General features: G+C 33.5%; 4 protein-coding genes across 10 annotated transcripts; 2 read left to right on the forward strand and 2 right to left on the reverse strand.

Annotated features, from left to right (window-relative positions):
* Positions 1–396: 396 nt before the first annotated feature.
* Positions 397–30,375, reverse strand: LOC139497251 (uncharacterized). Of its 2 annotated transcripts, none has more exons than XM_071285400.1 (6): positions 30,281–30,375; positions 24,504–24,559; positions 23,902–23,980; positions 20,455–20,565; positions 9,326–11,470; positions 397–2,819 (listed from the first exon to the last, which is right to left on the reverse strand). In XM_071285400.1, exons 2-6 carry the CDS (start codon positions 24,540–24,542, stop codon positions 1,408–1,410), a joined length of 3,786 nt encoding a protein of 1,261 aa, XP_071141501.1. In that variant the 5' UTR covers positions 24,543–24,559; positions 30,281–30,375; the 3' UTR covers positions 397–1,407. The 2 variants fall into 2 exon arrangements, with proteins under 2 accessions (XP_071141501.1, XP_071141500.1); XM_071285399.1 differs by having other exon boundaries at positions 30,148–30,328.
* A 15,258-nt stretch (positions 30,376–45,633) lies between these two features.
* LOC139497257 (protein archease-like) lies at positions 45,634–62,359 on the reverse strand. Of its 2 annotated transcripts, none has more exons than XM_071285422.1 (8): positions 62,186–62,359; positions 59,081–59,105; positions 57,054–57,064; positions 56,384–56,497; positions 53,120–53,202; positions 52,303–52,355; positions 51,541–51,577; positions 45,634–45,761 (listed from the first exon to the last, which is right to left on the reverse strand). In XM_071285422.1, exons 1-8 carry the CDS (start codon positions 62,229–62,231, stop codon positions 45,675–45,677), a joined length of 456 nt encoding a protein of 151 aa, XP_071141523.1. In that variant the 5' UTR covers positions 62,232–62,359; the 3' UTR covers positions 45,634–45,674. The 2 variants fall into 2 exon arrangements, with proteins under 2 accessions (XP_071141523.1, XP_071141522.1); XM_071285421.1 differs by lacking the exon at positions 62,186–62,359 and adding an exon at positions 60,897–61,044.
* Positions 62,360–62,383: 24 nt separating this feature from the next.
* On the forward strand, positions 62,384–71,358 carry LOC139497256 (uncharacterized). Its single transcript, XM_071285420.1, has 4 exons — positions 62,384–62,504; positions 66,210–67,206; positions 70,488–70,600; positions 71,105–71,358. The coding sequence occupies exons 1-4, from the start codon at positions 62,433–62,435 to the stop codon at positions 71,141–71,143; spliced, it is 1,221 nt and encodes a 406-aa protein (XP_071141521.1). The 5' UTR covers positions 62,384–62,432; the 3' UTR covers positions 71,144–71,358.
* Positions 71,359–77,032: 5,674 nt separating this feature from the next.
* LOC139497255 (F-box only protein 9-like) lies at positions 77,033–119,123 on the forward strand. Of its 5 annotated transcripts, XM_071285415.1 has the most exons (14): positions 77,033–77,209; positions 88,453–88,632; positions 103,435–103,492; positions 104,030–104,110; positions 105,124–105,154; positions 106,028–106,127; positions 108,009–108,110; positions 110,237–110,298; positions 110,833–110,918; positions 112,999–113,112; positions 113,565–113,683; positions 114,610–114,726; positions 115,233–115,312; positions 115,689–119,123. In XM_071285415.1, the coding sequence occupies exons 1-14, from the start codon at positions 77,207–77,209 to the stop codon at positions 115,801–115,803; spliced, it is 1,248 nt and encodes a 415-aa protein (XP_071141516.1). In that variant the 5' UTR covers positions 77,033–77,206; the 3' UTR covers positions 115,804–119,123. The 5 variants fall into 5 exon arrangements, with proteins under 5 accessions (XP_071141516.1, XP_071141518.1, XP_071141520.1 ...); XM_071285417.1 differs by lacking the exons at positions 77,033–77,209; positions 88,453–88,632 and adding an exon at positions 98,985–99,059; XM_071285419.1 differs by lacking the exons at positions 77,033–77,209; positions 88,453–88,632 and adding an exon at positions 100,719–100,793.
* The last annotated feature ends 1,644 nt before the right edge of the window (positions 119,124–120,767 follow it).

Genomic DNA, 120,767 nt, shown 5'->3' on the forward strand with positions numbered 1-120,767 from the left:
TCTTATGGTCATAAACCTTGTATTCAAGTTTGATAGATTTCTATTGACTTAAACTAAAGTTAGAGGGCGAAAACTTAAAGTAGTCGGACCCCACAGACGACGACGACGTCAACGTGGTACCAATATACAACCAAAATTTTTTAATTTTTTGCGGTCGTATGAAAAAAAACAACGTGTGCCATGTTTCAAGTATTGCTACTGTAATCTACCTGGATGAGAAAATCCTTAGAATTTAGAATAATTCATTATTTTACAAATAGTATATTTATACGAACGACCCTATAATTGATATACATGTAAAAAAAATAGGGTGAGTTCAGCACTTAGGTATCTTTTAAGGGGACATCACACCTGTGTCTATGGTATTAGGCATTTTATCACAACTTGTAACAAATAAACAGTCTATGGTTTAATAAATAATGTTGAAGACAGTCGAGTTAAGTTGAGAATATGGTCGGGTAATTTAAAGAAATTCAAAACATTGCCAAGTAATTTTTTAAGACATTCAAATATGGTCTTGTAATTTGAAGACCATTGATATGGTCACATTTATAAATTTAATGTTTACAATAGTCATCAAGAATATGATGTAATACGCCAGATGCGAGTTTCGTCTACATAAGACTCATCAGTGACGCTCGAATCAGAATCGTTACAAAGCCAAACAAGTACAAACTTAGGAATTTGGGTCCTCTATGCTCTTCAACTCAGAACTTTATTTGGCCTTTTTAACTTGTTTGGATTTGAACGTCAAAAACGAGTCTTTGCAAACAAAACATGCGTCTGGCGTAAATACTAAATTATATTTATATCTGGAATTTATGATGAATTTTTTTTTACTGGAAGATATGTACTCAAGGACTGAAATGCATAATGTTACTGCTTCTGAATTTGCAGATGATTTGCTATTTCCTAGAGGAGTTTGGAGTTTAAACACAAAAACATTATTCTAGGTGAGCTTTCACTGTTCAGGTAGACATAGTAAAATGAATAACTATTACAATGTACATCGTTATCCTAGTAATATACTTATAGTATCTTAAATTGTGACAATAATCAATTAAAGGCCTTAAGATCAGATAAAACTAATAGTAGGTAGTCTGTATAGTCCCTTCATGAGATCAGATGAAACTAAAAGTAGGTATTCTGTATAGTCTCTTCACGAGATCAGATGAAACTAATAGTAGGTAGTCTATATAGTCTCTTCATGAGATCAGATGAAACTAATAGTAGGTATTCTGTATAGTCTCTTCACGAGATCAGATGAAACTAATAGTAGGTATTCTGTATAGTCTCTTCGTGAGATCAGATGAAACTAATAGTAGGTATTCTGTATAGTCTCTTCACGAGATCAGATGAAACTAATAGTAGGTAGTCTATATAGTCTCTTCATGAGATCAGATAAAACTAATAGTAGGTATTCTGTATAGTCTCTTCATGCACAAAATACAAACGAGATATATCAACGGTAGATTGACCACCTGCACCAAAATCATTTATGTCTACCTGTCTACCAAGATTGTGGTCAATCATACTTGCTGCTTGTCGGCACTCATTGCGATCAGTCAAATTAACGTCTTGTCTGCCAACATTTTGACCAGTCATACTGACTGTCTGTCTACCATCACTATTTCCTGATTTACTGACCGCATGCTTGCCTATATTATGACTTTTTAACATATGTCTAAGTAAGCTATGTCGGTGTTTAAAAGTATTCGAACAAATGTCACAGTGATGAGCATTATAATCTAAATGTGTTGTCCTGTGTTGTTGAAGACTTGCAGGCTGAGTAAATCCTTTACCACATACAGCACATAGATATGGCTTAAGCCCCGAGTGGATGAGCTTGTGGGTCTTCAGAGGTCCACTCTGGCTAAACCCTTTACCACATATGTCACATTTAAAAGGTTTTTCACCGGTATGTGATCGCATGTGAACATTTAATAACGAGGTAGTGGAAAAACCTTTGCCACAAAGTTCGCATAAGTGTGGTTTCTCTCCTGTGTGAGTTTTCGTGTGTATCAGCCAAGCACTTTTCCTATCAAACTCTCTATTACACACCTGACATTTGTGAGCTTTTCCCCCAGTATGCCCTCTCAAGTGTTTCTGTAGACGTTCCGGTCTGACTATTATACCACATATTTCACATGTTGTATTACCCGTGTGTACTCTATCCATGTGTCTTTTAATAGAACCTTTCTGTGAGAATTCTTGACCACACACTTCACACACAAACATTTTACCAACAACATGTGTAGTCATGTGATTTTTTAGAGTTACCTTTTGACGGAACACTTTGTTACACACTTCACATGTAAACTGTTTCTGAATCGAATGTTTTACATTGTGATGTCGAACCATGTATCTTTTCAATTTAAACGTCATACCACACAGGTCGCACACAAAGTTGTTTTCAGACGTGTGTGTTTTGACATGAGCTTGTAAATTTGACGATTCTCTAAACACCTTCCCACATATATCACATGTATGCGTTTCTATGACTCCATCCCCATGTGATTTTAGATGTCTTGTGAGGTTCTGCTTTTGACGAAATTCTTTACCACACACCTGACATTTGTACGGTTTATCATCACTGTGTAATTTCCTGTGGTTTTTCAGGTATCGTTTGTGGGGAAACCCTTTACCACACACATCACATGCATAGGTTTTAGTTGAATGTGTTTTTCTCTTGTGAACCCCTAAGTACTTATACGTAGAAAACACCTTTCTGCAGTCGCCTATATCACACATAAACCCATCTGTCGTGTCCTTCATTGTGTTTTCTGTAACACTATTCCCATCATTTTGTCCACCAGAGCCTGATAAGATAGGATAACACAAGTTACTAGTATTATTGATACAAAATGTAGAATTATACAACCGTATATGTGTCACCCGGTACTTTCATGAACAAAGTTGAAAAAAAACCATTTTTGTAATAATTTAGAAAAATGTGGTAGTGATTTATCGGATATCCATAAAAAGACATTGAATACGATATAAATAACAGCAAATAATTACAAAAATAAAATGGTAGCCGCACTAATGCAATAATTGGTTCAATTTAAAATGTAAGAGGAACTTTTTCACAAATAACCATTAATATCATCGAAGATATGCACGTGATTAGTCCACTAGACTGTCGGACATTAAATAGTCAACAAACAGTTGAGCGTCACTGATGAGTCTTATGTAGACGAAACGCGCGTCTGGCGTATGAAATTATAATCCTGGTACTTTTGATAACTATATCATTCGTCGCAACTCGGCCGATTCCGTACCCTCATCTAATCAGAGGATAGAAGAAGAGTAGCAGATTCTACCGAGGGTTGCCGAATGTAAACATATAGGCTTCACAAGTTTCACATTTGACAGCAAGGTATAAACTATTCTTGCCCTGCATACACAATATAATTAAGACAAGCAAAGGTTGTAGACATATTCTATAAAAAAAAAAACCTTAACAAATTCAATCCATCTATGACCAAGAGATTGCTAAACTCAGAGAATCAGATGCTAATGTTTGGGTTGCTCAGACCCAGGAAATAAAGCTGCCGCAATTCGAACATTTCACTCTGCCATGTCAATTCGAACATTTCACTCTGCCATGTCAATTCTCCCAATTAACAATGAGCAATAAAAGGTTGATTGCCCAAACAGAAAAATAAATGAACAAATTGCTTTTAAATCGTATTCAAATCTCTTTCAAATCGTGATTTTGCGATTTGTTAGTACCATTTGCTTGCGATTCTGTAAACAAATCATAAACAAATCAGAATTTTCCAAATTCCCTAAAACTGATTTCTTTGCGATTTCTTTCTATTGTATGATTTGTAAGCAATTTGTTTCAGTTTAGTGTGATTTCTTTATGATTTGTTTACTTAGAATATCGTATGACATGATTTGAAAGAGATTTGTTAACTTTGTAAGCTAGAATGGTGTGATTTCGTTATGATTTGTTAACTTAGAATATCATATGAAATGATTTGAAAATGACTTGTTAACTTAGAATATCATATGAATAATTTGAAAATGATTTGTTAACTTTGTTAACTATCATGGTGTGATTCATTGTTGATTTGCTACAATGAATAAAATGTTAATGCATTCCAATTTTCTTTGTTTATCTATCTCTTTAACTTCCGGTTGAGGTCAAATTCAAATTTCAAATACTGTTCTATGTTAACTGAACAAAGAAGGTTGCAAGATGAGGAGTTTTATTCAGTCTATGAAAGATGACGGTGGTAAGGAATCTCTATATTTATAATTTCACATATTCAACTAATACTATTCAAACGTTAACCATTAAAATTTAGAAACTGTGCATTTCAGTATCTCATTATAATCATAACAATTTTGTACTGTAAGGATTAATTTTCAAAATAAAAATGTGTAAAAGATGTGTAACCAGATTGAAACATTCAATTAAAGACTGGCTTCCAGAGCCAGCAGACATAATACACTGGCAAGTTCAATGTTTTAATTGTGCATGATATTTACTGACCAGGTCCCGGGCAAAATGGGCAAAGCTATATTACAATGTAGCAGATTTGGACCAAGACTAAGAGCAAATCACCTATTCGACATCATTCTACAAAGTACACGTGGTTGCCCATGTTTTTTCAAATTTCGTTATAGACTAATTCGGAAGAGAAGTAAGAGAAACTTACACAGAGTGAACTATTCGTCCCCACCGCAACCAAAGATAGTATTCCTTTTTACAATTAGAGGAGTAGTTATTTAAGGTAAAATGAAGACAATTGCGCTTCAAAGTTTAGTGGTTTCAGGGGCAGAACATATGTTTGATCTGGATGTGAATGATTTAATCTGTGAATTGTTGATTGATGTCAATTTATTTACGATTTGCTTATGATTTGCTTAAGGTAGGAATATATGATTTACTTCTGATTTGTTAAAGATTTGATAACAATTTGTTTATGATTTGCTTGAGGTAGGAATATGATTTACTTCTGATTTGTTAAAGATTTGATAACAATTTCTTTACAATTTCTTTACGATTTGAAAACAATTTGTTTGTGATTTGCTTGAAGTAGGAAAGCAATTACCTCTGATTTGTTAATGATTTCAAAACAATTTCTTGACAATTTGTTTATGATTTGCTTATGATTTGTAAGCAATTTGTTCGTGATTTGTTATTGTGATTTGTTAGCTCATTTGCATGTGAAATTTTATCACCTTCAAATCACAAAGAAATCATACGATTTGTTTATCATTTGTTACCATGATTTGTTCCTCAATTTTTTTTGTTTGGGTGAGGCAGACTTCTAGAGGAGAAACAACATTACACCACATTGGTCTTCATAGAGTCTAGATTGGGATATTGTAATTTCACACATCATCGCAATAATCCATGACTTTGTTGAGACCGCCAATTTTTCACAAGCGTTTGAAGTGCTACCCAAGAAATACACCAAGACCTATATTAAACAGTTCACACTAGTCGGAAATATCACATCCCCTCAATTCATTAACTTATCACGAACTCAGGCTTTTCTAAACTGGTTATATAGGCAGAATTTTGCTTTTCTTTCCTATAGAGCCACCCCCCCAAAAAAAAAACCCAAAAACAAACAAAACCCAATACTTCTCTACAAATGAAGAACAAGATTTCTTTTAATATTTACATCAAAAAATATAAAATAAAAACATGGGGTCACCAGCCTTTTTTTCTGTAAAAACAAAACGGAAAAAGTAAGCAAGTTTGAGATTAAAAGTTTTATGGAATAAATTCAAATGTCTTATATTAAGGCAGCAACCATTTGATTTTCTGGGGGGGCTATGGTTTTTTTTTCTGGACAAATTTTTTTTTTCGCCTGCAGCGAAAAACAATCTATTTTTTTCGCGACCAGTGGAAAACAATTTTTTTCTTTCAATTTTAGCATTACATATAGTGGCAGCTGAGGGTGAAACAAACAATTTTTTTTTCTCAGAATCAAAAACAAATTATTTTTTTCTCCAAAAACTGGAAACAAACTTTTTTTTCCAAAAAAAACCATAGCCCCCCCAGAAAATCAAATGGTTGCTGCCTAAAGAGTTACAACATGCCCAGAGAGAATGCTCAGAAATAATCCCCGATCCACCCTAAGTACAACGCTCACTTTTATAATATCCCCTTCAAGTTAAATACTTTACCGCAAACATCACATGTAGTTTTAAATTCCACTATGGTTTCTTTTTTCAAATATGATTTGAGACGGAACAGGTTAGAAATGTTGTCAAATTTGGGCATTGAAAAGATTTCTCGCCTGTGTTTCTTCTCATATGCGCATTCAAATAAGGAAGCTGAGAGAAAGCATGTTTAAGCATGCATCACATTTGTGAGGTTAATCTCTGAATGTTCATGGACTCCAACATAGGCGGATTCATCCATACTTTAATAAAAGTTAGAATGAAATTATTTTTTGCCTTTTAGACTTGTTGAAGACTTTCAGGGAAATATTAGTTATTACCCATTTTTTCATGTCATGTGATTCGATCTTATTGTGATGGTATTATGTTTGTTGTGTTGGAAACCTTGCATAGTTCTTTAGATTATAAAAGACAAACAAATATTTTGAAATAGAGTTACATAACCTTTAGCAAAAATAGTTTTATCAATAATTTTAGGTTATTTTGTTCTTTATCTACATAAAGCTCTTTTGATTTATAGAAATAATTTTTAAATCTAGACTTTAATTTCACATGACTACATGCATATCCTTAAGGGAATACGATACAGTTACATGGGATATAATGACGTTGCTAATGTAAATTGTTATTTTCGCGACGTCAAACTAAGACTATTCAGGAAATGATTCAGTTTTCGACTGATTTTATCATTCCAACTATTCTAACTTGAAAACCAGTTACTGAATATACTCGTAAAGATTATGTGTGCCAATTTTCATGAACACGTAAATAGTGCATTCAGGCGCGTAGCTGCCTTTACGCAAAAAATCATTTGCTTGCACATGTTTTTCACAAAAAAAAGAAAGAAAAAAAAAGCCTGAAATTGAATTTCAGATAGTCTTTAGTCTTTCCGGATTATCGTGTCTGGCGGTGTCTGTACTTGCAACTACAATCACGACACAAAGTTTAACCTCGGTAGAAATCAAAACAAGAGTGCACACACTGAAATGTCTCGCCTTCTTTACTAATCATTGATATTATGTTGATAGTCCTAAGTATAAAGCTTTATTACAACTGTCACATAAACTTAACAGAAACCAAGATAGCTAAACAAAGACCAATGAACCATGAAAATGAGGTTAAGGTCAAATGAACCATGCCAGGGAGACATGTACAGCTAACAATGCTTCCATACATTAAATATAGTTGACCTATTACTTATAGTTTAAGAAAAATAGACCAAACACAAAAACTTAACTATAACCACTGAACCATGAAAATGAGGTCAAGGTCAAATGACATCTGCCCGCTAGACATGTACACCTTACAATCATTCCATATAACAAATATAGTAGACCTATTGCATAAAGTATAAGAAAAACAGACCAAAACACAAAAACTTAACTATAACCACTGAACCATGAAAATGAGGTCAAGGTCAGATGACACCTGCCAGTTGGACATGTACACCTTACTGTCCTTCCATACACCAAATATACTAGCCCTATTGCTTATAGTATCTGAGATATGGACTTGACCACCAAAACTTGACCTTGTTCAATGATCCATGAAATGAGGTCGAGGTCAAGTGAAAACTGTCTGATGGGCATGAAGACCTTGCAAGGTACGCACATACCAAATATAGTTATCCTATTACTTATTTTAAGAGAGAATTCAACATTACAAAAAACTGAACTTTTTTTTCAAGTAGTCACTGAACCATGAAAATGAGGTCAAGGACATTGGACATGTGACTGACGGAAACTTCATAACATGAGGCATCTATATACAAAGTATGAAGCATCCAGGTCTTCCAGCTTCTAAAATATAAAACTTTTAAGAAGTGAGCTAACGCCGCCGCCGCCACTGCCGCCCGATCACTACCCCTATGTCGAGCTTTCTGCAACAAAAGTTGCAGGCTCGACAATAAAAATGAAGAAGCTAGATTTTTATTTTAGCAAGAAGGCAGCGGATAACGAAAGCCAAAACGTTTTATCTAATTCGCCCAGCAAAGATGTAAATAAGCCATGTACATCGTTTTCACAAGACGTTACTGCAAAGAAAATAACATTGTTTGACCCCCTTATCCTGATATGTCTAACCTAACAAATGATGGGTTTTCAAAACATGAAACAAAAGTCAACCTACTGCAGCAAGAATGGGAGCCAAAAAAAGATATATGGACTTTGGGTATTAACTAGTCTATACTTTAGTTTAAGTCTTACATGCAGTATTAACATTTAATTATTCAGGCTCAATAAAATCACCTTGAAAACATCTTAGATTTTTTTCCCTTACTTATAAGACAAGACTTTAAAGTAGCCGTTCGATTTCGTATTCCAATTGTCATTTCGTCCAAAAGACTATTGATTCACCTAGGGTATCTGTGTTACAAATGACCTTCTACTGTTGTCGTAGAAACCTCTCATTTGATTTTAAAATGACCCTCGTGAGAAACACCACCGGGTGTCTTGCAAGAAGCAGGACCTGCTTACCTTCGGAGCACCGGAGGTCGCCACATTTTTTTGGGATCCGTGTTTTTCATCTGTAGTTAGTTTTCAATGTTGAAAGTTTTTGCTTGTCATTTTGTGTCTTATCTGTTCCCGGGTTTCCAAATTACGAAACCCACTAGGATGTTACTAACGTTTCTTAAAATATGGTATAGTAAGAAACAGATAGGGTATTTATCATTTCATCATAAAATAGTCCAAAAAAAATTTCGCCATTGCTTTGCACGCCAATATATGCTTCCACTTTATTTAAACTCAGCTACGCCTCTGGCATTTTTTTTAAATTGGTAAATATACAGCAAAAAATTATGTTTTTTTTCTACAATCATGAACATCTGATAAATATGAGATATTTCTGAATAAAAATATGTATAAATTTTAAGAATACTTATAATATATAGAAATTACAATTTATTGAACAAAAACAATTTGTGTTTATTTTTTAAAACAAAAAAATTATGTCTTTCTTTCGAAAGGAAAAATACAGGCGCAAATTTGAATTTTTAGCAAATATACCCAATGTTGACCTCATTTTACTCAAAAAGAAGCACATGAAGGTATATTTTTTATTACATATTTGATTTAATCGGGTAAAAAATAGTCTTTTTGGAAATTTTATTCAAAATAAAAATACGGGTTCAAAACTCTTTCGTATGCCCTTAAACTACAAAAACAAGACTACTTACCCGATGCCTTTAAATCTGTACTTCTAGAAGTAAGGTGCTCCCTATCATCATCACCAATATCAACAATGGCCTTTACTGCTTCACTAGCTTCCTTGGACTCCATGTCCTTGTCTTGATCTGACAAGGATTGGTCGTCCATATCATGGTACGTCTCATCTGCCTCACAGGTTCCCATACGCTCCCCAGTCTGATCGACATCAATAAGGATATTGACTGCTTCGTGTGTTTCCATTGACTCCATATCTTCGTCTGACAATTCAGCAATATTTTCAACTGGCATAATTGACTCTTCTTTTCTATAAATTGAAGTTGGTGTTGACATATCATTAATAGTAAAGCTATCATTGGTATTACCATCTGTAGCAGGAATAGAGCTTTTTACACCTGATTGGCCTGACCTAGTTGCCATGGCAGTTGGAGCGTTGATGATATTGTCGGTACCAGGAATGGATTTTGTCCTACATGTTGAACTTGATCTGGTTGCCATAACAGTGTTATTCTGAGTAATCCCCTCCATATTGCTGCTGTTTGTAGCTTGGATGACGGTCTTTTTGATGCCTGGCTGACTTGACTGGGTGACAATCGGGGTATAAGTAAGAGTATACCCCTCCATAATGACGTTGTCTTCTTGAAGTACAGCGGTATGTGCTTCAGATCGTCTTGACCTTGTTCCAATGGCAGTTGGGGCTTTATCATGAGTATACTCCTCCATAATGCTGTAGTCGGTAAAGGGAAGGACAGAGATTTTCACTCGTCCTGATCGTGTCACCATTGCAGTTGGTCTTTTGTTGTCAATATATTTCTCCTTCCCTTTATTGTCAGTATTTACACTAAATGGAGTATATGTTGTAGAGTTTATAGTTTGTTTATATTTCTCCTTGATGTCACGCCTTATATTCATAGTCAACTCATTTACATTCAACTGTGTAGGTATGCTCAATGGATTTGTATTTGGGTTATAATTGTAATCATCAACAATCATGTTAGTGTCTTCAGACATATTTTCTCTCAATGAGGCTGATGCTTGCTTGTTTTCTAGGAGATTATCTATTTTCTTTATTTCACTGACTGTAGTTGGCAAAGCTTTATAATTAACATCTAACTGATTTGATAGAGAAGATGCAATAGAAGTTCCGCATGGTTGAATATCCCGGTATTTTCTTTTGACTTTATATATATGATTACCACCTTTAGTTTGAATAGTCCAAATATTTTCATTTAACAGGATTTGTGCAGTACTCGTGTTGTTAGTTTGACTATTCATTGTTTTGTCTTTTTTGCCAATGGGTTGTTTGTCTGTCTCATTCCTATCCGAGGTTGTTGATGCCGCTTTAACATTTTTAGGTGGATTATTTCTTGTTTTGTCTTTATTGCCAATGAGTTGTATATCAGACATGTTCCCCTTGAAGGGTGTTGATGCACCAGTTGATTTGAAACAACTTGTGTTCAGTATTTTCTTTGCATCAGTGTCTGTAGTTTTTGTAATTGGATTATTTACATCAACTGACATGACTGGTATTAAAACAAACTTCATAATATTAGTAGATTGAATATTTTCTGATGGTGGACACTTTTCTAAAACTACAGTGTCACCATGTGTTGTTTTACCATTCTGTTCACCTTGTAACACCACAGTTCCACTGTGTGCAGTTTCTACATTATGTTCACCTTCTAACACCACAATTTGACTGTGTGCAGTTTCTACATTATGTTCACCTTGTAACACCACAGTTCCACTGTGTGCAGTTTCCACATTATGTTCACCTTGTAATATCACAGTTCCACTGTGTGCAGTTTCCACATTCTGTTCAGTTTCTAACATCGCAGTTCCACTGTGTGCAGTTTCTACATTATGTTCAGTTTCTAACACATTAGTTTCACTGTTTGTAGTTTCTACATGTTTTGGAATTGATAACTCCTTAGTCTTTGGTGTTGGTGTGGTAGTGTCTATTTTAGTCAGGTCTTCTTCACTTAATACAGGCAAAGCTTTTCTAGACTTGGTCTGATTGGGCTTGGTCAAATTTGCAGGATAATCGGTAATGGCCATTTGAATGGTACCTGGAAGATTTGTTTTCTTCTGAAGTGCATCATCATGACCATGCTGGCTAATATGATTTGATTCAGAAACATAGCCACTGTTGATATCTGAATTAGAGAAAATATGATTTTTTTACATCTTTATACAAAATATAGATGCATGATATATATTCAGTTACTCTTGATCAAACTGTGTTAATCTTTTAAAACAAAGTGCTTGCAGTAATTGATAAATCCAAACCAAACAAAATTTCATGCATTATTTAGATTGGTTATCTGCATGAGATTTGTTTGAATAAGATCAACATGACCTTGGGCTGAGTTGACCTTAATTAATGTAATAACCAGATGCTCCATAGGGCACAGCTTTATACCACCACAGAGGTTGAACCAGTTTGGGCAAGTATGGACACAACATTCAAGTTTGATACAGCTCTAAATTTGGATTGTGATTGAATAACTGACATAGAATAGGTTTCTGTCACAGGATGAATGTGGTATAATGAACTTAAACAAATTATTTGCTTTTAACAAATACACTATGCTGTTGAATATTAATTCCCTCAAAAACAAATATTTGAGGAAAATTTTTATATTATTTTTTTTAAATCTGAAATGAGAAAAATTGTAACCCCCCAAACCACATTTTTTTTCACCTCCTCCTTTTATTATTCCAATACTAATCTTAATTCAATTTTTTTTCTGGAGTTTTTAACAATAACTACTTATTTAAATACATCATACAATATTAAAATATAGTATGACATACAGTCATGGTTAAAATAAATATTAATGAATAGTCACTTCTGAAAAAAATACAGCTAATCATCATCTCAAGACAAACATCATTTCTTAATACATTATTTTTTAAAAAGTGTAAGGGAGGTCATCAAACAAATAGATACATGTAACAGTATACTTAAAATTTGAATTGGATTCCCTCCCTTACACTGCTTTTAAATTGTCTAAATTGTCTTTTAACCAAAAAAAACCTATTTTTTCCACTTTTTGACCCTAATTGCTAAATGACTTAAGTCATAACCCCTCTTTGTAGTGTGAAAGCTTGTTGTATAATTTCAGAGAGATTAATACTCTTCAACACAAGTTATTAACTAAGCAAAAACATTTGTAAAACAAGTTATTATCTGGAAACTAAGAAAATTGCTAATTGTTGGTCCTTTAATGGTCCTCATTCCAGCATGAATGGGACAATAACTCCCATAATCAATCCCAGCCTTCCTTTTGTGATATAGAAATTTGTGGTACAATGTCAGAGAGATCTATACACTTACAACCAAGTTGTTGTCCAGAAACTACAAAAACGCTTGTTTTAGACCCTCTTTGGCCCTTAGTTCTCAAATGTTGACACCATAGACCCAAAAATGAACCCAAACATTTAAGTTTTGGTATTAAACAGTGAGGTACAATTTCAGAGCAATTAAAGTACTCATTCACAAGTTACAAACAATGTACTATCCTGAAAGTAGAAAAATGCTTGTTTTGGGCCCCTTGATCCCTTATTCCTAAACCGGTGGGACTATCATCCCAACCTTCCTTTTGTGGTATTGAACATTCTTGTTAAATTTCAAAGAGATCCATTCACGTAAACTTAAGTTATTGTCCGGAAACCAAATGTGTCTTCAGACGACTAAGACGATGATGACATCATACCATAATACGATCCTAAAAAATTTGTTTGCAGTTGTATAAAAACTACTGAACCAATGTCTTTTGTATCTAATTTCTGTAACATCGCCTTTAGTGGATGCAGAATCCACGGTCATCAAATTAAATTAATCATGACTGTACTGGATTGACAACAGCACTTAATGAAACTGCTTTAATTTATTGGAGGAAGGTACAGAACATTGACGTCATCAGGACAAGGTACATACAAATGAGAGCCCCTGAAGTACAGAGGGAAGGTACAGAACATTGACGTCATCAGGACAAGGTACATAGAAATGAAAGCCCCTGAAGTACAGAGGGAAGGTACAGAACATTGACGTCATCAGGACAAGGTACATAGAAATGAGAGCCCCTGAAGTACAGAGGGAAGGTACAGAACATTGACGTCATCAGGACAAGGTACATAGAAATGAGAGCCCTTGAAATACAGAGGGAAGGTACAAAACATTGATGTGATCAGGACAAGGTACATAGAAATGAGAGCCCCTGAAGTACAGAGGGAAGGTACAGAACATTGATGTGATCAGGACAAGGTACATAGAAATGAGAGCCCCTGAAGTACAGAGGGAAGGTACAGAACATTGACGTCATCAGGACAAGGTACATAGAAATGAGAGCCCCTGAAGAACAGAGGGAAGGTACAGAACATTGATGTGATCAGGACAAGGTACATAGAAATGAGAGCCCCTGAAGTACAGATGGAAGGTACAGAACATTGACGTCATCAGGACAAGGTACATAGAAATGAGAGCCCCTGAAGTACAGAGGGAAGGTACAGAACATTGACGTCATCAGGACAAGGTACATTGAAATGAGAGCCCCTGAAGTACAGAGGGAAGGTACAGAACATTGATGTGATCAGGACAAGGTACATAGAAATGAGAGCCCCTGAAGTACAGAGGGAAGGTACAGAACATTGATGTGATCAGGACAAGGTACATAGAAATTTGATCCCCTGAAGTACAGAGGGAAGGTACAGAACATTGACGTCATCAGGACAAAGTACATAGAAATGAGAGCCCCTGAAGTACAGAGGGAAGGTACAGAACATTGACGTCATCAGGACAAGGTACATAGAAATGAGAGCCCCTGAAGTACAGAGGGAAGGTACAGAACATTGACGTCATCAGGACAAGGTACATAGAAATGAGAGCCCTTGAAGTACAGAGGGAAGGTACAAAATATTGATGTGATCAGGACAAGGTACATAGAAATGAGAGCCCCTGAAGTACAGAGGGAAGGTACAGAACATTGATGTGATCAGGACAAGGTACATAGAAATGAGAGCCCCTGAAGTACAGAGGGAAGGTACAGAACATTGACGTCATCAGGACAAGGTACATAGAAATGAGAGCCCCTGAAGTACAGAGGGAAGGTACAGAATATTGACGTCATCAGGACAAGGTACATAGAAATGAGAGCCCTTGAAGTACAGAGGGAAGGTACAGAACATTGACATCATCCGGACAAGGTTCATAGAAATGAGAGCCCCTGAAGTACAGAGGGAAGGTACAGAACATTGACGTCATCAGGACAAGGTACATAGAAATGAGAGCCCCTGAAGTACAGATGGAAGGTACAGAACATTGATGTGATCAGGACAAGGTACATAGAAATGAGAGCCCCTGAAGTACAGAGGGAAGGTACAGAACATTGACGTCATCAGGACAAGGTACATAGAAATGAGAGCCCTTGAAGAACAGAGGGAAGGTACATAGAAATGAGAGCCCCTGAAGTACAGAGGGAAGGTACAGAACATTGACGTCATCAGGACACGGTACATAGAAATGAGAGCCCCTGAAGTACAGAGTGAAGGTACAGAACATTGACGTCATCAGGACAAGGTACATTGAAATGAGAGCCCCTGAAGTACAGAGGGAAGGTACAGAACATTGATGTGATCAGGACAAGGTACATAGAAATGAGAGCCCCTGAAGTACAGAGGGAAGGTACAGAACATTGATGTGATCAGGACAAGGTACATAGAAATTAGATCCCCTGAAGTACAGAGGGAAGGTACAGAACATTGACGTCATCAGGACAAGGTACATAGAAATGAGAGCCCCTGAAGTACAGAGGGAAGGTACAGAACATTGATGTGATCAGGACAAGGTACATAGAAATGAGAGCCCCTGAAGTACAGAGGGAAGGTACAGAACATTGATGTGATCAGGACAAGGTACATAGAAATTAGATCCCCTGAAGTACAGAGGGAAGGTACAGAACATTGACGTCATCAGGACAAGGTACATAGAAATGAGAGCCCCTGAAGTACAGAGGGAAGGTACAGAACATTGATGTGATCAGGACAAGGTACATAGAAATGAGAGCCCCTGAAGTACAGAGGGAAGGTACAGAACATTGACGTCATCAGGACAGGGTACATAGAAATGAGAGCCCCTGAAGTACAGAGGGAAGGTACAAAACATTGATGTGATCAGGACAAGGTACATAGAAATGAGACCCCTGAAGTACAGAGGGAAGGTACAAAAAATTGATGTGATCAGGACAAGGTACATAGAAATGAGAGCCCCTGAGGTACAGAGGGAAGGTACAGAACAGTGATGTGATCAGGACAAGGCACATAGAAATGAGAGCCCCTGAAGTACAGAGGGAAGGTACAGAACATTGATGTGATCAGGACAAGGTACATAGAAATGAGAGCCCCTGAAGTACAGAGGGAAGGTACAGAACATTGATGTGATCAGGACAAGGTACATAGAAATGAGAGCCCCTGAAGAACAGAGGGAAGGTACAGAACATTGATGTGATCAGGACAAGGTACATAGAAATGAGAGCCCCTGAAGTACAGAGGGAAGGTACAGAACATTGACGTCATCAGGACACGGTACATAGAAATGAGAGCCCCTGAAGTACAGAATGAAGGTACAGAACATTGACGTCATCAGGACAAGGTACATTGAAATGAGAGCCCCTGAAGTACAGAGGGAAGGTACAGAACATTGATGTGATCAGGACAAGGTACATAGAAATGAGAGCCCCTGAAGTACAGAGGGAAGGTACAGAACATTGATGTGATCAGGACAAGGTACATAGAAATTAGATCCCCTGAAGTACAGAGGGAAGGTACAGAACATTGACGTCATCAGGACAAGGTACATAGAAATGAGAGCCCCTGAAGTACAGAGGGAAGGTACAGAACATTGATGTGATCAGGACAAGGTACATAGAAATGAGAGCCCCTGAAGTACAGAGGGAAGGTACAGATCATTGACGTCATCAGGAGAGGGTACATAGAAATGAGAGCCCCTGAAGTACAGAGGGAAGGTACAAAACATTGATGTGATCAGGACAAGGTACATAGAAATGAGACCCCTGATGTACAGAGGGAAGGTACAAAAAATTGATGTGATCAGGACAAGGTACATAGAAATGAGAGCCCCTGAGGTACAGAGGGAAGGTACAGAACAGTGATGTGATCAGGACAAGGTACATAGAAATGAGAGCCCCTGAAGTACAGAGGGAAGGTACAGAACATTGATGTGATCAGGACAAGGTACATAGAAATGAGAGCCCCTGAAGTACAGAGGGAAGGTACAGAACATTGATGTGATCAGGACAAGGTACATAGAAATGAGAGCCCCTGAAGTACAGAGGGAAGGTACAGAACATTGATGTGATCAGGACAAGGTACATAGAAATGAGAGCCCCTGAAGTACAGAGGGAAGGTACAGAACATTGACGTCTTCAGGACAAGGTACATAGAAATGAGAGCCCCTGAAGTACAGAGGGAAGGTACAGAACATTGATGTGATCAGGACAAGGTACATAGAAATGAGAGCCCCTGAAGTACAGAGGGAAGGTACAGAACATTGACGTCATCAGGACAAGGTACATAGAAATGAGAGCCCTTGAAGTACAGAAGGAAGGTACAAAACATTGATGTGATCAGGACAAGGTACATAGAAATGAGAGCCCCTGAAGTACAGAGGGAAGGTACAGAACATTGATGTGATCAGGACAAGGTACATAGAAATGAGAGCCCCTGAAGTACAGAGGGAAGGTACAGAACATTGACGTCATCAGGACAAGGTACATAGAAATGAGAGCCCCTGAAGTACAGAGGGAAGGTACAGAACATTGATGTGATCAGGACAAGGTACATAGAAATGAGAGCCCCTGAAGTACAGAGGGAAGGTACAGAACATTGACGTCATCAGGACAAGGTACATAGAAATGAGAGCCCCTGAAGTACAGAGGGAAGGTACAAAACATTGATGTGATCAGGACAAGGTACATAGAAATGAGAGCACCTGAAGTACAGAGGGAAGGTACAGAACATTGACGTCATCAGGACAAGGTACATTGAAATGAGAGCCCCTGAAGAACAGAGGGAAGGTACAGAACATTGATGTGATCAGGACAAGGTACATAGAAATGAGAGCCCCTGAAGTACAGAGGGAAGGTACAGAACATTGACGTCATCAGGACAAGGTACATAGAAATGAGAGCCCCTGAAGTACAGAGGGAAGGTACAAAACATTGATGTGATCAGGACAAGGTACATAGAAATGAGAGCCCCTGAAGTACAGAGGGAAGGTACAGAACATTGATGTGATCAGGACAAGGTACATAGAAATTAGATCCCCTGAAGTACAGAGGGAAGGTACAGAACATTGACGTCATCAGGACAAGGTACATAGAAATGAGAGCCCCCTGAAGTACAGAGGGAAGGTACAGAACATTGATGTGATCAGGACAAGGTACATAGAAATGAGACCCCCTAAAGCCACAGTTTTTTAATTTGTTGGTTTACGGATTTTTCGCATAAAAAAGTCGGGTCGGTCGGTCGGAAAAAAAAAAAAAAAAAATATCTTTCAAAACAGAAAAAATATGCAAAATAAATGTATATTTCACCTTACTAACAAAATGTTTGTCTTATCTGCTGTTTTGTCATCATTTCTTAACATTAAATTCGATGAAATATTATTGATCAGTGATCATGAAAATCGCATGACATCGTTTAATAATTTCCTGTAAAAAAGGGGGGTTGTACGGACAAAGACGAAATTAAATCGTCATTTCACAAACAAGAAAAACAGATTCGCGTAGCTCTCAATCAATCCCAGAAAACTTGGTGAATAATGATCTTCAAGCACAAAAACTGATAAAGAAAAAAAATATAAAAACGTCGTACAAAAATAAGTTTCAACACACGTGTCGAAAAACGTAATACACTCGTCCACTGGAAAAACGACAATATCGGTTTAATCAGTTGTCAGTGCAATCCGGTGTTTATCCCATTGATCGATATTTTTTGTTATCTATGAAACAAGAAAATTTCAAATGATTTGATAATATTCAGTACTTTAATTGATGTATTCCACCTGTCCACATTTGGACAAGTCTATTTCTCTGAGATGATGCATCTTACGGAGTGATGACAAATAAGGGAAACGAACTTATTTTGTAATTGGTTTTAAACACAATTTCGTTCCGCAAAATTATTTGCGCAATAGACATTTCAAGGTCAGTTATAATTGATTTGTCTATTTTTAGAAACGTAAATTGGAAGTTTTATTTTTCACAACAGAAAGTGTTATCAACTTTGTTAATGATTAATGCATTTCATTTCATAATAGAAGAAAATTTTAATTATTTTTCAGGGATAATGCATTTATAAGGGTCGGCGGGAATAAAAAACGTGAAAAGTCAATTTTATTTTTATTTTGAAAATCGGCAAAATCGGGTCGGCGGATCCGTAAACCAACAAATAAAAAAAACGTGGCCTAAAGTACAGGGTGAAGGTACAGAAAATTGGCGTCATCAGAACAAAGTACATAGAAAACTTTGAAAGAAAAAATAGCTTGTAATACTGATCTTTTCAGCCATTTACATGGCCTTTAAACAATTTTAGATTTGAGCGTCACCGATGAGACAAAAAGCACATCTGGTGTAAAGGTAAAATTTCAATCCTGGTAACTATTATGAGTTTATTGATAACTTATCTCTTATGTATACTGTAAACCAACTTATTTTTCGCGTATACTTTATTTCGTGTTTTATCCTTTCTTGAACACTTTGTGGCTATTCAATTTCACAATTTTCTGATACTTGATGAAGTTTGATAAGGAAAGATCCAAGGTTTTCATATTCGCGCAGATTTATATATTCGCGTTATTTTTCTTCTCGCGAAAGTCGTGAAAATAAATCGCTTGTGAAAATAAGTTGGTTTACAGTATATTGTTTTCATGATAATAGCCAAATAAACCAAAAATTGTCAATAATTACCACTAGAGGCCACAGCTCTATCATAGGGTACTCCAATATTATCAAATAATTACAAGCAAGAAGGGTTTATCATACTGATCATTTCACCAGTTTACATTGATTATGTATCTCATATAGGTTTTTCATATGAGTTTTGAACAGCGGTATACTACTGTTGCCTTTATTTAGGTGGTTAATAGCCAAAAAAAACAAAAAAATTAAAAAATGGACAGGGGTTGCAACTCTGGCATTGGTACTTGGATATAAATGAAACTGAGGAAGCCAGAAGAGTTCATTATATGGATCATTTAGCAATTTATGTTGATTACCTCTCTCTTAACAATTTTGAAGATAAAAGCAAAAAAAAAATTTAAGGGGAAACAACTCCACCATCGGTAATTGGATTCGATGAAGCTCTTCATGCAAGTAGAACTGACCATGTTGGTCATTTGTAAGTAACAGCTTTTTCCGTATCCTATTATACATTTGACCCTTATGTCCTATATTTAGCAACAGTGGCCATGTTTATTGGTTGGCTAACAAAATCAAAACAAGATTTAAAATAGAAAACTTTAATATAATTGTGGCCAAGTTTGAGCCAAATCAGTTTAGTAGTTTCAGAACAAAAGACTTATTAAAAAATTTACAACAAAAATTGACAAATGGCATGTGAAGGCAATAGCTCACAATGCCCTTGTGGCCAGGTGAGCTACATGTAAGAACATGATGCTGAAAATGAATTCACTGCTCCTTTGTCCAATTGAAAACCAAATTTCATTGAAATCAGACTATTTAAAGATTTTTGTGCCCATCTGAATCAAAATAGATATTATAAATTCATGTTTTAAACGGAGACAATGCGGACAATCAGATCCCCAAAACTGTCAATTATTCCTTATGTCACAAGGAACTAGAATATATGGTTTAGGATGGGTTTTTGAGATATGAAGTTATATTTAAAATCTAGGATGGGGTTGACCCCCCTCATACCGTATCATACCCTCTTTCAGGTTAATAAATCACTTCATACGGAACAAGAATAAATATGGTTAAGGGGTGGGGATCTCATAAGGTTTTGAGATATACAACACATATGGTTAAGGGGTGGGGGATCTCATAAGGTTTTAAGATATACAACACGTACAGTTAGATTCTATGTATTTTATCTTTACCTTTAGGATGTTCAGGGAAGCTGAGCTGTGGTTTACATAACATGTGTAATGTTAGAAGAGCCTTGTATTTCTTTCTGAGTTCCAAGATAATATTCTTCATCTCATTGGTACCTATAAAATATATACAAACAATATGTAAATAAAAGGATAGCGTTCATCTCATTGGTACCTACAAAATATATACAAACAATATGTATATAAAAGGAGACTGTTCAAATGTCTCCAGCCTGGAACTAAAATTTTCAGAATAAAATAAGGCAATTAAAAAATGGCACGGCACTGAAATTTGAAATTGACCACGGTAAAACACAATTACAACTATGATTAAATTTGATTTTAATATGACGCGCATCTTACACTTTGTAAACAACACTGTGATAAAATTCTCAATATATCTATACTTAGCGCAGACTCAGAGATATAAATAATAATGGCTGTTACAATATACTCCCATCTAAATCTACATGTATTGGAACCTATTTGCAGACCCTTTGAAGATTTTATAGTTTTTAAAAGTGCATTTAGAAAAAGACACAAATAACTGTTATTCTTATTCGGATGCATAATAAAAAGAAGTAATGCACAAGAGCTCGGAGAAATCAACAAAATAAAGAGATAAAATAAAATTTCGCGAAAGTCTTAATTCTTTTTTGCACATTTAAGTCATTTTAAAAAATTACGTCAAACATTAGATCATGTATTGTGAATTAATTGTACCTTTATTATATTATGTATTGTTCTCTGCTATCTATTGTTTTGTCACATTGTATATACTTGTTTATGTACAGTGGAGTACCCGGTGTCCGCGCGGCCGGTGATACCGCGCATTAGCTGATTTCATTATATCAACACTCAAACGCAAATAAAATTGTTCTTGTTATTGTTTTAGCATTCCCAAGGGATAAAAAGAATAAAATTGAAGAGTTCCAGATTAAAATAATAACTACAATCCTGTGATCTTCAATATTTGGCCAATGTCCATTAAAAAAAATAAAGCATCAGATAAAATTTGTTTTACTGAAGTCAAATTTTTATCAGATTGAAATAATTTTTGCTCTGCATCCTTGGCAGTGTGCTTGGTTTGATTTAGCTACCTAACGTAGCAGCAAATCTTTCCTCTATTCAAAATAAGCTATTTTTGGAAGGCATGTGCGAAATCACCGGACATTGGAGGAACTCTCAGAACAGGGGTTTCCCCAATTTTGGACACACATTACACAAAATCTTGAGGGTGAAACTCTACAAACTAATAATTTTATGAAATAAAAGTATGTTATGAATGTATTCACACAATATTATCCAATTATTGGTTTTATCAGTCGAATGAAGTGAAGTCATAAGTCTTAAGTGCGCGGATACACCGGACTGCACCGTATTGCCATAGCATATTATTTATGCTTTCGCAAATAAAATATTCATGCATTCATTCATTCAAACAAATAAAACTGCTAAAGTTGAAAGTTTTCTGTGAAGTGAACCATCAAAATTTGTTATGATATTGTATTAAATTTAAAACTGATTTTTGAGGTAGGTTTTGTTTTGTTTTGTGTTCTATCGCATTATTTGCATATTTACTGATTCAGCAAGTCAACATGGCGGCTCATTAGTTATGAAATGTCAACTTTGGATTTCACAGAAGCTTACGTGAAAAACATGTAAATTAAAAATTGGCAAATGTTGGGTTTGAGAATAAGAAGATTTAAAAAGTTTGTTTAGCGGTTATTCACAAAATTACCCATGCAAAATTAGGATTTATTAAGATATTTGAGCTTTATCTAACAGGTAGTAAAAAAGATCAGCCAGACACACACCAAACCAACCCTCGCTTTAGTATTTTAATGACTGTATTTGTCCTATTAGAATCGAAATAGTTCATGGAAACCATAGATTGTTGGAAATTTACACATGGCCTGGGCCGTGATATTCGTTACTTTTATCCCTAGCTAATGCTCAGGATGAAATTCCAATATCACGGCCCAGGCCATGTGTAAATTTCCAACAATCTATGGCTCTATGAATTATTTCTTAATTAAACCTGTCAAGGTTTTAGACATTTAAGAGCGATTACAAGAAAAAATAAAGAAAATACAGTTCAAAGGGCAATAACTCTAACAATAAAATTATTATGGCGCTAAAATTGGAACTTGACGAGGTAGTACTGAATCACAACTATAATATACATTTTGTAGTAATATGTAAACTTTTGCATGTGCAATAATAGCCTTAAGTCAGAGACTTTTATTTGCCCTCTGGAACATTAAGGACAATTTAGCAGTAGAAAATCCAGATTTGTCCTCAAATTTATAAATTTGCGGGAAAATATCCATATCCATTTAGCCTTAATACTCAATAAATGGGAGTCTAAGGCTAATACTGTAAATTCAGAAATTATTGCACGGTTTTTATTAATATTGCGAAAAATGCGATAGAGTTGTAAACACAATAATTAAAACTCGTATTTTGTAATATTAACTAAATTAAGCAGGAATTTTCTCAAAACCGAAAAAATAAAAATCGCATCTGAGTTTAAAGTGGCAAAATCGCAATAATAAATGCACGCAATAATTTCTGAATTTTCAGTCCCAGGGCAAATATGGAAAATGTCATGTTATATCTGTAAATAAAGTATATTAAGATTTGTAGTGCCCATAGTGACACAATGACAACAATAACAACTAGAGGCTCTAAAGAGCCTGTGTCGCTCACCTTGGTATATGTGAATATTAAACAATAGACATAGATGGATTCATGACAAAATTGTGTTTTGGAGATGGTGATGTGTTTGTAGATCTTACTTCACTAAACATTATTGCTGCTTACAATTATCTCTATCTATAACAGTAGTTTCTGTGGAAAATGTTATTGAAAATCTACAAGTTTTATGAAAATTGACTATGAAGGGCAATAACTTCTTAGGGGGTCAATTGGTCATGTTGACTTATTTCTTGTTCTTACTTTGCTGTACATTATTGCTGTTTACAGTTTATCTCTATCTATAATAATATTCAAGATAGTAACAAAAAAACAGCAAAATGTCCTCAAAATTACCATACAGGGGCAGCAACCTAACAAGGCAGATAGATCATCACCTGATCAACAATTTTACTTCCTGTCAGATTTGCTCTTAATGCTTTGGTTTTTGAGTTATAAGCCAAGAACTGCATTTTACCCCCCATGTTCTATTTTTAGCCATGGTGGCCATCTTGGTTTGTTGGCCAAGTTACAGGACACAATTTTTAAACCAGTTACCCCATAGTGATTTCTGCCAAGTTTGGTTTTATTTGGCAAAGTTGTTTCATCAGAGAAGATTTTTCTAAAAGATTACTAAGATTTACGAAAAATGGTTAAAAATTGACTATAAAGGGCAATAACTCCTAAAGTGGTCAACATCATTATCTATCGAGGCAAGGCAGATCAAATGGGCAGTTGGATACATCACATTCTTACCTTCACAGACCACATCATTATCTATCCAGGCAAGGCAGATCACATGGGCAGTTGGGTACATCACATTAAACTCCAACACCTGTGATAAAATACATTTTTTTTCAATAATTGAAAAGTCACTATGAAATTAATAGTACACATTTAGCATTAACTTCCCCTGTTTGAAACCATTTTTTATATGATCTAATTGGTTCAAAATCCAATCCATCTATACATGCTATATTGACCACCAATGACCAGTACTGACCAGTTAAAAACAAATATTGACCACCGACTTCATTTCTTCATAAAAGTACATTTATTGTAAGACTAATTGCATAGTCTTGGATTTATAATAAGTACTTAAAGAGGGAAGTTATTTCAAAAGGGGCTTTTCCAGGACAAAATATCTGACAGTGGGATCATACCCTATTTATTTTAATTTATCTAAGATAGATAAAGGTAATTTTCATTATTTTGTATCTATTATCATGATAAAATGGATCAAATCCAAAACAGTTAAAATTTTAGAGGTTGTCCTGTATGTACCCCTTATTTTTCATTACATTGAGAGATAACCCTGAGAGTTTCAATTAAGTTTGTAAACCAGTACATTGTATTACCTTTTCCCTAAAGTCATCCCAATGTTCTCGTAGTGGCATCTTCCTATTTAACTTATCTAAAAAAAGAAAATAACAATGATCAAGTCAGCACACTTACAATGTCGAGCATGTGACCTATAAAATAACTGACAGACACATAATTACAATGTAATCAAGGTGTAAAAAGTACAAAAAATTAAATGTCAATAACAATTATAAGTGAAGGTAAATTATTGTGTAGATTGTAGTGTGTCTTTTGACGACTTTTGGTGTACTTTATTTACTGTAGAATTTTATAAATCTTTTATACGCAAACTCTGTCTGTGTACTTAATATGAATGTATAACTTATATATATATATATATGCAAAAAAAAATATGAAGTAGTCTACTGTTTACCCCTGGACGATGGATCATTGTAAACACAGGGTCCCTTGTGTAGCTTCCCTGGGTTATACAAGGTAAATTATATTCAGGTGATTTTCAATAAATGTATTTCAAGTCTTAAAAAAATAAAAATGTGAACACATTGCCGTTAATTTTTAAGAACTTGCATTTTGAAATCTTATAAATTTTTAAAAAATGTATTTATAACTCCTACATGTCCGACCCGACATGTCCTAGGACATGTAGAAGACTTTTGGATGCTAAACATGATGCAATGATCATTATTTTTAAAATACTTCCTCACCAAATGTACAACGCAAAGTAATGTTAATTAATATTTTTTCTGTATACCTTTGTTCAACTAAGGTGATAGCAGAAAAAATGATATATATTATATATTAAAACAAAGTTGAGAATGGGAATTGGGAATATGTCAAAGAGACAACAACCAGACCATAGAACAGACAACAGCAGAAGGTCACCAATAGGTCTTCAATGCAGCAAGAAACTATAACCAAGGCCAGTACATTGCACGTTCCTGACCTGGTTATTCATCTTGCTAGGTTGGGGGAACCTGCTGGTAGCTTTCATATGAATACATGTCAACGTAACACAGATTCAAAGTTCAAATATATAATGTTTATTAAATCAGCATTCAGTATAGTTTATCAATCACAATAATCACAATAATCACATAAGTTCAATGAGACATAATAAAACAGCATGTCTAATATAAATCCAAGTCTATAACACCAGTGTCCAATACGTGACTATAAGGCAAGTGCCCCAAACTGCATGGTCAACTAATATATATTGTTATTCATTATTTAATTTACATAACATTAATACTCATTTATCTAATTTACATAATAATACTAGTTTATCTATTTCCCAAATATCAAGTCTTTGTGACATAACCTAAATCATCTTAAAAAGTAAGAAATCCCTTTGTATGTATAACACTTCTTTAATCCTTAATTCTCTATTGTCAATTTAGCCCTCAGAGGATTACATAATAATTTGCTTTACACTTATCTAAAATTGTGAAGATTTATATTAACTATTTATCAAGTAAATTATTTCTTAAGCTAGTGCTAAATATCTTAACTAATACTAAATTATAACAAATCTTTGAATTCCACATTTTAACATTCTTGTATCTAAAATATACTGGTTATAAAACTCCCGCACCCTGAGGCGTCCTTCGGCTGTCCCCTAAACAAATATAAATAGCAGTTCAGTGATAATGGACGTCATACTAAACTTCAAATTAAACACAAGAAAACCTACTATTCTAAATCACAGAACAACATGAACAAGTGAAATACAAAAAACAAATTGTTCAAAATTGAAAATAACAGCACATCTCAGTCTTCCATGTCCATATCTCGTATCTGTCCTGTTAACAGTACAAAAGCAAACAACAATATTACTATCTTAATCCAATTTCAATGCATATAGCATTTTCATTTAAAAAAAACCTGAATTAACCTTTTTTTAAAAGGCAATATAGGACTTTTAGGTGTACTGACATAAGTGGCTTCTTAACACATTAACTCCAAATGGAGCTTTTGTTAGTAAAAGCTTCAAAATCTTAAAGTTATGAGGTAGTTATCTTTATTATTACATTGTTATTATGAGGTAGTTATCTGTATTATAACATTGTTATGAGGTAGCTATCTGTATTATAACATTGTTATGAGGTAGTTATCTGTATTATAACATTGTTATGAGGTAGCTATCTGTATTATAACATTGTTATGAGGTAGTTATCTGTATTATAACATTGTTATGAGGTAGTTATCTGTATTATAACATTGTTATGAGGTAGCTATCTGTATTATAACATTGTTATGAGGTAGTTATCTGTATTATAACATTGTTATGAGGTAGCTATCTGTATTATAACATTGTTATTATGGGGTAGTTATCTGTATTATAACATTGTTATTATGGGGTAGTTATCTGTATTATAACATTGTTATTATGGGGTAGTTATCTGTATTATAACATTGTTATTATGAGGTAGTTATCTGTATTATAACATTGTTATTATGGGGTAGTTATCTGTATTATAACATTGTTATTATGAGGTAGTTATCTGTATTATAACATTGTTATTATGAGGTAGTTATCTGTATTATAACATTGTTATGAGGTAGTTATCTGTATTATAACATTGTTATTATGAGGTAGTTATCTGTATTATAACATTGTTATTATGAGGTAGTTATCTGTATTAAAACATTGTTATAAAATAGCATTTTTCTTTTAAAAGAAAACTGAACTTTTATTCCATTTGAGATTTTCACACAAAAAATGTCAAACTTGGGTCAGCTATTCCTACATGTCCTAAAGAGGGGGTCTCATTGGGGGTTCCGATACCGGATCGTGCTTATTGTTTTGTCAGATTACCGTAACCCGCTTACACTATGTACGTAAGCAATTCTCATTTTTTTGTCATTTCCCGGGTCCCGCTAGACCTCATTTCCTGTTTTCACGACACAATAATTTGACTTTCAAGTGTCACGCTTACAAAAAATGGGCAATCCCGCGTCACGCTTAGACCCCAATGAGACCCACTACAGAAATAAAATATTAAATTTGCTAAAAATAAATCTTCTATTCTGATTTTTTTTTATTGAGTAAAAGGTACAAGCAATAGGAGAGACAGTAACCATGGTAACAGTAAAGATGAAAAATGTAACAGGTTGGACAGTCATCATCCTAAAAAACATGGAAAAAACTCTTAGAATACTAACCATTGCTAACAATTACCAATATCATTAACACATAGATTTCTGACAAAATCAAAGAGCTGATAGCTCTGAAGTGGAAGAAGGTGAATAAAAGGTAACTTGAATTACCATAAAAGCAGCCCCACTTACCCAGGCTGCTTTGTTCCATTATCGTTAAAATGTATTTTTTTTCTTCAAACAAGAAAAGGTCATAAGTACATGGATTTCCCATCCGTACAATCATTTTCTATGTTCAGTTGACTATGAAAATTAGGTAAAATCTTTAATTTGGCAGTAATTAAGAAGATCATATCAAGAGGAACACATGTGTACTAAGTTTCAAGTTGATTGGATTTCAACTTCATCAAAAACTACCTCGACCATAAACTTTATAACCAGAAGCAGGACGGACGGACAGACTAGAAAACATATTGCCCATAAATGGAGCATAAAAATAGTAAGACTTGTTACATACCTGCCAACTTTTGAAAGTTCCCATATGGGTTTTTACTGCACAACAACAAAATTAAAGGTTACAATTTTTAGCGATGTATTTTGCAAGATCTGGATTGTCTAGAAAAAGTGTTATATTTGTATGAACTTACATGACTTACATGCCTTTTCCTTAAATCTGTTTGCATAATTCTAGTTATATATTAAATCGGTGGAAAAATTATACATAAAACTAGCAGAAGCTAGACTATTAGCCTAGTTGCACATATTGTATGTTTACTTCCAACCAGTTATAAACAAATTTAATACATAAACTTCAATTTAATCCTTGTAAGGAGGTCTAAATTAATAAAATAATTTAAAAATTTTAATTTTTTTATTTGTCCAAAATCATTTAAATTCATTTAATCAACATCCTTTTATGATTATTTGATTAAAATATTAATCATTTATAGTCTTTTTACCATTTACATTTTTAAAAGCAAAATAACTGAAAACAGGATAAAACAAAGGGAAGTAACAAAAAAGTATTTCAATATTCCCAATACACATCGTTTTGATAACACAACGGCAGTTAGCCGGAGGTAAACATCGTTGATTACCAGTATGTTTGACACCCAAGCTGTCAAGTGAAGCCATATAATTATACATCTTCTTTGATGTTCAGGTAAAATTTAACACAGGTGTCAATTACACCCGTACAGTAGTAAGAAATGATCAAATATGGCGTCTGAAAAATTTCATACACGGAAGTTTTTTCTCCTAAACGGGAGGTTCACATGTATGTTACGAAGGGCATCTAATTCACATGACAAAGGAAACCCATGAATAAAGATAACACTTTATATATCCTTTTTATTTATATAAAAATAAAATCTTCTTGTCTGCAGGATTGCAAATTCGTAACTTCAAGGGCGAACTTGTAAACAGGGCGAGTTGTACCGATACCAAATTCACGCATGCGTAATACAAATATCTACAGTTAAAACATCCTGTTACAAGTAAAATAACGTTCATGTGGATGAGATGAAATCTAATAATTTACATAAATAAAAGGGTCATATTTACGATAGTGATTGTTTTACAATCATAATTTACAAATTATTCAGATGCCCAATCATGTGTAAAAATCGGTCTCAGGAATCTAAGTTGTTTTGAAATTGTAATACACGAAATGAATGCGGCATACGGAGACTCAAAGCCAATGGTCGGCCCCTTAAGTCTTCAGAAGACTTGACGTCTTCTTCCACTAATAAAACCTTATATTATCTGAGATGGGTATGTTGACAAAATAATCATATGAGGAAAATTCCTTATTTGAATTTCAAGATACATGTAACAGTAAAGACACTTTTCAGCTTTTGTTCGTCCAAATCAAATACATGAAATAACCTCAATCAAAACATGAATACCAACTTACATTGCATATCACCTTAATTGTATGTCTTTATCATGTTTATAGATGACATAATTTATTATGATTTGGGACTGGAATTACTTTAAGGTTTGGCACACGAACTACACACATATCATTATACATGTCAAACATGGACATGTAGATGTTTTGGGGTGGAATATATATGCCAGTCAACTGGTATGCTTAAACATTGTGATAAAAGATGTTTTTAGCAGAAAATATATGAGGGGTGTAGGTCCTAGGGGTGTAGGGGTGTACAGGACTCCGGGATCTGTGTTTTTAAGCCCTGGATTTCTGGATTGATCCTTTCTGGATCGGGGAATTCTTTTTTTGACTTTCGGCATGTCTGGATTTAAATTTCTTTAAATTCAGGACCTAAGGATTCCATGTTTTTATGTCGGGGATTTTAGGATCAGGACCCATTGTTCCTCCTCATATAAGCAAGTTGACTGGTACGTACATGTGTTATACATTGTCACAATTTGTGTTAACATGGTTAATATCCACAATGTATAACGCATGTACCAGTCAACTGGCATATATTTCCGCCCCAAAACATCTATGATACGGGCCCCTGTACATGTACGTAGAAGGAAAAAAGAGACCCTGTCAGATAAAGCTGATAACGGATTGTTTGCTGTAAACAAACTTATTTTGTGTCCTGTATTTACTTGTCAAATCAATTCCTCAGCACACTGATGATTAATATCCATAGACATGTTAGATGTATCCCCGTAGTCCAATAAAGATCAAGATTCTGGTAATAACTGCTCCAATATTAAAATGTAAATAAGGGTTGATTACTTTGCCTATTTTTTAAACCTTAAAACACTTTCTTCAAGGAAATGCCGGGGTCGGGGAAAGAAACATTTGTTTCGTGACTGCGGGTTACACTCTTCTTCTTCTTTCAGTAACTGTCTCCTGTGGTTAGGAGCACATCAATTTCTTGATTAATTCACAGTGGGTTTATATTACACGGTCGATAATAGACACTAAAAGTGGACTTGAAAAGACTTGAATAGACCTGAAGAAGAATCCGGGCCTGTTCGCGCCCAGTCTCGTTCGCACCCTTTCACTTTCGATGCAGGACGTAACGGCCCGGCATTGCTGCCATGACGGCCATATGATGAAACGCGTCTCGAACATTGTCGAAAGCTTTACTTTCGCACCCTACACGTTCGCGCCCAATTTTGTATTGGTTTTGTGTTTAATGACTTTGTAATCAAGTTTTGGAAAGTGTATTCCTTTAAGTATAATTTGTTGTCATTATCACAGACATTAGAGTACTAACTAAGAAAAAACATAATATACAAAATGTAGTAAATTTCTTGTCGCTAAAATTGTTTTCCTTTGCATATTCTTTTATTATTTATTGGAACAAGTAATTTTGATTAAAAAAACAGGTTCTGGTCGCTAAAATAATTCTTCTTGTCGCTTCTTGTCGCTTCTTCTTCTTCTTTCCTCTATAACTTCCTCCAATAGTTGGAGTACACCAACCTTACTAAATTAAGGTTGGTTAAACCCTTATAATAATTAATTATTCAGTGAAAACATAACTATTTAAAAATAACATTATAAAAAATATATACAGTTAAATCCCTGAAAAAATAATAATAATAATAATAACTTCTATGTACATTAAAAATGTGTCACAATTAAAAGGTTATTAATAGAGTTTTAAGAAAGTTTTGAATATTATTTACAGGACATACATTATAGTAAAAAATCTTTACATTCACTAAAACAGTGTTACTAAAAGGTAAAAAGAAAATATATAAATAAATAGTTTTCAGATTTCTGCCTGCTACAGCTACTACATCTGTCTATGTGTACTACTAGGCGATATATAAATCAATAAAATCATGCATATAAGCTTATATGTCCTAAGCGATCTAATTATGCATAGCCATTATAACATGTATACTAGCTGTTATATATATGTGTGTGTGTAGCTACTGGGTATTAAAGCTAAACATGCATATTTATTCCCTTTATAGGTATAGCGCGGCACAACCACACTGACCAGTTATTCTACTATTTCATGGATTTTCTCAGCATTTAATTTTACATACAGGATTGATAGGTTTAGCGCGGAACACCCACACTGACCTAGTTGTTCTGTACAAAAGGCTTGGCGATGACTTTACATTAAAGATAAGCAATGTTTCATACTACGGAGTTTAAGACAGCAAATGAAGGCATAGCGCGGGACAGCCATATTAACAATATGAAGATTTAAAATTCGGTGTATAAGATTGATGTAATTAAGGTTTAGCGCGGAACAACCACACTGACCTAGTTGTACTGTCGAAAAATCATTAATGATTATTCCTTAGATTGTCCAGAGAATAAGCCATATTTCATTTCGTGAAATTGAAGATAGCTGAATTAAGGTATAGCGCGGTACAACCACACTGACCTTATGGGAACTAGATATTAAGAAAGGATACTCTCTTTAGATGGAGTCTATAACATAGGTTCCTGCTTAGTTCTTCTATTGAATTAAGAAAAAGGTCATCCAGAGGGAGAATATTGTTTAGAGCCAGTTGCTGACAATCCAAGATTAGTTGGGCAATACAAGTTCTCTCGTGAAAGTTAGAATTCCAGTTGCCTAGCCCAATTTTATTGATGGTAATTCTTTTGATAACACCAAGAGATTCTCTGCGTATACCTTCCAGAACGGGACAGCGAGTGAGAAAATGGATGATATCTTCTTCTTCCAGTTGACAGATTGGGCAAGTTGCATCAAGATTCATATTTGAGAAACGAGCTTTCTGCGATTGAAATATATATGTCCCTGTGCATAACCTTGCTTTTATTGTTGCTTTCCTGAGTTCGCCAATGTTTGGTGGTAGACTGTTCCAGATAGAATGAGGTTTTCCTATGTCTAAATTAGGGATGCAGAGAAATTTTAGTGTTGTTTTGCTATTGGCGTCCCTTTGAAGATTCACTTTCCAGTAGCTGTTTATCGCTTCTTTTGCCTTGCATTTCCATGATAACTTTGATGGTAATTGATCTTTCAGATCAGTCCATGGAGGAAGATTATACATGTATAAAATATCTGCTACTCTGTTAAGGAAGGTTAATTCATGTGTTTGCAGAACATATTGCCTCTCTAGAGCCTTTTTTAGATTCTCGTTGTTAGATGAAAAGATGGAGTGGAAGAGGCTAAGAACTCTTTTGTGAATTTCTGCCTCTATGGGGAGAGCACCTACGAGTAAGTATACTGCTGAAATTGCTGTACGTGAAGGAAGAGCTTGTATTTGTCTCAAAAAATTCACATGGAAATCTCTTAGCAACTTAATGTCCCCATTATTGAGTGGCAGAACTTCCAGGCTGTAAAGTAGTCTTGGTAGAACGTATACTCTATATATCATATAGGAAGTTTTAGGGTTTAGTCCATTAGTACCATGTACTCCAACGTTCATAAGAGAGTAAGCTGTTCTTCTGGCTAAGCTTATTCTGTCCTGGATGTTTGTTTTATTTTGGTCCTTAATTGCTCTGATGATACCCAAATGTGTACCTTGTTTAGCTGATGGCATGTTTTTATCATCGAGTTTGAATTGAACTTCACTCTTCGTTGTTTTTGAGTTACTATACTTATTAATTGTAACGCTTTTGGTTGGATGGATCTTGTATCTATGTTTGTCTGAGTATCTTTTAGATGTATCTAGCATAGATTGCATTTCTTCTTCAGTTGATGACAGTAGTATAATGTCATCTGCACAGGTTGGACATCCCGTAAAGTTTGTGCCGATGTACTGGCCCATACCATTCTCTTCAAGTTCTGTAAGTAGGTCGTTAATGTACAGTTTGTACAAATGGGTGGATAGAATTCCTCCTTGGCGGACTCCTTGCCGTACAGGGAAGCTGTTACTAAATCCGTTTTTCCATTTAACTTTAGAGGTAAGGTTGTTGTACATATCAAAAATGATTTCCCAAATATCTGGATCAATATTTTGGTCAAATAACTTGTCGAGAAGAATATCATGATGAACAACATCAAATGCCTTTTGTGAGTCCAGAAGTCCGAAAATTAATTTAGATTTTTGTTTTTTTGATATAAGTTCCGATTCAGAGACTAGCAGTGCTGCCATTGCTGCTGAGAGGCCACTTGTGAAGCCAAATTGTAACTCTGATTGTTTATCTAATTTCAGAAGCACTCTCTGAAAGATAACATGTTCAAAAATTTTTCCTATAATTGATGATACGGTGATGCCTCTGTAGTTATCAAGAATTTTGTCATCTTTATTTTTCTTACATACTGCATTAAGAATACCGGTTTTAAATTGGATTGGTACCTTTTTCTCAGCCAATATTTGGTTAAATAGAGAAACGAGATACGGAACAACAACCTCTTCAGCAGATTTGAAGTGTTCAGCAGATAGCCCATATTCATCGCATGCCTTTCCATTGTTCAGATTTGATATTGCCTCAGAAATTTCGGTGGGGTTGAATTTGTCTGAACTAGAATCAGATAAGCTACAGATTTCTTTTATAATTTCACAGCGGAATTGGCAGTTATTTAGAAATTTTTCATCAAAATCAGGATCGTCCTTAGGTGTTGCTAAATTTTGAAAATATTTTGCCATTGCCTCTCTTTGTTCTTCAGGATCAGTGAGTTCATGATCATCATATAGTATGGTTGTAGCAAGTTCTTTAGTGCTGTTTGTATTTCTGCGTATTAATCTGAAGAAATTTTTAGAGTTGGGTTCATTTTCCAGTTTTTTATAAAATTCTTTACATTCAGTTGCTCTTTCTTGCCGTAGTCTTTTTCTGACGTTTCTTTTTGCTTCCTTCAGTTCCAAAAAACAAGTGTCCTCACCTCTCTTTCTCCCATGAAGGTCCCATATCCTGTGTTTCTGTTTGCTAATCGTAAGCAACTTTTTTGCATGTTGTGAAACTTTTAGTCTTGGGCCGCGGATTTTCAAAGTTTTTGTCGGAATTGTTTTCCTTGCAGCTTGTTTAATTGCATCTATTAGATTATTTGTTTGGTCTTCTGTTGTTACTTTTCGATTTTTATTTTGATCTAATGATTTTTTTACTGCTTCACTGTAAATAGCTGGTACACACTTTTCCCATTCTGTTTTATGCAGTACTTCGTTGCTGAAATTTGATGATTTTTTTTTGTTTTTGTTTGTCGGCTTGAAGTGTTAAAAGAGCCTTGACTGGTACATGGGCTGATAAATTTATTGCATCTTGTGAGAAAGTTTGAATAGAGTGGATAAGGTTGCTATTTGATGACAGGATGTAGTCTATTTTAGAAGTAGATTTTCCATTATGATGAAAGAAAGAGTGAAGGTGATCATCATCATCTAGTTGATGTAGATTATAGTCTTTGACAAACTCTTTTAATATTCTATCATGTTGATTATGCCTTGAATTGAGTAAGGTTCCGTTTAGGTCCCCACAGATTATGAAATCCATATAGCAATACTTTTGTATAAGAAATTTGATAATATCTAAATGTTCCCTATATTTTATTACTGAGTTTGTATTTAAAGTTGGTAGGTATGAGTTGATAATACAAACTTGTCGATCCTTGGTTTGAACAGAGATAGCAATGACTCTTTCGTTGCCTTCTGGCAATTTTCTTATTAAATCGTTCCACTTTTTTGGCCATAAGATAGCTATACCCGCTTGTCCCCTTGGTGCTTGGAAATTTACAATAGGATCGAATGTATCATGACATCTTATGTAATTATTAAAAATTGGAAATAATTCATCCAGTTTTCCTTTCTCATAGTCCCAAAGCCAATGTTCTTGAGCACACAGGATTGTATCCTGTGCTTTTAGTAGGTTCAAAATATAGTTTTTATTAGTTTTGACCCCTTCAACATTGAAAGTGGTAACTTTTAATCTCTCGTGGTTTGGTTGTAAGGAAGAAACGTGTATTCGTTGTCTGGTGGTTGTCTCCTTAGGCCGGGAAGTTCTAAAAAATTATGTGGTGTGCTATCGACACTACATGACGTTCCAGTATCTTTTGTTGTCTGTTTTATTTCTATTTCACAGGATGGTGATTGGTGAATATTGGTTGAAGTAGTCACATAATTGTCAGTGGATGCAGTTATATTTCTCTTTTCCATTTGCAACTTTGGACTTTTCGCCACATCTGTATTGGTTGCCAGTTCCGTGTCCATACTTTTTGCTAGTATGATTGAGTTGGTGTTGTACTCGGCTCTTTCTGTTTGGTCAGATTTGTATTCAGTTTTCGCTTTGTTCAATTCTTTTTGAACAGGTTTTTCTTGATAGTGCGAATCATCTGATAGATTTTTCGGTATTTGATTGATTTGCCTGTTATAGTTTGGATGAGGAGTTTTCGTTGATGAGGCTGCATAGCGACTATGATCATTTCTTTGAGGATTTGAATTGTTAACTATGTTAGCCTGAGGGGGATGATGCATGGCATTGTAGTAAGGAGGAAACAGCTGTCTTGTATGTTGAATATTTGGTGGCGGACGTGTAAATTGGTAAGCTGGAGGTTGAGGAAACAGATGAATATTTGGATGTTGTTGGAACGAGTATGGACCTGGATTGTTAAAGTTGGTATGTGGGGTCCATGTTGGTTGCGGATTGAGATATTGATTTTGTTGTTGAAACAAGTGTGGACCTGGATTGTTCACGTTGGTATGTTGGTTCCATGTTGGTTGGGGGTTGGCAAATTGGTGTTGTTGGTTTAGTTGTCTAATTTGATGGTTCATTGTGGCCATACTCTGTTGTAGCTGTAGGGCCATTTGCGTAGTTAGCGCAGAGCAGATAGATAAATTTTGGGATGATTGGACTTCAATTGCTCTGATTCGAGATTCCATGGCTTGTATTTCCATTTGGTGCATCCTTTCATATATGTTAAAGGGATCTATTCTATTGAAATTCTGGTTACTTTGTTGATTTTGGTTGTTGGGATCCATACTGTTCCGGATATGCCCTTCTCCATGATAACTGCTATTTTGTGTTTTGTTGGTCAAAGAATCTTTCTTTTGAAGGAGTTTAATTGTTTTCTCTTGGTCCTTTAGCTTTTGTTCCAATTCTGTTACATAACCATGTAGCTCCATATCCCGGTTATTTGTGCCGGTTTTTGGTCTTGAAGTGGTTTTTGGTTTTGTTGAAGTTGACAAGTTAGGAGTTTTTGCTATCTTATTTATAGTTACACTATTGTTGCTGTTCAGAGTAGTAATGGTTTCCTTCATAGATGTTTCATTATACTGGATATTGGTGGTTTCTTCGAAAGGACTTTGGTCAATTGGAATATTGATTGTTTCTTTTGCAACAGAGTGGTCAACAGGAGTGTTGAGGTACATGCAATTCTCAGGTGCATTTTGGTCATTATTACTCTTGCTATACTCTTTGGTTGACGTTTGGTCATTAACATTTTCAGCTTGTTTTGAGTGGTTCAACAAGTATGGATTTCTTTTTCTGATAGTGGATGGATTTGGTATGATAACTTCAGTGGTTGATGTTTTAATTAATGAGCCTGAAGGTTGGTTTTCATGGGTGTTTGCTAGTGGAGGTAAAATGCTAGGATTTAGATGCGTTGTACGGTCATCATTATATAGTTCGTTCTCATTACAACCATTGCATATGTAAGGTACATTTGGGTCAATCTTGTTTACCTTGCTTTTTGTTAAACCAACACAGCTATAGTGGAACCAGTGATCACAACTTTCACATTCTATGGTGTCTTTATCTGCTTTGCCATTGCATACTGGACATAAATATTCGTGTTCCTGATATAGATCAGATTTCGATGTAATTGGGTGACACGGGGAATCAATAAATGAAGCTCCCTTTGAGTATGCTTGGTCATCGTCATCTTGAGTTTGATTTCTGACAATATTACTGTGACTTATCGTCTGAGTAATTTTGTTGTTCATATCACCTATGGTGACTTCATTTTGTGATAGATGGTTTTCTATTTGCGGGAGGATAGTTTCCATAAATAAGTCTGCCTTGGGTCCATTAACTAGTGCAGATGATTGTGAATGGTATAAATTTATGGTATATTTCTGGTATGCCTTAGCATGATCATGCTTTTGGGCAGATACTTTAAGCCTTATCTCTATTTCATGGCCTTTTTTATCTTTTACTCTCTCTTTTAAGACTGAAAAGTGTTCTAAAAAGTCATCCCCTTCTAGTATTTCAAAAAGCTTTTGTTTAAAGATAAGATATGATGATGTGTTAAGCTGAATACAAAGATTTTTCTTTTGTTTCATTTCATATCTGATCATAGAATCTGAGCAACCTGATAATTTCTTGCTGATAGCTTTATTAACATTGAGTTGGTAGTCTTTCTGAAAGGTAGGTATTTTATTATCGACATGATTTGGTGTTGGATCTGATCTCCTTAGATTTGTATTTGATCTTTGACTGCGACGCAGTGATAGAGACTGACTATTGCCCACCTCATTAATGGTGCTACTGTCTGCCATGTTATGCTACAAACAATGTAGTGCTATTTTTTTTTTTTTTTTTTTTTTTTTTATATATAGGGTTTAGCGCGGAACAACCACACTTACCCCGGGGAACTTGTACGTGTTTGCTCTTTAGATTTCAGCCCAAGATTTTGTATTTTTCTTTTTATGATAAGTTTTAGCACAGATCAACCACCTTTACCACAGGTGGGGTTTGACAAGTAAATTTTGTTAGCTATTCAGGTAATTAATAGAAGAGATGCTTTTTCCACCAATATTTTGCTACTTCGCTATTTAAATGATGCGGTATAGCGAGGTACAACCACACTAACCCACGACAAAAAACCAGAAAAGAGACTGAGAGATGCTTTGCAGCCCTAGGTTTTGTTAAAACACAACTTTCATAGAGTTGATCTAAAATTCTTCATGTCGCTAATTAGTGAGACCGCTTTTTGAGAGATCTTGAACATTAAGGGAGCTACCATTTGATTTTTGAGGGGGGGGGGGGGGGGGGGGGGGGGGGCTAGGATGAAATTTGAAAAAAATAGGCAGGACAGGAGTTTTGAATAAAAAAAAAAGGCAGGATGAGACACTTGCCAAAAAAAAAAGTCAGGACGACAATTTAGGTAAAAAAAAGTCAGGATAAACTAAAAAAAAAACAAAAAAAACAGGACCGAACAGAGTGAAAAATAAAAAGGCAGGACAGAGATTACAGCTAAAAAAAATGCAGGACAAAATTTTTCATCCTAGCCCCTCCCCCCCCATAAAAATCAAATGGTAGCTCCCTAAAGTAAATTTAATGAGAATATTGATGAGAACAATGATGTCAACAAAGCATATTCAATGAAGACTTTGAATCTGAACTTCTAAATACTATAAATAAACACATATACCATTGAAACAGCGAAAAAATGTACAAAGTCCTGCTCCATTTATGAATCCAGAGCTAAGGCAATCTATATTTAAGAAAAAGATGTTGTACAATAAAGTACAATAAGGTATAACCAAGAAAAACTGGGGAAAATACAGAGCCCAGAGAAATTTTGTAAACAAGATCAAGCGTAAATCAGTCAGAAATTATTTTATAGAGCGTTGTGTAGGGGAACCAAAAAGTAAAGACTTTTGGCCCACCATCAAACCTTTCTTACCTTTCTTAACAAACAAAGGTAGTCATGGTAGTTATTTTGAGAACAACTTGACATTATTTTATGTGACAATGATAACATTATAAATGATCAGTCAAAGGTTGCTAATATGTTTAATGATTTTTTTGTTAGTGTAGCAAAAGATATGGAACAGACTGTACTGTAGATCAGAACCACCTAGTATATATAATAATTGTATAACTAAAGGTAATAGTATACTATTAAACGAGAAGACCTCATTTTGTGTGTCGCTTCTCTTCTTTCCTCAATAAATTAATCAACACGCTTCTGTGTCCTATAGGAAAGGTGCATTAGTAAACTTAGAATTGAAAGTAAATACACTTTATTTATATAGTAATGAATGTTCATAATATACAGATTATTCATGTGAACTTTTGATACCTTTTCTGAAATTCTCCAGTCATTAAATCTTTAAAAAAATTCATTGATTACAAACAAAAAGAAGATGTGGTATGATTGCCATGTTGAGACAACTCTCCACAAGAGACCAAAATGACTCAGAAATTAACAACTATAGGTTCCCGTACGGCCTTCATCAACGAACAAAGCCCATACCGCACACTCAGCTTTAAAAGGCCCCGAAATGACAATGTAAAACAATTCAAACGAGAAAACTAGCAGCCAGCTTATTTATGTACAAAAAATTATCTTCATCCTCATAGCTACTCAATTCTGGTAAGCTGTCCAGGGCCTACTCCATTTGCCTCTGGTTTTCTCGATGATTGGTCTTACATGAGTTTTAGTATGGACCCAATTAAAGGTCAAGTCAATTGGGGCGTAATGATAGTAAGTCTACACTAGTAGACGGAACATTTTAACTTATTTGAATGATAAAAGTCAAATTATAGAAAGAATTAGCCATAGCAACAACTATAATGTGTCAATTGTTACTATTTCGGAGTTCCGTGTGGTATGTTTTGAGTGTTCTGTGGTATTCTGTGGTGTTCTTTGGTAAAAGACACTCCGTCAATAATTATATAATAGTTTTTTTGAAAAAAACTGGTCATTATCGTGATATATGGACTGCCCACAGGATAGTGGTATTGATGTTTTTAAAATTTCTCAAAAAATTAAATTGTTCAAAGTAAACTCGAGGAATTGTACAGTTTCTTTAGGAAAGAGTGAAGACCATTGATAGTGATAGCAATACGTCTCTGCCATTCATTTAAGTACTTTTTTCAGTGTATGAATACAAAATGTTTATGTTTTCTATAATTTGATATATATACCTAATTCAATGTATTTTCCAAATCATTTATTTATTTAGTATATTTATAATATAATTAAGTTTAATTATTTGCAACCAAAATTACTACAATTGTGTATTAAAACTTAGCAGGCTGAAACTTTAATCCTTCAGATTCTATGTTTGTAAATTTTTGTGATTCCTACTAATTTTGTGGTCCTCCGATTAAAGATGACGTATTTATTATTTCATCGATAATTTTCACTGCTCATCTAGAAATACTTCCGTATATAATAGATATTAAAACATGTGTTGTATTAATGGAACAGAATCAATTTCAGCCGACAAGACGTTGGTCTAGCTTCTTTGAAAGGTAACTATATGTATATGACAATTGTGAAGAGACAGTTTGATCTTTTCCGCTCACTGTGATATGATCACTTTTGAGTAAAAATATTTTGTGAAATCTTTTCAATACGCGGAAATGTGAAAATCGGTTGTTTAAAAATGAAATGTATTCATTTGTCACTGTACTTCCAATAGAAGAAGACTTAAGACAGATATTAATTTAAAGCTGATATATGATTATAAAAATATACAATGCATGTCGACTCATAATTGCTGTATATAACACTAATTTAAGTTAAGATATCCAATCGTAGTACTAGTTTATCGTTGAACATATAGAAAAGTCTCTCCGTTCGGAACAAATCTTACAGATCACCTGATTGACTACACTGATGTGTCTGAATTTTGTGACTTTGAACATGTTGAACTAAATTTCATTAAGACTGAAAAAAACTATCTAAAACAGGTACACGAGTTAATCGGACAATTGATAAATACATATAAGTATTCAGGCAATTTTACATCTGCAAAGAAAATTTTCCAATACGATCTGGTTTGAAAAGTCTGCAATATCCGAAATGATAGCTGTAAGTTTGCATTGGTTTGAATGAGGGTTTGTAACAGGGGTTTCCAAACATAAATTAGACAAGGAAGGAAGTTTTGAAAGGGGCAATGAACAAAATTTCGTGCGAATGTGATGAATACCTATAACGGCTTTTGTATAAATGACAGCAAGTCATTAATAGAGACATCATGCAGAGTAGGTGATGTATAATGACGATGAACATGATTGCGTCTCCGTCGAGGAGTAGATTTGAAAATATTCATCACATTCACCGAGTTACACGAAGGACTAGATAGAATACCTATACCAGCTATTTTATCATTGTAACCGTATTATGGTGTCGCAGTCCCAATTGTCGAATCCAGTAGTCCTCTTTTTGTCAATGTTAAGGTGTTGAAATTTGAGGATTGTTAGTCTAGTGGTATATTTTTTCGATAATGCGAACTGTTATAGAAACGATGAAATGATCAGGCTGATTAAAATGCTGGAAAAGAATGTTGTTTGCATTGGGGTTGATATCTGATCTATGGCCGCACATACGCTTGTTTAGCCTTCCTTTCGTTTCACCGACGTATAACAATCCACAAAGGGTATCTGTAGAGGACATTTATAGATTTTCAATTCAGATCATCGTCACTTCTAGTAATATAAGACTGTTTAGTTAAATTGCTAGTGGATTGATCCTCTGTTATTAAAATTTCACAAGTTTTGCAACCATTTGCCTCAAATTTCGAAATGAGACAGTGTTGTCATCAAAATACAAAATGTCTTTAAGGAAAACCGAACATGGCTGTATATGTGTAATATCGCTATTGTCACTAGGACGGTGATCTGATTGAGTCATGTTTGGAATATTTATCATGTCTGGTGACGAGGGGACACCTGTCGTATCAGACGAAACTGTGTCCATGGTGACGTCTGTTTCGGACCTTTTTATACCGGACAACGTCCGAGCCAGTATTCTGTTAGATCTTCGGAAATCTGTGCAATTTTGCTACTAGGCGGATGATGTCCCCGGGGACAAAATGTTCACCAGCAGAGACATCGACCCAGTGGTTATAAAATAGGGGCAGGACTTTTTAATCAACAATATATGTGTTGAGTTCTGATGATCTATATTTCAAAAGACAGTCGGTATTCCAATGGGTATTTATTGGGCAACCTTTCTGGTCGATTGTTTTTGTACTCGTATAAATAATAAAGGCAACAGTAGTATATCGCTGTGTTCAAAGGTCCGGCATAAAGCCGTTGAGCAGAAATCATTCAGAACCTTTAAAAAGAGAAAAGGGAAAAGCAACTTGCGAAATTCTTTAATTTTACTATCAGATATATATTGATGATGTCCTATCACTGAATAATTCGTACTTTCATCTTACATATCCCATTAAACTTGCAATTCAGGATACTACTGATTCTAGAAGGAGTGATTGACACAGACGGACAACTTCACACTCAAGTCTTATTTTGTACATATATATACGTTAGTTTTCTCGCAACTATGCGGTATGGGCTTTGGTCATTGTTGAAGGCTGTACCGTGGCCCATAGTTGTTAATTTCTGCGTCATTTAGTCTCTTGTGAAGTGTTATCTTATTGGCAAAACTACCACATCTTTTTTTTGTAATAATTAATCCAAGAATAAATATTATATATTATAATATAACAAGAGGCTGTCACAACGACAGCAAACCGGATTTATTATCATTTATTTGTGTCCTGGCAATATCACAAGAACCATAACTGATGAACGGTGAAAGTGAAAATCGTCAATATCAAATTTGACCTCCATTTTGTCATCAGTATCATATTAAAATTTGAAAGAGCTTAGGTTGAATGGTTTATGAGTAAATGCAACAACATGAATGGAAACGCCATTTTTCAATCTTTCAAGAACCATAACTCCTGAACAGTAAAAGTCAAAATCGACATTATTGAACTTGACCTCCATTTTGTCATCAGTAACAACATATTGAAATTTGGGAAGCTTTGATTGAACAGTTCATGTGTAAATGCACGGACACGACTGGAAACGGCATTCTTCAATCTTTCAAGAACCATAACTCCTGAACGGTAAAAGTCAAAATCGTCATTCTTGAACACGACCTCCATTTTTTCATCAGTAACAACACACTAAAATTTGGGAAGCTTTGGTTGAACAGTTCATGCGTAAATGCACGGACACGACTGGAAACGCCATTTTTCAATCTTTCAAGAACCATAACTCCTGAACGGTAAAAGTCAAAATCGTCATTCTTGAACTTGACCTTCATTTTGTTGTCAGTAACAACATATTAAAATTTTAAAAGCTTTGGATGCACGGTTCATGAGAAAATGCACGGACAACATTTGGTTGCCGCCCGCCCAACCGCCCGCCTGCCCGCCGTACATCCCCAAATCAATAACCGACATTTTTGTCACAAAAATCCGGTTAAAAACATACCTGCCTACTTTTAACTATAGAGGCTCTTAAGAGTCTGTGTCGCTCACTTTGGTCTATGTGAATATTAAACAAAGGAAGCAGATGGATTCATGACAAAATTGTGTTTTGGTGATGGTGATGTGTTTGTACATCTTACTTTACTGAACATTCTTGCTGCTTACAATTATCTCTCTATAATGAACTTGGCCCAGTAGTTTCAGTGGAAAATGTTAGTAAAAATTTACAAATTTTATGAAAATTGTTAAAAATTGACTTTAAAGGACAATAACTCATTAGGGGGTCAATTGACCATTTTTGTCAATAGACTTTTTTTTAGGTCTTACTTTGCTGTAAATTATTGCTGTTTACAGTTTATCTCTATCTATAATAATATTAAAGTAAATAACAAAAAACGGCAAAATTTCCTTAAAATTAACAATTCAGTGGCCGCAACCCAACAATGGGTTGTCCGTTTCATCTGAACATTTCAGGGCGGATAGATGTTGACCTGATAAACAATTTCACCCTATTAGATTTGCTCTAAATGCTTTGGTTTTTGAGTTATTAGCCAAAAACTGCATTTTAACCCTATGTTCTATTTTTAGCCATGGCCTCCGTCTTGGTTTGTTAGTCGGGTCACCGGACACATTTTTTAAACTAGATACCCCAATGATGATTGTGGCCAAGTTTGGTTTAATTTGGCCCAGTAGTTTCAGAGGAGAAGATTTTTGTAAAATGTAACAACGACGGAGTACAACGACGACGGACACCAGGTGAGCTAAAAATTACATATTCGATGGGTGAATGGACATCATATTAATCGAGGAATTCATGTAACCCATGATTTAAGTATCAGTGTTGTGCGTTCATATATTGAATGTTTATATGATATTTGAATTCTTAAATTAGTTTTTATCTTAATTGATTAGATCATGGACTTTTTATGTAAATACAGTACAAAATGCAATCTTAATTGAATTCGTGTTGATGCTACAGACAGTTTAGTTGTTTGACCGTAAATAGTTCACCAGCTTTTGGTTGGATTCATGTTGCTTAGTCTTTAGTTTTCTGTTCTATGTTGTGTCATTTGTACTATTGTAAGTCTGTTTGTCTTTTTCTTTTTGAATCATGGTGTTATCAGTTTTTTTTATCTATGAGTTTGACTGTTCCTCTGGTTTCTTACGCCCCGCTCTTCGAGAAGACAATTGAAATAACTATTTTCTATTTTACTGAGATACCAAAGCAGTTCGTTATAAAGAAATTAAATAACAATAACGGTACCAAATTTTCTACACCAGATGCGCATTTCGACAATACATGTCTCTTCAATGATGCTCGTGGCCAAAATATTTGAAATCCAAAGCTTATATAAAAGATGAATAGCTATAACCCAAAAGTTCCAAAAAGTATAGCCAAATCCGTGAAAGGAATCAGAGCTTTGCATGAGGGAGATACATTCCTTAATTTATAATAATTTCTAACATTTTGTAACAGCAAATTTTAATAAAACAAAAAATCCGTATTTTCATGCCAGTACCAGAGTACTGGCTACTGGGGTGGTGATACCCCGGGGACTAACAGTCCACCAGCAGAGGCATCGACCCAGTGGTAGTAATAACAATAACAATAAGTCCTTTAATATGAGCAGATACAAGGAATTAATGATTTGTTGCACACATATGGCATAAAACTAGGCACTTTGTCTCAGAAATCCCAATAAGTAAGAAAGTGAAGTATAACTGCTGCATATATATTTATATCAATATTTTGAATGTTTAATGCATTTTTTATTGGAACCATAACCCCCAAAATCAATCCAAACCTTCCTTTAGTGGTATGAAACCTTACGGTAAAAAATTATAGAGATCCATTCACTTAATCTAAGGTTATTGTCCAGAAACTCAATGCGTCTTTGGAAGACGCAGACTACATGATACCATTTTACGACGCAAATTTTTTTTGCAGTCGTATAAAAAAAGGAGATGTGGTATAATTGTCAATCAGCCAACTAGCCACTAGAGTATAAATGAAGTTGATATAAACAATTATAAACAACCATACAACCACAAGTTTGTTATGTTTATTACAAATGTATTTACAACAATCATTAAATATCAATAATGACAAAGACTTCATGTTTATCTTCATCATAGATCTGCATATTAGAATAGGTGATGGCTTTTACTTCTGTTCCCTGAAAAATATAACCAATCAAATATTAGAATAGGTGATGGCTTTTACTTCTGTTCTCTGAAAAATATAACCAATCAAATATTAGAATAGGTGATGGCTTTTACTTCTGTTCCCTGAAAAACATAACCAATCAGATGGCTTTTACTTCTGTTCCCTGAAAAACATAACCAATCAAATATTAGAATAGGTGATGGCTTTTACTTCTGTTCCCTGAAAAACATAACCAATCACATATTAGAATAGGTGATGGCTTTTACTTCTGTTCCCTGAAAAATATAACCAATCAAATATTAGAATAGGCGATGGCTTTAACTTCTGTTCGCTAAAAACATAACCAATCAAATATTAGAATAGGTGATGGCTTTTACTTCTGTTCCCTAAAAAACATAACCAATCAAATATTAGAATAGGTGATGGCTTTTACTTCTGTTCCCTGAAAAACATAACCAATCAAATATTAGAATAGGTGATGGCTTTTACTTCTGTTCCCTGAAAAACATAACCAATCAAATATTAGAATAGGTGATGGCTTTTACTTCTGTTCCCTGAAAAACATAACCAATCAAATATTAGAATAGGTGATGGCTTTTACTTCTGTTCCCTAAAAAACATAACCAATCAAATATTAGAATAGGTGATGGCTTTTACTTCTGTTCCCTAAAAAACATAACCAATCAAATATTAGAATAGGTGATGGCTTTTACTTCTGTTCCCTGAAAAACATAACCAATCAAATATTAGAATAGGTGATGGCTTTTACTTCTGTTCCCTGAAAAACATAACCAATCAAATATTAGAATAGGTGATGGCTTTTACTTCTGTTCCCTGAAAAACATAACCAATCACATATTAGAATAGGTGATGGCTTTTACTTTTGTTCCCTAAAAAACATAAACAATCAAATATTAGAATAGGTGATGGCTTTTACTTCTGTTCCCTAAAAAACATAACCAATCAAATATTAGAATAGGTGATGGCTTTTACTTCTGTTCCCTAAAAAACATAAACAATCAAATATTAGAATAGGTGATGGCTTTTACTTCTGTTCCCTGAAAAACATAACCAATCACATATTAGAATAGGTGATGGCTTTTACTTTTGTTCCCTAAAAAACATAAACAATCAAATATTAGAATAGGTGATGGCTTTTACTTCTGTTCCCTGAAAAAGATAACCAATCACATATTAGAATAGGTGATGGCTTTTACTTCTGTTCCCTAAAAAATATAACCAATCAAATATTAGAATAGGTGATGACTTTTACTTTTGTTCCCTGAAAAACATAACCAATCAAATATTAGAATAGGTGATGGCTTTTACTTCTGTTCCCTGAAAAACATAACCAATCACATATTAGAATAGGTGATGGCTTTTACTTCTGTTCCCTAAAAAACATAACCAATCACATATTAGAATAGGTGATGGCTTTTACTTCTGTTCCCTAAAAAACATAACCAATCAAATATTATAATAGGCGATGGCTTTTACTTCTGTTCCCTGAAAAACATAACCAATCACATATTAGAATAGGTGATGGCTTTTACTTCTGTTCCCTAAAAAACATAACCAATCAAATATTAGAATAGGTGATGGCTTTTACTTCTGTTCCCTGAAAAATATAACCAATCAAATATTAGAATAGGTGATGGCTTTTACTTCTGTTCCCTAAAAAACATGACCAATCAAATATTAGAATAGGTGATGGCTTTTACTTCTGTTCCCTGAAAAATATAAACAATCAAATATTAGAAAAGGTGATGGCTTTTACTTCTGTTCCCTAAAAAACATTAACCAATCAAATATAAGAATAGGTGATGGCTTTTACTTCTGTTCCCTGAAAAACATAACCAATCAAATATTAGAATAGGTGATGGCTTTTACTTCTGTTCCCTAAAAAACATTAACCAATCAAATATTAGAATAGGTGATGGCTTTTACTTCTGTTCCCTGAAAAACATAACCAATCAAATATTAGAATAGGTGATGGCTTTTACTTCTGTTCCCTGAAAAACATAACCAATCAAATATTAGAATAGGTGACGGCTTTTACTTCTGTTCCCTGAAAAACATAACCAATCAAATATTAGAATAGGTGATGGCTTTTACTTCTGTTCCCTAAAAAACATAACCAACCAAATATTAGAATAGGTGATGGCTTTTACTTCTGTTCCCTGAAAAACATAACCAATCAAATATTAGAATAGGTGATGGCTTTTACTTCTGTTCCCTAAAAAACATAACCAATCAAATATTAGAATAGGTGATGGCTTTTACTTCTGTTCCCTAAAAAACATAACCAATCAAATATTAGAATAGGTGATGGCTTTTACTTCTGTTCCCTGAAAAACATAACCAATCACATATTAGAATAGGTGATGGCTTTTACTTCTGTTCCCTAAAAAACATAACCAACCAAATATTAGAATAGGTGATGGCTTTTACTTCTGTTCCCTGAAAAACAAAACCAATCAAATATTAGAATAGGTGATGGCTTTTACTTCTGTTCCCTGAAAAACATAACCAATGAAATATTAGAATAGGTGATGGCTTTTACTTCTGTTCCCTGAAAAACATAACCAATCAAATATTAGAATAGGTGATGGCTTTTACTTCTGTTCCCTGAAAAACATAACCAATGAAATATTAGAATAGGTGATGGCTGTTACTTCTGTTCCCTAAAAAACATAACCAATCACATATTAGAATAGGTGATGGCTTTTACTTCTGTTCCCTGAAAAACATAACCAATCAAATATTAGAATAGGTGATGGCTTTTACTTCTGTTCCCTAAAAAACATAACCAATCAAATATTAGAATAGGTGATGGCTTTTACTTCTGTTCCCTGAAAAACATAACCAATCAAATATTAGAATAGGTGATGGCTTTTACTTCTGTTCCCTAAAAAACATAACCAATCAAATATTAGAATAGGTGATGGCTTTTACTTCTGTTCCCTAAAAAACATAACCAATCAAATATTAGAATAGGTGATGGCTTTTACTTCTGTTCCCTGAAAAACATAACCAATCAAATATTAGAATAGGTGATGGCTTTTACTTCTGTTCCCTAAAAACATAACCAATCAAATATTAGAATAGGTGATGGCTTTTACTTCTGTTCCCTGAAAAACATAACCAATCAAATATTAGAATAGGTGATGGCTTTTACTTCTGTTCCCTGAAAAACATAACCAATCAAATATTAGAATAGGTGATGGCTTTTACTTCTGTTCCCTGAAAAACATAACCAATCAAATATTAGAATAGGTGATGGCTTTTACTTCTGTTCCCTGAAAAACATAACCAATCAAATATTAGAATAGGTGATGGCTTTTACTTCTGTTCCCTAAAAAACATAACCAATCACATATTAGAATAGGTGATGGCTTTTACTTCTGTTCCCTGAAAAACATAACCAATCAAATATTAGAATAGGTGATGGCTTTTACTTCTGTTCCCTAAAAATACATAACCTATCAAATATTAGAATAGGTGTAGGCTTTTACTTCTGTTCCCTAAAAATACATAACCTATCAAATATTAGAATAGGTGTAGGCTTTTACTTCTGTTCCCTGAAAAACATAACCAATCACATATTAGAATAGGTGTAGGCTTTTACTTCTGTTCCCTAAAAAACATAACCAATCAAATATTAGAGTAGGTGATGGCTTTTACTTCTGTTCCCTGAAAAACATAACCAATCACATATTAGAATAGGTGTAGGCTTTTACTTCTGTTCCCTGAAAAAACATAACCAATCACATATTAGAATAGGTGTAGGCTTTTACTTCTGTTCCCTAAAAAACATAACCAATCAAATATTAGAATAGGTGACGGCTTTTACTTCTGTTCTCTGAAAAACATAACCAATCAAATATTAGAATAAGTGATGGCTTTTACTTCTGTTCCCTGAAAAACATAACCAATCACATATTAGAATAGGTGATGGCTTTTACTTCTGTTCCCTAAAAAACATAACCAATCAAATATTAGAATAGGTGATGGCTTTTACATCTGTTCCCTGAAAAACATAACCAATCAAATATTAGAATAGGTGATGGCTTTTACTTCTGTTCCCTGAAAAATATAACCAATCACATATTTAGACAAGCATTAGCCTTTCAAAAAGGGCTAGTTGACTCTTAGCTGATGAAAATGGAAAGTGCTCTCGATTTGTAGATTAATTCATTTACTAGAATAGCCATGTGCATCAATCAACAAATTTTACCACACGTGAGGTCACACGTCATGAAGTAGTATATATCGTTTAACATTGTTGTTTACGAAACTCCAGGAGATTCGACTATTTATAGATAAAAGTTACCTGTGTACCAATATCATGAATATGCATGATTAATGACCAGGCAAAATCTAATTGCTAAAATAGCGAGGACAAATCCGATACTCTACGGGATTGAAGGACATTTACTAGGTTTGGATTGTCCTTACCAATCAATAAACTTTGATTATTCACGTCTCATTATATCTTCCAATCAGGTAGCAAGAAAAATTCACGAACTGATTGTCCATCGTTCAATTCTAATATCGACTCCTAGGAGTCGATAATAAAACAATTGAAAGTAGAATATGTTTGTTCTTGTACTGTTGATTCATTATTATTCTTTGTATAATATTATTAATTCGTATATTTTAACAAATTTGATTCGTTTAGGGATAGTCACATGTCAAACAATATTTGTGAAGGTAGAGAGAACACGGCGGATAGCAAAAAGCATATTGCACGGTTATTTTTAGAATTTATAAAAAACGATTATACTTTGTGACGTCATGTCATGAATTCTGACATGATATTGTTAACGTTTTGAAACAATTGATTATTTGACAAAAAAATCTTCAAATGCATAAGATGTCAAACAAACAAATAAAGTAAATAAAATAACAACTAATATTTTGTTACTGTCAAGGAGACAATATGATATTTATAAAATTCCAGCAAAATCAAATAAGGATTTTGATACAAATATGGTATGAAATTAATAATATAACAAATATAGCCTTTGTATGAGGTCAATACCGGATATATCGACCCGAAGAAGTATATCGACCTCGGACTTCGTCCTCAGTCAATATACTTCTTTCAGGTCATTATATCCTTGTATCGACCTCATACAAAGGCTTTATTTGTATATTATTGGTTTTCGTGGGTACAGGTAAACCAAGAAATTAAATGTTCAACGAATGACAAATTTTGTATCAGGTTGTATGCAGGCTTTGGCAAAACCATGAAATCAAATATCCACAAAAAGACAAGTTTTATGCATTCCTCGAAAATTGTAAAAAAATCTTTTATTTTTACTTCTCATATTTAGAATTTATATCTGGGACTAGTAATAATATGTTATTTCTTAGAAATTATACAAAAGTATATGATTTATTCATATTAAGAATGACACCAATAAAAACAGGACCTCTCCAAAACAATATTACCGTAATAATGGGTGGCAACTTATTCTATTCATTTACATTACTTTGTTGTTTAATTTTGTAGAAATCTCACAAATACAATGGGCAATATAGCTTTAATAATTACCACTTGTAACGGGATGACCTTTACAATGATCTGATTAGTAAGGACCAGGCCGTACACAGAGGAGGATCCAGCCATTTAAAAAAAAGGGGTATCTAACCCAGGACAAAGGGGGTTCCAACTACATGTCCCCCATTTAAATGCATTGATCGTCCAAAAAAGGTGGGTTCCAACCCCCAGAACCCCCGCCCCCTGGATCCGCCACTGATAAATATGATAATATAAAACCTACCTGAGGATGTTTTGATATATCAAATTCTTCTCCATAACTGAAAATTAAAACGACAGATTTTTAATAAATAACATTGCACTTCAATCCATTCAAAAGGCATGTTTTGTTTCCCCCCATTGACATCCTTCATGCCGATGAGAATTCGAACTCACATGTATTGTGTTAATGACCAGTTTAGTGCAGTTTCACAGTTAACTTTAAAAGATTCAGTATTTCATATCTTTTAATTAGTCATGATAATTCCTGATCAAGAGTCACCAATTTAGTGCAGTTTCACTTGTTTCTTTAAAGAATATAATAGTGTATAAATAACAAATAGCTGAGGAGGTGATATAGTAGATGGTTATTACGAGAATTTCTTTCGAGGAGTAACAGTCTGTTCTATTTATATCATCTCAGTCATGTGTTATTTAATTTATTGTAATGAACATAGTAACTGCCCATTAAATTTGAAATTGAAAGTGATGAGTAGTACATAACAACAATTAGTATAGAATTAAGCTTACCAATTATTATTTGATCGTTTCCCTCAGTTTTAGTTTGTAACCCGGATTAGTTTTTGTCTCTATCGATTTATGAGTTTTAAACAGCGGTATACTACTGTTGCCTTTATTCATCAAGCATGTCCATGAATGGTAATAAGCCATTAGATAAAATAAATTATCTCCGTCTTATTAACCAATCAAAATCTGACATTTTAACATGAAGTGTAATAAATGGAATATTGATAATACAACTCTTTCCCAAACTATTTAAACTCACCCTTTACACTTCAGTTTTAAATTTTCTTTATCAAATTCTGTTATTTCAACAACCTGTGAAAACAAAGCATACTATAATTTCAAATAATTCTGCTGCACGCATTTATCATTTACCATAAAGTGTTCTAACATTTATCATTTATCATAAAGTGTTCTAACATTTATCATATATTGTTCTAACATTTATCATTTAGTGTTCCAACATTTATCATAGTGTTCTAACACTTATCACAAAGTGTTCTAACATTTATCATATAGTGTTCCAACATTTATCATAGAGTGGTCTAACATTTATCTTAAAAGTTATCTAACATTTATCATATAGTGTTCTAACATTTATCATATAGTGTTCCAACATTTATCATCAAGTGTTCTAACATTTATCATATAATGTTCTAACATTTATATAGTGTTCAAACATTTATCATTTAGTGTTCTAACATTTATCATTTAGTGTTCTAACATTTATCATTAAGTGTTCTATTATTTATCATCTATTGGTTTAACATTAATCATATAGTGTTCTAACATTTATCATAAAGTGTTCTAACATTTATCATATAGTGTTCTATCATTTGTCTTAAAGTGGTCATGTTTATGATATATTTATGTATTATTAGTTAGACTTACCCTGGGGATAAAGAAAGGTTCTGCAGAAAATAAGACTTACTCTGGGTATAAAGAAAGGTTCTGCAGAAAATAAGACTTACTCTGGGTATAAAGAAAGGTTCAGCAGAAAGACTTACCCTGGGGATAAAGAAAGGTTCTGCAGAAAGACTTACCCTGGGGATAAAGAAAGGTTCTGCAGAAAGACTTACCCTGGGGATAAAGAAAGGTTCTGCAGAAAATACAAATAGCCATTCATCTAAAAAGTGAAATAACAGATTTTCCATGTCATCAGCTGAAAAAGAGGAAAATTGAAATAAAAACTTGCACACATTGTGTCTGTGTTTCTACTTATTGATAAACTAAGCATATATAGATAATAGGATTAAAAATGTCAAGGGAATAGCTTGATACAACCGTACAGGTCAAACCATGAACAGTTTTGACAGTACATTCAAGCTTAATACAGCTCTGAATTTGGGTTGTGATTAAATATTTGATACAGCATATTAAGTTACTCGAATAAATGTGGTCAAAGAACTGGATAATTTTAAATTGGACGTTTACCTTATATGGTAAAATGTGTTTTTTTTTGCTGTACATCTACTGTTTTTGTGTCATGGATGAATACCCCATATCCTTTGTTTTTTTTAATTATATCCATGAAATGTTATGTCAACATTAAAGTTCTGACTGCTGCATTAAAATATTGAGGTCTTTAAGTCTTCTTCATACATGTACTGATAGTGTGTGATGGATGAAAACATTAACATGATTAAAGTGCTGACTTCTGTATTAACAATTGAGGTCTTAAAGTCTTCTTTACCAGGGGCGTAGCTAGAAAGAAACGATGTGGAAGCAACTACCGCCGAGCGGAGCGATGCGAAAAAAATTTGGGACCCTATTATGCAGATTTTTTTTTTTCGGTTTTCGGTCATAGGACGGTAAAAAGAGGAGCTATATGTTGATAAAAATTTATGAATGTAAAACTATTAAAAAATCTTCTGAATATAGTAATACATAAACAACACATATTTGTGATACAGAATTTACTCAAAATTGTCCAAAATCTGCTCTTCAGGTCTGGGCAGAAACAAACTTCTCTATCACTTTGTCAACATTCACACTCAAATCCCGATGAATATGCAGTAATGCTATGTAACTTTCGTTGTTCATTGTTGATCGTACATTTGTTTTCAATTACATACGTAGTACCGTGACTGATAGATCTCAGGGCCATCATGGCATGGTAGCACTCGCGAGATGTTATAAACCAGCGTACGTGTTCCGCATCGAGCGACCTCCCAATTGAATTCGTCAAAATTACATGCTAGGTCAGTTTCTTATGTTTCAGACAATATTGAGATTTGTTCGTTTGTGATATTTCCTACAACACGATGAAGCAGATACAGCACAAAGAAGCGATTTTCTGATAACTTGATGCGACTCCACTGTCCAGTGGCCTTATCAAATGGTATATAAACGCAAAAAATAATGAGACTTTCCAATACTGTTTTGGCGTGGTTGCAGGGTGATTGTCTCCGGTAGTTTGTCAACCACATCGCCTTGGCATATTTTCAACGATATCGAAGGGATCTGATAATTAATGCCGATTGGTACATCTCATTCCCAACTGATGAACTGTACACTGTAAAATGTGCTCCAAAACTACATATCTTTATTCTTAGACTGAGTATTACAAATTCAAAAGTAAAAATCTTGTAAAAGATACAAGTTACCTTCCGATTTTGTCATAATCTCAAAAAAAAAATTTATTATGAAACCAAATGTCGTTATTTAATGATATTTCATCAATTAAAAAAAGTGACGACATAGGTGTTTCCCTTATTAACATTCAATTTATAAATTTTTATTTTGCCATTTCTTTTTTGAATGCCAAATCAATGTGAACGCAACTTCGGACCTACAATCTTTTTCTGAATGAACAGCTTCATCAACACTTGTAACTAGATTGTCAAACTAATATCCGCGATAGACGGAAAAGACACCAACAGTCTCCGATTCCGATTGACCAACTCATCCTTCTCTCTTCTGCTTTTTTGTTTTTGTTTTTTTGTTTGTTTTGTGAAAACGACGTGGATGTACGTGCTGTCGTGCTTCCGGGTAGCTACGCCCCTGTTTACATGTACTGGTTTTGTGTGATGGATGAAAACATTAACATGATTAAAGTGCTGACTTCTGCATTAACAATTGAGGTCTTAAAGTCTTCTTTACATGTACTGATTTTGTGTGATGGATGAAAACATTAACATGATTAAAGTGCTGACTTCTGTATTAACAATTGAGGTCTTAAAGTCTTCTTTACATGTACTGATTTTGAGTGATGGATGAAAACATTAACAAGATTAAAGTGCTGACTTCTGTATTAACAATTGAGGTCTTAAAGTCTTCTTTACATGTACTGGTTTTGTGTGATGGATGAAAACATTAACAAGATTAAAGTGCTGACTTCTGTATTAACAATTGAGGTCTTAAATAAAATTGAGAATGGAAATGGGGAATGTGTCAAAGAGACAACAACCAGACCAATTAAAAAACAACAGCAGAGGGTCACCAACAGGTCTTCAATGTAGCGAGAAATTCCCGCACCCGGAGGCGTCCTTCAGCTTAAAGTCTTCTTTACATGTACTGGTTTTGTGTGATGGATGAAAACATTAACATGATTAAAGTGCTGACTTCTGCATTAACAATTGAGGTCTTAAGGATGTACTTAGGTGAGGTTAGGTAAAAATTAATAAATTAAGAAGTTAAAATTGATTCTATAAGCTGGTAGAGCATCAATTAAGGATAAAAATAAGCTAAAAATATTGATAGGTCATGGACCTTCTTTTCGAGATATTTGAGATTTAAAATATGGCGGGAAAAGGCTGACTCTGACTTTTACCTTATATTTGCATTGGTATTATTAGTTCTCAAAACAAAAGAAAGAAAATTAAGAATCTTCTTAAATTTTGGTAAATGACCTTTCATGAGCTTCTAAGTCTTATATGAAAAAATAAATGGGTGTTATGGGGCAAAATATTTTACATTGTATTGTAAGGAAAAACACCAAGGAGTCCGAACATTTGACACAAATTCCAAAACCTCACATAAGTACATCCTTAAAGTCTTCTTCATACATACTCATACTTATAGATTATCTCTGGTCAAAACAACAAGATAGATTTTCTAGCTTGAGCTGGTACAGGGAAAGTGAGAAAAGCAATCAAGCTAAGATGACCAATGCTAATCTGTTTATTGCTATATTACCAAAAACAACGTTGTCTATTTCTTTGACAACAGCATGTGCGCCCATAATTACTGGCGATAATTTTTCATATCACTCTACTGTGCTGAGAAAAGAATTATAAGTCAATAAAATAAATGTAAAATTTTTGTAAAACAGCGATAATGCACAATACGACCTAAGTGTGTCTGTCATTTTACGAGACTGTAGTCTGGTGTCATGACCTTACCTTCCACTTCTATTTCCTGTGTGTCTGTCATTTCTACCCGACTGTAGTCTGTTGTCATATAACCAAACATGGCTGTTGCACATTGTTCAAATGCTTCTTTTAAATTATCTCCCCCTGAAAATCTCAAGTTAAGGAAAAAATAACAACAAAATACTGAACTACTAGGAAAATTCTCAAAACCGAAAGTCCCTAATCAAATGGCAAAATCATAACCTTCTCACGTATCAAATGAATGGATAAAAACTGTCATATTCCTGACTTGTTACATGCATATTCGTATGTAGACAATTAAAAACATTTATTTTAACTGCAATATAGAATTACATTTCTATTTGAGATGTCTGCATAATGAGTTAAAAGTGATCTATAAATTATTAAAAAAACTGGAGGCATCGTTCAGACTTTAGAATTAATGCAATAATCATGATCACTTTCGTCAGAAATATTAGCATTACATGGGGTATTATCTAGCCATCTTTTTTCTGGTGTATAGCATCTGCATTTGATTAATAACTTCTCCCACATTTTCTCTATTGATTTCTGTGCATGAAGATTCAGATGTATTACATAATTCATTAAACAACCAAATATATCTGTCCATACCTATGATATACTACATACACTCTCATTACCTGTGATTTATTTATATTGTTGGGTAACAAAAGGATACATGCATGCAACCTAAAACATATATATAAATAATTAATGACTTTTTATCATGTTAACATGGTTAATATTCACTTACAAAATGAATCAATGCTTATAGATTTTTGTCTTTTTGTCTGAGTCAGAAATTTTTATCACACTAAGCACAAATATTTTTTCCTTTATTTTTTTCAATGTTATCAATCAAATTATTTTTTCAAAATTTAACGCTTTAACATGTATAAGGTATGAGGAAATCTGGATTCAGAATATTTTTGTCAACTCAGTTAAAGGTTTATGTAACTCGGTTTGAGTTACTCGGTTAAAGGTTAGTGTAACTCGGTGTGTGTTACTCAGTTAAAGTTTGTGTAACTCTTTTAAAGGTTTGTGCATGTTGTGTAACTTGGTTTGATTGTGTAACTCTGTTAAAGGTTTGTGTAACTCAGTTAAAGTTTTGTGTAACTCAGTTAAAGGTTTGTGTAACTCGGTTAAAGGTTTGTGTAACTCGGTTAAAGGTTTGTGTAACTCAGTTTAAGGTTTGTGTAACTCGGTTAAAGGTTTGTGTAACTCGGTTAAAGGTTTGTGTAACTCAGTTAAAGGTTTGTGTAACTCAGTTAAAGGTTTGTGTAACTCAGTTAACAGTTTGTGTAACTCAGTTAAAGGTTTGTGTAACTCAGTTAACAGCTTGTGTAACTCAGTTAAAGGTTTGTGTAAATCAGTTAAAGGTTTGTGTAACTTGGTTTGTGTAACTCATTTTAAGGTTTATGTAACTCAGTTAAAGGTTTGTGTAACTCAGTTAAAGGTTTGTGTAACTCAGTTAAAGGTTTGTGTTACTCAGTTAAAGGTTTGTGTAACTCAGTTAACAGTTTGTGTAACTCAGTTAAAGGTTTGTGTAACTCAGTTAAAGGTTTGTGTAACTGGGTTTGTGTAACTCAGTCAAAGGTTTATGTAACTCAGTTAAAAGTTTGTGTAACTCAGTTAAAGGTTTGTGTAACTCAGTTAACAGTTTGTGTAACTCAGTTAAAGGTTTGTGTAACTCAGTTAAAGGTTTGTGTAACTCAGTTAACAGTTTGTGTAACTCAGTTAAAGGTTTGTGTAACTCAGTTAACAGTTTGTGTAACTCAGTTAAAGGTTTGTGTAACTCAGTTAAAGGTTTGTGTAACTCAGTTAAAGGTTTGTGTAACTCGGTTAAAGGTTTGTGTAACTCAGTTAAAGGTTTGTGTAACTCAGTTAACAGTTTGTGTAACTCAGTTAAAGGTTTGTGTAACTCAGTTAAAGATTTGTGTAACTCTGTTTAAGGTTTGTGTAACTCTGTTTAAGGTTTGTGTAACTCAGTTAAAGGTTTGTGTAACTCAGTTAACAGTTTGTGTAACTCAGTTAAAGGTTTGTGTAACTCAGTTAACAGTTTGTGTAACTCAGTTAAAGGTTTTTGTAACTCTGTTAAAGGTTTGTGTAACTCAGTGAAAGGTTTGTGTAACTCAGTTAACAGTCTGTGTAACTCAGTTAAAGGTTTGTGTAACTCAGTTTAAGGTTTGTGTAACTCAGTTAAAGGTTTGTGTAACTCAGTTAAAGGTTTGTGTAACTCAGTTAAAGATTTGTGTAACTTGGTTTATGTAACTCAGTTAAAGATATGTGTAACTCTGTTAAAGGTTTGTGTAACTCAGTTAAATATTTGTGTAACTTGGTTTATGTAACTCAGTTAAAGGTTTGTGTAACTTGGTTTGTGTAACTCAGTTAAAGGTTTGTGTAACTCAGTTAAAGGTTTGTGTAACTCAGTTAAATATTTGTGTAACTTGGTTTATGTAACTCAGTTAAAGGTTTGTGTAACTTGGTTTGTGTAACTCAGTTAAAGGTTTGTGTAACTCAGTTAAAGGTTTGTGTAACTCTGTTAAAGGTTTGTGTAACTCAGTTAACAGTTTGTGTAACTCTGTTAAAGGTTTGTGTAACTCAGTTAAAGGTTTGTGTAACTCTGTTAAAGGTTTGTGTAACTCAGTTAACGGTTTGTGTAACTCAGTTAAAGGTTTGTTTAACTCAGTTAATGGTTATACTCACTGCACATCAGCTGTATGATCTAGATCTGAAAACAAATACAAACTTATTACAATGTGTATACATGTGTTACTAACAATGTGTATGTACTGTAGAAACATTAATTTTTGTGGGGTTAAAATTTAGTGGTTTTGTCTCTCCATAAGATTCCATGGGGATTTAATTGTGTAGTTTCCTTAAATGTAAGTGGTATGATAAAGAGGTTAATCTTTGTAGGGGTTTTAATTTGGTGGAGATATTCTTTCCAAGAAATATAAAACAAAATTAAATCTCCCACGAAAATTTCTGATTTTACAGTATGTGTAACTAACAATGTGGATATATGTGTAAGTAAGACATGTAAGATTAACAATGTGTATATTACATGTATATGTGTAAATAAAATGGGTATATTAGGCATGTTCGGTGTACATGTAACTACACAATCAGTGTTTTCCACAGGGCCTTTTAGCATCATGATAATGTGATGCTATAATCTTAAATGTGATGTTATCTGAAGTCATGGAAGAGGTTTTCTTATATATTATGTTATGGATGTACATGTGATGCTTTAATTTTTAGAAACAAGATGGTATTTCAATTTCTCCTGTTTACCAGGATGCTATATAGAGGGAGGACAATAGGGGGTCCATTAACATGTTAACAACACCTCGATTTTGGCAAAAACTGTTAACAAAAAATGCAAAAATGTGGACAACAGTTAACAAAGTTGGTTAAAAAAACAGTTAACAGCTTAAATTGATCTCAGATAACAGTTAACAACACCTTGAAAATAACAGGTTAACACAAAAAGGTATTGTCCCCCCCCCCCCCCCCCCCCTATATAACCTTTTCATTATTGTTACATTTTTCATTTTAAGCATAGCCACCGCCTTAATTGTGCCAAGTTGTGGCTTGTAAGAGAGTAGTAATGCCCTTTATTGTCAGGCATCAAACAGTCATTTTTGGCAACCGTTAGTGTCAAATTATAAACAATTTTACCATGATTCTTCAAAATATCCTAAACATGATTTGTTAGAAATCTCAAATAATTTATTATTTTCATTTGCCTCATTTTTGGAAAATATTTAACGTGATGATTCAGAATCAGCATGATCAGTAGGACTTGTTTGTTTTCTAATAGAAAGTGTACATTCTATTTTCATGCACCAAAAATTACCATCAACATACATGTGATTCTACTGGCGGGAGTCAAAATCTCCCGCTTTTCAGAACCATGTAGGATGACTGATCACTTTATCTTGAATTATACATAATGAATAAATATTTGAAAACCTCTTATCTTTTATTTTTATCAAGTAAAAATTGATATGCAGGTGTTTAACACACAAAAAAAACCATTGCGTACGTCAATAAAAAGGTTGATAAAAAATCTCCAGTTATGAGACCAAAACTCCAGCTGAAAATTTCCAAATCTCCAGTTGTGGCTTGACAACTCTGTCACATGTATGCATCAACGTTATTTAGAAAGAATTTTTACCGTTATTCGTCATACCCACATTGCAAGTGGGTCTCATTGGGGTCTCTGCGTGATGCAGGATTGCTGATTTTTGGAAGCGTGACACATGAAAGTCAAATTATTGTGCCGCGAAAATTGGAAATGAGGTCTAGCGCCAGCGGGACACAGGAAATTCCAAAAAAAAAAGAGAATTGCTTACATACATAGTGTAAGCAGAATACGTGAATCTGACAAAATAGTAAGGGGGTTCTGAGATCAGAACTCCCCAATGAGACCACCTTACAACATGTACAAGTTAACATTTACAACCCTCTTGACTCTTTTAAAATTATATCTTGTTTTATAAACTATTTGTCTTACACTCATATTTGATGTCTGGAATTATTCTTTGATCACCACCTGCCATATTTGACGTGTTTTTATCGTTTTTGTCACATACAATATGTGTACTTGTATATATATACTTGGTCGTAGAATAAATATTGTGCAATGAACAAGAGTGTTATTATCGGATACATGTCAACTCGTACTTTCGGCAACTCGTACTCAGCCAACTCGTACTTTCGGCAACTCGTACTTCTACCAACTCGTACTTCTACTAAGTCGCACCCAATATTTTTTTAGCATTATAATATAAGTTTTCTTCGTTTATATCCGTAGAAATGGATATTTTAACTCCCTGAAGTATCCCAGTGCACCCTGAGGTACATGTAGATCCATAGAATATGAAAAGGATATTTTTTACTGAACATTGCGTTATGTCTTAGTTTTTTTCGTGTTAAGTGCAATCTTAAATATTCTTTAAAATGATATTATTTTCATAATTTGTGTACTGTTTCGTAGGGGACTTTTGTCCCCTACGAAACGTCTTCTAAACACACATGTTTTTTGCAATTTTAAATGTTTCCTATAAACATTCCAGTTTGTTTACTTTAAATACTAGAAAAATATCATTTTTTTCTGAATTGGAAAACCATTTTTATCGATAAAGATTAGACAGTACTTCACATATGAAGGTTCAACTTATGTTACGTAGTGGACATTTTGATGCGTTTCGTAGTGGACAAAACCGTTTCGTAGTGGACAAAAAGTTTCGTAGTTGACATCAACCCTATCATATGTTAATAAACACATAATAAAAATTACATGAAACTTACCCTTGTTATTTGTTTTGCACGAATATAATTGAAAAAAGATTAAAAAAAGAATGCATGGGAGTGGTAGTGTCCACTACGAAACGTTTTTCTTCCATACTTGTTTCGTAGGGGACCGTTTCGTAAGGGACGTATTCGCATGTTTTATTTTTTTCCCACAATCCCTATATTGCAATCGTAACAAGACTGATTGTATTCGTCAAAGCATTTATCAAGCTGTACACTGATATTATTTTCATAATTTTAAAACCAGATACTGAAGGAGATTTGACCCGTTTCGTAGTGGACATTATCAAAAATACGGTATCACTCTGGTCCATTTGATGTGCTCAATTTAATGATATACGAAAGAAAGTTACAATAACTATGCATATAAACTTGATAAATAATATCAAATAAAACATGGTTACGAGTTGGTAAAAATAGGGTACGAGTTGGTTGAGTACGACTTGCCGAAAGTACGAGTTATCTTGTTTTATAAACTATTTGTCTTACACTCATATTTGATGTCTGGAATTATTCTTTGATCACCACCTGCCATCTTTGACGTGTTTTTATCGTTTTTGTCACATACAATATGTGTACTTGTATATATATACTTGGTCGTAGAATAAATATTGTGCAATGAACAAGAGTGTTATTATCAACGTAAAACCCCTGTGCTAAATTTAGAAGCCTTGTTCCGAATGAACTTCCGTCCGAATTGACCAATCAGAGACATAGATACGATATTTGTTCCAACATGGAAGACAGCGAAGATAGTGGTGAATTTGAAGATTTAGAAATTGATGAACAACATGTTGTTAAGATCCAGGTCTTTAATATTTTACTTTTGTTGTGTTCAGAATCCTGACATTACTACTGCAGTAGAAAAGAAAAAACCCGACAGTAACTGTAAGGAGGAAAATCGCCTCCGTAGTCAGAATGGCCTTTATTTGACTAAATTATACTATATAGTATTAGTAATTGAGAATAGAAATGGCAAATGCCCAATGGACTGCCACCAATATGTCTTCGACACAGTGAGAAAATTCTGCAGCTGACCCTAGTCCAAATAATTATGACTTGGACTATAACTGACTAAGCTGACCCCTAAACAATAACATAATATTAATAAACACAACACCAATAAAAAGGGCGCAATCGAGGGTGCGAGAGTTAAAGGGAGAGAATGTGAATTGGTGTGATCATGTTTTTGGGCGATAGGACCCGGTTCTGTTTCTGTGTAGGACTCATTTTTGCTAGCAAAAGCCAGACATAGCATTCTACCAAATTTGGACAGACGCTTGTTTTAATATGATCATAAGATAGTATCCAGAAGTAAATTTTGCAAAAATAAAATTTCTATTTTTTTCGTATTTTAATTGTAAAGTTTTGCTGCTAGTGTAACATAAAATATTGTCCCCCATGAAATATTGTCTTTCGGACAAAATTTCATATAGAATATTGTCCACTGACAGTATTTCATAATAAATAATATGAAATATTGTCCTTGTCCATGAAATTTTGTCACCTCCTTCTGGACAATATTTCACTATGAAATTCTGTTCATGACAATACTACACTATGAAATACTGGCTTTGAAAATAATTTTTAATCAAATTATTATACAATTAGAAATAGTACACAAGCATGCAGCATGCACATTTTTAGATTTATAACTGAAATTGTTTTGAATAGCAAGGAATTTATATAATTACTAATAGTGAGTTTTAAATTTGCATATAGATACATTACAAATGGTTTACATGTACATGTATTATAGATTAAAGAATTGTCTTACGCATGTTTCATTTTATTACAGTATACTGTACAAATATAAGTAATGAACTGACAATCACTTATTTTGTAAATTTATACACAAGCATGTGTTGCAGGAAAAAAATCCTATATACCTTGAGGCTTCTCTAACATGAATATATATGTTAATAACCTCCCCTTCATGAGACAAAATTCCATGACAATCTGTCTATGAAATATTGTCTCAATACCCACAAAATATAACCAAAATATAACCTTCCTTTAATAGGACATAATTTCATAGTATTTATCTGTGAAATATTGCCTCAATTCACACAAAATATAACCTCCCTTTAACAAGACAAAATTCCATAACATTTATCTGAGAAATATGGTCTTTATACAGACAAAATTTCGCTATGAAAATTTGTCCTTCTCTGGACATTTTTCCATAGACGAGCACAATATTTCATGCTACATAGTTATGAAATATTGTCTTGTGGTACAATATTTCATAGGACAATATTTTGCTTTACACTTGTACATGATTGTGTACATGTGCATGATGTGGTAAACATTACATGGCATTCACTCTGGGACCAGTTAAAGTTTTTAAAATATTAATAACTTTCTTAAACTATCCTGGATTTGTACCAAACTTGGACAGAAACTTGTTTATGATCATAAATAGTATTTAGAAGTAAATTTGTTAAAAAAATAATTTGTTTTTTTCCATATTTTAATTTAAAATTGACTTAGTTTTTCTGCCAGGAAACAATACAAATTCACTCTGTCATGTCTGTTGTTAAAGGTTTTTTAAATTTTAATAACTTTCTTAAACAATCCTGGATTTGTACTAAACTTGGATAGAAACTTGTTATGATCAAAATATAATATCTAGAAGGAAATTAAATGGCTCCGTGTTGAAGGACTTACATTGACCTATAATGGGTTTATTTTTTTAAATTGTTATTTGGATGCCAGGAGAGTTGTCTCATTGGCACTCACACCACAACTTCCTATACCTATCCAAAACACTTTTATAAATGAACTAAAATAAGAAAACATACAAGACTTACAAGGCCAGAGGCTCCTGACTTCATGGACTTGGGAAGGGTGCAAAAATGTGGCAGGGTTAATCAGGCCTCTACAATAGCTTTTTTTTCAACTGGAGTTATCTTTCTTTGTCCAGAATAGTAGTTGAATCAACTTAAATCATTGTTTTATACAATATACAATGTATATTCCCTTTTACAGGCCTCTACAATAGTTTTTTTTTCAACTTGTCCTGTAGGACAAGTACATACCAAAACTTACTTGTCCGAATGAAATTGTTACTTGTCCAAAAAAATTCTATTAAAAATAAATATTTTTGTGAAAAAAATTGCGGGTATGGTATTTATTATAAGGAACAGAATAAGGTAGCAAAATGAGGTACTGATTTGTCTTGGTCTCAAAATGTCTCCTGCCATGTCAAACTGTCTATCAACCATGTCTACTAAATATGTCTCCCACTGTGCCAAACTGTCTATTGAACTTGGAGCTGAATCTTTCGAGGTGACGAGGTGACGAACTTACTGTCCTGTAAAGTTATCTTATCTACAAAGCGCATCATTGATTCGGATTAGTAAGAATAGTATACCTTTTACCTGTTAAAAAGTACTTGACAAAGAACCAGTTAAAAATTATCGATTGCATTAGTAAACATGTCGAAGAAAAAGGTTTTGCACTTGAATAAACAGAATACAGAAACTTGTCAAATTAATATTTGTTTTCTTGTTTTTTGTTTATTATTACTTTGTTCATCAAAATTGGATTAAACTTATTTTCTGCAGAATAATTGCACTTGCCCCAACGGACAAGCTTGATACAGCTTTTACTGTCTGACCTTTTTTCCCTCTGGTACCAGACAATCAGACAAGCGTTATTGTCGAGGCCTGTTACAAAATGTGTTAATCATGTTTTGTGTGGCCGAATCAAACATTACAATGTTAATACAATGCTGTTCATATGATTGTCCTAATAAACATACTGACATATTTTTCTCACTCGCAGTTAGCCCTTTTTTACCCATTTTACAATTCTAAAATTTATGGGATGAAGAACAATAAGGAAAATCAAAGTTTTGTACAATTTATATTTGTGTTATCAAACAGAAAATGTGAGTGGGGTATCTGTGTTCTATGGACACATTCTTGTTAAGCCTCAAAAAGATTAACTGTTTTCATGTGTGCATGTTGTTTTTTCTGCCAGTTAAGATTACATTCACTCTATGGTTAAGGTTTTTTTAATTACAAATTTTTCTTATCTATCCTGAATTTGTACCTAACTTGGACAGAAGCTTGTTTATGACCAAATGATAGTAAATACGTCTACAAGGACATTTTGTTAAAAAAAAATCCTGTTTTCTGTTGTTACTTCATTGTACTTATAACAAATGTATAAATGGACTTAGTTTTTTTCAAGATAACATTACATGCAGCATGTACAGTTTGCAGTTAAAAAATTAAAAAAAAAATTTAGATTCATAAACCAAACTCACAGAAGCTTCTTCAAATCAAAAGATAATATCCAGCGGAAATTTTTAATAATTTTTCACCATCTAGGTTGAGTCTGTGACTTATAGCAAAAGAAGGCGAGACACTGGGTTCCGCTGAACCCTTACAAATTTTTGTGCTTTTAAACTAAGGCCAGGGTTTTTTAATTTGTTGGTTTACAGATTTTTCACATGAAAAAGACGGGGAAAATTACAGATAAAAGAATTTTGTTTTACTTTTAGGCATGGATCAGAGGAGTCATAGTCAGAAAATGGTTTAAAGGAATGCAATCAGAGTATGAAAAGATAGTTTCTGATATTGAAAAAAGTAAATCAGTCATTGTGGAATGGCCACATGCAGCACTGGGCAAGCCCAGAGTCAGGAAACACAAGCTAAAGAGAAATGTTGGAGAAGTTACTCCTAATGTCTCAGCACGTAACTCACCAAATATTGAATCTCTGAGAAGCTCTATAAAATATCATGAAATTCATGCCAAATCAAAAGACACGACAGAAGTTCATCAGATAAATTCTGCAAGAAGTTCCAACTCAAGTGATTTCTCTGAAACTCCCTTTAAACCTGTTGTTCCATACCATACAGAATCACAGGGAAAATCAGGAGTTATTTCTAATTTCTCCCATCAAGCATTAACAAATAAAATCAACAGTTGCACCATTGAAACACAAACTAGTATGGACGAAGAAACTATATCAGTGGTAGAAACACACCAAAATAACAATCCAAGGGAGAAAATTGGACAACAAACAAGGGAGACAACTGAACAACGAACAAGGGAGACAACTGGACAACAAAATCCAGTTAGAACATATGATATGTTGATTCAGACTGATGATCTACCTTGTTACAAGGAAGAAACAAATATAGACACACAGACAGAAAAGGGGAGCACACAAGTTCACACTACAAATAGACAAATATTGGAACAAAAGATCAACAAGTTTGAAAACCAACTACGGACACTGAACGATATATCACTGAAAGACTCTGTACAAGATTCAAGGAAAACATCTCCTCAAAATAACAAAACTCCTTCACAACTGGGTCAGAAAGTAGGTCCTATTCCTGCACTAGAATTTGGAGGTTCTCCTAAACAGGAGACAGTTCAATTATCTTCTGTAATGGAATCTCAAAGAGGAAGACATCCAAGCTATCATCAAGAATCCTCTGTATTAACTAATGTGACTTCAGTATGGGATAGCTTTAGCTCTGATTGTAAAGGTAAGTAAATGCAGGTGAAAAAATAGGAAAAATCAATGTACTGAGATACTGTTTACTCAACAACCTCATCCAAATTATAAGTCAAATCTGTGTTCTAAACACTACCTGCCTCTCTCATGTTCGTCATTTATATTTATCTATAAATTGTTTTCTTATAAATCTATTTTTATAATATCAAAGTTTGGAATTCTATTTTTGTCTTAAAATAGAGTGTTACATTAAATTACTGATCTGGGTCCCTGTTGGAAGGAATTACTTATTTAATTACTCTATATTGCCCCTATTGTCTGACTTGAGGGGATTCAATTAAAGGTGATACATTTTTTTTTATCACAAGCGGTAATAAGATGAAAGTTTAAAATTTAAGACATGGCTTTGCCATAAAGAAACAAGAAAAATAACATCCTGAAAATAATTATAGCGTCGTGGAAATAATTATAGCGTCACAGGAAGAAAATATAGCGTCGCGGTACCGCGATGCTAAAACGGCCTGGGGAGAACACTGATCTATTACTGAAAGCTGTATGGCTGGTAAACATACAGTGATATTGTTTGCCTCAAATTACAGCCGAAATTCGGCCTTTTCCCCTAGAGAAAATTCCCAATTACTAAAAAAAAGGGCTTAAAATTCCTCCCAAATTTTTTAACATTTTCCCAAAACAGTGATGGCATTGGTAGTAATGTTTGTAAATTTCGTATTCATGTTATTATTTTGATATTAGAAAGCACTTTTGAGATCCAGTGTTCTGATCAGAATCATCATGGTGTTTGTAACACATGTGGTTTTCAATGCATTAAGTACCATCATTGTTTTGGTTTCTTTCCCCCCTCTGAAAAGTACCTTTCAGGTTGAAAATGTATGACAACCAAAATATGCATGAAAAAACAGTGCAAAAAAGACAGCAAAGTTCAGCAAAAAATCGGAAATGTGTTAAGAATAAAAAATACAAATTTCCCAAATTCAATAAAAAATATGCATTTTTCCCAATAAAAAACGGTAGAGGTAGTTTTGAAAAAAGACAACAATATCACTGACATAAGGGACCAGTTAATAAAAAAAAATTTGGCAAACCATGAGTCGGTGAGACAGAAAAACAACACAGCAAGTAGTAAAGCTATATATTCTGTTAAACGGTTGACAACAGACTGATTTGCGGATGTTTTAAAGTATGCAAGTCAGATAATCAATTCCCTATATACAATTATTAATTGAGAAGGCTACAACTCCGTAAGAACCCATGGCTACATGTAAATAAAGTATTATTTAACAGGAGTTTCATATTTATATTGCTCTGAAAGAAAGTCTACTGCTTGCTGTTCAAACAACAAAACTACAACATGTTAAATTGTTTGTGGCCTCAAAGGGAACCTAAATATTCAGTTGTTAGCTGTGACAAAACAAATGCGAGTGCTAAACATACAGGTGGTATCATCGATAAAAAAATTACGCATTGCCAAACTTGCTTCTGATATAGAATGGGATGATACTGAACTCACACTTCATTCTTATAGAGTCTGACTCACACTTCATTCTTATAGAGTCTGACTCACACTTCATTCTTATAGAGTCTGACTCACACTTCATTCTTATAGAGTCTGACTCACACTTCATTCTTATAGAGTCTGACTCACACTTCATTCTTATACTGAAGCAGAGTCTGACTCACACTTCATTCTTATACTGAAGCAGAGTCTGACTCACACTTCATTCTTATAAATCATGACTATGACAACAATGGGATGATACTGAAGCAGAGTCTGACTCACACTTCATTCTTATAAATCATGACTATGACAACAATGGGATGATACTGAAGCAGAGTCTGACTCACACTTCATTCTTATAAATCATGACTATGACAACAATGGGATGATACTGAAGCAGAGTCTGACTCACACTTCATTCTTATAAATCATGACTATGACAACTGACTCACACTTCATTCTTATAGAGTCTGACTCACACTTCATTCTTATAAATCATGACTATGACAACTGACTCACACTTCATTCTTATAGAGTCTGACTCACACTTCATTCTTATAAATCATCACTATGACAACAATGGGATGATACTGAAGCAGAGTCTGACTCACACTTCATTCTTATAAATCATGACTAAAACAACATTTTGTTCTAAACCATTTACCATACTTGGGAAAATAAAATGCTGACAAGCAATGTCAATGAATTGTTATAAAAAAAATGCAACAGTGGTGGAATAGTTGCAACAAATCAGACCCAAATTAAACCAAAACATTGCTTGTTAGTGTTTAAACCAAATAAAGCGACTATCACCTACATGTACATGACATACATATTGACTATCACGTACATGTACATGACATACATATTGACTATCACGTACATGTACATGACATACATATTGACTATCATGTACATGTACATGACACACATATTGACTATCACGTACATGTACATGACACACATATTGACTTTCACGTACATGTACATGACATACATATTGACTATCACGTACATGTACATGACATACATATTGACTATCACGTACATGTACATGACATACATATTGACTATCACGTACATGTACATGACATGACATACATATTGACTATCACGAACATGTACATGACATACATATTGACTATCACGATCATGTACATGACATACATATTGACTATCACGTACATGTACATGACATACATATTGACTATCACGTACATGTACATGACATACATATTGACTATCACGTACATGTACATGACATACATATTGAGTCTTTATTGACTATCACGTACATGTACATGACATACATATTTGAAAAAAACATATATTCAAGATAACAAGGGATGAAAATATTTAACATTGTTTAAGACACATGTGACAGGGGTTTGTATGGTTGAACATACTTAAAATAACAGGGGATTAGCATCTTTGTTTGATATTATTACATTATGACATGACTCAATTCAATATTTAGATGATGAATGAAAACAATACCTGGACAATTCAAATGCATGAAATCCTATTAAGAGACAAAACCAGGAAATTAAACCTGTAATATACAATCTCTTTCAAATCTCACCACTTCTTCCTATCAGTTTTAAAAAGAGAGGTCACTTCTCCCTTTGATTCTGAAGTAGTGTGAGCCCTGCAATGTGTATAGGATATCTGAATAACTGTGAAGTTTTGATCAAAGGAAAGTAGTCACATGTAAAATTAAAACATCAAATGGTTAAGCTGCCAAAACAACATGATTGAACAAAGATATAAACACCTAGTATGTTTTTTTTATTTAGATAATTCAGCTAATACTGCATACCCCAATGATCCTGAGGCCTTGAGAGGGATGAGGAAAAATGTTGCTATGGAGTTACTATGGGTACAGCAGGCTATTGATAGCAGGAAAAATGTAAATATAAACAAATATATATTTACTGGGGTTTTTTTAATTTCTAATTTCAAGTCGGATTTAATTCAACATGCATCTTAAATCTTCTAAACAGAAACACTTGAATCAAGTCAATGAAATCATGAAATTTGATAAGGGAGAGGGGGGGAGGGGGGAGTGGATGAACTCCGTCAGGTGCTCTTGAATTAGAACATGTGATTAATGTAATTAATGTCATTAATGTCATGAGACATCAGATATATATATGCTCATCTTGGACGTAGAATCTGCTGACCAACAAAGAAAATAGGGTGACGTGTAAACCAATCAGATATATTATATATATAACTCTGACATCTAATCCTCTTGTTGTTAATTAGTTAGAACATGTAATTAATCGAACTTTGTGTTAGCTGTAGTTTTTGCTGTAAGTTGTCTGTTATCTCCCTTGATGTCAACTTTCTTTTAGTTATGTGACATAATGTACATTTATTGTAAATCAAGTATTATTTTGTTTATTTTCAGTATCTAAAGTTAAAGAATCAGATGAGAGTTGCCACTTGACATCATGTTGTTGATGTTAAAAAGGGAGATAATTCATGTTTTATCTTCTTGAAAGTGGAGATAAAAAATGTATACACCGCTAAGAAGGGGAGATAAACAAAAAGTATGCCCAACTAGAAAGGAAGGAATATGATACTAGAGATTAGTTGACATGGACCAGAAAAACATATTTGTAGACAGTGCCATTTATAAGAAATAAAACTTTTATTAATTTATGTATATTTCTCTTCAAAACTTGACCAAAAAAGGTTTCCCTCTTTAAATATTCAGTGTCTGTATAGTCCAGTCAAACTAAGTTTGAACCTAAAACTAATTGCAACAAAAAATGTTTTTGGTCTAATCTATAGCCTTAAGCCCCAAACATACATAAAAGAAAGTCCCATAAAATCTAAATTGAGGAAAACTCAAATTTTGCATTTTTAATTACTATGGATTTTAACATTGAAAAGGAAGATAACTCTGCAAAAATGAGTCTTTTGTCAGTTTTTGGTTGATTTTCTTAAAATTCATGTAAAATATAATACTTTGATGGGTTTATAAGTTTGTATTTGACTATATTTTATAATCCTCTGCTCATAAAATGTACAAAACCAAAGTATTAGAGGTATATTTATTTTGCACTTTTTCATTAAAGAAATTGCAAATTTATGACTTTGTGACCATTTTGAAAAAATAATGTGAATATTTGGTATTGTTTATATCTGTAAATTATTTTCAGCATCTACCTTGTTTAAAGAAACTTTAAACCACAAAAAGAAGAATATATATGCTTAATCAGTTTTATTCAATTTGAGATTCTTTAACGAGGGGTAAAGGGGGGGTGCTTGCACAAAAAAAACGTGAAATAAGACATAATTTCACGTTGAACGTGAAATAATTTCTGTAATGAACGTTGCACGAAAAATAAATACTTGTATTTGAACCTTTTGTGACTGAGTCACTGTCTTCTTGTATATATATTAACTCTTTGTTTTACTTGATATTCCCGATTTAGTATACACATTTATGATATAATTGGTTTACAGCTTTTAAAAAAGTATTTCTTGACGATCCCTGCCAAGTGTTTGAATTTTATTTGAAAAATACCGAGCACACAAAATAAGACTTTGAAAATCACGATGCACGTAAAATTAAATAAGCAGAACATGTTGAACAATGGCACCCGTCTTGCACAACTGAACGTCAAATAAAAAAGTAAAAACATGTTGAACGTGAAATAAAAAATGACGATCACGTTGCACGAAAATAACCCTTTACCACCCTCTTTAACTTGACATGCTGAAAAATCTAATAAATGGGCAACTAATGAATTATGAAATCTATGTTGTAGCTTGAAAACAGATATGAAAACACCTTTAGAGTTGTTTGTTATACTCTAAAGAAGGCTAAAATATCAAGAATCAATACATTCTGTAGAATAGAAGTGGTAAAGTTATAATTTTGTATTAATTTTTATTGATATTTCTGCCTTTTTGCAGAGTTATCTCCCATATCAATGCAAATCATCATAGGAATTTTAAAATCATGATATTTAGTTTTCCTCTAGTTAGATTTTATTGGACTTTTTTCTGTGTATATTGGAGATATAATGCTAAAGATTAAAACTTAAAAATCTTCTGTTGCAATTACTTCAAGGTATGGGGAAAATATATGCTAGATTGCCTGGATTAATGAAACAAAAAAATGTGACTGATAAAAACTACTCAGACAAAAAAACATAGCCCCTCCAACCCCCCAACCCCCTTCCCCCTCTTTGAAGTTAAATTGAACTCCCTTATTATTGTTTTAAACTTGACCAAATGCTTTTCTACATGTTAAACATATTGAAAGAAAAGAGATACCTATCAAACATTATAAATTGCTGTAAATTTATAGTTATTTGTTAGATACCATGGCCAATTTTCATGGTTTTCATTGGTCTATATATGTAAATACAAACTTAAGTTTTCAATTGGCTAATAAGCAAACTTTGGTAAATCCATGTAATCCAGAAATCCAATATCAAAGAAATGCATTTCAACATCAATCTATGAAAATAACTGAATCAACATCCTGATTTATGACAAAACAGTAAATGATAAAAACATATAGCAGACAGAAACCAACAAAAAAAAACACTGGATTATAGGCTAATTAAGCCAGACATCAGTTCCATACACTATTATAACACTGGATTATAGGCTAATTAAGCCAGACATCAGTATCATACACTATTATAACACTGGATTATAGGCTAATTAAGCCAGACATCAGTATCATACACTATTATAACACTGGATTATAGGCTAATTAAGCCAGACATCAGTTCCATACACTATTATAACACTGGATTATAGGCTAATTAAGCCAGACATCAGTATCATACACTATTATAACACTGGATTATAGGCTAATTAAGCCAGACATCAGTATCATACACTATTATAACACTGGATTATAGGCTAATTAAGCCAGACATCAGTTCCATACACTATTATAACACTGGATTATAGGCTAATTAAGCCAGACATCAGTTCCATACACTATTATAACACATTACACTGGATTATAGGCTAATTAAGCCAGACATCAGTTCCATACACTATTATAACACATTACACTGGATTATAGGCTAATTAAGCCAGACATCAGTATCATACACTATTATAACACTGGATTATAGGCTAATTAAGCCAGACATCAGTTCCATACACTATTATAACACTGGATTATAGGCTAATTAAGCCAGACATCAGTTCCATACACTATTATAACACTGGATTATAGGCTAATTAAGCCAGACATCAGTTCTATACACTATTATAACACTGGATTATAGGCTAATTAAGCCAGACATCAGTTCCATACACTATTATAACACTGGATTATAGGCTAATTAAGCCAGACATCAGTTCCATACACTATTATAACACTGGATTATAGGCTAATTAAGCCAGACATCAGTTCCATACACTATTATAACACTGGATTATAGGCTAATTAAGCCAGACATCAGTTCCATACACTATTATAACACTGGATTATAGGCTAATTAAGCCAGACATCAGTTCTATACACTATTATAACACTGGATTATAGGCTAATTAAGCCAGACATCAGTTCCATACACTATTATAACACTGGATTATAGGCTAATTAAGCCAGACATCAGTTCCATACACTATTATAACACTGGATTATAGGCTAATTAAGCCAGACATCAGTTCCATACACTATTATAACACTGGATTATAGGCTAATTAAGCCAGACATCAGTTCCATACACTATTATAACACTGGATTATAGGCTAATTAAGCCAGACATCAGTTCTATACACTATTATAACACTGGATTATAGGCTAATTAAGCCAGACATCAGTTCCATACACTATTATAACACTGGATTATAGGCTAATTAAGCCAGACATCAGTTCCATACACTATTATAACACATTACACAGAGATGTCATTAATTGATTGCAGTATATATAGAACAGAAACAAGATCAATGTATGTATACTGCTTTAAAATGAATAGTCCTTGTGGTGGAAGGAGATATTAGGCATCAATCATTCCATATATGCCTTCCTGCTGGCTGAAATATTAAAAAAAATAATAAGCCAGTTATGGATCCAACCTCTTTTATCCTGGATCCACCCCTGTGAGCCATTGAGTAATTGTGGGGAATTTAAAGTTGTTATTTATGTAGTATGTCATTACAAATCTTGTTTCTTTGGTTCAAAGCCGTCATGGATAATGTGAGACATCTAGATATATCTCTGGCTTAATTGGACTGAGACTCCACTAACCAACTTGTTAACCCATCAGATAGGAAGGTGACTGCTAAAGGATAATACAGTTCTTTGTATTTACAGAGAAATATATCAATGAATCCAATTGATTGAAGTATAAACTACTTAACCTTTAGTTATATCTAAGAATGGTTAGAGATTGCATGGTTGAACTTCAATGAGGGATAATGATTACTTGCCAGACACAAAACAAAATCTTAATTTCATCTGATGTTCAACCTCCATTTAATATTAATTATGAATCAGTTGTCCATGTATCAGCCATGATATTTGGTCTTTATGTTGAGACTATTATTGGCAATCATACCACATCTCTTTATTGTCAAGCCCTCGATATAAGGAAAGTGATGCGGCGGCGTTAGCTTACTTCTTAAAAGCTTTATATTTTAGAAGGTGGAAGACCTGGATGCTTCTTACTTTGTATATAGATGCATCATGTTCCGAAGTTTCGGTCAGTCACATGTCCAATGTCCTTGACCTCATTTTCATGGTTCAGTGACTACTTGAAAAAAAGTTAAGATTTTTTGTAATGTTAATTTCTCTCTTATTATAAGTAATAGGATAACTATATTTGGTAAGTGCGTACCGTGCAAGGTCCTTATGCCTGTCAGACAGTTTTCACTTGACCTCGACCTCATTTCATGGATTGGTGAACAAGGTTAAGTATTGATGGTCAAGTCCATATCTCAGAGAATCGGTGTATGGAAGGACTGTTAGGTGTACATGTCCAACTGGCAGGTGTCATCTGACCTTGACCTCATTTTCATGGTTCAGTGGTTATAGTTAAGTTTTTGTGTTTTGGTCTGTTTTTCTAATACTATATGCAATAGGTCAACTATATTTGGTGTATGGAAATATTTCATAATCTATATGTCAGTCGCACAAGTTTTATTTGACCTTGACCTCATTTTGATGCTTCATTGCTCAGTGTTAAGTTTTTGTGTTTTGGTCAGTTTTTCTTAAACTATAAGCAATAGGTCAAATACATTTGTTGCATGGACGAATTGTTAGCTGTACATGTCTGTCTGGCATGGTTCAGCTGACCTTGACCTCATTTTCATGGTTCATTGGTCAATGTTTAGATTTCTAGGTTAATGTTAAGTTTATGTGACAGTTGTAATAAAGCTTTATATTTGGGACTATCGACATAATATCAATGATTAGTAAAGAAGGCGAGACATTTCAGTGTGTGCACTCCTGTTCTTATAAATAGAAGAAATGGAAAAATGGGGATGAATAAAATTGAGAATGGAAATAGGGAATGTGTCAAAGAGACAACAACCTGATCAAAGAGCAGACATCAGCCAAAGGCCACCAATAGACTCTTAACACAGCGAGAAAAATACCACACCCAGAGAGGGACTTCAGCTGGCTTCTAAACAAAATGTGTACTAGTTCAATGAAAATGGATGTCACACCCAACTCCAAAACATTTAAATGAACTGAAATTAAAAAAACATACAAGACTGCTAGTCCGACATGGAACAGGCGCAAAAATGTGGTAGGGTAAGCATGGTATGTATGATCTCATCCTTCCCCTATAACTCTAGCCAATGAAGAAATAACTTACACACAGCAATATGCACAGTAAATTGCAGTTTAATAGAATTCTGAGTCCTATGTCAGAAAAAGATACAAAAGAAACTAAGCAAAATGACAATGATACATAAATTAACAAGAGACTGATTGCAGTTTCTGACATGCAAGCTTCAGACCACAGTTCAAATGATTGAAAGATTAAGACTTCATCATATGAAAGCTATTTAGTATCTATAAAAGCAAATCAAAATTTAGACCATCTACAGAAAATTCAGATTTTGAACAAAAATATTGTATGAACTGTCAAGGATTTGTATAGTTACTATACAAATCCTTGGAACTGTTAACATGTTTAAAATACATTATACAAAAAATAACTCCAGCTCTTTATACTCAGAAAATTAAATAAATGAGTTATTTTCATATAATTGATGAGACAGAAGCCACAACAAAAAATATAGTTTTTATGTATTATTGATCATTATTCTTTTAAAACATTGTGTCAAGGGAGACAATTTAAACAAAAAAATCCCGGATCTTTTCCCGAAGTTGATTTCATTTTAGCCACATACCGTTCGATACTTCTCATAGATTTTCTATGAGTAGATGAATAGTCTAGAGAACATGCAATAGCAAAATGGCAGCTTTTGAAAGAGTGAAACAGAACATTTCTAACGTCATTTGTTTCTCTTATTGTGAGCTATTTATTTAATTTTAGTCACCATCCAAGCAATGGTAAGTACATTGTTCTTCAGAGCGATTTTCATAACTTGACAATACCTCCTTTGTATGTATTTCTTGAAAATAGGGCACAGGTACTTGAAGATTTTCCAAGCTGGTGCCCAGTGGTGTTCATGTTTAATGAATTTCGCACATGTTTGGATAATCATGGATCAAACTTTAAAGATACCTTGATTTTATTGAATGTTTGTCAACTGTTTATATATATGGTACCATTGGTATTCGATTGACACAACCTAGGTGCACTGTGGAACCGTAGCTCTTGGGTCCTTATGGAATATTTGACTATTTGCAGACCATCTAGTCCAAATTTTATGACGTCTTGAAAGGCTATTATAATTTTTTTCTTTGACGCCTTACATCGATGATAATAAAAAATATAATAGTCTTTCAAGACGTCAAAATTTTTTGGACTACGGACCATCATGTTTTTAAAAAAAGGGCGAAAGATACCAGAGGGACAGTCAAACTCATACATGGATAATAAATTGACAAGCCATGGCTTAAAAAGGAAAGACAAACAGACAAATAATAGTACACAAGACACAACATAGAAAAATAAGAACCCCAGGTGCTCCAAAGGGGTAAGCAGATCCTGCATTCCATAACAGTCACCCAACTCGCGATGGCATCCATAAAATTGACGAAGGGATGATTTCCACCTCGACATTTGCTTGATTTGGAAGTCTTGGTTTAATAGCTTCCTTGTGAGCATGGGGAGTAGCAACCCTTATATCATGTACATTTTGTACATGTATATCAAGGAAATCATGATGGGAAATACAAGCACACAAATATTGTATCAATTTTGAGATACAATGTATATACTCTATGCAGGCGCTGCTGGATTGTTACTACATGTACATGCATGACATAGGTGTTTTGTTTTCTTTACAATTTTACCAAATGATTATAAATGAGGATCACCAATTTCAAACTCAAGCATGACAAGTGATATACATATATTTAAGAAAATATAGAAATTTATTAAAGGGGCATTAGTTGTCAAATTCATGTTCACAGACTACATGGACTACATACAATGTATAGATTCAAATTCTCACATTTGATTTATAACATATAATAAACTTGCTAAAAAAAATGTATATTATATATGGACCATAATTTGGTATTCGGCCTTTGGTTTCTTTTTGTATCCTTTTTTATAAGTTCTAAAATTTTAACTTTTATTTTGTGGGTTGTGTTGGTGTTAGAATAGTATGAATGGAACAATTGAGTTTTTCGAGAAAAAATTAATACATTTTGATTCACCGTTTACGTGACAGGAAACCAAACAGGAAACCAATCTTTATTTTCTTTATTTTGCACAATATAATTCAAAAGGCATAAATAAACACCATTACTAGTGTTACTTGCTTCATGTTAATATTTAAAATCTATTTTCAATGTTATATTAAAGTTTTTTTTAAACGTGACAGGAAACCATAAGAAACCGAAAGCATTTTTTTAGTTTTATTTTATTGCAAAATCTGCTTAAAATAATCTGAACAGTATACTTTTTCTTAAAATCCATCTTAAATGTAACAGTATTATAAAACTCCTAAATATGTGCTTGTTTTGAAAACAATTAGTACAATTTATTCAGAATTTTCCATATTTTCTTCATTGATACAGGATACCATAATCGTTGTATCTTGATGTTTTGGCCAAAAAAATATATTTATATTTGGTTTTGAAATTCCAGTTATATAAAATTTATTCCAAATCATTGGCAATGTAAAATTCTTTAAATCCAGTAAAGAAAAAAACTTTTAACTTGGAATTAAAATCTTTAAAATAGGCACCATGTGATATTTGTGACCTGTACACCATCTACATGGTTTCCACATTTTAACCTCTTTTAGTGGGCTAAAATCAATAAAGTACTTCCTTTCAAGTCATGCCTGGTAAAAGTTTACTTTTCCTTTGACAAGTTTATTGCGTTTCTGAAAAGTGTTTGCAGAACATGAATAAAAAAAATAATTAAAAATTGTGACAAAGTTACCAACTTTGTACATTCCTAGTGTAACGGTATATTAACATGCATTTTTCATTTAATTATCTTTATTCACCTAAAATATCCAGTAATATTTACTGCTGAAGCAAAATCAATCCAACGAACATCGGCACCATGATAAGAGACGTAATTTCGATTGAATTTTCCAAGGACCCTTTACATCGTTATTGGGCAACGTAGTGTGTTTAAACGTCGGTCAAATTTGAAATCGATTTTGTCAAGTCATTGGGCATTTATTTTCACACAAGATCGTATGTAACATTATGCACATAGGAATAATAATAGACCCCCGGTGCAATCTCTTTGAAAATTGTATTTTCCTTTTTTAAACAAGTCGAAACAAGTCTACAGATTATGTTTGCTAACATCCCGTTGGAAACAAAAACAATGTTTAGAACTAGTATATCGTATGTCCAGCTGTAAGGGCGTGATCACATGTTAGTCACATGTTTCACGCATGACCGGAAATGATTAGAACTTAAGGACAAAAACAATTTTAATAAATAACTGGACTTCTGTTTCGTGTGAAATGTAACGCATAACGATAACGTCATTTTCTTACTTAATTATTACAAAGATCAAAACAAGAATGTAAATCATCTCTGATTTACCTGTTTGAACATCTCGCGAGAGTTCATATTTGCATATTGTTTTTAAGAATTCTATTACAACAAAGCAGATTACGTCATCTAAAATTTGCGTTACGAAATCGGACACAAAAATCACGCCACTGTTCTTACATCTGCTACATAAATACTTATAGTTCTCGGCATTTTCTTCTCACTATTCTTATTAGTCGATGTTCTTTGTTATTTGAAAGCAAAAGTTACGAATTTGCCGGTGACGATTATCTATAAATCAGTCAGCGTTATGCTCTTCGGAAGCAAAAAGTAACGCGAGAAACGACACAAAAATACGGTTGTAGAATCTTTGAAATTCGTATATTTCAATTTTTTTTCTAGGGAAGAGTAGCATACACTTGTATGTTAATAAAAATAATGGCATCTTTAGATGTAGTTACAACTTTTCTTACAGTAATTCAAATTTTATCACTTTTCTATAGTTATAGGAAACAGAGCCCAATAGCAAATTATGGTCCATATAACCAAAGTCTAAAAAGTCTTAAATAAACAATTTACAATGCATGGACTCAGAACATGTATCAGAATTTTATGTGTATTCCACTGTAGACTCAATCTAATTACTATTGATCTGACATCTGCAGATGGTCATGAAATGATCTGAGACAAAATGTACATGTACATTGTATAAACATAAATAGACATGATATACAGTGCTCTAGCTAGAATTCAAAAGGGGCAGGGTGCCAGTGGAGGGCAGGGCACTTTTTTATGATAGGAAAAGGCACTGCTAATTTTTTTTGTCTACGTCCCTGCGTGTATCACGAGTTCACATATTTTTTTACTGTATATATTGTTAATAAAGATGCATTTATAAAGTTGTTGTTTTGATTATTTATTCTATAAAATTTGCATAAGAAAAGTCATTCATACTATATCATGTTCATAATACATGGCAATACACATTCATACTATTAACCAAAAGAGGCAAAATAAACTTACTATTCTCCCCACCCCCTCTGCTTCCAAAAGAAAGAACATAAACTAAACATCTCATAGTTTACCATACATGTACATGACAGAGTAGTTGTATTTCAAAATGTCATCTAGAGCTTGGCCCTCAAAACCTGTTTTCATTGTTCGTGTTTAAGAATATATTATTTAGTTTGGACATCATTCAAACAAATTTCATAATTCATATTTCTTTATTGAAAATGTATAAAACATGGATTGCCAAAAGTATGATTATCAAAAATAAATTGCAATATATATTTTTTTGTATGTTCAAAGACAGTTAATATCCTTAAGGTAACATTCTTATATAATTTTGTATTCAATTGGTTATTTTTTCCTATTTTTAGTGCTAGATAATATTTTAGGAGCACAATTTTGTAATAAGCATTTTCAGGGGAAATAACTCCAAAATTAATTTCCATGTTTATGTCTGCTTGTCGCTCACAAGTTGAGATGTACGATGTTTCTGTGTCAGAAGGCATAGTTTTATTTTGATTACTTCAATTCAATTCTAAATTCATGAAAGTCTTCATTTGCACACTCTTTCATTGTGACTTGAAGATGGAAAGAAAATGCCGACACATTCATCATATTTATGACAAAAAGGTACATTGTCTTAATTAAATTACCTAGTAATTAACACCTTTGAAGTCTTATCCACAATAATTGATTGTAATGACATGATAAACCTCATTACCTAGGGGCAATCACCAGGTGTCATATTTGTAATTTAACTTCTGATAAGAAACCGATGAAACAAAGGCAATTTTACCAAAATGGCACAAGGGTTTTTTGGAAAACGGCGTCAGGGCAGAAGGGCGCGACTGAGGGCACACAGGGCGCTGCTGAGGGCACCCAGGGCGCGGCTGAGGGCACCCAGGACGCGGCGCCCTTCTATTTTGGGCTAACGAGACCACTGATATATATGTATCCATGACAACCTAAAGTTGTTAATTTCTGTGTCATTTGGTCTCTTGAGCAAAATTTGCCACATTGGTCATTCAGTTATCCAAGTACAAAATTTGTGCTCAAAACACCAAATTCTATATGCATGATATGACATGTACATGATGTATGACAATGAATGAGTCAAAATGATTAAGTTTTATGAACAATAAAAGGAAAACAGTATGTTTTAAACTGAGAAAAGGTCCTAATGTTATGTATTATGATCGCTATATTAATGTGTCTTGGGTCTGTTGCCATTGTTGGATTGTTGTCTGATTGACAAATGAAAGGTTGCCATTGTAGGATTGCTGTCTTATTGACAAATGAAAGGGGTAGCATGTGTGGTATGATTTAGGAGATAACTGTATTGTATTTTAAGATCCGACGGCATCAATTGGGGATTTGATGGTCGCAAATTAAGTTTACTGGCGACGGGTTAGCGGAGACAGTAAACGGGTATTTGCGACCATCAAATCCCAAATTGATGCCGTCGGAGCTTAAAATACAATATTGTTATCTCCATTCTAATGAAACTGACAGAAAACAACGTTAAAACATGTATTTAGAATCTGTCATATGCCGTCTGCGCTTGCGCGTACGTCCCATAGCATCAATTGTCAATTGATGCCATGTGAGAAAGTGACGTTATCCAATCAAAAAGAACGTTACAAACGTTGTTGCATTAGAATACTAATTTGACAACTCTCTACCAGAGACCACATTTCTAGAATCTAACAATTATAGGCCACAGTAAGTCCTTTACAACGAGCAAAACATATACAGCAATTAAAATGCAGCATGTAAACATGGTAAAGATATTAAGTCTCGGAAATGAAAAAAGTAAACAATTTGGAATGAGAAAATTAAAATTGAGTTAACTACATGTACATTTGTATCTGATTTATTTACAACAATAAATGAAGAAAAAAATTATATACAGCAACAGACTTGGGGAAAATCACACATAGAATATGGTGAGGTTAAACGTGTCCTGGTGCCAAACCCTCACTTACATGTAGCCTGGATCAAGGGAACATTTCAACATAGGAACAAACTATAAAATTCAGTATATATTTTCTTTTTACCATAATATTGCCATTGAAATTTGTACAAATACTGTGAATTCATTATTATTCATTGGATACTAATTTTGTGGGTACAGGCTAGGTGAACCATGAATTTAAATATTCAACAAACTGCAAGTTTTCTACAGGCTTTGCCCAAATCAAATATTAAAGAAAATGCAGGTTTTCATCAATCCACGAAAATTGGTATCAACAAAAATACAAATGTAAATTAATCCACAGTACAATGAGTAAACAATGATAAATATACTCCAGGAAACAAAAGAACAATAAATAAATAAATCAGGAAACACTGTTACCATGGTTACATTTGTGCTGTGCTAGAGATTTAAAAATCGCATCCTGATAGATTCTTAATTTTTAGCTCACCTGGCCCAAAGGGCCAAGTGAGCTTTTCTCATCACTTGGCGTCCGGCGTCCGGCGTCGTCCGTCGTCCGTCGTCGTTAACTTTTACAAAAATCTTCTCCTCTGAAACTACTGCGCCAAATTTAACCAAACTTGGCCACAATCATCATTGGGGTATCTAGTTTAAAAAATGTGTTCGGTTACCCGGCCAACCAACCAAGATGGCCGCCATGGCTAAAAATAGAACATAGGGGTCAAATGCAGTTTTTGGCTTATAACTCTGAAACCGAAGCATTTAGAGCAAATCTGACATGGGGTTAAATTGTTTATTAAGTCAAGATCTATCTGCCCTAAAATTTTCAGACGAATCGGACAACCGGTTGTTGGGTTGCTGCCCCTGAATTGGCAATTTTAAGGAAATTTTACTGTTTTTGGTTATTATCTTGAAAATTATTAAAGATAGAAATAAACTGTAAACAGCAATAATGTTCAGCAAAGTAAGATTTACAAATAAGTCAACATGACCGAAATGGTCAGTTGACCCATATAGGAGTTATTGCCCTTTATAGTCAATTTTTAACCATTTTTCGTAAATCTTAGTAATCTTTTACAAAAATCTTCTCCTCTGAAACTACAGGGCCAAATTAATCCAAACTTATCCACAATCATCTTTTGGGTATCTAGTTTAAAAAATGTGTCCGATGACCCGGCCATCCAACCAAGATGGCCGCCATGGCTAAAAATAGAAGATAGGGGTAAAATGCAGTTTTTGGCTTATAACTCAAAAACCAAAGCCTTTAGAGCAAATCTGACAGGGGATAAATTGTTTATCAGGTCAAGATCTATCTGCCCTGAAATTTTCAGATAAATCGGACAACCCGTTGTTGGGTTGCTGCCCCTGAATTGGTAATTTTAAGGAAATTTTACTGTTTTTGGTTATTATCTTGAAAATTATTAAAGATAGAAATAAACTGTAAACAGCAATAATGTTCAGCAAAGTAAGATTTACAAATAAGTCAACATGACCGAAATGGTCAGTTGACCCATATAGGAGTTATTGCCCTTTATAGTCAATTTTTAACCATTTTTCGTAAATCTTAGTAATCTTTTACAAAAATCTTCTCCTCTGAAACTACAGGGCCAAATTAATCCAAACTTATCCACAATCATCTTTTGGGTATCTAGTTTAAAAAATGTGTCCGATGACCCGGCCATCCAACCAAGATGGCCGCCATGGCTAAAAATAGAAGATAGGGGTAAAATGCAGTTTTTGGCTTATAACTCAAAAACCAAAGCCTTTAGAGCAAATCTGACAGGGGATAAATTGTTTATCAGGTCAAGATCTATCTGCCCTGAAATTTTCAGATAAATCGGACAACCCGTTGTTGGGTTCCTGCCCCTGAATTGGTAATTTTAAGGAAATTTTACTGTTTTTGGTTATTATCTTGAAAATTATTATAGATAGAAATAAACTGTAAACAGCAATAATGTTCAGCAAAGTAAGATTTACAAATAAGTCAACATGACCGAAATGGTCAATTGACCCCCTAAGGAGTTATTGTCCTTTATAGTCAATTTTCAACAATTTTTATAAAATTTGTAAATTTTTACTAACATTTTCCACTGAAACTACTGGGCCAACTTCATTATAGATAGAGATAATTGTAAGCTGCAAGGATGTTCAGTAAAGTAAGATGTACAAACACATCACCATCACCAAAATACAATTTTGTCATGAATCCATCTGCTTCCTTTGTTTAATAGTCACATAGACCAAGGTGAGCGACACAGGCTCTTTAGAGCCTCTAGTTTAATTTTAATATTATCAATTAATTATATCTATCATGTCTATGATTATATATGTATGTAACCAGGATGTAGAACATTGTAATGTTTTCCTTTTATCAGTCAGGGGACTTTAACTTAAATGAGTGATTTTCTAAATCACTGATTCAAATAATATTATTTCCACAAAGGTTGGAAGTAACAGTTGTCTTTCTTTAATAATCACCTATTTAAGTAGTACAAATTAACCACTAGATTGATTGATTGTTGGTTACTTTACGCCGCATTAGCACAAAAAGGCTATATCGCGGCGAAACCACTAGAAGAAGTGATTTGATTTTATTGTAGCTTTAAATATAGAATACTAATGATCCAGGGACTAATTATGTTTCTAAAATTATCAGAACCAACATCTGTGTTGATAGGATGACCAGGTCATTTCAGGTGATGACCTTGTACTGAATCTAGAATAATGACACAAAAATCACTTGTTTTAGTACCATACCTCAATTTCCTTCCCTAAAATCACTACTTTAAGTATCATTATTTTAATAACCCCCACTAATTTAAACACCCCCGAACAGTGAAATTTTTATCGTGAACAGTAGAATTTTATTACATAATCTGAAAGATGAAACCTTGAACTTCACAGGAAAAACAAATCTGTTAAGAAAGTATTAGTGCATTATGTAAAGCCATTATTATAGCATTTTTTCAACTAAAATAGAATTTGCAGCTAAATGATAGCATTAAAGGCATAAACCTTGCTACTGAAAAGTAGCAAAAAAGTCATTTTTTTTTTCAATTTTACTGATGAAAAGATATTATCTATACCTATGTGTTTAAAATTTTGGTAAAACTACAAAATCACTTCGAATTTGCTACTTAAATAAGTGATTTAAAAATCACTTATAAAAGTAAGTCCCCTGACTGTTTATAGTTTCATTATTAATTGTTCAGTATGTTGTTAGACCATTTTTCATCGTCAAACAACATGTACATGAAAGACATGATGTATAAAAAATGATTTTGCCGTGCCTTATATGGCAACATGGTCTCCTACATTCACCTGAATTATCTTTGGAGTCTTTTCCTTTTCTGTCTGAATGGCCTGAATATCAGCTTCAATCTAATAAATAAAAAAAAAATGTTTCTTTATGACACAATGCATGTTATTTTTTGTAAAACTTGTTTAAGTTAGACCCTTGACTGATGACTGATGATGTACCAGACTTTCCATGTTGAAGTTTAAGAATGTTAAATGACCATATTACAGTATTTGATAGAAGAAATATATATTAGCTATTCTTAGACATGGTCATTTTAATAAAACATGTAAAACAAATGTCATGAATGTACATGAAGTTTTATATAGAAGAATAAGAAAAAGAATTGTTTATTTAATATAGTGCAACCTGAATTTAAAGTATATTATACTGCACTCGTTCTATTTGAGCAGTCAAAATGCGTTGACCGTATATTTCTATGTCATATACAGTCACTGACCTGATATCACTTTTCCTCTGACATGAATATTTAAATAGAAATTGTCGAAATTATGTTTAATTATTCATACGACCTCTTCAACCTGTTCTTGTTCTCAATGTAAACAACGATGCGTTTAACGACTCAAACTTATTTCTTTTGCAATTTTTCGGGAAAACATATTTCACTTTTTAATATTTTTTTGTTTGCAACCTATAGATCATTATGTTTTATGTTTATTGTTGATATTTTAGTCTGCAACGAATTCGTTCACCATTGATTGCGGTAATGATGTACATTTCATCGTGTTTTATATTTCTCCGTCTGTGTGATATGAGGCCTTTTTAAAGGGGGATTTTTCCCAATATTTAAATCAAAAAAATAACATTAACACAATAAACAACAATTGAAAATGTTTTTTTTTAGATTGCAGTATAAAGACAATAATAGTGCATTGACTTGACATATCAACGATATAAGGATTCGGCCCGAAATGGGGAAAATGCTCGGCACAGCCTCGCATTTCCCCGTTTCTAAGCCTCATCCTTATATCGTTGATATGTCAAGTCAATGCACTATTATTGTCTATTTATCATAACATTAAATACATAATATAAAACTTCAGCCAGCCGAAGAGGCTTATAATGCACTGTTCATGCTGTTTAAACCGTTATTTATCGAAACATATTATATATATTCCTCAATGTTTGGAATCGAAAACTATTGTAAATTACTACCAATATGTCTGTATGCGGTTTACATGAATATGTTAACAATTGTTTTAAGCACTTTTAATATCAAGAATCATTGCAGTAAGTTTTCAATAGATAGATAGATAGTTTATTCTCATAAAACCATGCAAGTACAAAGGTTATAGAATTCAGTAAAAACATTTTCAAGAACATGAAGAAGTCTTAGCAACTTGTATTCATTTATCATGTTTATAAGCCAAGTTAGAGCTTTGCCATGATTGTAGAGGGTCTAGTTGAAAGAGGTGTGTTTTGCAACAAATTAAGATAATAAATATGTTATTAGCAACAAAATTAAGAAATACATGTGTACACACACAAAGGTCCAGCTTGATACAAATTATTTTCTTTTAAAAAACGATTTAAATATATGACATGTATGATATATAAATATATAAACCAAGAAGAAGAAAAACAAACTGTTTAGTTTAGGAATATCAAATAAGAATACAGCTTTCATTTTGAACCATGCATTTCCCAACTGGCTTCAAAAACAAAATAATCATGATTAATTTCATCAAATTTTTAGCCATAAAACTTAACTCTTATTTCAAAAACAGCATCTCAGAATGTAACATCCAGTAGGTAACTCCTATCTTGCATGTTGTAATGTTATCTTTCGACAGAGAGAAGGAGTGAAGATCAAATGAAGATAGGGAAATGATTCCTTTAACAAGAAACTTTCGCCCCACAGCAGTTTAATTAACAATCCATATCAGTGTCTTTATCTTATACATACAACAAAATGAGGTAAAATAATATATCTTTATTTATTACAGCCGATTTAATTGAGTGTGTAGGGAAAGGTAGATTCCTTGGTTAGCTTGCTTGGTCGCTGAACCGTGAAGTCATTATTAGGTTAGGTATTTAGAGTAGACCAGTCTGACAGATAACCAATCTGTCTGTATGTTAGACTAGACTACTTTAAAAGACAAGTAATATACCTTACCTAATAATGACTTTACAGTTCAGCTAATAAGTAAGCTGACCTAAGGATTCTACCTTTCCCTACACACTCAATGAAATCAGCTGTAATTATCTGATATTTTATCCCATACAAGCCTCTGGGTTCACGATTGCATTTTTTTTTTATAAGAAAGCAACTTGTTTTAAAACTTGGGCTATACATGTTAAAGCTATAGTAAATTGATCAAGAGAATATAAAAGGCATTGAACATGCTTTTTTTGTTTATCATGAAAGGGTTTATCTTCATTGCTTATTTATAGGAAGAAGACTATATACCATCTTTGTTTGACAAAGACGATGAGGAAGGTTACGGACCAACAGACTTACTGGGTCAGTTAGAGAACTTCAGACAACAATGGAAGCAAGAGTTAATGAAAAAACACAATGATACCAATGATAGCAATACTAATGCTAATCAGACACCTACAGTAGAAGAAGAGGTAAGCAAGAGTTAATGAAAAACACAATGATACCAATGATAGCAATACTAATGCTAATCAGACACCAACAGTAGAGGAAGAGGTAAGCAAGAGTTAATGAAAAACACAATGATACCAATGATAGCAATACTAATGCTAATCAGACACCTACAGTAGAGGAAGAGGTAAGCAAGAGTTAATGAAAAAACACAATGATACCAATGATAGCAATACTAATGCTAATCAGACACCTACAGTAGAGGAAGAGGTAAGCAGGAGTTAATGAAAAACACAATGATACCAATGATAGCAATACTAATGCTAATCAGACACCTACAGTAGAGGAAGAGGTAAGCAAGAGTTAATGAAAAAACACAATGATACCAATGATAGCAATACTAATGCTAATCAGACACCAACAGTAGAGGAAGAGGTAAGCAGGAGTTAATGAAAAACACAATGATACCAATGATAGCAATACTAATGCTAATCAGACACCTACAGTAGAGGAAGAGGTAAGCAAGAGTTAATGAAAAAACACAACGATACCAATGATAGCAATACTAATGCTAATCAGACACCTACAGTAGAGGAAGAGGTAAGCAGGAGTTAATGAAAAACACAATGATACCAATGATAGCAATACTAATGCTAATCAGACACCTACAGTAGAGGAAGAGGTAAGCAAGAGTTAATGAAAAACACAATGATACCAATGATAGCAATACTAATGCTAATCAGACACCTACAGTAGAGGAAGAGGTAAGCAAGAGTTAATGAAAAACACAATGATACCAATGATAGCAATACTTATGCTAATCAGACACCTACAGTAGAGGAAGAGGTAAGCAAGAGTTAATGAAAAAACACAATGATACCAATGATAGCAATACTAATGCTAATCAGACACCTACAGTAGAGGAAGAGGTAAGCAAGAGTTAATGAAAAACACAATGATACCAATGATAGCAATTCTAATGCTAATCAGACACCTACAGTAGAGGAAGAGGTAAGCAAGAGTTAATGAAAAAACACAATGATACCAATGATAGCAATACTAATGCTAATCAGACACCTACAGTAGAGGAAGAGGTAAGCAAGAGTTAATGAAAAACACAATGATACCAATGATAGCAATACTAATGCTAATCAGACACCTACAGTAGAGGAAGAGGTAAGCAGGAGTTAATGAAAAACACAATGATACCAATGATAGCAATACTAATGCTAATCAGACACCTACAGTAGAGGAAGAGGTAAGCAAGAGTTAATGAAAAAACACAATGATACCAATGATAGCAATACTAATGCTAATCAGACACCTACAGTAGAGGAAGAGGTAAGCAAGAGTGAATGAAAAACACAATGATACCAATGATAGCAATACTAATGCTAATCAGACACCTACAGTAGAGGAAGAGGTAAGCAGGAGTTAATGAAAAAACACAATGATACCAATGATAGCAATACTAATGCTAATCAGACACCTACAGTAGAGGAAGAGGTAAGCAAGAGTGAATGAAAAACACAATGATACCAATGATAGCAATACTAATGCTAATCAGACACCAACAGTAGAGGAAGAGGTAAGCAGGAGTTAATGAAAAAACACAATGATACCAATGATAGCAATACTAATGCTAATCAGACACCTACAGTAGAGGAAGAGGTAAGCAAGAGTTAATGAAAAAACACAATGATACCAATGATAGCAATACTAATGCTAATCAGACACCTACAGTAGAGGAAGAGGTAAGCAAGAGTTAATGAAAAAACACAATGATACCAATGATAGCAATACTAATGCTAATCAGACACCTACAGTAGAGGAAGAGGTAAGCAGGAGTTAATGAAAAAACACAATGATACCAATGATAGCAATACTAATGCTAATCAGACACCAACAGTAGAGGAAGAGGTAAGCAAGAGTTAATGAAAAACACAACGATACCAATGATAGCAATACTAATGCTAATCAGACACCAACAGTAGAGGAAGAGGTAAGCAAGAGTTAATGAAAAAACACAATGATACCAATGATAGCAATACTAATGCTAATCAGACACCTACAGTAGAGGAAGAGGTAAGCAGGAGTTAATGAAAAACACAATGATACCAATGATAGCAATACTAATGCTAATCAGACACCTACAGTAGAGGAAGAGGTAAGCAAGAGTTAATGAAAAACACAATGATACCAATGATAGCAATACTAATGCTAATCAGACACCTACAGTAGAGGAAGAGGTAAGCAGGAGTTAATGAAAAACACAATGATACCAATGATAGCAATACTAATTCTTATCAGACACCTACAGTAGAGGAAGAGGTAAGCAGGAGTTAATGAAAAACACAATGATACCAATGATAGCAATACTAATGCTAATCAGACACCTACAGTAGAGGAAGAGGTAAGCAAGAGTTAATGAAAAACACAATGATACCAATGATAGCAATACTAATGCTAATCAGACACCTACAGTAGAGGAAGAGGTAAGCAGGAGTTAATGAAAAACACAATGATACCAATGATAGCAATACTAATGCTAATCAGACACCTACAGTAGAGGAAGAGGTAAGCAGGAGTTAATGAAAAACACAATGATACCAATGATAGCAATACTAATGCTAATCAGACACCTACAGTAGAGGAAGAGGTAAGCAAGAGTTAATGAAAAAACACAACGATACCAATGATAGCAATACTAATGCTAATCAGACACCTACAGTAGAGGAAGAGGTAAGCAGGAGTTAATGAAAAACACAATGATACCAATGATAGCAATACTAATGCTAATCAGACACCTACAGTAGAGGAAGAGGTAAGCAGGAGTTAATGAAAAACACAATGATACCAATGATAGCAATACTAATGCTAATCAGACACCTACAGTAGAGGAAGAGGTAAGCAAGAGTTAATGAAAAAACACAATGATACCAATGATAGCAATACTAATGCTAATCAGACACCTACAGTAGAGGAAGAGGTAAGCAAGAGTTAATGAAAAACACAATGATACCAATGATAGCAATTCTAATGCTAATCAGACACCTACAGTAGAGGAAGAGGTAAGCAAGAGTTAATGAAAAAACACAATGATACCAATGATAGCAATACTAATGCTAATCAGACACCTACAGTAGAGGAAGAGGTAAGCAAGAGTTAATGAAAAACACAATGATACCAATGATAGCAATACTAATGCTAATCAGACACCTACAGTAGAGGAAGAGGTAAGCAGGAGTTAATGAAAAACAAAATGATACCAATGATAGCAATACTAATGCTAATCAGACACCTACAGTAGAGGAAGAGGTAAGCAAGAGTTAATGAAAAAACACAATGATACCAATGATAGCAATACTAATGCTAATCAGACACCTACAGTAGAGGAAGAGGTAAGCAAGAGTGAATGAAAAACACAATGATACCAATGATAGCAATACTAATGCTAATCAGACACCAACAGTAGAGGAAGAGGTAAGCAGGAGTTAATGAAAAAACACAATGATACCAATGATAGCAATACTAATGCTAATCAGACACCTACAGTAGAGGAAGAGGTAAGCAAGAGTGAATGAAAAACACAATGATACCAATGATAGCAATACTAATGCTAATCAGACACCAACAGTAGAGGAAGAGGTAAGCAGGAGTTAATGAAAAAACACAATGATACCAATGATAGCAATACTAATGCTAATCAGACACCTACAGTAGAGGAAGAGGTAAGCAAGAGTTAATGAAAAAACACAATGATACCAATGATAGCAATACTAATGCTAATCAGACACCTACAGTAGAGGAAGAGGTAAGCAAGAGTTAATGAAAAAACACAATGATACCAATGATAGCAATACTAATGCTAATCAGACACCTACAGTAGAGGAAGAGGTAAGCAGGAGTTAATGAAAAAACACAATGATACCAATGATAGCAATACTAATGCTAATCAGACACCAACAGTAGAGGAAGAGGTAAGCAAGAGTTAATGAAAAACACAACGATACCAATGATAGCAATACTAATGCTAATCAGACACCAACAGTAGAGGAAGAGGTAAGCAAGAGTTAATGAAAAAACACAATGATACCAATGATAGCAATACTAATGCTAATCAGACACCTACAGTAGAGGAAGAGGTAAGCAGGAGTTAATGAAAAACACAATGATACCAATGATAGCAATACTAATGCTAATCAGACACCTACAGTAGAGGAAGAGGTAAGCAAGAGTTAATGAAAAACACAATGATACCAATGATAGCAATACTAATGCTAATCAGACACCTACAGTAGAGGAAGAGGTAAGCAGGAGTTAATGAAAAACACAATGATACCAATGATAGCAATACTAATGCTAATCAGACACCTACAGTAGAGGAAGAGGTAAGCAGGAGTTAATGAAAAACACAATGATACCAATGATAGCAATACTAATGCTAATCAGACACCTACAGTAGAGGAAGAGGTAAGCAAGAGTTAATGAAAAACACAATGATACCAATGATAGCAATACTAATGCTAATCAGACACCTACAGTAGAGGAAGAGGTAAGCAGGAGTTAATGAAAAACACAATGATACCAATGATAGCAATACTAATGCTAATCAGACACCTACAGTAGAGGAAGAGGTAAGCAGGAGTTAATGAAAAACACAATGATACCAATGATAGCAATACTAATGCTAATCAGACACCTACAGTAGAGGAAGAGGTAAGCAAGAGTTAATGAAAAAACACAATGATACCAATGATAGCAATACTAATGCTAATCAGACACCTACAGTAGAGGAAGAGGTAAGCAGGAGTTAATGAAAAACACAATGATACCAATGATAGCAATACTAATGCTAATCAGACACCTACAGTAGAGGAAGAGGTAAGCAAGAGTTAATGAAAAAACACAACGATACCAATGATAGCAATACTAATGCTAATCAGACACCTACAGTAGAGGAAGAGGTAAGCAGGAGTTAATGAAAAACACAATGATACCAATGATAGCAATACTAATGCTAATCAGACACCTACAGTAGAGGAAGAGGTAAGCAAGAGTTAATGAAAAACACAATGATACCAATGATAGCAATACTAATGCTAATCAGACACCAACAGTAGAGGAAGAGGTAAGCAAGAGTTAATGAAAAAACACAATGATACCAATGATAGCAATACTAATGCTAATCAGACACCTACAGTAGAGGAAGAGGTAAGCAAGAGTTAATGAAAAACACAATGATACCAATGATAGCAATACTAATGCTAATCAGACACCTACAGTAGAGGAAGAGGTAAGCAGGAGTTAATGAAAAACACAATGATACCAATGATAGCAATACTAATGCTAATCAGACACCTACAGTAGAGGAAGAGGTAAGCAGGAGTTAATGAAAAACACAATGATACCAATGATAGCAATACTAATGCTAATCAGACACCTACAGTAGAGGAAGAGGTAAGCAAGAGTTAATGAAAAACACAATGATACCAATGATAGCAATACTAATGCTAATCAGACACCTACAGTAGAGGAAGAGGTAAGCAGGAGTTAATGAAAAACACAATGATACCAATGATAGCAATACTAATGCTAATCAGACACCTACAGTAGAGGAAGAGGTAAGCAGGAGTTAATGAAAAACACAATGATACCAATGATAGCAATACTAATGCTAATCAGACACCTACAGTAGAGGAAGAGGTAAGCAAGAGTTAATGAAAAAACACAACGATACCAATGATAGCAATACTAATGCTAATCAGACACCTACAGTAGAGGAAGAGGTAAGCAGGAGTTAATGAAAAACACAATGATACCAATGATAGCAATACTAATGCTAATCAGACACCAACAGTAGAGGAAGAGGTAAGCAAGAGTTAATGAAAAACACAATGATACCAATGATAGCAATACTAATGCTAATCAGACACCTACAGTAGAGGAAGAGGTAAGCAGGAGTTAATGAAAAACACAATGATACCAATGATAGCAATACTAATGCTAATCAGACACCTACAGTAGAGGAAGAGGTAAGCAAGAGTTAATGAAAAACACAATGATACCAATGATAGCAATACTAATGCTAATCAGACACCAACAGTAGAGGAAGAGGTAAGCAAGAGTTAATGAAAAAACACAATGATACCAATGATAGCAATACTAATGCTAATCAGACACCTATAGTAGAGGAAGAGGTAAGCAGGAGTTAATGAAAAAACACAATGATACCAATGATAGCAATACTAATGCTAATCAGACACCTACAGTAGAGGAAGAGGTAAGCAAGAGTTAATGAAAAAACACAATGATACCAATGATAGCAATACTAATGCTAATCAGACACCAACAGTAGAGGAAGAGGTAAGCAAGAGTTAATGAAAAAACACAATGATACCAATGATAGCAATACTAATGCTAATCAGACACCAACAGTAGAGGAAGAGGTAAGCAAGAGTTAATGAAAAACACAATGATACCAATGATAGCAATACTAATGCTAATCAGACACCAACAGTAGAGGAAGAGGTAAGCAAGAGTTAATGAAAAACACAATGATACCAATGATAGCAATACTAATGCTAATCAGACACCTACAGTAGAGGAAGAGGTAAGCAAGAGTTAATGAAAAAACACAATGATACCAATGATAGCAATACTAATGCTAATCAGACACCTACAGTAGAGGAAGAGGTAAGCAAGAGTTAATAAAAAACACAATGATACCAATGATAGCAATACTAATGCTAATCAGACACCAACAGTAGAGGAAGAGGTAAGCAAGAGTTAATGAAAAACACAATGATACCAATGATAGCAATACTAATGCTAATCAGACACCAACAGTAGAGGAAGAGGTAAGCAAGAGTTAATGAAAAACACAATGATACCAATGATAGCAATACTAATGCTAATCAGACACCAACAGTAGAGGAAGAGGTAAGCAAGAGTTAATGAAAAAACACAATGATACCAATGATAGCAATACTAATGCTAATCAGACACCAACAGTAGAAGAAGAGGTAAGCAGGAGTTAATGAAAAACACAACGATACCAATGATAGCAATACTAATGCTAATCAGACACCAACAGTAGAGGAAGAGGTAAGCAAGAGTTAATGAAAAACACAATGATACCAATGATAGCAATACTAATGCTAATCAGACACCAACAGTAGAGGAAGAGGTAAGCAAGAGTTAATGAAAAACACAATGATACCAATGATAGCAATACTAATGCTACTCAGACACCAACAGTAGAGGAAGAGGTAAGCAAGAGTTAATTAAAAACACAATGATACCAATGATAGCAATACTAATGCTAATCAGACACCTACAGTAGAGGAAGAGGTAAGCAAGAGTTAATGAAAAACACAATGATACCAATGATAGCAATTCTAATGCTAATCAGACACCAACAGTAGAGGAAGAGGTAAGCAGGAGTTAATGAAAAAACACAATGATACCAATGATAGAAATACTAATGCTAATCAGACACCAACAGTAGAGGAAGAGGTAAGCAAGAGTTAATGAAAAACACAATGATACCAATGATAGCAATTCTAATGCTAATCAGACACCAACAGTAGAGGAAGAGGTAAGCAAGAGTTAATGAAAAACACAATGATACCAATGATAGCAATACTAATGCTAATCAGACACCTACAGTAGAGGAAGAGGTAAGCAAGAGTTAATGAAAAACACAATGATACCAATGATAGCAATACTAATGCTAATCAGACACCAACAGTAGAAGAAGAGGTAAGCAAGAGTTAATGAAAAAACACAATGATACCAATGATAGCAATTCTAATGCTAATCAGACACCAACAGTAGAAGAAGAGGTAAGCAAGAGTTAATGAAAAAACACAATGATACCAATGATAGCAATTCTAATGCTTATCAGACACCAACAGTAGAGGAAGAGGTAAGCAAGAGTTAATGAAAAACACAATGATACCAATGATAGCAATACTAATGCTAATCAGACACCAACAGTAGAAGAAGAGGTAAGCAAGAGTTAATGAAAAACACAATGATACCAATGATAGCAATACTAATGCTAATCAGACACCAACAGAAGAAGAAGAGGTAAGCAGGAGTTAATGAAAAAACACAACGATACCAATGATAGCAATACTAATGCTAATCAGACACCTACAGTAGAGGAAGAGGTAAGCAAGAGTTAATGAAAAAACACAATGATACCAATGATAGCAATACTAATGCTAATAAGACACCAACAGTAGAGGAAGAGGTAAGCAAGAGTTAATGAAAAACACAATGATACCAATGATAGCAATACTAATGCTAATCAGACACCTACAGTAGAGGAAGAGGTAAGCAAGAGTTAATGAAAAACACAATGATACCAATGATAGCAATACTAATGCTAATCAGACACCTACAGTAGAGGAAGAGGTAAGCAAGAGTTAATTAAAAACACAATGATAGCAATACTAATGCTAATCAGACACCTACAGTAGAGGAAGAGGTAAGCAAGAGTTAATGAAAAAACACAATGATACCAATGATAGCAATACTAATGCTAATCAGACACCTACAGTAGAGGAAGAGGTAAGCAGGAGTTAATGAAAAACACAATGATACCAATGATAGCAATACTACCGTAGCTACTCGCTTATAAGTCGATCCGACTATAAGTCGGATGCCCTTTTCAGCTCCAAATTCTGAGGATTTAGTCTTGACCCTCGTATAAGTCGGACAAAATTTGGACATTATTGTTTGCAGCTGACAGTTACTGAACGCCGGTAAAACCAATGCAAATCCAGGAATTATATTCATTTTCTGCATGAATGTTTGTTTGGTTTGAATTTAGTTGATGTTGATTAAGATAATTTATATAGCTGTTTAATAATAAAGATGTATTTATTCTTGTTGTTTTGTTCACTGTTTGATTACAGATTAGCCATGTGTTGTTTACGTAATGCATCAATGATTTTGTAGGGTATGACTAACAACCTATTGTTTGAGAAAAGCGAACATAAACCAATATGAACCTGAAAAAATTTAAAGTCAATCAATATTTTCACAGCACACATAACTCAGTGTTAAAGGAGCATGTACACTTCATAATTCTCATTATATTGTGATGATTTATAAAGGATTAAAAAAATTAAGTGAAGCTAATCAACTTTATATTAAAATAACTCCCAACTCATTAGTGTCATCTGTTCACCTATCACTGATGTTTTTCACACCTTTAATGAATACAACTCTTTGTCTCTTAATTAGGGGTTATCAATGGATTATATTGGCTTGCCAATCAATTTTGTAATCTTTGTGTTTACCTGAGACATTTTAATGAAAAATATTTTGATCTTGGGAATGAATCATAAAATTATTTTTGATTATTGTATGATTTATAAGTACTGAATTGATATCATGATATCACAATAATGACACAATAACTCAGCTGAATACATCCTTTTACATAGTTGGTACATTGTTATCTCGTTTTCATTTTTGGTTCTTGGCTTTTTCTTTTGGGTTTATGCACAAACCATTTGACCATGAAAATCAATACACAAACCGGAAGCAGTCGGAAATTCAAAACAAATTGACAGAAAAATGTTAACAGAGAACAAATAAAACACAAAGACAGTATTGTAGTCATTTATTTTCAACAAAAACTTTTAATTTAGGGATTTATGTAGGTTTGGCAATCACCGACGTAGTTTTGACCAGGAAATTCACTCCTGACCACTTCTCTCGAGCTTGGATTTTTCCTCTGGTCGCTTGATCTCGCTTATAAGTCGGTACCCCTCTCTGGATTCTGAATTTTACTCCCAAACTTCCGACTTATAAGCGAGTATCTACGGTAATGCTAATCAGACACCTACAGCAGAGGAAGAGGTAAGCAAGAGTTAATGAAAAACACAATGATACCAATGATAGCAATACTAATGTTAATCAGACACCAACAGTAGAGGAAGAGGTAAGCAAGAGTTAATGAAAAACACAATGATACCAATGATAGCAATACTAATGCTAATCAGACACCAACAGTAGAGGAAGAGGTAAGCAAGAGTTAATGAAAAACACAATGATACCAATGATAGCAATACTAATGCTAATCTGACACCTACAGTAGAGGAAGAGGTAAGCAAGAGTTAATGAAAAACACAACGATACCAATGATAGCAATACTAATGCTAATCAGACACCTACAGTAGAGAAAGAGGTAAGCAGGAGTTAATGAAAAAACACAATGATACCAATGATAGCAATACTAATCAGACAGCTACAGTAGAGGAAGAGGTAAGCAAGAGTTAATGAAAAAACACAATGATACCAATGATAGCAATACTAATGCTAATCAGACACCAACAGTAGAGGAAGAGGTAAGCAAGAGTTAATGAAAAAACACAATGATACCAATGATAGCAATACTAATGCTAATCAGACACCAACAGTAGAAGAAGAGGTAAGCAGGAGTTAATGAAAAACACAACGATACCAATGATAGCAATACTAATGCTAATCAGACACCAACAGTAGAGGAAGAGGTAAGCAAGAGTTAATGAAAAACACAATGATACCAATGATAGCAATACTAATGCTAATCAGACACCAACAGTAGAGGAAGAGGTAAGCAAGAGTTAATGAAAAACACAATGATACCAATGATAGCAATACTAATGCTAATCAGACACCTACAGTAGAAGAAGAGGTAAGCAAGAGTTAATGAAAAAACACAATGATACCAATGATAGCAATACTAATGCTAATCAGACACCTACAGTAGACGAAGAGGTAAGCAAGAGTTAATGAAAAAACACAATGATACCAATGATAGCAATACTAATGCTAATCAGACACCTACAGTAGAGGAAGAGGTAAGCAGGAGTTAATGAAAAAACACAATGATACCAATGATAGCAATACTAATGCTAATCAGACACCAACAGTAGAGGAAGAGGTAAGCAGGAGTTAATGAAAAAACACAATGATACCAATGATAGCAATACTAATGCTAATCAGACACCTACAGTAGAGGAAGAGGTAAGCAAGAGTTAATGAAAAAACACAATGATACCAATGATAGCAATACTAATGCTAATCAGACACCTACAGTAGAGGAAGAGGTAAGCAAGAGTTAATGAAAAAACACAATGATACCAATGATAGCAATACTAATGCTAATCAGACACCAACAGTAGAGGAAGAGGTAAGCAAGAGTTAATGAAAAACACAACGATACCAATGATAGCAATACTAATGCTAATCAGACACCAACAGTAGAGGAAGAGGTAAGCAAGAGTTAATGAAAAAACACAATGATACCAATTATAGCAATACTAATGCTAATCAGACACCTACAGTAGAGGAAGAGGTAAGCAGGAGTTAATGAAAAACACAATGATACCAATGATAGCAATACTAATGCTAATCAGACACCAACAGTAGAGGAAGAGGTAAGCAAGAGTTAATGAAAAAACACAATGATACCAATTATAGCAATACTAATGCTAATCAGACACCTACAGTAGAGGAAGAGGTAAGCAGGAGTTAATGAAAAACACAATGATACCAATGATAGCAATACTAATGCTAATCAGACACCAACAGTAGAGGAAGAGGTAAGCAAGAGTTAATGAAAAAACACAATGATACCAATGATAGCAATACTAATGCTAATCAGACACCAATAGTAGAGGAAGAGGTAAGCAAGAGTTAATGAAAAACACAATGATACCAATGATAGCAATACTAATGCTAATCAGACACCAATAGTAGAGGAAGAGGTAAGCAAGAGTTAATGAAAAACACAATGATACCAATGATAGCAATACTAATGCTAATCAGACACCTACAGTAAGGGAAGAGGTAAGCAAGAGTTAATGAAAAAACACAATGATACCAATGATAGCAATACTAATGCTAATCAGACACCAACAGTAGAGGAAGAGGTAAGCAAGAGTTAATGAAAAAACACAATGATACCAATGATAGCAATACTAATGCTAATCAGACACCAATAGTAGAGGAAGAGGTAAGCAAGAGTTAATGAAAAACACAATGATACCAATGATAGCAATACTAATGCTAATCAGACACCTACAGTAAGGGAAGAGGTAAGCAAGAGTTAATGAAAAAACACAATGATACCAATGATAGCAATACTAATGCTAATCAGACACCAACAGTAGAGGAAGAGGTAAGCAAGAGTTAATGAAAAAACACAATGATACCAATGATAGCAATACTAATGCTAATCAGACACCTACAGTAGAAGAAGAGGTAAGCAGGAGTTAATGAAAAACACAATGATAGCAATACTAATGCTAATCAGACACCTACAGTAGAGGAAGAGGTAAGCAAGAGTTAATGAAAAAACACAACGATACCAATGATAGCAATACTAATGCTAATCAGACACCTACAGTAGAGGAAGAGGTAAGCAGGAGTTAATGAAAAACACAATGATACCAATGATAGCAATACTAATGCTAATCAGACACCTACAGTAGAGGAAGAGGTAAGCAAGAGTGAATGAAAAACAGAATGATACCAATGATAGCAATACTAATGCTAATCAGACACCAACAGTAGAGGAAAAGGTAAGCAGGAGTTAATGAAAAACACAATGATACCAATGATAGCAATACTAATGCTAATCAGACACCAACAGTAGAGGAAGAGGTAAGCAGGAGTTAATGAAAAACACAACGATACCAATGATAGCAATACTAATGCTAATCAGACACCTACAGTAGAGGAAGAGGTAAGCAGGAGTTAATGAAAAAACACAATGATACCAATGATAGCAATACTAATGCTAATCAGACACCTACAGTAGAGGAAGAGGTAAGCAAGAGTTAATGAAAAAACACAATGATACCAATGATAGCAATACTAATGCTAATCAGACACCTACAGTAGAGGAAGAGGTAAGCAAGAGTTAATGAAAAAACACAACGATACCAATGATAGCAATACTAATGCTAATCAGACACCTACAGTAGAGGAAGAGGTAAGCAAGAGTTAATGAAAAACACAATGATACCAATGATAGCAATACTAATGCTAATCAGACACCAACAGTAGAGGAAGAGGTAAGCAGGAGTTAATGAAAAAACACAATGATACCAATGATAGCAATACTAATGCTAATCAGACACCTACAGTAGAGGAAGAGGTAAGCAAGAGTTAATGAAAAAACACAATGATACCAATGATAGCAATACTAATGCTAATCAGACACCTACAGTAGAGGAAGAGGTAAGCAGGAGTTAATGAAAAACACAATGATACCAATGATAGCAATACTAATGCTAATCAGACACCAACAGTAGAGGAAGAGGTAAGCAAGAGTTAATGAAAAAACACAATGATACCAATGATAGCAATACTAATGCTAATCAGACACCAATAGTAGAGGAAGAGGTAAGCAAGAGTTAATGAAAAACACAATGATACCAATGATAGCAATACTAATGCTAATCAGACACCAATAGTAGAGGAAGAGGTAAGCAGGAGTTAATGAAAAACACAACGATACCAATGATAGCAATACTAATGCTAATCAGACACCAACAGTAGAGGAAGAGGTAAGCAAGAGTTAATGAAAAAACACAATGATACCAATGATAGCAATACTAATGCTAATCAGACACCAATAGTAGAGGAAGAGGTAAGCAAGAGTTAATGAAAAACACAATGATACCAATGATAGCAATACTAATGCTAATCAGACACCTACAGTAGAGGAAGAGGTAAGCAAGAGTTAATGAAAAAACACAATGATACCATAGATGCCAACCATTACGATTTTTCCGTAGTTTTTCCGATTTTGCGATAAAAACTACGCTATTACGGTCAAAGTCGAATAGTTACTGATTCCCAATCATCGACGTTCAATTTTGTAAAACGCGGATTTTTATCATTACTTTTCCGTCCTGGTCCCGTATTTAGGAAACGCCAATGTAATGCTTCCGGTTTCGCGGGAGTTATCAACCTACTGTTGGGTAACTACTGACTTCCGAAGAGGCAAACTTGCATTTTATTTAGTAGCTTTCCCCCTTTCTCTACTTCTCATTGACAAAACAAAAATGTTTGAGTCGAGAACATCTGAACAATTAATGAATGGAATACATACTACAGACAACATGTTAATTGACAAATTTTAGTGTACATCACATTGCAACCACTCGTCAGTAATTTTTATTGGTAAATGCACGTTTATGAATGATTACTGAAAACTTTTCAAAAATACGGAAAATTTGATAGTTTGTTACTGATTGTGTCAAAAGGGGGTTGGCATCTATGTGATACCAATGATAGCAATACTAATGCTAATCAGACACCAATAGTAGAGGAAGAGGTAAGCAAGAGTTAATGAAAAACACAATGATACCAATGATAGCAATACTAATGCTAATCAGACACCAATAGTAGAGGAAGAGGTAAGCAAGAGTTAATGAAAAAACACAATGATACCAATGATAGCAATACTAATGCTAATCAGACACCTACAGTAGAGGAAGAGGTAAGCAGGAGTTAATGAAAAACACAATGATACCAATGATAGCAATACTAATGCTAATCAGACACCTACAGTAGAAGAAGAGGTACTGAAAGTTATAAAACATATACAATACCAATTCAGAGCTCAGACATACATAAGTCTAAATCTGCCTTTGACTTATAGAGGTCTTTGTTTGTAGGTTTCAAGATTTGTCTCCTTTTAATTAAAGACAAATCATGACTTCAATAAGTCAATAAATGTTGAGCAAGAATTATTTGACCTCAATTAAAATTTCATGTACCAAATGTTTAACAATGTTATTGTATTTCAGGCCAAGTTTTTATTCTACAAAGGAATGAAACTGGAGCAGTCTGGACACTTATATGAAGGTAAACACATTATATCAATGGGTTCAGTCCTCTTTAATCTTTAAAGGTTGGAAGCCTATTAAACATCAAACATCAAATTCAAAAATAGGTTTGAAATAAGACACTTGTTGACATGGTTTCTGAATTGTGCATGAACCCATTTTTGAAAAATCTTAATTGTACACAAGGATGTAGTACTTGGGTGATGAGCATTATACTTTTTAATGGTTGATTTCTTGTTATATCGTTTGCAATTCACAATGTACATGTATATGTAAACTATGAAATATGTATTCCTCAGATGAATACTAGACTTGCTAGATGGGTATAAATATGTCTGCTGCATAAATACATGTATAATGAGTCCAAAATTAGTCACTACTTTTCCAATGGAGCAAGTAAAAGTTGTTTAAGTGACCTGTGGATGGGTTTCAAATATTAAAACCAATTAGTAATATTTTAAGGAGTTATGCCCCTTGATAATTTAAATAATATTTGTCTGTTTGTTCAATTTTATATTCTGTTCATGCTTTTCAATTTTATTTTTCTTATTTACAGCAATAAAGTATTACAGAGAAGCCACACATCTGGATTCAGAGATAGAATTCAAATGTTATTCTAGTGGTAAAAGTCCAAGAGGTCAGTTCAGTTGTTAGTATGTTTACAGAAAAGCAACACATATCAATTCAGAGGTAGAATTAAAATGTTTTGTGGCTTGTATATTTTGTGATTTTTCAGTTCTCAAAAAGTGTTTCAATAAATGTATTCTGATTAAATTCCCCACAATTCATAATGGATTTCACACACACACACAATATGACAACCACTTAGGAGGATCCTGACTAATTAATATGTACATTCTTCAGTTTTTGACTCTCATAAAAGAAAGAGAGACATGTTATGTCAGCAATGTATTAGTTTGTGATCAGGTCAGCTAGGGGTTAATATCTTAGTAAAGGCACAACACATTTTAAATGTAGAGATTCTGGTTCTGCCACCCAGGGGCGGATCCAGCCATTTTAAAGGGGGTCCTAACCCAGAACAAAGGGGGTTGGGTGGTTCCAACTACATGTCCCCATTCAAATGCATTGATCATCAAAAAAAAGGGGGGTTCCAACCCCCTCCCCCATTTCTTTTTAGTTCTTTAGCTTAGTTCTAATTTTTGTGAGTAGATCAGTTTAAGATGTTGAAATACTTATGTTAAGTCTGATATTTTTTATGCAGTTGTATTAAGGTGGTACCCAACACTTTCACTAAAATTAATTTGGCTCGTTTAATTTTCATAAAATTTTGTCAAAGTATTTACTTTGACACTTTAACAAAAATTTTAAAATTTTAAAAATTTTGAACCAACCGTTTTGTCAGAAAAAATAAACTGGTTTGATAGCAATTTGACAACCACCAATTTTGATCATTGAGAAGCTTAACATTCCTTTAACAACGCAACGTAATTAAAACGTTTACCTGAATTTACAGAGTTATCTCCCTGTAGTGTTAGGCACCACCTTAATATTTGTAAGTATTACCTTCAGTTATGGTTCATTTGATTTAAATTTGTTACATAGCTGTGCATGTTAAAATACTGTCATTTGAATTTCATAAAGACATGACATATATCTGTGTCAATGTAACTATAACTTATTATTTTTCAGAGAGACAAGAAAGTGAGAGTTCAGTTGGGAGGTAATTTATAACTTAAACATATAACTGATTGTCAGGTAAAACTCTAAAAGACCATTTAAGTCATGGTTACCATGGGTAACAATTCAATCTTAAAAGGAGTATGACAGACAACAAACAACCACTGAAAAAAGGTCAAATCACAAAAATACTAAACTCTGAGGAAAATTCAAAACGAAAGTCTCTAATAAAATGGTAAAATCAAAAGCTCAAACACACAAACAAATGAATAACAACTGTCATATTCCTGACTTGGTACAGTATTTTCTTATTTAGAAAATGGGGGATGAAACCTGGTTTTATAGCTAGCTTAACCACTCACTTATATGACAGTCGCTTAAAATTCAATTATATCATGTATATTGACAACGAAAACCATTAAATTACAGTCTCCTGACTGTTGACTGCTACATACAGAATATGGTGAGAATAAACATGTTTGTGGTCTATCTATATACCATCCCATTATCCTAGAAGAGTGTTGTAACAGCTCAACATAAGAACAACTGTAAAAATCATTTGCAAAGCGTATCTACATGTATCTCAACATATGAGAAAGGCGCACTAGAAAATGCTAACGGAAAGATAAAATGATAACAGACACACCACAAGTACAGAGGGTGAAATAATATACTGTAAATTCAGAAATTATTGTGTGGATTAATTATTGTGATTTTGTCATTTTATAACAAATGCGATTTAATTTTTACGAATTTGAGAAAAATCCTGTATAATTCATATAGATTATTTGAAAGTGCGAGTTTAAATTATTGCGTTTACATCTCTGTCGCATTTTTCACAATAATTTCTGAATTTATAGTACTTTGCTGTGTGCAAACATTTATATTAGAATTAACTATATTTCTATATTTTTAGTATTGACCAGGACGAGATTCTGGATGATGACCTGGTGACACACTTCCAAAAACTTCAGATTGACCACAGGAAAATCTGTCAACAACAGTTTGAACAGAATGTAAGTACAGTAGACTCCGGCCAATCGGATACCCAAAATGTCAGCTAAAAATATCCGATTGTCCGATATATTCAATTAGCCGATGAACGTATATTCCTCCAAGTTTTTTTTCAAAATTGACAGACACAACCCTAAGATACCTATAGCTATTATAGCTGCTTTATTAATGAAAATTTGTAACTAATCTCATTGTTTTTTCAGGTACAAGTTCGGATAATTCGGTTGATTGAGTAACAGATCAATCAGTTGATAATAATGTATTTTGTTTATCTGTCAGTCTATTGATTATTAATTATTAATTATGTGTTGATTATCTGAATAAAATATGTACCATTAATATTTAAATAATGTGACTTGTTGTTTTTGCGTGATTTGTTTCATTTGTGTGTTAAAACAGGTAAAAGCTAAAAATAGCTATGAATTCTCGGAAGTAGGCCACAGGTAAATTCTATTAATAGCTACGAATTCATGCCGACTATAAACTTCTACCTGTAATCGTACTCGGATCTAATTTTCTACATTTTTTTATTTATGAAATCCATTTCCAATTTCAAGTAATACAACTATGTTTATGATTATAAAATTGTAAAATTAATTTTGCTTTTCTATCTTATCTGTCGTGGTTCAAAATAAAAGGCTGAATATTATGTAAATTAGGAAAATGGCGTACGTGTGTACAAGTTACATAATTCTATTTCACCTGGGACATGCTATTGACACACGATTCCTTGTTTTTACACAGGACTTCTATATATATTTTAATAAATTGTTGAGAAAGAGGTACATTTCATTCATATTTAATAAACATTGATGAACATCACGCACAGTTTATCATTTTGTCGTGTCATTGTTTGTGCATGATTTGGATAAACACATAACAAACACATCTTGGGCAGAATATAATATCAAATTCATAAAATAAACAAGACAATAAGAAAAAATATGTTTTATTTGACTATGAAAGATCGTTTTTATTAATAAAATGAAACATTTCTGTACTGAAGTTTTCTTAAACTTAGTAATGGCGTAACTTCCGGCTTCATTTCCTGTCAAAAAAAATATGAAATTATTTCAAAATATTCGATTGTACATGGTTTTCACACATTTTCCATGAATATTCCTATCCAATTAGCCGATATATTCTAATAACCGATATTCGATTATCCAATGTATTTTGACTGAAATGTATAGGGAATGGTTCGGTGTTTTGAAATAATATTACAATAGCCGATATATTCGATTAACCGATATCCGATTAGGTGGAGTCTACTGTAGTGTCATACAAGTGAGAGGTTTAGCTAGCTATGATACTGGGTTCAATCTATTATTTTCTATACAAGAAAATGCCTGTACCAAGTCAGGAACATGACAGTTGTTATCTATTCATTTGATCTTTTGATTTTCCCTATTGATTAGGAACTTTCTGCTTTGATTTTTCCTCAGAATTCTGTATTTTTGTGATCCCACAAATTTTCTTTTTTTTTCATTGTTATTAGATACTATTTTCGTGGATTCTATAAAAATAGGTGAATCACAAACTAGCAAAGTCAAAAGTCTTCAAAATATTAAATGTGAGTCAACGTATATGTCTGTAAGAAAAAATTCAAAACTTTTTTTAAATTCAAAAAGCTAAACAGTATCTAGAGGTTGTTAAGCTGATGATAAGAAAAAACATACTAAAATTTTGACATTGTTGAGTGTTTCATTTTATGCTCAGTTTTCAATACCAACAAAATTCTCAAATATTTGTAGCGGTTAGCCCATAATGAAAATAATAGTATAATACCATAACAAAGGCATGTTCATGATGTTTGAGTAGCTGGAAATGAAGCTCATATAATTATCCATACACTATATATAAATCTTTCACATAAATTTCAGGCTACCCACATATCTGTTTTGCCAGTAGAACTGCTGATTTATATCTTCAAATGGGTTGTCTCCCCTGATTTAGACATCAAACAGCTGGAAATTCTGTCAGAGGTAAGGAATTTACATTTAGTCTTGTTATTGTGTTGCTGGGGCATATGTTGGTCATATCTTTTATTCCTTCTCTCTGAGGTAAAAAATAAAATGCATACTTTATGTTTTATCCTGTTACTCCGTTGTTTTGTCAAATGTTGACCATATATATTATAATACCTTAGTAGTCTCTATCTTTTTGCTATGTTGTATATATTGAGCTGGTTTCATTTTTGTCTGGTTTAAACTATACATGGAGGTAAGACTAAGCCATGTTGTTTCTAGTGGTTATCAAATGATTTGATTAATTTTGTGATTTGGTTAATGAAGAGGAACCACTTGTGATGATTCAAAGATAATTGGTATGTAGTTGTATTAGGTTTGGCACATCAGATTTCTAGGGCGATTGTTTGATCTTTCACCCTTTTTGAAAATTATGCATAGTTTACATGTTATAGTGTTGCCATTTTAATTTTACCATATGTAATTAATTGATAACATTTTATAAAAAAAATGAAGTAGCGTCACTGTGTTTGGACAAAAAATCTTGGAGCGGCCCTAGCATCATGAGCATCAATTCAAGATTTGAAAATCTCAAATAAGGCCACACCAATTTGATCCCTTGTTCCACCTATTTTTTTCAAAACAGAATTTTTTTAATTTTTTTTATATTCCCGCTTCCCGCATCCGGAACTGTAATCATGTCCATTTCCCGCACTGTTTTTTTTTTGTAAATATTATAAAAAGATATCAACATTTGTTAAATCACAGTCTAACCTGTATATAACGATTTTAAACATAAAAGCACCCCACCACACTGTGTAAATATCTGTGAGAATATTTGTTTCAGCATGAAACCTGGAGTGCTCCGATAAAAAGTTATAACAGCGGGTATTTCCGTGAAGAACAAAAAATTGGTTTCTTTCCCCCTTAGTACTTATATTCCCTATCAAAAAGTGTTCGTTGTTAGAATAAAGTACAAAGAACTTCTGAAGGATTTGCCTTCAACTGCAATTATATTGTATGCTGGCGAAACAAAACTATCCATAGCCGCTGCATGTTTATGCACCTGCCCTGATTGATTCAGGAGCATGTCGTTCAGCAGTTATCGATTGTTGATGTTGTTCATTGGTATTTTCCCGTTTGGATATATAAATTAGATCGTTGGTTTTCCTGTTCGAATTGTGTACGCTAATAATTTTGGGGTCCTTTATAGCTTGCTGTTTGGTCTGTATGAAAGCCCTGTGTAAAAGGCCGTACTTTGACCTGTTTTTGTTATTATCAGGTTGAGAACAACCCTCCCTCAGACAAGGGGTCATTTTACTGATGTAGAAAAGAAAATAGAAATACCAAGGATTTGTATAGTTCTTCTATACAAAACCTTTGAACACTTAGAATTTTGTACTCAAAAAGAGGAGAGTTACATCATATTTTAAACAAATTTGTCTAAAAGAGGGGTCCACTTATTTTGAATAATATTAAACTGTTAAAGTAAATGTGTTAACATGGTTATAAAGTCCAGGAATATTACTAAATTCTTGGACATGTTTTGACCATTTAATACCAGATAGATATATAGTTCTATGAGAAAATATGAGCCCTTTTGTACAAACAAATATAATATAACTTATATTGATCCCTCATAAAACATGTAAAAGGGATATTTATAACGTGTAGGGGTTGCCCCCAAACGGATTATGATTTGGATGGAGAATTGTCTCATTGTCAGTCACACATACATAGACCAGATTTAATTATTTCTTGGTGAACAGGGAAAAAATACTTCAGAAATTAAAGAAATGTCAAAGTACAAGTGATAAATCAAGTTTTAATATTGTCAAAACCTATTATTTTATGTTTACAAAAAAAAATTATAATCGCTCGCCTTTACTTTTCAAGCTTCGCCTCAAAAATTTGCAAATTAAATATTTTTTTATTAAAATTTTCATATCGCTGGCTCGCCCCAAATTTTGGAGTCTGTAGAACAAGAAATTAAATTGGTGTGGCCTAACTTGATATTGAAAAAAATAATTAAAAAATTTAATGTCCTCAAAACAGAAACATAAAAAATGTATTTGTTTTCCATAAACATTTTGTATGGGTTCAAGAAATGAAAATTTGTCATGAAAAATTGATATGTATTTTAGGTTAGCAGAGGGTTCCATATTTGTGCCCGAGATGATGGAATATGGAGGCAGATTTGTTCAAGGTAGAGTGTTACCTTAATTTATTTATTATAGGGGCCTCATAGGTCACATGCTTAATTTACAGTACTTATATGTGATAATAGGACTGAATAGATAAATTTAGCTAAAATTGAGAATCAAAATGGAAAAAGGGAATGTGTCAAAGAGACAACAACCTTACCAAAGGGCAGAAAACATCCCAAAGCCAACAATGGGTCTTCAACACAGGGAGAAAATCCTGCACCTGGAGGCTTGCTCCAGCCGGTCCCTTAACAAAAATGTGTTCTAGTTCACCTTACATGTATTGTTGGATTTCAAAATTTTGTTTTTATTGTTGAATAGATTTACAGATTTCTTAACCTCAATAGTGTTCATCTTGCCTTGATTATGGACTACATGGATGATATGTTTAAAACACACGATTTAGAAATTATCAATTATAATAGAATTCCTTGAACAAATATTTTTATACCCCTTTGGTCATGGGGTTTTATCCTTAAACATGTTAGACATGTTAAATGTGTTTATAGCCTGAACAGTATAATGACTTTTTTCAGAACCTGGGGCCCAAACACTGGGAAACTGAGAAAGTATGTCTCGTGGAGAAACATGTTTATTAATAGACCTCATGTACTGTTTAATGGTAGGTAAAAAATCAACTTTAGAAACAGGGTTCGTTATGTATGACAGGACTTCTCTTTTAGTGGTTTGTGGTGTGGTAAGAGTCACACCTGAAATGCTAGAGATCTCCTTCTGAGTCAAATCTAATTTCTTGTCGATTAATGAGTAAAAACAAATAAAGGAAGTTGATTTATGAGTATGAGTAAATACAGGAAGTTAATTAATGAGTGAAAACTACAATCGTAAATACATCAGATATTTTTCAAATATTTTATCTCTCAAAAAAAGTGAAATCATAATAACAATATAGGAGTATTTTTAGTTCAAACATGAGAGGGTTTGTTGTTTAGTTCAAACATGAGAGGGTTTGTTGTTTAGTTTTTAGTTCAAACATGAGAGGGTTTGTTGTTTAGTTCAAACATGAGAGGGTTTGTTGTTCAAACATGAGAGGGTATGTTGTTTAGTTCAAACATGAGAGGGTATGTTGTTTAGTTCAAACATGAGAGGGTATGTTGTTTAGTTCAAACATGAGAGGGTATGTTGTTTAGTTCAAACATGAGAGGGTTTGTTGTTTAGTTCAAACATGAGAGGGTTTGTTGTTTAGTTTTTAGTTCAAACATGAGAGGGTATGTTGTTAAGTTCAAACATGAGAGGGTATGTTGTTTAGTTCAAACATGAGAGGGTTTGTTGTTTAGTTCAAACATGAGAGGGTTTGTTGTTTAGTTTTTAGTTCAAACATGAGAGGGTATGTTGTTTAGTTCAAACATGAGAGGGTATGTTGTTTAGTTCAAACATGAGAGGGTATGTTGTTTAGTTCAAACATGAGAGGGTATGTTGTTTAGTTCAAACATGAGAGGGTTTGTTGTTTAGTTCAAACATGAGAGGGTTTGTTGTTTAGTTTTTAGTTCAAACATGAGAGGGTATGTTGTTTAGTTCAAACATGAGAGGGTATGTTGTTTAGTTCAAACATGAGAGGGTTTGTTGTTTAGTTCAAACATGAGAGGGTTTGTTGTTTAGTTCAAACATGAGAGGGTTTGTTGTTTAGTTCAAACATGAGAGGGTTTGTTGTTTAGTTTTTAGTTCAAACATGAGAGGGTATGTTGTTTAGTTCAAACATGAGAGGGTATGTTGTTTAGTTCAAACATGAGAGGGTATGTTGTTTAGTTCAAACATGAGAGGGTATGTTGTTTAGTTCAAACATAAGAGGGTTTGTTGTTTAGTTCAAACATGAGAGGGTTTGTTGTTTAGTTTTTAGTTCAAACATGAGAGGGTATGTTGTTTAGTTCAAACATGAGAGGGTTTGTTGTTTAGTTCAAACATGAGAGGGTTTGTTGTTTAGTTCAAACATGAGAGGGTTTGTTGTTTAGTTTTTAGTTCAAACATGAGAGGGTTTGTTGTTTAGTTCAAACATGAGAGGGTTTGTTGTTTAGTTCAAACATGAGAGGGTATGTTGTTTAGTTCAAACATGAGAGGGTATGTTGTTTAGTTCAAACATGAGAGGGTATGTTGTTTAGTTCAAACATGAGAGGGTATGTTGTTTAGTTCAAACATGAGAGGGTATGTTGTTTAGTTCAAACATGAGAGGGTTTGTTGTTTAGTTCAAACATGAGAGGGTTTGTTGTTTAGTTTTTAGTTCAAACATGAGAGGGTATGTTGTTTAGTTCAAACATGAGGGGGTATGTTGTTTAGTTCAAACATGAGAGGGTTTGTTGTTTAGTTCAAACATGAGAGGGTTTGTTGTTTAGTTCAAACATGAGAGGGTATGTTGTTTAGTTCAAACATGAGAGGGTATGTTGTTTACTTCAAACATGAGAGGGTATGTTGTTTACTTCAAACATGAGAGGGTTTGTTGTTTAGTTCAAACATGAGAGGGTTTGTTGTTTAGTTCAAACATGAGAGGGTTTGTTGTTTAGTTCAAACATGAGAGGGTTTGTTGTTTAGTTTTTAGTTCAAACATGAGAGGGTTTGTTGTTAAGTTTTTCAAAAGGTATGAAAAATGAAAAGGGTGGAGTATTAGATTCTCAGCTGCTCATCTCTTCCACAAAAATGATGGAAGTTCTTAAACTTCCTTTTTTTTACCATGATCTATTTCTCTCTAACAGGTTGCTATATTAGTAGGACATCCTATATGAGAGTAGGAGAGAAGAGTCTGGACTCATTCTACAAACCATGGCACCTTGTGGAATATTTCAGATACATGAGATTCTTCCCAGACGGTAAGTTGATATCTAATGCTAAAACATTGTTAAAAAAAAAAATGTCTGAATTTTAAATCCAAAATTTTTGTCGATGATATGAAGGAGTTCTACCCCTTTGATTAAAAAATGTGGTTATATATAGCACTGCGACAGTTTGTCAGTGCAACTCTTCTGAAACCACACAGCAAGATTTTATGACACGTTGTAGATAATTAAGACATGCTATGCCAAAAAAAATATGATTCAGTTTCTTTCTTTCTTAGAGTTATACCCCTTTGAATTTAGCATTTAGGCATGATTTACTACTACAACAGTTTGCCAGGGCAACTCATCTAAAACCACACAACAGAATTTCATGAAACTTTGTACATAATATTCGTCTTTATCTATGTATTAGTGTGTGATTATGTCAAAGTGCCTTCTGACCCCAATCTCCCCATTTATTAATGAAATAATATTTTGGTATTCAGGTGTTATGTTGATGATTTCCAGTTCAGAAGACCCCTATACAACACTGTCAAAACTGAGGTCCCAAAGTACTAGGGAGCAGGGACTGTTGATTGGGCGTTACAGATTCAATGGAGACAGGGTGAGTCTAAGGGATTGTTGAAAACTTGTCTGTTCTGAGCTCACAGTGGCCTTTGATGCTACCTGATGCCCTGACTTGGCGTCCAGCAGCGTCTAGTGTAATCCATTTCAAGAATCTTCTCCTGAAACTACTGAGCCAAATAAATTTAAACTTTACCTGAATGTTCCTTAGGTTATCCAGTTTAAAATTTGTATCCGAAGTTTCGAAAAATATGGACGCCATGGCTAAAATAGAAGATAGATCAAATGCAATTTTTTGCTCATATCTCAAAAGTTAAAGCATTTAGAAAAAATTTGATGTAGGTAAATATGTTCAATAGGTTAAGTTCCATCAGCCCTGACATTTTAAGAAGGAATCTAACAACACATTGTTGGGTTGCTGCGACTAAATTGGTAATTTTAAGGAAATTTTGCAGTTTTTGGTTATTTTCTTGAAGATTATTATAAATAAAGATAACATTTAAAAATCTTCTTCTCTGAAACTATTTTACCTGAATCTTCCTTAGGGTAACTAGTTTATAAATTGTATCCAAAGATTTCATCTATCAATAAACAAGGCCGTCATGTATAAAAATAAAACTAAGGGGTCAAAATTCATCAAATGGTGTATGTAACTTTGCTAAAGAGAAGTAATTTAATTTCTCCATCTGGTTCCATATCGAATTTTGATAAAACATGAGCTACACAATAATAGTTTATTACTCTTATATATATATATATATATATATATACAGTTCATATTTTTTTCTAAAAACAGATAGCTGCAACAACAAAAAATAAAAAAAATTATGCATCATATTTAAAGGCTATTATGTTATTAAGGGATAGAACCATTTGTACCTCAGCTTTGGCATAGATTGTGAAAATTTTATGTGCAACTTTTTTTTAATCATATTTTATTATTGTCTTTTCATATTGCTATTGTAGATTACTTCTGTTTTGAAAAGAGTTAAAACAAAAGACAGCACGTTGAATTACTACCCACGAAAACGACAACCACGACAACAAGTAGATCCAAATGATATGGAACAAACGTTTCAAGTGGTAAGGAAAGCAAAACTTGTGAATACAGTGCTGCACCATCTTGTGAAAGATAGTAGTGGACCACCCCTACTACATTATTTTGACCAATGAGATCACTTCTGCTCGTCTGTTTATCTAACATTTTCTACATTTACAAGTGATTATTTTTAGAATTAATTTATTAAATGTAGTCATTTACAAGTGCAACCAATGGTAATCATCACCTTTTCTATAAAAAACTATTTCTCAATCTGCTAAATTTTAAAAAGAAGATGTGGTATGATTGCCTTTGAGACAACTCTCAACAAAAGACCAAATTGACACAGACATTAACAACTATAGGTCATCGTACGGCCTTCAACAATGAGCAAAGACAAAAGACCAACTGACAAAGAAATTAATATTTATAGGTCACTTTATGACCTTCAACAATGAAAATCATACCATATCTTCTGTTTATATTATGTACATAATGGGATACGTATTCATAGTTTGGAAAGATTTTTATTTGCTTTTTTATTTTCTAGGAAATGGAAATCCAGAACCACAAAGACAGATGTCATGCTAAACTTGTGTGGCTTCATTATTCTGTTACAACATGTTATAAGTAAGTAGAGACAAACCCTTCATTACACAAATATATCAAAGAGAAGATTCATACCACTCTTAACATTAAGGGATTGTAGCTGATCTTAAGACAGCAACCCAACTACACAATCAAACTATCAAAAGTTTGATCCAGCTCATGGGTTTTATTAAACTGGATTATTATAATTTTTTAAATACTTGTTTTCCTTGAATTTATTTGCACCGGTTACCCAAGGATAAAAGTCTATCAATGAAAATGGATTGATCCTAGATCTAGCATATTAGATATCACAATTGGGTTAACGAAAAAAGTACATATACAGTATTTACAACTAGTTCCATCCTTGTTATTTAAATTGTTATAAACAAAATAGTATAATTTCTTTTTTTTTTAGGGCAACTGGACAGTTGAATGAAACCGATTTTGAACTAAACAACAAGAATTACCCCCCTTTGTTATTTTCTCGTGTTCTTAGTTACACTGCTGAATCTGAATCACCTCTTGAATGAAACAGATATCAGGATCATCTGAGCACTTTAACCCTGACAACTTGATCACTTGAATGTTTGAAGTAAAGCACCTTTGTGGAAAACACTTTATTCATAGACCTCGTTGATTTTCATGTTTTGTTTTGAACTTTTTATTTTGATAACTTTTAGGAACCTGCAGTAAATATGTTTTTTGATTTATTTTAATTGTATATTATTTTATGTGTTATAACCAGATTTAACACTTTGAGTATGAATTACTATTGTAATATTGGATTGAAGTTGTTGATTATATCAGAGATCATTATTTTTTTTTATTTTTACAAAGTGTTATTTAGAGATGCATAAGCTTGATATATAAGATTCAAATTATATTATGTGGTCGAGTTTGTTAATGAAATTTTCAAACGTCCCGAATAAATCTATCAAGCATTGATTAACATTGACACCATAAAGTAATGTTTAAAATATTTAATTTTAGATTTTAATGGTTTTGACTTCCAGAGAATTAACATACTTATGCATGTGTATGATTTTAATTTAAATAATGTATTTAATTGTCTCAGAATGTGACATGTATTGCATTTGTAATGGACCATGGAATATGCTTCAAATTGGATTTTTCTTCCCTTTATCAGAAAAAGGCCATAAAAATGTACTCAATGGAGCATTACACATATATCTGATAGGTTCAATTATTAGTAAAGTATAACTTATATTATTGATCAAGATATCTCAATTAGAAAATAATCTTAATATTTAATTTCTAGTTCAGTTCAGCCGGTAAAACCTCCATGTTTTCTTTTTATTAAATTCCTGTGGTACAATTCAATTCCATGTTTACATTTTATTTTATGTGTTGTTTGTTTTTGTGTTAAGTTTTTGGCAGCAATCTATGGTGATTTCAATGGTATATTTTACAGGGAGATAACTCTGTAAAGTCAGCTAAACGTTTTAATTACGTTGTGTTGTAAAAGGAATATTAAGCTTCTCAATGATCAAAATTGGTGGTTGTCAGATTGCTATATAACCAGTGTATTTTTTCTGATTAAACGGTTGGTTCAAAAAATTTAAAATTTTTATATTTTAAATAAAGTGTCAAAGTAAATACTTTGACAAAATTTTATGAAAATTAAACAAGCCAAATTAATTTTAGTGAAAGTGTTGGGTACCACCTTAATGTCTTTCACTATCATTTAGAAGAGTTTAGTTTTTAAATCAAAAAGCAAGTTACTGTAAATTAAGAAATTTTTGCAAAGTTTTGTCAGTACCACAAATGCAGCAGTAAAGATTTGCAATAATAAAAACTTGCATTCATAATTTCAGAATCATTTTTCTGTCTTTATTCACATTAATTATATTATGCATTTTTGCCAAATGTCAAGGATTTGCAATAATTAATGATCGCATTCATTTGTGAATTTACAGTATATACCTGTAATAATAAAAAGTTGCCGTTAACAGCAGGTGGTTGTTAAGACAGGTTTGACTGTAATTCATTGTTTATATTAAACAATTTCCATATGGTTCTGTTCTAATAATATAATATATTTAAAGCAGCTGTTATATAAAGCAAGAACTATAGCATTGAAATCACTAGAGATATATCTGTATATATTTTATTTATTGTTACAATGTAAATATTTAGGTATAAGTAATGCTTTATGTTTAGTTATCAATGAAACATAGGTTATTAAATTGATTCTTGGGTAGTATTGCTTTGTTAACAGAATAATTTCAAATTTTCAATGATTTTGTTTGAATGTAAATTCTTCAATAGTTAACACAGTGGATCTCATTTTTTTTCTAAAAATGTATTCTATGTTATTTGATTGTCCAACAAAGGTATAAAACATCTGTTGTTGACCATTAGATGGTGGAAATGTGCTATTTAGGTGCAAATTATTATAAAGATTGACACTATTTTCTATTTTTATTTAAATAATTACTTAATATGTTATTTTCATATAACCAAATTTTGACTCTGGAAAATATAATTTATTATCAGAATATCCTGGTTCCTTGTTGAATAAGAGCAACCAAAAGAAGTAAAATCAAACATATAATTGGTGTATTATGGGGAAAAGTTTACTGTTTTTGATGATTTGTTGTGTGTATCAAACAGTTAATTTCAAACCTAAACTGTAAAATTAATTTTACTTCTTTAGGTTGCTCTTACCTGACCGAGTACAAGGATGTCCTACCACAGAGTAGGTAACCTGTCTAAAAATTATAAACTCTGGAGTCAAAAGTCGGTAATATAAAAATAGACTATTGGAAATGTTTTGTTAATTTTGCATTAGAATGGTAATACAAACGTGACAGTTGTGTTCTAAATTTGACCTTGGTCTAACTTGGTTTTAATGTAGCAAATATCCATTTATCACCACTGGGTTAATTAATTTTGTACAGTAAAAGAAACTTGTACGTGGGTTAAGCTGAAATACAATAATATTATATAGCTATACTTTAAAACAACTTGTTTTCGTGGATACTTTATTTCGCGTTTTACCTTTCTAGACCATTTAGCGGTTATTTATATTCACGATTTTCTGTCTTACTTGATGAAGTTTAATAAGGAATGATCTAAGTTTTACATATTCGCGACAATTTATATTCGCGTTATTTTTCTACTCGTGAGTCGCGAAAATAAATAGCTCGCGAAAATAATTTGGTTTACAGTGTCCTAATAAGAATTTGATGAAACCATCTTGTTTTATAATAATTGTATTGTAATGTCTTGGTAATCTGAAATTCTAAATTTAGTTCAGTTTGCCTTAAAGGTCAGTGAATCTTTTCACAAAAAAATGTTAAAGAGAAATATTTTAAGAGTATATTTAATCCTGAGATTTTTGTAAAAAAAACTGTAATGTGCACATTATTTTTCAAACCTGACTTAATGTCATACACACATGCTTATAGAAATATTATGAACAGGTTAATAGATTTATTTATTATTATCAATTATCTTTTGTGTCATATTCACATCTTTACCATCAACTATCTTTAATCAAAATTAAAGTTTTAAAGAAACAGAAAACTGACCTTTTAATAGATTCAACAGAATAGATTCAGATCCTTCAGTTAAGTGTGAACATGTGTATTTTAATGACAAACCATACAAGTGGGATTTATATGTTCTTTACAGTTTCTGCATTCCACCTTTGATGCTGTAAGTATCAAGGTTTTTAATGCAGCAATATTTGATATTGAATTTGTATTGAATTTAGAAATCAGATTTATTATTTTAATGCTGTTAAATTGTGTTAAAACAGGAAAGTTTTAATAAAACATGGCAGATATCAGGAAAGTTTTAATAAAGCATGGCAGATATCAGAAAAGTTTTAATTGTTTGTATACTTTAACATAGATCTTGGCAGTATTTGTAGCACTTAAAAACATAAATTAAAACAACATGTTAAAAATTTCATGCGTCGGAAGCTCTTTTCTGGATTTACCTCTATCAGGAACACTCAATGCAGAATAATTGAAAGCCAATAATGTACATAAGAACAGAAACAGTTAAAGAACTAGAAATAAAAAAAATAAAAGCCAAAGGTCAACTTTGACTGAGGAAGTTGGAACCTTAGTTTCTTTATAACTTCAAAATTTTTGAACAGACAATTTAAGAAAGGTTTGTTAAATATCATGTCAGTACCTAACAAACTTAAGTACTGACTACTGAGCTGATGATACCATCAGGAACTGATAGTCCCCTAGCAGAGGTATTGTCCCAGTGCTGTTTAAAATGAAAACAACACGTTATAAATGTCATGCATCCAAAGCATCTTTCTGGATTTACCTCAGCACCAACTTGTGTCAATAATTTGTGTGATTGTTTGAGCTGGTCAGTTTGAAGAGAACCACTAATTGTAAGTCAACAATAATTATTATATGTTTTTGTGTCCAACATTATAAAAGCTGAATGTAGAAACTATATTTGCTAGTAACAATCCAATATAAGCTGGAGATAGGTTGTGCATGTTCCGTTTATAAAAAAAGAGAATGTTAACATTTAAATGTGAAACTAACAGCCACCAGAAAGAACCACTTCAAAGACTGATTTGGACCACCAAAAATGATTTTTTACACATTTTTTCCAACCAAGACAAAAAAAGAAATACTTAGAAAAATCTTTATAATTTGATATGATTGAAGGTGCTTGTCAGTCTGTTTATTGTTATATTCAAGTAAATATCTGGTCATATGACAATGGGCATTTCTGATGTCTTCTCAATCATGTCTATGATTAATTAGTCTGAAGTAATTGAAAATATGTAAGAAATGCTGATGTCACCATACTGGTCCCTTAAGATACCATCACTTATGTATATGTATCTGGCAAACAGGAAATTGATATCTGTTAGTGAAATGCATCACATCATATAACAAGCACACATGATACCAAATTTCACGAAACTTTGATTCGTATTTCCTTCGAAAAAATGTACAAATGGCCATCTGTACTTCTAGGTGAAAATTTATATCCAACAAATAATAATAAATCCAGTATTTAAAAAACAAAACAATGGATTTGATAATTTTAACCTTGACATATTATGTAGGCACCTGTCATTAAACCATTTTTGACTTTGTCCGTCACCAGAAAAAACTTGTCAATTATGCAAGACTTTATGACGTCATTTACCAGATAGAGGACATCTTAGTGATCGTCATTGTGCAGAGTAAACTAGAAATAATATTTTTTCTGTAGGTACTTAAACACAATTCACTAATGGCATCAGTGCTAATTGTCAATTATGAGAATTCAATTTACCGAATAATTCATGCAATATCACATCATAGTTTTCCAACCACTCCCTTGACATTGGAACTGAAGTGACGATTCCCCTAAATGCATAGAACTTGAAAGTTGTCTATTATTTAAATCTTTTGTTGCCCTTTAGATCTCATTGGGTTATTTCTGTTGTTGGTTGCTATATCAATGACATATCCTTCATCTCTTTATGTCAAAAATGAAATAA

This window comes from Mytilus edulis, chromosome 12, assembly GCF_963676685.1.
Source record: "Mytilus edulis chromosome 12, xbMytEdul2.2, whole genome shotgun sequence".
Lineage (NCBI taxonomy): Eukaryota > Metazoa > Mollusca > Bivalvia > Mytilida > Mytilidae > Mytilus > Mytilus edulis.

Bases quoted from the DNA above. Each gene is read 5' to 3' on its own strand.
- LOC139497255 (XM_071285415.1), top strand. The intron at 88,633-103,434 runs GTAAGCAAGAGT...ATTGTATTTCAG, and splicing joins CACCTACAGTAGAAGAAGAG to GCCAAGTTTTTATTCTACAA. The intron at 113,113-113,564 runs GTAAGTTGATAT...TTTGGTATTCAG, and splicing joins CATGAGATTCTTCCCAGACG to GTGTTATGTTGATGATTTCC.
- LOC139497251 (XM_071285400.1), bottom strand. From the start codon at position 24,542: ATGCCACTACGAGAACATTGGGATGACTTTAGGGAAAAG. The intron at 20,566-23,901 runs GTAAGAATGTGA...TATATTTTATAG, and splicing joins TAATGATGTGGTCTGTGAAG to GTACCAATGAGATGAAGAAT. The intron at 2,820-9,325 runs GTAAGTAGTCTT...CTATCTTATCAG, and splicing joins TACAGATTTAAAGGCATCGG to GCTCTGGTGGACAAAATGAT.
- LOC139497257 (XM_071285422.1), bottom strand. From the start codon at position 62,231: ATGGCAGGTGGTGATCAAAGAATAATTCCAGACATCAAATATGAGT. The intron at 53,203-56,383 runs GTAAGGTCATGA...CCTCTTTTTCAG, and splicing joins ACAGGAAATAGAAGTGGAAG to CTGATGACATGGAAAATCTG. The intron at 45,762-51,540 runs GTAGGTTTTATA...TATATTTTTCAG, and splicing joins ATATATCAAAACATCCTCAG to GGAACAGAAGTAAAAGCCAT.
- LOC139497256 (XM_071285420.1), top strand. From the start codon at position 62,433: ATGGAAGACAGCGAAGATAGTGGTGAATTTGAAGATTTAGAAATTGAT. The intron at 62,505-66,209 runs GTCTTTAATATT...TTTTACTTTTAG, and splicing joins AACATGTTGTTAAGATCCAG to GCATGGATCAGAGGAGTCAT. The intron at 67,207-70,487 runs GTAAGTAAATGC...TTTTTTATTTAG, and splicing joins CTTTAGCTCTGATTGTAAAG to ATAATTCAGCTAATACTGCA.